This window comes from Mus musculus, chromosome 15 (assembly GCF_000001635.26).
Source record: "Mus musculus strain C57BL/6J chromosome 15, GRCm38.p6 C57BL/6J".
Lineage (NCBI taxonomy): Eukaryota > Metazoa > Chordata > Mammalia > Rodentia > Muridae > Mus > Mus musculus.
Window position 1 is genome coordinate 37096127 of NC_000081.6, and position 144179 is coordinate 37240305.

The 144179-nt window shown below is 45.9% G+C and overlaps 1 protein-coding gene, 5 long non-coding RNA genes and 2 pseudogenes across 15 annotated transcripts in view; 2 read left to right on the forward strand and 6 right to left on the reverse strand.

Moving 5' to 3' along the window:
• Window positions 1–27900: 27900 nt before the first annotated feature.
• Gm41302 lies at window positions 27901–72181 on the reverse strand. Its single transcript, XR_875170.3, has 3 exons — window positions 72016–72181; window positions 51026–51183; window positions 27901–28468 (listed from the first exon to the last, which is right to left on the reverse strand). It is a non-coding gene; the product is annotated as a predicted gene, 41302 (long non-coding RNA).
• On the reverse strand, window positions 37097–39615 carry Gm41301. The gene is made up of 3 exons (XR_875169.2): window positions 39335–39615; window positions 38851–38937; window positions 37097–38089 (listed from the first exon to the last, which is right to left on the reverse strand). It is a non-coding gene; the product is annotated as a predicted gene, 41301 (long non-coding RNA).
• Gm34820 lies at window positions 39821–73300 on the forward strand. Of its 2 annotated transcripts, none has more exons than XR_383949.3 (3): window positions 39821–39901; window positions 61473–61571; window positions 70078–73300. It is a non-coding gene; the product is annotated as a predicted gene, 34820 (long non-coding RNA). The 2 variants fall into 2 exon arrangements; XR_875168.1 differs by lacking the exon at window positions 70078–73300 and adding an exon at window positions 63972–64278.
• Window positions 75229–76278, reverse strand: Gm9509 (predicted gene 9509; annotated as a pseudogene).
• Window positions 84088–86579, reverse strand: Gm8664 (predicted gene 8664; annotated as a pseudogene).
• Gm41303 lies at window positions 99244–102530 on the reverse strand. Of its 3 annotated transcripts, none has more exons than XR_001781593.1 (3): window positions 102112–102530; window positions 100041–100164; window positions 99244–99271 (listed from the first exon to the last, which is right to left on the reverse strand). It is a non-coding gene; the product is annotated as a predicted gene, 41303 (long non-coding RNA). The 3 variants fall into 3 exon arrangements; XR_001781592.1 differs by lacking the exon at window positions 99244–99271 and adding an exon at window positions 99284–99334; XR_875171.2 differs by lacking the exon at window positions 99244–99271 and adding an exon at window positions 99751–99777.
• Window positions 102531–135794: 33264 nt separating this feature from the next.
• On the reverse strand, window positions 135795–137033 carry Gm16136 (predicted gene 16136). Of its 2 annotated transcripts, none has more exons than NR_155442.1 (2): window positions 136850–137033; window positions 135795–136701 (listed from the first exon to the last, which is right to left on the reverse strand). It is a non-coding gene; the product is annotated as a predicted gene 16136 (long non-coding RNA). The 2 variants fall into 2 exon arrangements; NR_155441.1 differs by having other exon boundaries at window positions 136820–137033.
• The window catches only part of Grhl2 (grainyhead like transcription factor 2), a 130749-nt gene continuing 123264 nt past the window's right edge, over window positions 136695–144179 (forward strand). For 3 of the 6 annotated variants that reach the window (XM_006520063.4, XM_017316621.2, XM_017316623.2), the window contains exon 1: window positions 136982–137079. Coding sequence is in view for 3 of the 6 variants with exons in the window: in XM_017316622.1 (XP_017172111.1) it covers window positions 136838–137079 (242 nt within the window). In the remaining 3 variants the exon portion in view is untranslated. Of the gene's footprint in view, window positions 137281–144179 lie in introns of all 6 variants that reach the window. The other 3 variants (NM_026496.4, XM_006520065.4, XM_017316622.1) reach the window with 2 other exon arrangements.

Consider the following 144179-nt stretch of genomic DNA (forward strand, 5'->3'; position numbering starts at 1 on the left):
TGCCTCTCTGCGCATTGCTGACGCACTACGGGCTGACGCACTACGCAGGGCGGGGACTCCGCATAGGGCGGGAGTGCACCTGGTAGCCGATTGCCCTGAGGCCAATTAGCAAACTGGCCTTCGCCAGCCGCTTTTGGCTTTTTCCTTAAATGACTAGTTAGCACTTTACTTGGCGGCTGGTATCCTTTTCTTTCATAATGAGCCGCTTTTTTCTCCCAGTCTGTTTCTTCAGAGCACAGGCTCCTTCTCCTAGAGACCTCCGCTAATTGATCTTTCTTCTTTTCCCTTTTTCCTCTTTTTCTTCTAATCTCTCTCCAGGTATTCTTACCTAACCTTAACTTTTCCTCGGGTTCAAGACCCTTGGAAAGGCCTGTATACTTATTTTGTGTACCATATTTTCTCTTTGTTCCTACTCTCTCTCCCCGCTTTACTTCTGATAGATTGTCCTGAATTTCCTCTAGAATTTTTAGCCCTGCCTTAAGCACTATATAACATGTGAAAAGGAACAAAAGGGCTCCTAACACCAGAAAAAATTCAAGGCCAAACATATTCCACTTTACTTCTGATAGACTGTCTTGAATTTCGTTAGAAAGTTCAAGATCAGACTTATCTTGTAAAGCTATACTTACGGGTTACCGCCGTTCCCCAGCTGAAAAGTTCTGAATTCATACAGTTGAATCCTTCTTAACAGTCTGCTTTACGGGAACCTTTATCACCGTCGTTCCCCAGCTGATGAGTTCTGAATTCGGCAGTTGAATCCTTCTCAACAGTCTGTGTTACGGGAACCTTTATAAACGTGATCCGCAGTTCTGGTTCCGGAATGAGGGATCCTCCTTGCGCCAGTCCCGAGTTTTTTTCTCGTCCCGGAATTCGGCACCAATTGTTATTAGACGCGTTCTCACGACCGGCCAGGAAGAACACCACAGACCAGAATCTTCTGCGGCAAAGCTTTATTCTTACATCTTCAGGAACAGAGTGCAAGAAGCAAGAGAGAGCAAGAAGCAAGAGAGCGAAAAAGCAAGAGAGAGAGAAAAGCAAGAGAGAGAAAAAGCAAGAAAGAGAGAAAAGCAAGAGAGAGAAAACGAAACCCCGTCCCTCTTAAGGAGCATTCTCCTTCGCCTCGGACGTGTCACTCCCTGATTGGCTGCAGCCCATCGGCCGAATTGACGTCACGGGGAAGGCAGAGCACAAGTAGTCATAAGATACCCTTGGCACATGCGCAGATTATTTGTTTACCACTTAGAACACAGCTGTCAGCGCCATCTTGTAACGGCGAATGTGGGGGCGGCTCCCAACAGGTACGGAGATGAGGGAAGATTTAAGAGGATTCGAGAGAGGTTGTGATAAAAATATATTGTATGTGCATCTTAAAGAATTAATAAAAATATAACTTAAGCAAAGTCAAACAAAGAAACACTGGAGTAAGTGAGGCAGAATTGTTCCTCCCTGACACTCAAGGCACAGTCAGAGACTCTCGTGTATGATTGCAGCGCCCCCACGAGAAGACTGACTGCAAAGACACCGCACAGCTGAACCAAAGTATATTTCCTTCAGGGTTCTCTTCCCAGGCTTCTTAACTCTGTCTTGTAGCTCTGTGCTGTACCCACTAATAACGAATGGGTCCAGAGAATTCAGCAAATCCAAAAAGGTCACCATTTCAACCTTGTCTGGCTTTCAAGTGAAATTTTTGGTTCAAAGCAAAAAAAGTCGAGTTTATTTAGGAGACTGGTGGCTTAGAATAACAGCTGCAATAGGGGGTGTGGGTAGAAATAGAGACCCATCACTTTGTCCTTTCTAAACATTCACTTAAAGCTCACGTTTTAGCCGGGCATGGTGGCACACGCCTTTAATCCCAGCACTCGGGAGGCAGAGGCAGGCGGATTTCTGAGTTCGAGGCCAGCCTGGTCTACAAAGTGAGTTCCAGGACAGCCAGGGCTATACAGAGAAACCCCGTCTTGGAAAAAAAAAAGCCCATGCTTTATAACTACTTATTGGTCTTAATGGGGAAAATTTCACTAGATGGTGCTTGAAGACTTGGAAAACAACATACAACCTGAATTTAGAACTTCAGGTCTTGCGTTCTGATTTGTTCAGAGCTGACGGTGTGCTTGGTGGTCTCAAGAAGGTGTCTGCTACTGTAGGCCTCTCTGTGTGCACAGCAGAGGTTAATGATGCTACAGGATTCAGGCCTCTCCATCCACCTGGTCACCACTGAATTCTCAGCATTAGTACAAAGCATCCCTCCTGGAGTCCGAGTAGGACACCTTCCCCTGGGCTGGCTGTGGGACCTGCAGCAGGCACTCAATGTGTCTTCCTCAGATGACTTCAGGCACACAGAAGCTGTACCTCCATTCTCCAGGCAGGAAAGACCAACTTAGCATAGTCAGACGGTCTGCCAAAGTGGAGAGTTACCCACCTCCACCCGTTTGTGGCTGTGGCGTCCTGCTTTCCTAGGCTTCTGTCTGTACCTATGTGAGTGCCCTCCCTTCCCTTCTGCTTTGACCTATTATGGGCTGGCTAGTAAGTAACACTCATGCGCTACTCTAGGAACTCTCTATGACTTCCTGGGAGAATATCAACACAGAAATCTTACTAGACAAGAAAGGAGTGCATGTGTACGTGTGAGTGTGCGCACGTGCGTGCGTGCTTGCGTGCGTGCATGTGTGTGTGTGTGTGTGCGTGCATGTGTGTGTGTGTGTTCCTGTGTGAATATCAACACTGGAATCTTAATACACAAGAAAAGAATGTGTTCATGTGTGAGTGCCTGCATGCATGTTTATATCTTTCTGAAAACGACTTTAAAATAAGCAGTCTCAGACTCACATACAGTCTGAAAACATGTTTTTACCACACTGTAGGAAAGGCATTACTGCATGTGAAGCAGAGAAGACAAACAAGAGAGAAGGGTCATTTTAGGACAGGAGAGGAATAAACTTGTCCGTAAATTATATAACACATGGATTGCATAATACATTAGCAAGTAATATGTTACTTCTCAAACTCTCAGGAGGGTAAAGACTATTCCCCTGGCCTTTTCTTCTGTTCAATATTAAAAATGAGTTAGAATGTAACATCAGATTATGTCAAACCTTTAATAACACCCACACTTAGAGACAATATTAAAAGAAGCAGAGAACTGCTATTCTCCACTTACACCCTTGTAACTAGAGCTGAAACAGGCTTTCTGACACAACAGAGTTGTTTGTCTTCCATTTGCCACCCTAAGCAGTTCTGTTGACCCGCCCTCCCTGACCATGGTCCCTGCTTTGGCTGTAAGCTGACTCATCAGCCTTTCATGTGTGGGGAGAAGAAGCCCAGCATTGTCTATGAGGTGGACTTGGACTTGATGCTGGACACCCTTCAGTTTCTACTCCCAGGATCTACAGAATGCAGCTAGCACACAGTGTACTATGTAACAGTCTCCAATGAGATCACTGTTGCTGTGTAACAAGCAACCCCAAGATAGAGGGCTTCATATTGCATCTCCTTTCCTATCACTCATTGCTCTGTGGATCAGGAGTTCTGGGAGAACGTGCCTTGGCGGTTTCCTCGTCCTTGATACGGTATTGTCCATCTGACCATTGGTCTGGTGTAGAGCAATGGCCTTGCTCGTATATCTAGTAGGGACAATTACGACGCTGTGGTGATTTGACTAAGAAATGTCCATCATAGGCTCACATATTTAAATAGTTGGCCCCCAGTTGGTGGCATTGTTTGAGGGGAATTATGGAGCCTAGGAAAAAGCTTGTTATAGCTTAGCCATTTCCAGTACTACAGTTCATTCTTTGCTTTGTGTTTACAGTAGAAGATGTCACCTGTCAGCTCCCTGCTAAGGCTGCCTGCTGCCAGGACTCTCTCACCATTATGGATTCTCCCCTCTGGAACCGTAAGTCAACAGAAACTCTTCCTTCCTGAGTTACTTTTAGTCACAGAGTTTTATCACAACAGAAGGCAACTGATAAGCATGTGACTTGGGTCCTTTGCATTTCTTAGTAACCAAGGTAACCCTGTGTGGAAGCAGGGGAAGCTCTGAGTGAGTGTGTGTTGTTGACATGATAGGCTATGTCAAAAACCCCACAGCCTCAGATGCACGGGGAGCAGCACCCCGCCCCGCCCCGCCCCCGCCCCGCCCCCGCCCCGGTGAAATGGAGGAATGGTAAAGTCTTTTTCTCTCAGTGAGATGTGTGCAGTATGTGCAGAAATGAGCAACTGCAGCTTCATCATGCTGGATAACTGCAGCCTGAGACTGCTCCTCTCCAGAGAGATCTACGTAGACTAGTGAGCCACTCCCACTATGCTGCACTTAAAAAAAAAAAAAAAAAGCCTAGGTTCTGGGTTGCTGTGCAGTAATGGTGCTGCTCCAGCAGAGGGAGCACGACCTACCTGATTGTCTGTCCCTTCTTTCCTTTACTACCCAGTCAGGGCAATCCCTTGTAAGACAAGACATTTCCCTTCCAGCACGGCAGCTGGACTTCTTACATGAAGAGCCAAGTACCCAGCAGCAGTGATCTTCAACTGTCAAAGTGAGTCAATGCTCGGATCTGGTCCAAGTAGACACAGAGCCGATATAATAGAAGCAGAATAGATAGCATCAGCCCGCGACCAGTCTCCTGTGATGACGATAACCATTCAGCTAGTTATGAATGGACACTGACAGTTTTAAGAAATTTCCATATGCACAAGAGAAAAGAGCTACATATTTTCTGCTACAAAACCAAAAGGTTCCCAGATGCCTCCCCTCAAATGAGTGGCCATCGATAGGTTTCCCGGAGCACAGTGGCTGTTATCAGTTATTCATCCACAGAGACCTTCAGAGAGGACACAGCTGTGAGGTGGTTGTGAGTCTGGATATCTGATAGCTTTCCCCTCTCCTGTGCTAAGCTCAAAATTGGCCACAAAGTTGTCTTACCTCCTAATCCCAACTGTGGAGTTGAGTCAAATTGACTTTACAGATAGGGTAGTTACGGATGCTGAAATACAGAGCTTATCTCAAGTTGCCTGGCCATATGCAATGTGACCATAAGGACCGTTATAACTGGGACGCAGGAGACCAGGGTGGTTAGTGGGAGAAGGAATGGTCAGAAGCAGTGGGCAGCCTCTGGAAGTTAGCACAGACAGGGAACAGATTGTCCAGTAGAGCGGCTCTTTGACATTGGCCTCTGAGCCATGGAGAGCAGCCCCAGAAGGCTGGCCATCTGTTAGTGACCTTGGAAGCTGGGTGGTACTACACACTGACTTTCTCTTGAGTGCTCTTTCTCTGTCTTGTATGTTTTAAAGTTTCTGTGACTGAGTAGAGTGAAAGAGAGCTGTGGCTTTGGGGACCAGGACAAATGAGGGGAGGTGGCACTATAAAGTGTTCCCCTAGGGGCTAGAGAGATGACTCAGTGGTTAGAACACTACTGCTCCCACAGAGGACCCATGTCTGGACCCCAAACCAGCACCAGTCAGCTCCCAACCACCTGCAGCTCCAGGGCCAGCAGATCCACTGCCCTCTCCTGGTCTCCAGGGGATCCTGCATCACCTTACAGACACATGCATACATGCAATAAGAATAAATCTTAAACAGAAAGGGGTATGTATGCATTGGGGTTACCTAGCTGGAGACTTTCAGGCCTCTGTGCTACACGTCACTTCTCCCCAAATACTTGCCCACCTGCCCCTTAAAAGCCTGCTTGTTAGCTGGGTGGTGGTAGCACACGCCTTTAATCCCAGCACTCTGTAGGCAGAGGCAAACAAATGTCTGAGTTCAAGGCCAGCCTGGTCTACAGAGTAAGTTTCAGGATAGTCAGGGCTATACAGAGAAACTCTGTTTCTAAAAACAAAACAAACAAATAAACAAACAAAAAGCCTGCTTATTTTCAATTGAGTATCTGAGGACAGCAAGCAGTCCAGACTGCTTTCTGTTGTTTGGCTAAGCCATTGGAAAATTCTTGTACATGTGTAGACTTAACTGTCTGCTTTACCCCCCACCCCCACCCCCACCCCAGGCCTTAGAATCAGGCCTGGGCCAGAGCAAGTCCTGAGCTGTTGCTGACAAATGGCTACATAGCTACACAGTTTGTACATTTTACATTCACAGGCTTGTGGTGAATGAATAATGTTTGTAAGATTTCAGAGAAAAGGAGGATGTAGCAATGCAGACTCCAGACTGAGAGAAAAGCCTGCTGTTAGGGGTAGAGAGAGTGCCAGTTTCTACCTTCAGGTTGCCTTCCCTCAGGCCACAGCACCATCTTCTGGACAATGGTAAACTAGGGTTAGTCTAAAATTCCCTCAAAGGCTAAATCCGTGGATTAGCTGGAAAGAAAGGCTGGCCAAGGGCATGCAGGACACACCCAGCTGCTTGAAGTACACCATTGTGTATGTGCAGTTTGTGTGTGTGTTTGCGAAGCTAACACAATACAGTGGTTAAGATTTCACATGGTTCACAAACATAAAACCAGAATAGAGAAATGCCACAGACCCTCTGGGCCCCTTTGTCTGCGTGGAACGGGTCTCTAGTTGCGGGTGGACAAAGCGTAGGATGAGTGACAAACAGACGCACACAGGAGAGTTCGTGTGGAATCTGAATGTAATGTCAAATCGAGCATCAGACTTTTTATGCAAAAGACAATAAGGAAGTTGAGTGACATATTCGCAAGGTACAAATGAGGTAACCAGATGCTTAATGACTCTTACACAGAACAGAGGAATGAAAATGCAAAGACTGGCAGGAACTGGGCAATAAAACAACTGAGACAAAGTCAGCTCTATCTAAGGTCAGCTATAGTCTTAGAAGCCAGGTGTGAGGTCTTTACACTCCTAGGGCAAGGGCTTTCACACCCAAGTCATGGTTCTAACTAGGGAGTTCCGATCTAGCTAACCATCTCATGAATAATGCAATACTCTAAAACCACATCCCGATCTACTTTCTAAACCATTGTAAATTCCTGTATATGGGAGCGACTTGGCTTTTATTGATAGTGTAATACCAGAGGCTACTCTGAATGTCACTGTCTAGCTCAAGGGCGTTCTAGGACTGTTGGAACACTGAGGCTTTAGCTATGTCAGAATTTAATCTTAAAAGGCACTTATAATAAAGAGAGCACGTGGATCCATCCACTAGACTAATGCAGGAATGGAGAATTAAGAGAACTCCAGACTCCAGGAGGAGAGCTTCCTTGAAACTCTTTTTGCCTCATGAGCAGCTTTTAGGCATCCCTGCCTGACAGGCTGACTCGACTGGAGTGCCCTGGCAGAGAAAATTCTTTAGGTCTGAGTCAGGGTAATCGACTTAGAGAATCTTCAAATAACTTAAACAAGCAAAAAAAAAAAAAAAAAAAAAAAAAGCCAATGATGAGTTCAGTGGGAGCCCCTGCTGTCTTTCAACATCTGTTGCTATGGGGCAAGAATGAAGGGGCCACATCAAGGACTGACTTTCGGTCTTTAATCAGTTTCCAGGATTGAGAATGGCGGGGACCCAGCTGTTGGAAGGGTTACCCTAGGCTCGCTTAATCAAGTCTCCAAAGCCTCGTTTCTGCTCACTCAGCTTGGATGAGCTTGGTCTTTGATTCACCCTCAGCCTGAGGAGGAATCCGCACTGTGTATCTTCTCTGTCTCGTTTGCATGTGTGTATGTGAATGCCTGCGTGAATTCACACAATCTAACATATTTAGGATCCCCACTTGGCCCCCACATGTTGCTATAATGGAAATGGACATAATCTCAGGAGAGTTGAGGGCACTTCACCTCAGCATAGGCTCCTTGTGTGGTGGGGGTTTGTACTCTGTGGTGTCACGTGCAGGGGACACATGTCAGCCTGTAACAAGTGTGCCTCCCCGTGAGGTGTTAAATCCCAGCTGAACCAGGGTCTGACCTAGAGTGTTATGCCAGGCGCTCTCCACAGTTGGAAGGAACAAATAGAAAATCAGCTTCTAGTGTGGGCTAGAGTGGGCATGGAAGCATGTCACAGTAGGGAGTTTTTATGTTCTAGACTACGTCACAGTAGGGAGATATTATGTTCACAGGGAAGCCTTGTCAGTGCCCTCCCCCACCCCCTTGATCAGTCTTTTATGGTATGGCAGACTTGAGATTTGGGAGGTCCAAGATTCTTGGGAGTTGGAGGTCATGAATATAAGTAAACTATGCAGTCCAGTGACTGTCAATTTATTTATTATTATATGTAAGTCCACTGTAGCTGTCTTCAGACACCCCAGAAGAGATCCCATTACAGATGGTTGTGAGCCACCATGTGGTTGCTGGGATTTGAACTCAGGACCTTCGGAAGGGCAGTCAGTGCTCTTAACCACTGAGCCATCTCTCCAGCCCTCAGGTTCTCTAAGATGGAGTCCGAACTCAAAAGATTTTGTCTCTCACTGGTGTTCATTATTTACCTTTTCTCTCCATCTCTAATTTATCTCTTAAAGTTATGTGCCTGATCATCAGTTCAGGATTACTATGAAACTAAACAAAATTGCATGTCATAGTGCCTTGTATGTGTGTGTGTGTGTGTGTGTGTGTGCATTGGCAGTCAACAGACATCAATAGATTTTTCCCTGATTCAATCTTTCTTCTGTCTGTTTCATAAATATTTGCTTTCTAGGTGCTGTTAAAAACAAACACCTTAAAGGAATGCCTCGCACAGACAGAGCCCCAAGTGTGGAGAGACACCATCAGCGAGGCTCCATGACACCGCTGCATTTGAAATCTGCAGCTCTGCAGTAAAGTGCATCACCCTAACTATGCACTTATGTCTTAGGTTGTTAAGGCTGTGTGCAGAATCTTACCTGTCATTGACTGACATCCTGCTAAATTAATGGCATTCTCTGGGGATCCATTTTAAGTTTCAAGCCATGTATTTTTGGTTGCCAACATGTTGATGTTGTTAAAGGCAAGTTTTATGAAAATGAGCAGGAATAAAAGTATTCCCAGTACAAGAAATGCCAACATGATAAAACTATATAAACCGGGCTGGTGAGATGGCTCAGTGGGTAAGAGTACCCGACTGCTCTTCCAAAGGTCTAGTGTTCAAGTCCCAGCAACCACATGGTGGCTCACAACCATCCGTAACAAGATCTGACGCTCTCTTCTGGTGTGTCTGAAGACAGCTACAGTGTACTTACATATAATTAAATAAATAAATCTTAAAAAAAAAAACCTATATAAGCCAATCTTGAAGCTTGACCAAGATGAAAATACTGACCTTAAGCCATGAATAATTTTTCCATCCCCGCCATGAATAATTTTATCAACAATATCCACAGCATCAAAACTCAGTGGAGTACTATTCTTTAAATTCAAAGCTAAAATATCCAGAGAGGTGTTAGAATTATGCCAAATACCCTGCAAGTGTCTTTGAATTTTCTCCCAATTATAGTTGTTGGCATCAGGACTTCCCAAACCTATGATGTCACATAGGTGACAGCACAACCTGCAGACCTGTTGCCAAGACAACAGGCACCATATTCCCAGAATCCAGAATCCACTTGGCTCACCTCCCACCTTTACCTTAGTTATGTCATTTTTCATATAAGGAGAACGACTCTCTCTGACACTCTCTCTCTCTCTCTCTCTCTCTCCCCTCTCTCCCTTCTCTTTCTTTTTTCTTTTTTTAAAAAGCTTGCTTTAATTTTTTTTAAAGATTTATTTATTTATTTATTATATGTAAGTACACTGTAGCTGTCCTCAGACACTCCAGAAGAGGGAATCAGATGTCGTTACAGATGGTTGTGAGACACCATGTGGTTGCTGGGATTTGAACTCCTGACCTTCAGAAGAGCAGTCGTGTGCTCTTACCCACTGAGCCATCTCTCCAGCCCCTCCCTTCTCTTTCTGCTGTCATCTTCCCCTCTCTCTCTCCCAATAAACCTCTCACACCTGGAACTGTTTGGGCCCAGTGTGCTGTGTTCAGATGTGAGCCACTATTTTAACACATCATTTTGGAGCCGAAACCCGGAACTCAGCGGTACCGTCAATAGTCACTGTGGAGTCCTACTGAGAAGCTCTGCAGAGCTGTCCGGCACAAACACAAGCGATTCTACCACGTTAGCTGTGCCACCCTATTCCATCTTGCCGGGTCTGACTTCTGCTGGGCTCACACCTAATCTACTCAGTTCTGTGTTTCTATTTACCAGTTCGCTAGAATTCTCACACAGACACCGGCATATTAATTGGTAGCGTCGGTCAGCTAGAGGGCCTCTAATTTCCTGGATAGGGCCTGACCAGCCTTTTCTGGGGGCTAAGGGGTTGGCATTTTACAGTCATTCCTCCCAGCTGAACATATAAATTAGGACATCGACTCTTGGGTGACCATTCCCTCGAAAGCAGCTCTCGCTTCCCTCCCCTTCTGGGCTCTTGCAGCAGTTTAAAATCTCTGGATCCAGGGTAGAGCCCTTTCTACGGTAAGTCCAGGACTTACAGTGTAGCCTCTAGGGGGGCCTCGTGACGACTTGAGCCTCTAGCCTGGCTGATTTCTTTTTGGCTACTGAATTGTTCTCTGGATGCCGGTAGGAATAGTCCAGTAACCCCCCAATGGGTGCTGCGATGTCTTCTAATGTATCTCCAGGCACCCCACTGGGATGTCTCCTGGAAAATCTCAAATCTTTGAAGCTAACGCCTGACTTGAAAGAATCAAACTTAATATACCTCTGCAATAAAGTCTCGATTCAGTACCAGCTAGACAATAGTTCCAAATGGCCACTTAATGGCACCCTAGATCCAACTATTTTAAAGGATTTTTTTTCCCAGACAAAGTTTCTCTGTGTAGCCCTGGCTGTCCTAGAATTCACTCTGTAGACCAGGCTGGCCTCAACTCAGAAATCTGCCTGCCTCTGCCTCCCAACTGCTGGGAGTGTGTGTGCCACCATTGCCCTTCTATTTTAAGGGGTCCTAATACATGCTGCCAGAGAACTGGTAAATGGAAAGCGGTTCCTTATATCCAAGCATTCATCTACCTTTGCTCCAATCCCTCCATGTGCTCTTCTTGTTTCCCAACACTTCTCTTAGCCATGAAACCTACACAACCTCTGCCAGATGACACCACAATGCTAGACCCAGCTAACGAACTACCTCCTTTCTGCCGCAGACCTGTTTCCACGCTGCTAAAAACCTAAACTGCTGCTTCAGTTTCTCCTTCTCTCCAGGATACCCCAGAGCCTGCTAACTCTACCTCTCCAGACCCCTCCCCTTCTTCTATGCTAGCCACAGGTCGCTCCAAATGTTCTACATTGGCACCTATCTTCACCCTGCCTATCACTTGCTCTAAGGCCACAGCCAAACTCCCAAGTCCTCCTCCCCCAGGGACACCTGGGGTAGACAGACGGCCTTATCAGAGTACATGATCTTTTCTCACTGAGTGAACTTTCTCAGATAGAAAAGAGGCTGGGTTCTTATACCTGTAACTCCTCCACCTTTATTAAAGAGTTTCAGTCTATTACTCAATCTTACAGCTTGGCTGTCCATAATATACATATGATACTTAACTAAGAACTTACTTCCTGAGGAACGCCGATGAGTTTGGGAGCAAGCGAGAGTGCATGCAGGTGAAATTCATCAAACAGAACATATCCAATCGGATCGGAGACAGTGCCTGACCAGGATCCTCGATGGTATTAGAATTCTGCAGGTGGTATTTTAGCCAGGAACAGGTTTATTACATGCCTTTTGGCAGGCCTAAGAAAGGAAGCCTTAAAATTTTGAAAAACTCCAAATGGTAGTAGTCTTCTTCTTCTTCTTCTTCTTCTTCTTCTTCTTCTTCTTCTTCTTCTTCTTCTTCTTCTTCTTCTTCTTCTTCTTCTTCTTCTCCTCCTCCTTCTCCTTCTCCTTTCTTCTTCTTCTTCTTCTTCTTCTTCTTCTTCTTCTTCTTCTTCTTCTTCTTCTCCTTCTCCTTTCTTCTTCTTTTTCTTCTTCTTCTTCTTCTTCTTCTTCTTCTTCTTCTTCTTCTTCTTCTTCTTCTCCTTTCTTCTTCTTCTTCTTCTTCTTCTTCTTCTTCTTCTTCTTCTTCTTCTTCTCCTTCTCCTTTCTTCTTCTTCTTCTTCTTCTTCTTCTTCTTCTTCTTCTTCTTCTTCTCCTTCTCCTTTCTTCTTCTTTTTCTTCTTCTTCTTCTTCTTCTTCTTCTTCTTCTTCTTCTTCTTCTCCTTCTCCTTTCTTCTTCTTTTTCTTCTTCTTCTTCTTCTTCTTCTTCTTCTTCTTCTTCTTCTTCTTCTTCTCCTTCTCCTTCTCCTTCTCCTTCTCCTTCTCCTTCTCCTTCTCCTTCTCCTTCTCCTTCTCCTTCTTCTTCTTCTTCTTCTTCTTCTTCTCCTTCTCCTTTCTTCTTCTTCTTCTTCTTCTTCTTCTTCTTCTTCTTCTTCTCCTTCTCCTTCTTCTCCTTCTTCTCCTTCTCCTCCTTCTCCTCCTTCTCCTCCTTCTCCTCCTTCTCCTCCTTCTCCTTCTTCTCCTTCTTCTCCTTCTCGTTCTCCTTCTTCTTCCTCCACCTCCTCCTCCTCTTCCTCTTGCTCCTCCCCCTCCCCCTTCTCCTCCTCCTCTGTGTGTTGAGGGGAAGCCACAAGGACAGGGCTGGACCAGGGAGCACTGGAAGTGAACGTGATCAGAGTGCTTGATGTGAAATTGCCAAATAATCAATAAAAATATTATGGAAAAAAACTGCCTCAAATTTTCTTTTAGCCAAGGTTCACTCACTAGTTTGTTCTCCTTTCAGGACCTCGCTGTCTGTGATAGCAATAGAAGCAGCCTCCATGTGACTCAGTGAAGGAGAGGCGGAATGAGAAGAAAGTAGACACTGCTCTAAGGAGGTGAAGAGGGAGCAAGCGTGTGCTTCAGAAATCTACAGAGGAAATGACAGGGAGCCTGTGCAGGATGAAGGAGAAATGGACGATGCTCTGGTCATTGTGGGCGAGGTGGACTAGCGGAGTGGCTCTGGCAAGCCTGTCCTTCTTCCCCTTGCTAAGAAACACACCTTTCCCTTGGGGCATCTGCAGGTCGGGTGGAGGCTGAGCAGCTCCCGGCCTGAATGGGAGTGAGGACAGAAGTGTACTGGAGGGGCTGCAAGAGAGAAGGCCTTCCTTGGGAGTTTTAGGCTCTGCTTTTTGAGACGAAGGTCTTCCCCATGTGATCCTTGATGTAGAGACGGTCCTTGCTTGTTCATACTGGTTTACTTGATGGTGGGTACGAATGCGGACACTTTATTCAGGGTAAATCAGGGATTAAATGCCTTTCCTGTGAAGGAATACCCAGGGAAGCTCACTGGCCGAAGGCTCTGTGCTATCCAGATACCAAGTGAGTGAGACTGGGGCTATGGTTTATTTGGCTTTGATAATTACTGGAGGTTAATTCCTAAATCTGCTTTCTTAGTGCTGGCCTGGCTGCTTCCCCAGGCGTGGACCCTCTTCTCCTGTCCATCTCCTCTCAGAGTGACTTCCCCCTCTTTCATGTCCTCTCTCCTCCCTTTGCAACCCCCCAACTAGCTAACTCAAAACCTGCCTACCTCTCTTCCCTCCAGTAATTAGCTGTACCATTTTTATTTAGCCAGTAGTTTAAAATTAAGGAACAAGGTTTGCACAACAAAAGCAAGTAAACTTGAGAATTCACTTGTAGGTAACTAGACCTTCTAGTACAGAGTTTAGCATTGCAATACATAATAATAGAACAAACCTCAACAGTGTAACAAACTAGGGAAACAGCAGAATTTACAAGAACCAGTTAACATTCTCAATAGTGTTAGGTGAAAGTGGTCTGGACTCACCAACCAAGGTACATCCATTGGTCAGATGGCTAAAATGTAGGTTCAGCTGTCTCTTGTTCTCTCAACGTACACTTCATTCATAGACTGAGAATCAAAACATTGTGACAAGAATCAGTGAATGAAAGCTCAAACAAGCCAACAGAGGAATTGAGATATCAGACACGTTAGATATCAAACTAAACTTGTCAGAAGACAAGCTATAAAGATCATTAAAATTCATTAAGAAGCTGCAGCTGTACACACACACATGCAACAGACACTGAGACTGCAGCTGTACACCCGCATGCAACAGACACTGAGACACTTGAAAAGTAATAGAACCTCATGTAATTACAGTGGATGGGTGTGATACCCCACTCTCTCCTTTAGATAGATGTAAAGAGCATATGGCCTCAGAGGGCATTTTTCCCAATGATGTAAAAATGGCCACCAGCTTCAGTCCTGAAGCCACCCCACACCTGCACTTCCCTGGCTACAGATAGTAATGAAAACTAAGCCTTAGAGAATGGACATGAGTGATAAAAAAAACAACTCACGCCCAACACTCTAGTCCAAGGTGGGCAACGCCATGGACCCATCGTGGCACTAGATAACTATGAAAACCGGACCATAGAGTGTGTGTGTGTGTGTGTGTGTGTGTGTGTGTGTGTGCATGCCAGTGATAAAAGAAGCGCATGAAATAATGTGTGGAACGCCCTAGTTGTAATTGGCTGAATTTAGCTTAAAAATTCCGGTCAGGCATGGCAAAATTGCTCAACTCTCCAGAGCCCTGCGGAGAAACTTCGGGTCAAGAAATAAATCTGCGTGGGCCCCACATCCGCTGCTTAGACATGAAGGCCTGCACCACCCCCACAGTGGCTCAGCTCCAGAGGATTCGAAACAAGGAACATCACATCCAGTCGCATTTTACCTGCGTGCTGCCGGGAGCTACGCCTGCCAGACTGGAAAGGTTAGTGAGAGAGAGAGTGTGTGTGTGTGTGTGTGTGTGTGTGTGTGAACGAACTAGTGCTGGCCCGTTTTACCGTTTACTTGATTTTTGCTGTTTATGAATAAATAAAAGAACTAGAACCTTTTCCACTGAGTTTTGAGGAATTTGTTTCCCGCCACACCTTATGGCCTAAATCATGACAGCAGATCATCTAAAGTTAACAGATCATCTTAGAGTTAACACAACAGAACAAACAGACTTACTAATTACATACATAATATTCTGTTTAGCAGAAACAGAATTTACATCTCTGCAGCCCACAAAACCACCTTCAGTTAAGTCACACTAAATGCAAAGGAATAGAAACATTTCATTGTATCTTATCAGGTCATAATCAAAACTAAGAATCAACAACAAAAGGAACCAACCAGGATCGTGGTACACGCCTTTAACCCCAAGGCATAGTGATGAGGCATAGGAGGCAGATATCAGTAAGTTCGAGGCTATCCTAGTGTACAGAGAGAATGCCAGAACAGCCAGGGCTACACAGAGAAACCCTGTCTGAAAAAACTAAAGAAGAGGAGGAGGAGGAAGAGAAGGAGGAGGAGAAACTACACAAACAAGCTGAATATACTCCTAAATGGGTCACTGAGGAAAGATCTAATCCACAGAATAAAGTGAAAATGAGGCACAACCGAACAGAGCCTCTGAGATGCAGCTACACCTGTTCCAAGAGAAACATTCATAGCCACAAAAGCTGATGAAAAAAAATCACATTCCAGGTAGATAATTGCAATACCGTGAGTCTAATTAATTAGGTCATCTGAAAGAATGTGGAGTAACAGAAATGACAGTATGATGTTCAGGAGACAATGGTTTCAATCAGTTCTCTGTACCTTTTAACTAGAGGAGGCACATACGAGCACACACATACACACACACACACACACACACACACACACACACAAGTTTTTAAAAATATATTTAATGAACTTAAATTCAATAACTACTACCCTGTGAATCAAATCATCATCATCACCATCATCATCATCACCATCATCACCATCATCATCACCATCATCACCATCATCACCATCATCACCATCATCACCATCATCACCATCATCATAGTATACAGTATGCTCATACATCAGAGTTTAAATACTGTGGATTAATGTATGGTAATAGCTGTTTTTAAAAATAATTTATTTTTATTTTATGTACAACAATATTTTGACTGCAAGCATGTCTGTGCGGGGCTTCAGGATTCCCTGGAACATGAGTTACAGACAGTTGCAGGCTGCCATGTGGGTTTTAGGAATTGAATCCGGGTCCTCTGGAAGAGCAGACAGTGCTTTTTTTTTTTACCATGGAGCCATCCTCCGGTGTCTGCCCCACCTCCCTCCAAAAATTTGAGATTCCATGACTAACCAAAGAAGCGAGGTGGGGTTAGAGAATCTGTGGAGCTCCTGTGTTAGAGGTGGAAGAAGGAGACACTGCCATTGCCAGCCTCATCCTCAGGTCTGTTTCTTTTTTCCCCCTTTCCTCCCTCCCTCACTTCTTTTTTCAGAAGCAGTTTTTTCACCTCCATTTTGAGGATAGAAGATAACTGTACCTTGATAAATATGTGAATGACATTTTCTGTCCACACCACTCATGAGACACAGACAAATGTCACACTTTTCAGGGTGAACTGAGACTAGGAGAATGAGTATATTACAATTATACCAGAAAAATCAGGCCTGAGAACTTTAGACGCACACAAGGGTGAGTAGAGGGCACAATAAAAATGTAAAATAGTGAATTGCATCATTTCTGCTTTGAAAGCACATTTCTACAGAAAGGTGGTACAACTAGGGGTTGGTGACTGCGTTGATGAAGTGTAGAAGTGTTGTGGCCTGCTGTGGTTGGGACACAACTTGTGTTTAAAAATTGATCACTAATTCACATTCTTAGCAAAGCATTTTTTATTAGAATTTTCTTTATTTACATTTCAAATGTTGCCTTCTTTCCTGGTTTCCCCTCTGAAAACACCCTCCCCCTGCTCACCAACCCACCGAATCCCACTTCCTGGTCCTGGCATTCCCCTACACTGGGGAATAGAGCCTTCACAGGACCAAGGGCCTCTCCTCCCATTGATGACTGACTAGGCCATCCTCTGCTGCATATGCAGCTGGAGCCATGAGTCCCTCTGTGTGTAATCTTTGGTTGGTGATTTAGTCCCAGGGAGTTCTGCGGGGGTACTGGTTGGTTCATATTGTTGCTCCTCCTATGGGGCTGCAAACCCCTTCAGCTCCTTGGGTACTTTCTCTAGCTTGTTCATTGGGGACCCTGTGCTCCATCCAATGGATGGCTGTGAACATCCACTTCTGTATTTGCCAGGCACTGGCAGAGCCTCTCAGGAGACAACTATATCAGGGTCCTGTCAGCAAGTACTTGTTGGCATCCACAACAGTGTCTGGGTTTCTTTCTTTCTTTCTTTCTTTCTTTCTTTCTTTCTTTCTTTCTTTCTTTCTTCCTTCCTTCCTTCCTTCCTTCCTTCCTTCCTTCCTTCCTTCCTTCCTTTCTTTCTTCCTTCCTTCCTTTCTTTCTTTCTTTCTTTCTTTCTTTCTTTCTCTCTTTCTTTTTTGGTTTTTTCGAGACAGGGTTTCTCTGTGTAGCCCTGGCTGTCCTGGAACTCACTCTGTAGACCAGGCTGGCCTCGAACTCAGAAATTCTCCTGTCTCTTCCTCCCAAGTGCTAGGATTAAAGGAGTGAGCCACCACGCCCAGCCTTTCCTTTCCTTTCCTTTTCTTTTCTTTTCTTTTCTTTTCTTTTCTTTTCTTTCCTTTCCTTTCCTTTCCTTTTCTTTTCTTTTCTTTTCTTTTCTTTTCTTTTCTTTTCCTCTTTCTTTCTTTCTTTCTTTCTTTCTTTCTTTCTTTCTTTCTTTCTTCTTTCTTTCTTTCTTGTGTCTGGGTTTCGTAACTGTATATGGGATGGATCCCCAGGTGGGGCAGTCTCTGAATGTTCTTTCCTTCAGTCTCTGTTCCACACTTTGTCTCTGTAACTCCTTCCATGGGTATTTTGTTCTCCTATCTAAGAAGAACAGAAATATCCACACTTTGGTCTTCCTTCTTCTTGAGCTTCATGTGGTCTGTGAATTATATCTTGGGTATTCTGAGCTTCTAGTCTAATATCTACTTATCAGTGAGTGCATACCATGTGTGTTCTGTGACTGGGTTACCTAACTTAGTACGATAGCCTCAAGATCCATCCATTTGTCTAAGAATTTTATGAATTCATTGTTTTTAATAGCTGAGTAGTACTCCATGTGTAAAGGTACCACATTTTCTGTATCCATTCCTCTGTTGAGCGACATCTGGGTTCTTTCCAGCTTCTGGCTATTATAAATAAGGCTGCTATGAACATAGTGGAGCACGGGTCCTTATTTGATGTGCACAAATTCACTGTGGCATTTTGGCCAGCAGGTGGCGATATTGTGCCACAGGGGATGAGGCAACCGGTGAGATTTTTTTTTTTTTTTTTTTTTTTGTTACCGCCTAACCAATTTCAGGAGCAGGGCCGATGTGTCAGGCCGCCTGCTTGTCACCTTTAGATGTTGGGCAGCTCTCCCTAGGATCTCAGCAAGGAGTGGGTCAGTTCTGGAATCTGCCTTAGGGTTGGATGGGCCCACCTGGGCACAGAAGAGCAGGCACTGTCAGAGTTCCCCTTTGCAAAGACGGGTAACTGAAAGGTATTAATTAATACTGTTCGCTTCGAGCCCCTGAGCTGCCATTTTGACTATTGAAAGTGCATTCAAAACTGTGACACAGACAGACGCTAAAAGTGTCGTGACTGAGAGGTGGCATTTCTGGCATATGTCAGGCCTTGGGAATCAATCCCCAGTGTTGCATGAAACTGGTGTGGAGGTAGGAGCTGGAGATATGGCTGCGGGGTTAAGAGCGCTTGCTGCTCTTCCGTAAGATCTGGATCTGGTTTCCAGCACCTACATCAGGAGGCTCAAAACTGCCTGTAACTCCAGTTCCAGGGTATTGTCTGTCTTCTTCTGGCCTCCGGGAGGGTCAAGCACACACATGTTGCACATATGCACACATGCAGGCAAGCATTCATACACGTAAGATACAAATTAAAGAAAAAATAAATAAATAGGTGTGGAGTATATGCCTGTAAATCTAGTGCTTAGAGAGGGCAAGGGGGGGTGGGAGGATACAGAATTATCTCAACTCAGGTCTCTAGTTATATCTGGAAAACAAACGAAAACAACAACAAGCCAGGCAATACACACCTTTAGTCCCAGCACTTAGGAGACAGAGGCAGGCAGATCTTTGAGTTCAAGGCCAGCCTGGTTTACAGAGTAAGTTACAGGACATCCAGGTCTACACAGAGAAACACTGTCTCAAAACACTAAAAATAAATAAACATATTTAATTAAACAAATAAAGTTACAAGAACATATTCCAGGAAGTATCTTTTGGGTTCTGGTGGTGCCAAATGGCATAGGTTTCTGTTGCTTATGCTCTTGTGCTTAATGGCCTCTCGCCATCTGGTTATCTCTGGTATTAACTGGCTTTGCTATCTCAGCCTGGAGCTTGTCCCTCCTGTGAGCCTGGTTATAATGGCAGGGGACAGACCTCCAGGCTCATCTGTGAGGTTTTTAAGACTAGGTGGACTGAAGTGGGAAGATCTATCTGAGATGTGGGCAGCTTGGCCATGGCGTGGCCTCTGGTTGAATAAAGGAGCAAAGCACCAGCGTTCATCTCTCTCTGCATCATCCCTGGCTGCAGGTGCTCCCTCGGGACCCTGCTGCCAGGACCCTGTGTGATGAACTGAACCCTCAAAATGAGGTCTAATCTCAAGTCTCAGTATGGGTGTCCAACAACAGATGAATGAAGACGATGAATAAGATATTTAATTAATGGAGCATTTTCAACTGAAAGTGTTAATTCAATCCTTTCATTTTCAGCAAGGTAAGAACTGGGACTATTAAGTGACATCAAATAAGCCAGACATGGAAACTTGATTACCACAGGTTCTGTCTATACTGAAGATTCAAAGGCAGGCAGCTGCTTGTTGGACAGTGATTGCTGACGCTTGGTAAGGGTGTGTGTGTGTGTGGGGGGGGGGTTAGAGAAAGGACGGTTGCAATTGATCAGCACATGCTACACGCGTGTACAGAACATCACACCATTAGCATGCACGTTAACAAACCTTTTGTTATTATTGATGGTTTTGTTTTTTTTCAGGACAAATCTCTTTTTGCAACCCTGGCTGTCCTGGAACTCCCTTGGTAGACCAGGCTGGCCTTGAACTCAGAGATCCGTCTGCCTCTGCCTCCAGAGTGCAGGGGATTAAATGCATGTGCCAACAAATGCTAATGAAGTATGAAAAGAAAAGGTTCTATAGGAAAGGGGACTGTTTTCATCCAAGTGGCGGCTCCTCGTGACAGGAGCCCTTTTAGTCCTTGATGGATCACCCTGGGGAGACCACACCCTGGGAAAACCTCCTTGCTTAGACAGAGGTGTAGAGGGAATGACTCTGTCCAAAGCCCATAGAGGCACAAGTCCTGAGGAGGCTGGAGCCTGTGTGTACTTCTCTCATACTTTGCTAAATTCCACTTCTAAGAACGCTGATCTTCAATAAAAAAATAAATAATAGAAAGCCAACATTCACGTGGAAACTGAACAACACTCTTCTCAATGATACCTTGGTCAAGGAAGGAATAAAGAAAGAAATTAAGGACTTTTTGGAGTTTAATGAAAATGAAGCCACAACATATCCAAACTTATGGGACACAATGAAAGCATTCCTAAGAGGAAAACTCATAGCTCTGAGTGCCTCCAAAAAGAAACTAGAGAGAGCACTCATTAGCAGCTTGACAACACACCTAAAACGTCTAGAAGAAAAGGAAGCAAATTCACCCAAGAGGAGTAGAAGGCAGGAAATAATCAAACTCAGGGGTGAAATCAACCAAGTGGAAACAAGAAGAACTGTTCAAAGAATCAACCAATCAAGGAGCTGGTTCTTTGAGAAAATCAACAAGATAGATAAACCCTTAGCCAGACTCACTAGAGGGCACAGGGAAAGCATCCTAATTAACAAAATCAGAGATGAAAAGGGAGACATAACAACAGATCCTGAAGAAATCCAAAACACCATCAGATCCTTCTACAAAAGGCTGTACTCAACAAAACTGGAAAACCTGGACGAAATGGACAAATTTCTGGACAGATACCAGGTACCAAAGTTGAGTCAGGATCAAGTTGACCATCTAAACAGTCCCATATCCCCTAAGGAAACAGAAGCGGTTATTGATAGTCTCCCAGTCAAAAAAAGCCCAGGACCAGATGGGTTTAGTGCAGAGTTCTATCAGACCTTCAAAGAAGATCTAATTCCAGTTCTTCACAAACTATTCCACAAGATAGAAGTAGAAGGTACTCTACCCAACTCATTTTATGAAGCCACCATTACTCTGATACCTAAACCACAAAAAGACCCAACAAAGATAGAGAACTTCAGACCAATTTCCCTTATGAATATCGATGCAAAAATCCTCAATAAAGTTCTTGCTAACCGAATCCAAGAACACATCAAAACAATCATCCATCCTGACCAAGTAGGTTTCATCCCAGGGATGCAGGGATGGTTCAATATACGGAAATCCATCAATGTAATCCAGTATATAAACAAACTCAAAGACAAAAACCACATGATCGTCTCGTTAGATGCTGAGAAAGCATTTGACAAAATCCAACATCCATTCATGATAAAAGTCTTGGAAAGATCAGGAATTCAAGGCCCATACCTAAACATGATAAAAGCAATCTACAGCAAACCAATAGCCAACATCGAAGTAAATGGCGAGAAGCTGGAAGCAATCCCACTAAAATCAGGGACTAGACAAGGCTGTCCACTCCCTCCCTACCTATTCAACACTGTACTTGAAGTCCTAGCCAGAGCAATTAGACAACAAAAGGAGATCAAGGGGATACAAATTGGAAAGGAAGAAGTCAAAATATCACATTTGCAGATGATATGATAGTATATATAAGTGACCCTAAAAATTCCACCAGAGAACTCCTAAGCCTGATAAACAGCTTCGGTGAAGTAGCTGGATATAAAATAAACTCAAACAAGTCAATGGCCTTTCTCTATACAAAGAATAAACAGGCTGAGAAAGAAATTAGGGAAACAACACCCTTCTCAATAGTCACAAATAATATAAAATACCTTGGCGTGACTCTAACTAAGGAAGTGAAAGATCTGTATGATAAGAACTTCAAGTCTCTAAAGAAAGAAATTAAAGAAGATCTCAGAAGATGGAAAGATCTCCCATGCTCATGGATTGGCAGGATCAACATTGTAAAAATGGCCATCTTGCCAAAAGCAATCTACAGATTCAATGCAATCCCCATCAAAATTCCAACTCAATTCTTCAACGAATTAGAAAGGGCAATTGGCATATTCATCTGGAATAACAAAAAACCGAGGATAGCAAAAACTCTTCTCAAGGATAAAAGAACCTCTGGTGGAATCACCATGCTGGACCTAAAACTGTACTACAGAGCAATTGTGATCAAAACTGCATGGTACTGGTATAGTGGCAGACAAGTAGACCAATGGAACAGAATTGAAGACCTAGAGATGAATCCACACACCTATAGTCACTTGATCTTTGACAAGGGAGCTAAAACCATCCAGTGGAAAAAAGACAGCATTTTCAACAAATGGTGCTGGCACAACTGGTGGTTATCATGTAGAAGAATGCGAATTGATCCATTTCTATCTCCTTGTACTAAGGTCAAATCTAAGTGGATTAAGGAACTCCACATAAAACCAGAGACACTGAAACTTATAGAGGAGAAAGTAGGGAAAAGCCTTGAAGATATGGGTACAGGGGAAAAATTCCTGAATAGAACAGCAATGGCTTGTGCTGTAAGATCAAGAATCGATAAATGGGACCTCATAAAATTGCAAAGCTTCTACAAAGCAAACGACACCGTCAATAAGACAAAAGGCCACCAACAGATTGGGAAAGGATCTTTACCTATCCCAAATCGGATAGGGGACTAATATCCAATATATATAAAGAACTCAAGAAGGTGGACTCCAGAAAATCAAATAACCCCATTAAAAAATGGGGCTCAGAGCTGAACAAAGAATTCTCACCTGAGGAATACCGAATGGCAGAGAAGCACCTGAAAAAATGTTCAACATCCTTAATCATCAGGGAAATGCAAATCAAAATAACACTGAGATTCCACTTCACTCCAGTCAGAATGGCTAAGATCAAAAACTCAGGTGACAGCAGATGCTGGCGAGGATGTGGAGAAAGGGGAACACTCCTCCATTGTTGGTGGGATTGCAAGCTTGTACAACCACTCTGGAAATCAGTCTGGCGGTTCCTCAGAAAATTGGACATAGTACTACCGGAGGATCCTGCAATACCTCTCCTGGGCATATATCCAGAAGATGTCCCAACCGGTAAGAAGAACACATGCTCCACTATGTTCATAGCAGCCTTATTTATAATAGCCAGAAGCTGGAAAGAACCCAGATGTCCCTCAACAGAGGAATGGATACAGAAAATGTGGTACATTTACACAATGGAATACTACTCAGCTATTAAAAAATGAATTTATGAAATTCCTAGGCAAATGGATGGACCTGGAGGGTATCATCCTGAGTGAAGTAACCCAATCACAAAGGAACTCGCACAATATGTACTCACTGATAAGTGGATATTAGCCCAGAAACTTAGGATACCCAAGATATAAGATACAACTTGCCAAACGCATGAAATTCAAGAAGAACGAAGACCAAAGTGTGGACATTCTACCCTTTCTTAGAAATGGGAACAAAACATCCATAGAAGGAGTTACAGAGACAAAATTTGGAGCTGTGACGAAAGGATGGACCATCTAGTGATTGCCATATGCAGGGATCCATCCCATAATCAGCTTTCAAATGCTGACACCATTGCATACACTAGCAAGATTTTGCTGAAAGGACCCAGATATAGCTCTCACTTGTGAGACTATGCCGGGGCCTAGCAAACACAGAAGTGGATGATCATAGTCAGCTATTGGATGGGTCACAGGGCCCCTTATGGAGGAGCTAGAGAAATTACCCAAGGAGCTAAAGGGAACTGCAACCCTATAGGTGGAACAACAATATGAACTAACCAGTACCCGGGAGCTCTTGTCTTTAGCTGCATATGTATCAAAAGATGGCCTAGTCGGTCATCACTGCAAAGAGAGGCCCATTGGACTTGCAAACTTTATATGCCCCAGTACAGGGGAACACCAGGGCCAAAAAGGGGCAGTGGGTGGGTAGGAGATTGGGTGTGGGTGGGTATGGGGGACCTTTGGGATAGCATTGAAAATGTAAACGAGGAAAATACCTAATTAAAAAAAAAGAACGCTTCTTTGTAGCAATGACTTCAGAGCGTGGCTTTTGCTGTAAATTTTGATGCCTTTGAGTTGGCTGCACTGATGGGTTCTGAAGAGTTTTAACCCTATGATGTCCATCAAGATCTACTAGTTATGTCTTAGACTTGGAAATTTGCCTATACACAAATGGGCGTGTCTGTGAGGCCAGACGCTAAGCATCTGAGCTACATGGAGGAGCAGAATCCACCAACCCTGCCGAGGGGAAGCTGCTGGACCTTGTCTCTTCCTAACTGCGCAGGCCAAGGTTCCAGGCGGTGTCTTCCAGTGAGGGCCTTTGCTCATTGGCCTTTCCTATGTGGAACCAGCTACATGCTTGCATCACTCACTATCCACATTCCTAGTTTGACTGCATTCTTGAAGAGTTTTGGAATTTTCCGCTTTGATGCAACCAGAGACTCCAAAACCTGCCACTAGGGGACGCCCTTTAGCTGGCCTTGCTCAGTCATCAGCCAATACCCAGAAGTGGCAGGTCCATCAAGGGAGAAGTCAGAGTCTTCCCTGGTGCGTCAATATTGACTTGTGGGTTTTGTGACTTGGCACTCAAGGTCTTTGCTGCCCTGACCGGGTCACACTCGGCACTTCGATTCCCTTCTATTGCCCTTCTGCCTGCCCATCACAATCTGTCCACACACTGTCCTCCGCGCCGGAGTCGGCTGGGAAATAGCATTTCAGTCTGGTGAGCTTAGCTCTTTCTGTGTTCCCTTCCCCCTTCTACCCATGTTCTGACAGCTCATTTCTTTCTCGTGGTGAGTAATATTTTACTGTGGGGATGGACCCTCGTTCATTAACTATTCATCTTTTAAAGGACCTCTCAGTTGCTTCCCTGTTTAGATAACTTTAAGTACAAACTGCTTTTACAAACATTTGGGTACAGACTTTGTAATGGATATGTTTTTAACATCTTTGAGAAAACACCCCAGAACACAGTTGTTGGATTATATAACAGGAGTGCATTGTGTTTTATAAGAAAGTTTGCAAGGCGGCTCACCCTGTGTGCTATCTCTGCCCCAGCGGACGGCTGCTCAGCGTGTCCTCGGGAGAGCATGGTGTGGGCAGGCAGCATCCCAGAGTTCCGACACTCAGTCGGTCGGTTAAGCACGTATCAGCGCTTGCCTCACAGTCTTGGGTCTTGCGTTTTGCTACATCATTCTGTATTATATCTTATGTTTGTACTTTTTGTTTTTGTTTTGTTTTTTTGTTTTTCGAGACAGGGTTTCTCTGTATAGCCCTGGCTGTCCTGGACCTCACTTTGTAGACCAGGCTGGCCTCGAACTCAGAAATCTGCCTGCCTCTGCCTCCCGAGTGCTGGGATTAAAGGCGTGTGCCACCACGTCCGGCTTTTTTTTAGTTTTTTCGAGACAGGGTTTCTCTGTGTAGCCCAGGCAGTCCTGGAACTCACTTTGTATACCAGGCTGGCCTCAAACTCAGAAATCCGCCTACCTCTGCCTCCCGAGTGCTACTTCTACAGTCCAACAAACAATTGAACACCAGTCTTATTTTAGTGTTTACTTTTGTATGAGGAACGAAGGGAGAACTGGGTTCTGTGAAGTGTTCTCATTTCTAAACAGACAGTTAGCTTTCCCACATTTTTTCCCCCTCACTAATCTGACTTGTCCAACAGGTTTGGAATATCATGTTTATCAGGCACTAAAGACTCTATTGTCGAAGACTTCTCCCGGGGCTCTCTTCTTAACTCACTGAACTATTTCTTGTCCATTGGAAATGAGACTTACTCCCTCACAGGTCTTGGTCATGGCCGTTGTCAGGACCTACCTCCCATGGAGGAGCCTTCTTACTCCTTCCTGTGCATTCTGATTGTCTGTAAACCCTATGTCCTAACATACACATATTCTCTGATATAGTGTGACCTGTAGAGACTAATTCCTGTCATCAGATGTGTGTCTGACCCCTCTAGAACACACGCTGAAACTCAGTTCCCAGTGCAACAGTGCTGGCATCACACAAGGAGTATCTGAGGACACGGGTACCTGCCCCTGTGAATAGATGGGCTCTTTCTCAGCAGACGGGGCTGAGTCCCTCCTTACAGACTACGTTGAAGGAAGTGTTCCTTAAAAAGTTCCGTTTTCTCAGCTACCCCTTGCCTCCTCTCTTTCCATGTGAACTCCCCCCTCACACACACACAGGCATTTCTACCGTGGTACCATCCACTATGAGGCTTTTATTGAAACCAATGTCAGTGTAAAGCTCTGAGGCTTCCAGTCTGTGCTAAAGAACTGGGCAGGTGGTTCCAGGTGGTATACGACAGGAAGCCATGGGAGCAAGCCAGTAAGCAGCATCCTCCGTGGCTTCTGCACAGTTCCTGCCTTGAGTTCCATCTCCACGATGCTCTGTAAACTTTGCTGAAACAGTCCTTTCTTCCTCAAGCAGCTTTGGTCCTTTTCTGGAATGTGGGATTGCAGTTTGCCGCTTTCAAAACACACCTACTGCTTCTGCTCTGCTCAGGCAAAACTCTTAATGAAGAAGTGTATTTGTTCTGACACAAAGCAAGATAACAGCCGTCTTCCAGGACATGGGCGAGGCTGTAGGGAGATGGTGCCACAGTGAATCATGGCTGCAGAGCCCCCACAGGGAAGGTCCCCCAGGGGCTGCAGTCTGTGCAGATAGGAGCAGTGACTGTTGAAGGCTGACTTATGTCCTGTGTTAACATTAGCAAAGTTAAATATTGTGTCTAGGTTTTCATGTTTGTATATCTCTTTTAAATTATGTTCATATACTATGCCATTATGCTATAGAATACATACTTTTTTTTTTTAAAGGTCAAGCATGGTGGCCCATGCCTTTAATCCTAGCATCCAGGAGGCAGAGGTTGGTGGATCTCTGTGAGTTTGAGGCCAGCCTGGTGAGTTTTAGGACAGCCAGAACTACATAGAGAGATCATCAAAAAAAAAAAAAAAAAAATTCACTATTTTAAAACCCATTTCACTGTTAAGTAATTAAAAGTCTAATTCCAAAATCTGTTGATTTCTACTGTTTTTGTTTTGCTTTGGTAGACTAGATCTCTTCTTCCTCTTCTTCTTCCTCCTCTCCTCCTTTTTTGTTTTTTTGTTTTTTGTTTGTTTGTTTGTTTGTTTTGGTTTGGTTTGGTTTTGGTTTTTTGGGTTTTTTTGAGAGAGGTTTTTTCTGTGTGGTCCTGGCTGTCTTGAAACTCACTCTGTAGACCAGGCTGACCTCGAACTCAGAAATCCACCTGCCTCTGCCTCCCAAGTGCTGGGATTAAAGGCGTGCGCCACCACCACCTGGCTTCACTTACCTTTCAAAGTTCAATTTATTTCAATTCTAGGTTTTAAGACTGCTTAAATCTGAAGTGTCACAGATGAGAAAGTGAAAAATGCCGTTTCCCAAGGACTCTGACTTCCTAACCTTCTGACCCCCAAGACATTTATTTTCTCTACATCCTGGGGGATCAAGTTCTCAGCTCTGGTCATCTTGCTTTACAGACATAGCCATTTCCTTGTGTTTGTGTCTCTGAATCAAAAAGTAATTAACTCTAGGATCTTTATTAATAAAATAATAATTATTATTATTTTACCTTTTCTTGTATGTGCATTAGTGTTTTACCTACATGTATGACTATGTGAGAGTGTAAGATCTTGGAATTACAGACTGCAGTGAGCTACCATGTGGATGCTGGGATTTGTACCCCGATCCTCTGGAAGAGCTGCCAGTGTCCTTAACTGCTGAGCCATCTCTCTGGACCCACTCTAAGACCACCTCTGTGCCTACATTCTGTGGCTGTGGGTGGAGGGGAGAGTGAAAAATGGAGAAAGCAATCTGCTTCCAACCCCCCAACTTGGAGGCTCCTCAGCGGAGCACCAGCAGGATTCTGAGAGACTCCTCTCTGCCCACTCCACAGTTGTGGGCCACTCCTTCACTCCTCAAGTTGGAATTGGTCCTCGGCATGGCAGTTTCAAAGTATGATCACCAAGCCTTCGACTCTTTTTGTTTACCTTCTCAGTCATAAACGTTCATTCCGTTCCTTGTGTGCAACTTGTATTAAACCACACACTGATTTATTGAGCTCTCCATGGCAGAAGCTGAAGTGAAGATATAAATCGCCATGCAGTCAAGGAAACTCTCTGTAACAGAATCAGCCAGTCTGCTCCTGAGAAGCCTGGGAAATGGCCACCAACACATCCCTGTGTGCTCTTCCGCCCGCCTCCTCATACTTTCTCCTTGTTCTGATGACACACCAATTCCAGGAGCACATGCTGTCACACCCATGCATTTTCCACTGGCCTCATGAGAGGGAGCCTTAGATGAGACTTATGTGTCTCTGCAGAGAGTGGAGAACACGTGCTCCAAGTCTCGCAGGGCAGCGGGCAGAGTTCCAGTCCTGTTTCAGTTCCGTAGCACTGCCTGGGAACACAGCAGGGAAATAAGTTGTTTTGAATAATATGTTGGCTTCTAGTGCACATGCTCGTGCACACCCACACACACCCACACACCCACACACACCCACACATCCACATGCACACACACACACCACACACACACTCTCTCTCTCTCTCTCTCTCTCTCTCTCTCTCTCTCTCGAGTACACACACACACACACATGCACACACACATCACACTCTCTCGAGAGCGTGCACACCCACCCACACCCACATATGCACACCCACATATGCACACCCACACTCACCCACACATCCACATGCACATACACACACACACACACACACACATCCACATGCACACACACACCACACTCTCTCGTGCACACACACACACACACACACACACACACACACCTTTCGGGAGGAAACTCCTCCCTGATTTCAATCATACAGTGTAGTTATAGGGGCCAGTCAAGCATCCCATTTTAATGTAGCCATGACACTTTCTAAGATTGTGGGTCTCTGGGAGGTGGCAGTGGAAGTTTGCACACTCCTGTCCCAGATGGCTGGATTGGGAAAGCTGGCAGAAAGTATTCAGCAGCCATGGTGCCTACATGGAATGAGTCAGCCTTTGGAGGCAAAAGAGGAGCTTCCATATACAGAGAAGCAAGCAAGAAAGGAAGAAGGGAAGGAGGGAAGGAAGGAAGGAAGGAAGGAAGGAAGGAAGGAAGGAAGGAAAGAAGGAAGGATGGACGGAGAGAGGGAGGGAGGGAAGGAAGGAAGGAAGGAGAGAGGGAGGGAGGAAGGGAGGGAGGGAGGGAAGGAAGAAAGGAGAGAGGGGGGGGGAAGGAAGGAGAGAAGGAAGGAAATAGGGAAGGGGGAAAGAGGGAGAGAAGGTAGGAGGCAAGGTAGGAACAAAGGAAGGAGAGAAGGAAGGAAGGAAGGGAGGGAGGGAAAGAAGAGAGGGAAGGAGGGAGGGAGAGAGGGAAGGAAGGAAGAAGGGAGGGAGGAAAGGAAGGAAGGGAGGAGGGAAGGTAGCAACAAAGGAAGGAGGGAGGGAAGGTAGGAGGAAAGGAAGAAAGGAGGGAGTGAGGGAGAGAAGGAAGGAAGGGAGGGAGGAAGGAAGGAAGAAGAAACAAAGTCTGTTGTAGCCACACCCTAGCCTATCCTGTCAGTGAACTAAATACCAGTGTATAGCTGAGCTAGTTTAAACTGAGTCCCCAGTCACTCAATATTAACCTGACTAAGACCACTCTGCACACTCTGGTGCTCACACAGCTCTCTCTCTTTCAAGCAATCTGTTCAGGGAACAGTGCTACCCACAGTGGGTGGCTGTTTCCATCTCAACTAACTCAATTAAAGCAATCCCTGACCCGAGAGATGGTGCAATGCTTCAGAGTGCTCCATGCTCTTCCGGACGACCTCAGTATGGGCAGCAGCTGATGTCGTAACTCTAGCTCCAAGGGATTTGATCCCCTCTTCTGGCCATGATAGGGACTACACTCACATGCACATTCCCAAACACAGACACACAGGGGTACTCACAACTAAAAAGGAAGGAAGGAAGGAAAGAGGGAAGGAAGGAAAGAGGGAAGGAAGGAAGGAAGGAAGGAAGGAAGGAAGGAAGGAAGGAAGGAAAGAAGGAAGGAAAGGAGACTTACAAGCATGCCCAGATGTCTGTCCAAGTGATTCTGGATGTCAAGTAGCTAGCAATGGAAATTAACTGTTGCAAACAGGTGTCTTAGACTTTGCTTTATCAGCTTACAATGTTTATTTTATTTTTTATAAAGAAGGGGGTGGACAGGCAGGCAGTGGTGGCTTACACCTTTAATTCTAGCACTTGGGAGGCAGTGAAAGGCAGATCTCTTGAGTTCAAGGCCACTCTGGTCTACAGAGCAAGTTCCAGGACAGCCAAGGCTACATAAAGAAACCCTATCTCAAAAAACTAAAGGAAGGAGGAGGAGGAGGAGGAGGAGGAGGAGGAGGAGGAGGAGGAGGAGAAAACCATTTTGTAGTGACACACACCTCTGATCCCGGTACTCAGGAGGCAGAGGCAGGCAGATCTCTGTGAATTCAAGGCTAGTCCAAGCTACATAGTAATACTTGATCTCAAACAAACAAAAGTATTTTCCTTCTGTAACTAATGAGTGAACCAGGAAGTTAAACTTTTAAGTTGAGTTACTGTATTGTCTCTGGTAATAGTTCCCACAATGGTTGTACCATCCTTTCCTGATTCTCATTTCATATTGTGAATTACTTCAGATTGTGGCTGTAACTCTGTGTCTAGTCTCAGAGAGCCTCCCAATTTCTTCTTGACTTCCCTCCCCTGTGGGTGAGCAGTCTTTGATCTACCACTTGCTGCTGCTAAATGCAGGGTCTGTTGTCATTTTTTGTCTCTGTGACTCAAGAGTTCTCCTTGTATAGAATCTGTTATCTTGTCTGGTAGAGAGTAGGTCTCCCTCTGTTGAGCTTTCATACTTTCAAAAGAATTTAATTTAGATACATAGTAAATAATACACACATACACACACTCTCACAGGACACCACATCACACCACACACATGCACACAAACTACACACAGCACACACATACCACATACACACATCACACATATCACACACACACACATACCACATACACACATCACATATATCACACACACACAAACCACATCACATATATCATATACATACACCATACACATCACACACACATACACACACATCACACACACACATGCATACACACAACACACCTCACACACACACACTGCACACATGCACATACAGACTTGCATTTATAGCATATTCTTTTTCTTTCCAACTTTATTTTAACATGGTTTTTTTTTTTTTTTTTTTTTTTTTTTTTTTTTTTTTTTTTTTTGGTTTTTCGAGACAGGGTTTCTCTGTATAGTTCTGGCTGCGAGTGCTGGGATTAAAGGCGTGTGCCACTATGCCCGGCTCTATTTTAACATGTTTTTTGTTGTTGTTTTATTTTGTTTTGTTTGAGAAAGGTCTCATCACAGCTCACACTGTACTTGAACCCTTGACCCTTTACCCAGCCTCTGGAGTGCTGAGGTCACAGCATGTCTACCATATTCTTCAGCCTGCTTGAGTCTACATGCTGTACTGGAGCTGAATGTCCACCAAGCGCTTGCAAGTCCATGTGAAGTTGGGACAACCCTGGGGCAGCCCCTGGTCACCCCTTGATCCCTGGCTGTTTCCGTTTTTATTGGATAGCCTGAAGCTTGGAGGAGTTCTCAGAAGCCTCAGCACCACAGGAGCCCTCCGAGTTCAAGGCTGACTTCATGGGGATGCATTTCAAACAGTTATGTGCTGCAACATCTGGCTTCACTCTTCTACTGTGCCAAGATGGCGAGCGCCTCCACCACATACATAAAATTACTAAGACAGATGCTTACCCCCTGTTTATAAAACAGGTCCGCTAGCCCTAGATCCAGGCTGGTGGCTCTCACGTGCAATCCCAGCACTTGGAGGCTGATCCAGGAACACTGCTGTGAGTTTGAGGCCAGCCTGAACTCCATAGTGAGCCCCGGGTCATCTTCAGGTATGGGTGAGACCCTGTCTCAAAACAATCAACTAAAAAGATTCTAAAAAGAAAATCTAAAATAACATGCAAGACCTGGTATAAGATATAAACATCACCAGTGCCTTAAAAACTTCAGATGTTTTTGGTTGGCCCAGCGATCTTTGACAGCTCCTATCCTCAATTAGATTATTTAGAAATTACAAGCATCTCCAAACTCATTTCTCCAGTCTGTTGTTGGACAAACAAAAATGTGTATTTATATTTGTCCATAACTTTTCTTTCCTCCTTCCTTCTGTTTTCCCTCCTTTTATTTATCTTCATAGTAATCTAAGATGACCTTAAACTTCTGATCCTCCTGCCTCCACCTCCCAAGTTCTGGAATTACAGGCATCACCATACTGCTTATCTAGCTGTGGTTTATGTGGGAAACATGAAGATCTGATACATTGACGTCTTCTACTGTAAATTTAAGGTGAGGTCTCCTTTTCCTTCTCTGTGTGTGACACTGGGTAGGACTCTACATTTATTTTCTCCCCCATGACTAGTGACTTTAGCCCTATGTCTTGATTCTGACACCATCCCTCCGTCTGCACACCATGCTCTGCACACGTCATGGCTGTGACTGTTGGACATCACTAACAGCACCCAGAGGCTGCAGTTTCCCTGAAACTGTGTTCGGTTCCCCTAGAGGAGAAGAAGAACGAAGTCACTGAGACGATAAAACAGGAGCCATGGCCCTGAGCTGTTCTGTCTCTCCCAAGTGTTTGTTTGTTTGTTTGGTTGTTTGGTTGTTTGTTTGATTTGCTCATCCAAGTCTTCAGTAGTTATACCTGTGACCCCCTGCTCACTAGGCCGTAGCTGCCAGGAGCTGGGTCTAGCACTAACACAGGGTTCTGAGCCAGCCCCTGTCAGAACTCATATTGTACATTTCTTCCCACCTCCAGGTTTTGTAACTTGGTAATGGTGTTGGTGATGCTGTTGGCACCAAGAGAATCTGCAGGTGCAGTGAGTTGCTTTTGGTTATTTATTTACTTATTTATTTTTATACTCATTGGTGTCTGGTCTGTTTGTAAGTGTGTGTGAGGGTGTCAAATCTCCTGGAACTGGAGTTACAGACAGTTGTGAGCTGCCATGTGGGTGCTGAGAATTGAACCTGGGTCCTTTGGAAGAACAGCCAGTGCTCTTAACCGAGACATTTCTCTAGCTCCAGGCAATGCCTATTGTTAAATATTTATCAAAGCACCACAGACTGAAGCCCCGGGTGCTGAGACCACAGTAGGAAATGCCCAGGGACGGGGGTCCTGGAGAGGCATGACAACTCTGCAATCTTGACTGACCTGGTCGTGCTGTGAGAAAACAACCCAACAGACAAGCCAGACTAGGGGACGTGTGTGCTAAGGGAGACTACAGACACACGGTGTGGGGGAGCTTGTGTGCTAAGGGAGGCTCTACAACACTCATTAGGTTCTCCCTGGGCCACGAGAGAGGCAGAAGCACCTGCTCATTTGTCTGTCTGCCTGCTCCATCCCGAGAACTAGAAAGCTATCTGTGGCATCTTACAGTGACACTGATCCCTAAAACCATCGGAGCTCAGGGTGTTGAGACACAGCATCTGTAATCCTTGAGAGGTTGAAATAGAAGAATTGTGAGTGCTAGGCCAACCTGGACTACACTGAGAGGTATGCCTCCCCCACCCCCACCCCCAAAATACACAGACTAGAGAGACAGTCCAGTGAGTAAGGCATGTGCCTCATGCACCTGGGGAATGGAGTTCAGGTCTCCAAAACCGATGTAAAATGCTGGGCTCTATAGCACCTCGATGCATTCCCAGCAATGATGAAATGGGAGTCAGAGTCAGGGATACCCCTGGAAGCCCACACCAGCTTCCTTTACAAAGTTTTGGGGCTAAGAGAGACCTCGTCTCAAACAGAAGGTGTAAAATGTCTGAAGAATGACATCCAAGGTTGTTCTCTGATGTTCACTTGGACATCAGGCACATTCATGCACACACATGTACACACGAATAATTTTTGATCATATGACTGCTTTTGGTCTGTGATCATTTCCAGTTCTTTTGCATCTAAACATCAAAGGGAAAGAGAGAAATTAGGTTAAAAAAACAAAACAAAACAAAAATTTACTATTAAAAGGGTCCTAACCAGGATTGATGAGGAAGGAAGGCGTGGAATCCCATGTGCAACACGTCTGTAGTCTTCCACTCGGCATGGGATCCCATGTGCAACACGTCTGTAGTCTTCCACTTGGCATGGAATCCCATGTACAACATGTCTGTAGTCTTCTACTGGGCATGGAAGCCCATGTGCAACATGTCTATAGTCTTCCACTTGGCATGGAAGCCCATGTGCAACACGTCTGTAGTCTTCCACTGGGCTTTGCGTCTGTCTGGACGTCCTGGCAGGCTGCGTACATGGTGCACGTTGAGGATGAAGTGAGTGAGTTCTTTCCTTCTTGCTGGGTTTGAACGGAGGTAAACATGGAATAAATGTGGACTAAGTGTTGGAGCCGGTCCATCTGCACAATCCTCGCTGCTGTTCTGAAGTCTGAAACTTCCCTCGGGCACACACTGTCTAACCTGAGCAGGGGCTGCATAGAGTCCACCTAACACAGCCACAGAGACAAAGTAACACCCAGAAACGTGTCCTTCGGAATAATTTTCCCAGAAGAAATATAGCGGCTTTCCTCCTCCTAAAACTTCTCCCCACTCTCCTGATTCATGACACTGCCACCTTTACATCCAGAATGAATGTTGCTGATCACATCAGTTTTATTCAGATTTAATGTGTGAATATTTTAAAAGTCACATAAGATTTTCACTTCAGAAACGTATGGGGACCTTTTATTTTATGTGGCTATATATAGAGCGCAGCCTGGCGTCATAGCTGTGGGAAATATAATAATATTATTTAATTCAATATGTTCTGGTGCCTAGAGAAATATTCAAGGATTATTCAACATTCAAGCCACAGCCATCTTTGCAGACTACAAATAGCATTCATCTCTAGGGAGGGAAATTCCTAACCCCAGACTTAATAAATGATAAATATCTTACCATAAAAAGGTTGAGGCTGAAAATGTCAACTCTGAGATGTCAGAGAATTTTGATGTTCTCAAAGCAATGTTAATTTGCTTCCTCTCAGCCATTTTCGTGTTTGCCAAGAGGAAACAACATGGCTCCCTCTGAGAGACACTGAGTAAGTGCATCTTAAGTACACTACAAGGTTCCTCCCTCTCCTGGCTGGACACAGACAAGACTTTGTTGATTCTTTGGGACAAGAACAGAAAGGCTCTTTGTGGTCCTGATGGGAGGAATCCATGCCTGGGAAGTGCCACGAGGAGCGAGATTGTCCTGTAAAAATCCATGGCAGCCACCTCTGCTCATCATGACAAGGGTGTTTGTGGCTTGGATGCAGATTGAATGTGCTCCTCCAAGAGGTGGGACTTGAGTCACTGGAGGTCCATTTCCAGAACAGGTACTGTAGTTTTCAAGAAACCCTAAAGTAAAATGGCTTCCCCCTCAGCCCTTTACTGTCCCCTAATTTACCAGGTAATCTCTCTTTCTTGTTTATTAATGTCATCTATCTTGTAATGTGGCTACAAAACCTTCACTGAAGCTGAACAGATGTAGTGCTAGGCTCTTAGAGCTTAAAACTGAGGTGGGGAAAATCTTTTTTGTTTGTTTGTTTGTTTTGTTTTGTTCTATTTGTTTGTTCTAAGACAGGGTTTCTCTGTGTAGCCCTAGTTGTCCTGAAATGCATTATGTAGACCAGGCTGCCCACAAACTCAGGGAACTCCTGCCTCTGCCTCCTGAGAGTTGGGATTAAAGGCATGAGCCACCAGGCCTGGCTACCTTTTTTATTTTTAAAGTATTCAGCTTCAGGTATTTTGTTATAGCAACAAAAAATCAAAGGTAATGACAACTTAATTATATGCCAGCTACATTCACCGTGATACTGGTGTCTTAGGGACACTGTGAGGCTTGGTATTCTGGAACATCTTTCAAATGTTACATGAGATCCTGTCTCTAACAGACAAAAAATACACAATAAAGCATCTCTAATTCTGTTGGAACTATGAATGATTGTTATATAAAATTGTTATATTGTAGATCAGGTTGAACTTGGACTCAGAGATCTGGCTGCCTCTGCCTCTCAGGTGCTGGGACTAAAGCTGTGCACTGCCAAACCTGGTGAGTCTGTGCCCACCCCCCCTTTTTTTTAGTGATTTATTTATTTTTCTTTATGTGCACTGATGTTTTACCTGCATGCCTGTCTGTGTCAAATCCCTTGGAACTGGAGTTACAGACAGTTGTGAGCTGCCATGTGGGTGCTGGGAACTGAATCCAGGTCCTCTGAAAGAAGAGCCAGTGCTCTTAACTGCGGAGCCATCTGTCCAGCCATGTGTCTGCCTTTTTATTTTTATTTATTTTTATCTTTATATTTTTAACATTTTTATTAGGTATTTTCCTCATTTACATTTCCAATGTTATCCCAAAAGTCCCCCATACCCTCCCCCCCTACCCACCCACTCCTACTTTTTGATCCTGGCGTTCCCCTGTACTGGGGCATATAAAGTTTGCAAGTCCAATGGGCCTCTCTTTCCAGTGATGGCCGACTAGGCCATCTTTTGATAGATATGCAGCTAGAGTCAAGAGCTCCGGGGTACTGGTTAGTTCATAATGTTGTTCCACCTATAGGGTCGCAGATCCCTTTAGCTCCTTGGGTACTTTCTCTAGCTCTTCCATTGGGGGCCCTGTGATCCATCCAATAGCTGACTATGAGCATCTACTTCTTTGTTTGCTAGACCCCATGTCTGCCTTTTTAAAAAGCTTTATTCTTACTTTACATGTATGAGTGGGGGGGGGGGTTATGCTTGTTTGTGTACCATGTGCATGCCTGTTTTCTACAGAGGCCAGAATAGGGCGTCAGATACCTTGAAATTGGAGATCCAGATGGTTCTAAGCTGCCCAGAGGATGCTGGGAAACAAGCCATGTCTTTTGCAAGCACAACTAGAAATCTTAACTGCTGAGCCAGCTCTCCAGCCCCATATATGCTTTTAAATAATGCACCATCCTGAGTGGGTGTGGTGGTGCATGCCTTTAATCCCATCATTTAGGAGTAGAGGCAGGTGGATTTCTGTGATTTTGAAGCCAACCTGGTATACACAGTTGTATCTACTAGGTAGGCCAGTCAGGGCTACATAGTAAGAGTCTGTCTTAAGCAAGCAAGCGACCAAACAAACAAACAAACAAATTAACACACCATTCTAAGTGTTGGGGTTTAGGAATAGAGAATGAGCTTAAGCTATTATGCAAAGCCGACACTTTATGAATTAATCAGCCCCACCTATCCCCAGCTCTTGCTCTTTCCGTCTCTGAATCGGACTAGGTTTCTCTTAGAAATGGAAGCTTGCTCTAACTGTCTCCTTACCACTGCTTACTTTCCTTAACATGATGCTTTGCCTGTTTTAGTACGCATTGCAATTCGCTTTGTGAAGTTGAGTGCTGATCTTTGTGTCTACACCACATTCCGTTCATTTGTATCTACACTGATGGATGCATGGTGTTTTCAGCTACTGTGACTGTTGTGAGCATGGGTGTACAGATATTTTCAAGACTCTGCTTTCAGATCTGTTGAGGCTACACTCAGATGTGGGCTTGTTAGAGACATGTGCACATTGTGTGTGTTTGTCACCCTTCGGGAAAATTAACTTACACACTGATGGGTGGTGTCAGCAGGAAAGGTGCTTCTTACAAGTCTAGGGTCCCAACCTAGGCACTGCAAACTGTTAGGCCTCCTGGGGCGTTGTAATTGCCAGAAGGATTAAGAAACTGTGACCTAACACAGGCACTTGTCCATTCTTAAAGAATTTTTCCCATCGTTTGGTGATGTGGGTTAAAATGGCTCATCCATCAGGATTTGTGCTTCCAGTAACTGCAGATAGGTGGAGACTTCACACCAGGGTCTTCACTTCAGCCTTCGAAAGGAATACTTGGTAGGTCTACCTACATCGATGGAGTAGGTGGGTGTCATAGCAACCGAAGAGGAAAAACTGGGGGGCTCCCCAACACAGCTCTGTGTGTGTGTGTGTGTGTGTGTATGAGAGAGAGAGAGAGAGAGAGAGAGAGAGAGAGAGAGAGAGAGAGAGAGAGAGAGATTTAGAGCTCTCAAACAAATACAAGCCTCTTTCAAATCAACTTGCCCTAGAAGGTTTCTATGCAGACTGTCAGCCATTCAGACCATACTGTGACTTAGTAAATAGATGCTTTTCAATGGTGTTATGACATGAAAGCACAGGTCAGCCTCAGCACTGTTGACATTTGGGGCTGGAGACTTCTTTGATGTGGGGAGCTGTGCACTGTCAGATATTCAGCCGCTACTCTGATCACCTACATTAGCTCTCCAGCCTTGCTTGCAACTGCTAAGCAAGCCTCCAGGGATTGACAAAGGTCACACGAGGACAGCCCCAGCTCGCTGATTAAAATCGCTGCTAAGAAGGAATAGAGTTCTTGAGGAAAGAAGAGGAGATTTTGTTTGTTTACTTGTTTTTCAAGACAGGGTTTCTCTCTGCTGTCCTGAAACTTGCTCTGTAGACCAGATTGGCCTCAAAATCAGTTATCATGAGTGCTGGGATTAAAAGTGTGGGCCATCTCCCCCCAGTTTAAGAGGAGAAATTTTAAAGCAGGCAATGTAGAGGCTCTTAGGCCGGGTTAATACTGACACCACAGTAATTCTGAGTCCATTTGCATCGCTGACCCAGAAGCGCCACTGTCCTTTTAACTTTATTATTTATTTGTTTTGTTTTAAGGTAGTCTCACTTTGTAACCCAGACAGACCTTGAATTCATGGCCATACTCCTGCCTCCGCCTCCCGAGTGCTAGAATTTCAGGCATGAGCCAACATGCTGGACCCAGCAAAACTTCCTGTTGCAGAGATGAGAGACACACGCATGCGCCAGCAGAATAGCTGGTGCGCATGGAACATTGCCTGGCTCTACGTAGCACCTTACTACTGTCTGCTTTCTTCTCAGCTCTCACTACTTCCAAAATATGAAATACAGTGCAGGTTATCCTGAGAGTCACCCTCTCCACCCCTCAGAAATATTTCCACAGTAACCTAGTCATTAGCACAGCTCGTTCATTAACGCATCTTACCACCCACCACACTAAGACAGACATAGACATCCCCAAAGTGCTTTCATTCAAATCTGTCCCGCTTCTCAATAACGATTGCTGCTTGAGCAGCGAGCCCTGCTTGGAAGATGACGGAGATCTCTGGCTAGGACGGCCAGTCCCCTCTTAGTCTGAGGCCAATGCCCACCTTAGAAGCTGCCTTCCCGCACGAAGTGACTGCGGCTAACGAGCCCCACCCCAACGTCCTTATGCTCTCCACGCAGCCCTGTTTCATCAAGATAACAGACCTCCAGTCCCGCTGTGTGAGAGGGGAGCCGCCCCGGGATGCAGCCCCCTGCCCACGGCCCGCTCGCCCGAGGCTGCCCCGCACCCCGCGGGCCGCCATCTTGCCGTGAGACGAGCCGTGTAAACAAAGCTGGGCTCGGATTTAAGGGAGGATGTGTGCCGGCTTCCAGATCCTCGGCCCACAAGCCTCAACCACTGTACAAACTGAGCACGACTGTTTGCTTAGTGGCTTTATTGACTCAGGTCCCGCCTCCCGGGCAGGTGGCCTGGCGGCCACTGCGTCCTTGTTCCGCCTGGCTCTGCCCCAGCGCCACCGCGGCCTCCCTGCTGAGGCGGCCTTTCTTTCTTTCACTTCAGACCCTTGAAGATCAGGCTGGCAGCTGACACAGGTGTACGGTTTCACTTATAAACAGGCATTATTCGCTCTGGTCGGTATTTTCAGCGAGCCGCGGCGTTTGTTGCGTAACAGGTACTTTTTCCTGGTCCCTCTTGAAGAACACTGAACTCTGCTGTGCTGTCCTGGCTCTAGTGCGTTAACTCTTTGTGACCCCAGGGCTTTATTTGTCATCCGCTTCCAAAGAGGCCTAATGGGTCATTAAGATGGCCCACAGACCACCTACAAACCTCCCACGAAGCCTGGCTTCACTGTGGGTTAGGCACAAGCAGCGGCTTTGAAAAGAAAACATTGAAAAGATTTTCCTTGTTCATCAGGACAGAACTGGGGTTGTTTGTTTGTTTTGTTTTCTTGGTTTTGGTTTTTCGAGACAGGGTTTCTCTGTGTAGCCCTGGCTGTCCTGGAACTCACTCTGTAGACCAGGCTGGCCTCGAACTCAAAAATCAGCCTGCCTCTGCCTCCCGAGTGCTGGGATTAAAGGCGTGCGCCACCACTGCCCAGCAGAATTGTTATTTATTATGTCATTTATTATTGATGTAGTTTGCTAGACAGGGGAAGGGAGGGCCAGAGAGGTGATGCGGCTTCTCACAGTCCTGTAGACTGCAGACAGATCATAAGTTACTGCCCTATGGTTCCAAACCCAGTGTTTCTAGCCACACCTCAGCTTTCTGTGTGACAGAACATGTTACTCTTTGCCTCTCATCTGAGAAAAGAGAACCTCACCAGACCCCAGGTCAGGCACTAGCCCATTTAAGGGAAGATGCCCTGAGCGGCTGCCCACAGTCACCTGGCAGCTTCTAAGCAGTGTGGAACGGTGGTCTCTCTTCTCTGCCAGAACTGCCCATGGACAACTCCCTTAAGCTTTCCTGTCAGAGGGTTAATTCATATGTTACACACATAGCAACACTCCCACACATAGTAACTCTCCCACACATAGCAACACTCCCACACATAGTAACTCTCCCACACACTCCCACACATAGTAACACTCACATACCCCCATGTATTCAGTATACAAATAGGTACAAATGTACATGCACAGACCTGTACTTAGACCATATGTATCCATGCCTTTATACATACTCGTGTGTGTGTGTGTGTGTGTGTGTGTGTGCGTGTGTACACACACACACACACACACAATCTTATTCATACTCATGTAGTCACACAATTTTATATCCCTACACTCCACACACTTCCACAGCAAATTCATGCCCACACTCATGCACACATAACATCTCCACACATGTACAGTTGCACTCACATAATTACAAATGTCCCACTCACACAGCCCACTTGTTCACACTTACGCAGTCCTTTACACACTCCTATGCATAGACACAAATACTTATCTTCACGCTTTTTGCACTTTTTTTGAAGCTGAGTACACGCTCTGGTGAAAGGTCAGGAGGTCAACACCCAATATGTTAACGGACAGTAAACTGAGGTATGCTATGACTTTCTGGAGTCACCCAAACTAATCTTGTTCTTTCAGTGAGGACCTTCGACCTATTACAAAGAAACCTGGTCTCTCTTCTGACTTTAATTGCCCTCGACCCCAACCCCTTATTCATGGCAGGCGTTTGGCACCGGGCCCTTCTCTCAGGGGACCCTGTGGCATCTTACACACTAGCTCTTAATAATATAACTGCTGCTCTTTGCTTCCCCTTCTTCATCTATAACATGTGACTAGTGATGGTACCAATATGAGCCTCAGAGAGTTATGGGTACCAAACAGGCTGGTGTATGTGAATCTAATGGACCAGGTAGACCAAATGTACTCAAAACTATGAGCTACCAATGCTTAGTTTGGTCTCTGTTGTTAACCAGGGACAGAGGATGCTCACCGCAGCAACAGGCACTTGCCTGCCTCTGAGAGCTTTCTGTTGAGGTGGCTGAAGTCTGACACTCTGACACTTGAAAGAGTTTGATGTCAGGGAGCCGCTCCTGTATCCTACTTGGTGCCAGAGCATCCGAGACTCCTTGGATGGTCAGTGGTAAAGCCAGTTGCCCTAGTTGGCAGGGCCACAATTCATTAACCTTCCCCATAATTATTATATTGACTTAAGGTTTGGGGAAAACTGTGGGAAACCAATTGGAGAGAGAGCCATGCAACAAACAGAATTTTATGTTTATTTTTAGCTTCTAATGACAGAACCCTGGAATGGACATATAGCCTATGACAAAGGCTTCTCCTTCTTGCAGTTACTGGGGAAACGGAGGCTCTGTTAGACCCAGGCACAGTGCTTCCGTCTGCTTCTCCCTCTGGTGAAGTCAGAGGCCAGGGTCCAAATCATCCAGCCCTCATTGTCCTTTCCTGTTTGTCCATCTGCTCAGCCCACTGGGGGCTTACTGCTTGGCGATGTGATGGCCTCTGTGAACTCCTCTCTCAAAAGCTCCCCAGGGCAACCAAATTGCCCTTCCTTCCATCTGCCTCCTCCCCACCCCCCTCAGGTAACTTCAGCATCAGAAGGGCCTCTGCCCTAGAATCTCAACTATGTCCTTATCAGAACACTCATCTCATCAAAGGCAGGACCAGAAAGAGGCCATTTACACCCCCCCCCCAGTTCCCTTTTAAGAGATTGGGGTGGGGGTAGCAATTGATTGCTTTTTTAAATTTGCTTTTTGTTTCCACTGACACCTAAGTTTACAAAACAGTTCCTATCCATGCCTCAGGGATTACTGGAAGGGTAGTCAATGAATGGCAACATGGGAAAGTGGTGGCAGGGGTGACCTTTACTTTTACATTGATTTCTTCTTCATACTTCTCTAAATTGGTTGACTTAAAAACACATACCTCTCCCTACTGGTGTTAGGGGGCTGGAATTCAGAGTCTTGTGCATGCTAAGGCAAGTATCTTACCACTGAGTTATATCCCAGTCCAAAACTAAAGTCATTTTAAGAAGAATGTTTTCATTCAGAGATGATGCACCTAACCTTCAAGACTAGAGGCCCCAGGGAGTTTAGAGGTCAGGTGGGGTGAAGGGGTGGGACATCCATGTGGAGACAGTGGGGCAGGGAGGAGGTATGGGATATGGAGCAGTCAGAGGGTGAATGGGGAATGGGGAATAAAATATGGAGTGTAAAATAAGCAAACAAATAAATAATATTTTTAAAAAGGAAAAAAAAAGAATTGTTTTTAAAAGCACACTTGAAAAGGTGATATTGGAGAAATGGCTCTGCAGTTAAGAACACTAGCACCCATGTACTGGGCCCATATACTGTTCCAGCACCCACACTGGGTGGCTCAATACCAACTACAACTGTCCATGTCTGTGGGCAACGCACACACACACACACACACACACACACACACACACACACTGAAACCAAATCATAAGAAGCAAGCACAGTGTCACTGCTGTGCTTTATCCAGATGCTGTACGGTGTATCGTTTTCTTGCCACCACTTCCGTGAACATCCATCAGCAGGGCAGTAGTGCTCGCTGCAAGGGCAGCATTTCCTCTGAGCTGCTAAAAGGCTTGTTGCTGAAGACAAAGATCGTCTGCACAGGGACGCAGCATTCTCCATCCTGGAAGGCTTGCTGAAATGGATTTTCCACTCATGGAGCTTTTGTACAATATACCTACTGGTCCTCGCTTTTTAGGGAAGGTTGAGGTTTCAGGAAGGAAAAGACTGCCCAGCAGTTGCAGAGTGGGAACCCTTTCCAGCATCATTGAAGGGAAAAAGGAACTGCTAGATCAGGTGCACATTAGATTAAAAACTCTCAGGGTTGATTTCAACATTTATTTTTAGTTAGGGTCTTACAGTATAGTCCTGTCTGGGCTGGAACTCACACAATAGACCAGGCTAGCCTTGAACTCATAGAGATCCATCTGCTTCTGCATTCCAAACACTGGAATTAAAAACATATACCACCACGACTAGCAAGATGCATATCATAAGTATCTAATTCAACCTTGCAATCAAAACACTCTTGTGCAAACATCACCCTGAACATTAACCTCTACCCCCCTCCCCCCATTCTCTAGTCCCCAACCCCGATCCCAGTATAACCACAATCTTGTGAGTTACATATTTTAGACAAATACAATACTTCTTTTGCATGTAGCTTCTTTCATTCACACTCATGTTTGAGAAAGTCATAGATTGTCTGGCAGTCTCATGCAAACCCATTGTGATTTACTGGTCTAGTCTATAGGGGATGGAGCTTTGGTTAGTTTACGGTTTTGAGCTTTTATGTGAGTTACAGGAGATAAACATTTTCATAGGTGTCTTGTGCTGAGCATATCTGTGCATTTTCTTGAGTAGGTGCACAGGAGTGAAAAGGATGTGCAAGCATTTACCTTTACTTACTAGATACCACTAACAGTTTTTCAAAGAGGCCATAACCCATTTACATTCTCCTCAATCCTGTATGAGAATCTCAATGAGATTGAAATGGAGACTTTTTGCAAGATTTGTGTTGGACCATAACCTGGAAGCTCTTTTCTCAAGCCTGAGGAGGATGGAATGGGTTGTTTTCCTGAAGAGTCTGAAGCATCAGGCAATTCCACCCCCCCCCCCCCCCCACACACAGTTTTTTAAAGATCAAAGTATCTCACGAAGTAGATGAAGGTGCAGCATAGCCTTTATGCTTTACAGGACCCACCAGGCTCCTCCAGCCCACAGTAGCCGCAGGGCTTGGAATTCAGGTCCCATGCAGATCTGAGAATCCTTGGGTTCCTCAGAAAGGTCAAGTTCATATGCCTGCATCTCTATCACATTTCTGGTTTCCAACAACAGAACGTGTAGAATCTCCTATCTTTCAGACATTAATGCCTTTCTTCTGTCTGTTCTCCTTTTACTTGTGGATAATTTGCTGATGCACAGATTAGAATGATCAAGTTTTCAGAGAGAAAAATAGTTAAGCTGAAACATTCCCTACAGTGGGATGACAGAACCTGGACCCTGACTAAGCCAGCCTAGGTTTTAGGAGACTTAATTTGGGCAGCATCCATGATTGGCAGCAGTTTGGTGACTTGGCATTGAATGCTATATCTTCTGATATGACCAAACTATTATTTTTGCATCTTTGTTTATTTGTATTTCAAACAATGAAAATCAAAACAAACAAAAAACAAAACAAAAATACCAAAGCAAGCCGGGCAGTGGTGGCACGCCTTTGATCCCAGCACTTGGGAGGCAGAGGCAGGTGGATTTCTGAGTTCGAGGCCAGCTTGGTCTACAGAGTGAGTTCCAGGACATCCAGGGCTACACAGTGAAACCCTGTCTCGAAAAACCAAAAACCAAACCAAAACAAAACAAAACAAAAGCAAAAAGCAAATAAAACCAAGTTCCCACAAAAACCAAAAACCAAAAAACATGGAGTCTGTTTTGTTTTGGCCATTCTCAGGCATGGGTCCTGCCTTGGAGTGTCCTTGATGTACCCACTGACATTCACTGGAGAAAACCAATTTTTCCATTTTTTGGAAGGTATCAATAACAGATAGCTTCTCAGTGTGCATGCATGCAGTAGTGTATTTATGGAGGTGAGAGGCTAGCCTGTGCAGTCAGTTATCTGTCTCTGTCATGTGGGTTCCAGAGATTGACCTTGGGTTGACAGGTGTAGCTCAAGGAACTTGCTGTGTCCATCTCGCTGACTGTGGATTGAGTTCTCGGCCTCGAGCTCACTATGTAGACAGACGTGACAAACTTCAACTGCCTCCACCTCCTAGGTGCTGGCATTACAACTATGGACCACCTTGCCAAGATTTACTTGGTGCTGTGAATTAACCCCAGGGCTGTGTGGATGGCAGGCAAGCCAGTTGAGTCACATCCTTGTCTTTGACCAGAGCACTTTGAGGAACTAAGCCAGTGATAACCTTGAAGAAATAGCTTTAGGTGGTTATGTTTATCTAGAACCAAGACCATACCTGTCTGACCAAATTAAAGAAAAGAAAAGGAAAAAAGACCTCCCCACATTAGGAACTGTTGGATGATGTAGTCTGATGATTCCCTGGGACCCTGGGAGACCAACACACTTGCTTGGGCACCATTCAGTACACCCTTGGGTACCATTCAGTACACCCTTGGGTACCATTCAGTACACCCTTGGGTACCATTCAGTACACACTTGGGTACCATTCAGTACACCCTTGGGTACCATTCAGTACACCCTTGGGTACCATTCAGTACACACTTGGGTACCATCCAGTACACCCTTAGATACCATTCAGTACACACTTGGGTACCATCCAGTACACCCTTGGATACCATTCAGTACACCCTTGGGTACCATTCAGTACACCCTTGGGTACCATCCAGTAGACAATGCTTACTCCTTTGCCAGCATCTCCTCTCTCTCCCTGGGATGCGAGAGATGACAGAGCCTTTTCCTGACACACACACTAAGGATATACACTCCCTGGGATCTCAGGACAGCAGGGTTAAGGGGACAGAACCAGTCACCTCTAATTTGGGGGCAGAATGAGTCTGCTGCAAGTTTGGGCTGTCACCATCGGTCATCATTGGTTCCTTGTTGCTGGGTTTAGGAAAAGATATTAAAAGTAGCAATTAGGAGAATGTATAAAAATTCCAGCTTTACTGTGAGAGCCAGATCTATTGCAGTGAACTTTGTTTTTTTTCCCTAGGTTGTCAGCCAGTTTGTCGAGATGTCCGTAAGCTCTTGTCTGAACTTGAAGATGTCCAGACAAAATATAAAAAAGAAGCTTGTTCAGGCTTCCTGACTGACTTGAGTTATATATAATTTTTATTTGGGAGCTAGCGATAGAACTCCTAAGGCAGCCTCTGACTTTTTTTTTGTTTACACTGAGCAACTCCTTTAATATTTCTCAAGCTAGCAGGCCTTCACTCTTGCCCTTACAGATACGTACGTGACCTGTGAAAGTCTAAGTAACTTGCCCTGGCTGGTATTTGAGCTAGAGACTCTCTCCTATCTCAGAGCTTCTCATCCAACAGAAGCATTAAGACAAGCAACAAATCACAATAAAGGGACATAGAAATTCAAACTTCAGAAAACACAATGCAATGGGACTTCAGAGTTAGAAATGCCATCAGGTTGAGTCAGAAGAACCTAGTAAGAAGGGTATCATTTTGCTGGCTGGATAGGACTTTCCACCCCTTCTACGTTGTGCCAATGGAAAACTAGGGGATATTTCTTTAAGAATCTTCAAAAAACATTTTTTCATACAATATATTTTCATCAAGTTTTCTCTCCTCCCTCAGTTCCTTCCAGGCTCAACTTCCCTCCAGGCTCCACCCCTTCAGGTCCCACCTCCTTCAGGCCCCATCTTTCCAAGCTCCACCTCCCCAGGTTCCACCTCCCTCCAGGCTCCACCCCTTTCAGGTTTCACCTCCTTACCTATTCAACTTCTTTGTTTTAATTTTTTTTTTGTTTATTAGGTATTTTCTTTATTTACATTTCAAATGCTATCCCAAAAATCCCCCATACACTCCCCTCCCCACCCACTCCCACTTCTTGGTCCTGGCGTTCCCCTGTACTAAGGCATATAAAGTTTGCAAGACCAAGGGGCCTCTCTCTTTCTTGTTGTTATTCTCTCTCTTTCTCTCTCCCTCTCTCCCCACTCTTTCTTCCCTCCTCTAAAAACAAATACAAAAAAGTGAAAATCAAATAAAACAAACAAAAAACAGGACTAAAATATCAAAGGATCCCTTTCCCTTCCGCAGTGCTGGGATTTTGTCTTGGATTCCTCAGGAAGGTCAAGTTCATATGCCGGCATCTCTATCACATCTCTGGTTCCAACAACAGAACGTGTGGAATCTCCTATCTTTCAGACATTAATGCCTTTCTTCTGTTCTCCTTTTACTGTGGATAATTTGCTGATGCACAGATTAGAATGATCAAGTTTTCAGAGAGAAAAATATTTAAGCTGAAACATTCCCTACAGTGGGATGACAGAACCTGGACCCTGACTAAGCCTGTCTGGTTTGAGCCTGTGCAGGGCTTGTGGGTTCTGCCCTCAAAATATCAGTCCTGTTGGGTCTACAAGACTCTGTTTCCTTGGTCGCCCATTGCTGGCTCTTAGAAATCTTTCTGCCTCCTCTTCCACATTGACCCCGACCCCTGAGAAGAGGGCTTTGATGAAGACATCCCTTTTAGGACTGAGTGCTCCAAAGTTTCTCCCTCTCTGCACACTGTTCAACTATGGGTCTCTGTGTTATATCTCTTGTTTCGTGTAGTGTTTCTAATACCCCATTTTAAGCTCTGGGCAGCCCTGGTTCCCTTGGATCTGTGAATGAAAGACACCCCCCCCCACACACACACACACTAGCTTATTTTTAATATACTTTTAAGCTCAATGGCCAGACACTTCTAAGCCTCCTGTGAATAGCCTGCCCTTATCTTCACTCCCACCTGTAAATCTTCCCTCAGTTTAGTTTCCCAGTTACCTTCTACTTGCTCAGCACCCTAAATCAGCCCATAGTTTAGTCGCCTTTCTAATCTCCCACCTGCTCCTCCACTCCATCAAAGAACTCACATGGCTGGTGGCTCTCTCTCCCTCCAAAGCATGGCGAATTCACTTCCTTTCCTGCATCTCCTAGCCTCCAGTGGGAACCTGGAAGTCCTGCCTCTTCTACCCACTATTAGCCATTAGCCATCTATTAGCCACTAGCATCTTTATTGATCAATCAAGAACCAATTGGTGAACAGGACCTTCAGGGTTCACATGCAGATTCCTGTCCAAAGCATCAGAACCAACCCCCACATGTCCATCTATTGTGAGAAGGTTCTCTGGAGAGTGTTGGTCAATGCACTAATCTGAGCCTAATGTGGTTGCTGGGAGGTCCCTGGTTGAGAGGGGCTTTGCAAGTCAGTAGATACCACAAAGAAATGTCGATGGGCTCCTTCAAGAGAAGTTTGTACCATTGCTCAGACTCCAGCTCATTTCTGCTGTCCTGCCTTTGTGGGGAGTTGAGGTGGCATGGCTTTGCCTCTCAGGAGAAAACTGATAAGACTGCTTTTAAAAATAAATAAATAAAAAGGCCAGCACACTGGTAGAGTACGTAGCTAATCCTGATGAGGCCCCGTATCAAACCCTTGTGCTGGTGGTTTTAAATGTCCCTCTCCACAGCCTAGAGTCACCTGGGAAGGGAGTCTCAACAGAGGAAGCACCTTCTCAAATTAACATAGAAGTAGGGCTCCATCTGGAGTCTTTGATGACAAGCTAATAAGTATGAAAAGAAAACAGTTATAGAAAGAGGCAGGGGATCCCGGGAATCACAGGGAAGCTGAGGAGGCTGTGTTAACAGACAGCTTAGGGGGTTCGGACCGTTTGGCCCATAAGAAAGAGACACTCAACCTGCCATTCAGCTCAAGTCAATCTCCATAGCAGGGAGGGGGTTCTGATTGGAGTAGCCTGGTCACATGCTGTTCCCTGCCGTGGAACAAGATGGAGAGCTGACAATTCTACAGGAAATTAGGGGATGGTGAAGAAGAACCTTTGGATAAAGGACAGTCAGTGAAACAAAGCAAAAACATGCTACCACTAAAGGGGAAGAAAAGTCCTAAGTACCAGAGCCATCCGTCAGTTGAGTCCAGGGAGCAGCAGGCTGGGGAAAGCCTGTGGTGTCAAGCATGGTGGCTGCTATCCTGGGGGCATTTTTAAACTCCTGTCAGGAGCTGGGCATGCTACTACATGCCCTTAATCCCAGCATTTAGGAGGCAGAAGCAGGCAGATCTTTGTGAATTCTAGGCCAGCTTGGTTGATATAGCAAGTTCCAGTCAGTCTAGCTAGAGGTGCATAGCGAGACTCTGTCTAATAAATAAATAAACAAATAAACAAACAAATAAATAAATAAACAAACAAACAAACAAATAAAAGTTCAGTAGGGGTAGCAGACATCACCGATGTCCCTCTTACACCAGGTTCTTCCCCTCTCTGTGTTTGCCAGTGGTTTTCCCATGGTAAGTATCTCAGACTCTGGCATTAGCTATTGCCTGGCACATGAGCAGGCTTGTGGGAAGTCTAGGCATACTAGGGAGTTTGTACCTTGGGAGTGATTGCAACCAGTGACAGAAGGAATAGCTCAGCTAACTTGTCCTTTTGTGCAGTCACACAGAAGTCTCCACTGTGACAAAGACACAGTCACACACAGCAGTAAGCTACTCTTCACGGCATGTTATAAACTCCCCAACCCCCTTGCCAGTTTTATCTCCCACCCTGTTCGTTTCTCTGCTGAGGCTCCCTGGCATTTGATTTCCATTCGAATCTTTGTAGGAAGTGTGCTATCTGAGCAATGGGCAAGATGCAAAGAAGGAAGTCACTAGTCTCATGAAGGAGAACTGAGCTGTGATGCAGCCCTCAGGTATCTGCCTGCAAGTAGACTCTCATTCTTGTGTTCGTCTCACCTGTACTGCCTCGGTCTCCTTACCTCTGGACCTTCCAACATCATAATGGCTGGTCCCAACGAATGTGTATGTCCAGCATGGTGATTCTTTCTTCAGAAGTCTAAAGAGACTTAGTGCAGTGTGCAAACATTGCCTGTCCTCTTCACAGCCTGTGATCATGAGAGCTCTTGGCTGCTTGGATGGCCTCTCTCTTGTGACTCTGCTTCCTACCTGGGATTGTAAGGTGTCTATAGCTAGTCTCTTAGAAGGTGATGTAGCTCATCCCTAAAGTACATAGACTGGGGCAATAATGTCAAGGATGAGGGCCTTGCCGCAACAAGAGCTCACTTAAGCACAGATGAGCTACTTTTCTTCCTCCCTGTTGGTCGGCAAGACCTCTTTGTTCCAACCCACACAGGCACCACCATTGCTGTCTGGGGTCCCCAACATGTGCAGCTCTGGAGCCCCAAGTCACCAGAGCTCCATAAATTCTTTTACGTTTTAAATGAGTGATGAACAGTTTGTAAAAAGATCTTTCCTTTGTATTGGGATTAGATCTTTCTAGAAGGGATAGGCTAGAGAAATTGTCTCTCCTGAAATCTGATTTAATATAAGGCTTTCTGAGGGGTGGCCTGAAGTTAAGCACACAGCAGGCAGTATTAGGAAATCTGGAACAGCCAGGAATGGTGGCACATGTTTTTAACCCCAGCAGTCAGAAGGCAGAGGCAGAGGCAGGTACATCTCCAAGTTTGAGGCCAGCCTGGTCTACAGTGCAAGTTCCAGGACAGGCAGGACTACACAGAGAAACCTTATCAAGAAAAAAAAAAGCAAAACAAAAATAATAACAAAAACAATAAAGAAATCTAGAACTATTTCCTGGTTCGTACCTGAAGGATGTGATCTCTCCTTTAGATGTTTCTGTAAGAAGAAATATAAAGGCCTCAGGCACTTGCTGTGGATCAGTCTTGAGACCTCCATGGTAGGAAGAACTAACTCCCACAAATTTCTCTCTGTCTTCCAGACATGCACACATGTACATGCACATCTATACACAAAATAAAAAAAAATTGTATATTTTTAATAAAAGCATGCGATAATTGTCTTTCAAATGAAATATCTGAGTAGAACATATGTGCACATGTTGCCCATTTTCTTTTTTTTAAACTTATTTGTTTTTATGAATACACTGTAGCTGTCTTCAGACACACATCAGAAGAGTGCATCAGATCCCATTACAAATGGTTGTAAGTCAACATGTGGTTGCTGGGAATTGAACTCAGGACCATTGAAAGAGCAGTCAGTGTTCTTAACCACTGAGCCATCGCTCCAGCCCCACATGTGTCCATTTTCAAAAGGAACGTCACCACATTCATTTTTACCTGATGATACTGCCAAGTCAAGAACCTTGGGCAACTACAGTTTCCATACACTTCATCTCTCTAAGAGACTGGTGTAGACTTGTGAATTGTGAAGATAGTATTGACGCCGTAGAGAGATTGTGTTCTCTGTGCACAGGTAGCTATGGGCTAAGCAGCTCCAACCATCTCCCTCAGGAGAGGTCTAAGCAGCTAACTCCTCGAACTGCTCTTACATGGGATTTACATAAGCATTGCAGAGCAGTGAGCCACACCATTCTTAGCTCCTGGTTTCTCAGCATGTAGTGTGCTGTGCATCATGACCCGGAGCCCCATGCTTCTGGATACCATTTAATCTTCATGGAGACACCGGAGAGAAGAAAGACATTTGTGCCTTTTAGACTCATCCTGGAATCTTGGGAACCACATGACTAACAGCAACTGTAAAAACCAACGTGGTCACAGGGCTCTCTAGACAAAGCAGAGAAAGACACTGCCTGTGGGGAAAGAGTAGTTGCAATTTAGACAGTGTCAGGAAATGACTAAGAAAACAATCAGGGGTATAATGCCAATCAGGACTTCTGAAGGATCTGAGGAAACTAAAGAGCTACTCTGGGAAAGTCTTCTAGACAGCTATGTAGAGCTTTCAGAAGGCCCCATGACACAAAGCTTGGTGGGTTCTGTCAGAGTGCCTAGGCTAGAGAACTGGGGTAAGAGGGTTACAGAATGCCATGGAACCCTGTAAATCACACTAAGATTGACCCCTTTACACACTGGTCAGACTGTCCTCATTGTCACCTCTGCACAAACATGCCATTCATCTTAGTGTGAAAGTAGAATTGGCCTGAGCTACATTCAAACCACACCTCCAAGTTGGAACTCTGGCAAATGTTCCTGAGCAGGCTATAGAGCATAGGATCTGAGAATTAGGAGGTGGGAGAAAGGACTTTGGGAAGCTACTCAGGTGCCATGGGGTCTTCATCCCTCTAAAATAAGGAAGTATCCTAAGAGCAATCTTAAAGGCGTATTTTAAGAAAAGTTCCCAGCATCCACAAGCATTTTCTTCCCAACCCTCCCTTAATAAAAACCTGGCCAATTTTTCTCTTGGCTTAGCTTCTAATTACTATTATAATCATCTTCCCTCAGTCCAGGCTGCATCTACTTGACCAGCCAAAGAAACCTTGGTTCATCTCCATAGTGTGATTCTCTTGGCCCACTTTGACACCAATGGTGGCCTATGTCTTGGGTGGTGTCTTAGTCAGGGTTTCTATTCCTGCACAAACATCATGACCAAGAAGCAAGTTGGGGAGGAAAGGGTTTATTCAGCTTACAATTCCATTCTGCTGTTTATCACCAAGGAAGTCAGGACTGGAACTCAAGCAGGTCAGAAAGCAGAAGCCGATGCAGAGGCCATGGAGGGATGTTCTTTATTGGCTTGCCTCTCCTGGCTTGCTCAGCCTGCTCTCTTTTAAAACCCAAGACTACCAGCCCAGAGATGGTCCCACCCACAAGGGGCCTTTCCCCCTTGATCACTAATTGAGAAAATGCCTTAGAGTTGGATCTCATGGAGGCATTTCCTCAACTGAAGCTCCTTTCTCTGTGATAACCCCAGCTGTGTCAAGTTGACACAAAACTAACCAGAACAATTGACCCCTTGTCAACTTGACACACAAAAACATCACTAGTAAGCCTCAACCCTTACAATCTTATTCATTCCCATTCTAAATAACTTTAAAAGTCCCACAGTCTTTACATATTCTTAAATTTTCAATCTCTTTAAAATATCCATCTCTTTTAAAATCTAAAGTCTTTTTTACAATTAAAAGTCTCTTAACTGTGGGCTCCACTAAAACAGTTTCTTCCTTCAAGAGGGAAAATATCAGGGCACAGTCACAATCAAAAGCAAAAGTCAATCTCCAACCATCCAATGTCTGGGATCCAACTCACGATCTTCTGGGTTCCTCCAAGGGCTTGGGTCACTTCTCCAGCCATGCCCTTTGTAGCACACGCATCATCCTCTAGGCTCCAGATGCCTGTACTCCACTACTGCTGCTGCTCTTGGTGGTCATCTCATGGTACTGGCATCTCCAAAACACTACATGACCCCTTCAGTCCTGGGCCATCAATTGCAACTGAGGCTGCACTTTCACCAATGGCCTTCCATGGCCTCTCACAGTGCCAAGCCTCAGCTGCTCTGCTCAACTCCTTCATGCCTTCAAAACCAGTACCACCTGGGTGACCCTTACACATTACCAAGTCCAGCCACAGCACAATGTACAACTTTGGCTATATCTGGAACACAGCCACTGTGCTCTCAGAAAACACTTCCCAGAAGATGTCACCTCAATGATGCTGGTCTCTTCTTAATCACCGCTAATTTCTTAGCTCCAGCTAACCAGCATCAATAGTCCCAGTAATGCAAAGTTTTTGCTTTAGTAGTTCTGGTATCTTGTTAATCACAGCTGATTCTTCAGCCCCAGCTAACCAGAACTACAGAATCTTCACAATCAAAACAGGAATGGCCCTGAAAAGAGTCTTTAATTTTCCCTCTGAAATTTCACAAACCAGACCTCCATCTTCTGCAGTGTTCTCAACATTATCTTCCAAGCTCCTACACAACATCCGACAGAGCTCTTAACAATGGATGGATCTTCAAGCCCAAAGTTCCAAAGTCCTTCCACAGTCCTCTCCAAAACATGGTCAGGTTGTCACAGGAATACCCCACTCTGCTGGTACCAATTTGTCTTAGTCAGGGTTTCTATTCCTGCACAAACATCATGACCAAGAAGCAAGTTGGGGAGGAAAGGGTTTATTCAGCTTACAATTCCATTCTGCTGTTTATCACCAAGGAAGTCAGGACTGGAACTCAAGCAGGTCAGAAAGCAGAAGCCGATGCAGAGGCCATGGAGGGATGTTCTTTATTGGCTTGCCTCTCCTGGCTTGCTCAGCCTGCTCTCTTTTAAAACCCAAGACTACCAGCCCAGAGATGGTCCCACCCACAAGGGGCCTTTCCCCCTTGATCACTAATTGAGAAAATGCCTTAGAGTTGGATCTCATGGAGGCATTTCCTCAACTGAAGCTCCTTTCTCTGTGATAACCCCAGCTGTGTCAAGTTGACACAAAACTAACCAGTACAGGTGGTAACCACACTCCACACATGGCCTCTAGCATATCACTTTGCTACATTTCTAGTTTACCTGGTCATCCACCCTGACCTTCTGGTCTTGGTTCCTCCAGTAGACTATAAAATGAGTGCCTGCTACCAGACCACCTCTCCAAGTAGACCTGTGTGATGTCTCCTACTGGGATAGACCATGTGACTTTCTCTGTCCATAGGGAATTAAGACTAAATAATAGACACCCTTGTGTGGAAACTTTGAGGCTTATATTCTATATAGAAGCTATCTGCTGTATGGTAAGCTTGTTCAGGAGACTCCTGGGTAGAAATAGGGCTTCTGAGAGGAGAGGGAGAAGAAGCAGAGCTAGAGTTACCTAGGCTAGAGAGGAGCCATGTTGACCTACCAGTTCCAACTCCTGGTGAAGTCATACACTTCCAGCTGCAGCAAGGGAGAAGGAACTTGTACCCTTCTCCACCTGCAGCTGAGCCTATTCAATCCCCAGACTTATGATAAACCAACAAGCGTTTTATTTGTCTTAAATTGCTATGTTTTGTTGTGTTTAGTCATTGAGCAATATACAATTAAAACAATCTTTGTCACTTCTTGACCAAAACCTAGGCCAGGCATCTGGGCTCATGACAGCCTCAGGTTCTGTGTGCCATGTGCCTATCCACTGTCACCAACATTTGTTGACTTAGCTACAATTGAACCCAAGCTCCTCAGCACTGGGCTCTGGGCAGTGTGGCAGTTCAACTTTCTGAGTAGATAATAAAATGAAGGAAAACTGGGTGTAGAAATGGGGTGCCCCTTACTACTCAAGGGCCGATGGTGTGACTCCCACAGTTATTCCTGGGCCGAACTGGAGCTGGCACTGCACTGGTCATTATGCTTCGATGATTTGTTTCATTTTCAATTACGCTTATGCGTGTGTTTTTGCACATGGGCATGTGCATGTGATCGGAGTGGCTGTCAGTTATAAGTTGCTCAAAGTGGGTTCTGGAAACTAAATTTGGAGTGCAGCAGTAGTTTAGCTAAACACTTGATGCTCCCAAGGGATTATACGAGTGCACCCGCCTGGGAGCTATCTGGATTCGCACACACGCAGGCACACATGCATGCACACACGTACTTGCATGCCAGATACACACTTGTAATCCTAGCTTTCAGGACGCAGAGGCAGGGCGGTTGCTGAAAACTTAAGGTTCTCAACTATATGGTAAGTTCTATGATAGCCAGTACTATATAGCAACACCCTGCCCCAATGCCTCACCCTTAAAGTAAATAAAAATGTTAAGAAACCACAATAATAGTAAAAGAAAATACAAAAGAATATGTCTAAAATGTCTGAGATCATGATTAACTAGCTAGGATTACAAGTTTATACCTCCAGTTAGTTTTTAAATTTTTAAATTTTATTTATTTATTTATTTTGCACATTCAGGTTTTGCCTGCATGTAGGTCTGTGTGGAGGTGTCAGGTCCCCTGGAACTATAGTTACAGGTAGTTATGAGCTGTCGTGTGGGCAGCTGAGAATTAAACTTGGGCCGCGGGCTGGAGAGATGGCTCAGTGGTTAAGATCACTGACTGTTCTTCCAATGATCCTGAGTTCAAATCCCACGACCATCCACAATGAGATCTGACACCCTCTTCTGGGGTGTCTGAAAACAGCTGTAGTGAACTTACATATAATAAATGAATAAATAAATCTTAAAACAAAAACAAAAAAACTTGGGCTGCTTGGAAGAGCAGCCAGTACTCTTAATGGCTAAGTCATCTCTCGAGCATCCCAGTGTTTTGTTTTGTTTTGTTTTCTTTTCTACACAAAGAAACCCTTTCTCAGGCTTGGTGTGGGGATATGTCTACTTGCTGAACAAATCTTACCAACAAGTCATGAGAGTTGACAGTTTAAATAGTGCCTCTACCAAAAGCCTGAAGTTCATGTCTGACCCATTCTTAGCTATACTTTTAGGTTGTCTTTTAGTCCTTGTGGGACAGTGAAAGGCAGTCTGTTTTCTGGTCGAGGTAGGTTTAAACCCTGGAGACCCAGCAGATAACTCTGCAAGGAACGGAGGGAAGTTTGCTGTGCTCCCAGACATCAGGATCCTGACATGAGGCCTCAGTTCCATAACTCTGTGGCCATCAGTCAGGTATGGCAATGCCCAAGCTCCTGGTACTCTGTCTGGACTCCACCCCTACAGTTACCTGGCAACAGCCAGGTAGGCTTGGCCCTCTATAAAAGGATCTGCTTGCCCCCTCCTCCCTCTCTTACTCTCTTACTCTTGTCTCTCTCTAGCCCTCTTGCTCCCCATCTCTCCATCTTCCCTTCTCTCATTTTTCCACGTGGTCATGGCCAGTCCCTACTTCTCTACTCTATCCCTCTCTCTGAATATCCTGCTTCTACTTCATGATAATAAATGCCTTAAAACCATGGACTGTCTCTTCTCATTAGGATCCACCATGCTGGAGCAATGGAGCTTCCTCTAAAGAGCCATGCACATCTAATTTTCCGGCATGAGGTCTCCCTGCCTCCCTGTGCTCTTAGCCACGGTCAGCACCAAGCCAAGCTACAGGCAAACTAAAGACTCTCCTTCCTTCAGGAACCAGCCGGAGTGCTCTCCTCCTGCCCTTTACCCTTTGGCCGCTGGCTAGAGCCTGTTCTCTGCTCTGTTCTCTGTTCTTCTGCAGCATCCAGCAGAGTCAGTGGTGCCCAAGAGCTAGAACCTGTTGTCCCTGACCCCAGAGCTGGCTCTTCCGTGGCACCCAGCAGCATCTGTGGTGCCTGACAGCAGGAGCCATACTCCAGCAGTTCCACGGGGACCTCAGACTGTGCTTCCCCAACCCTGGAGCAGGATCTTGCTGCTTCTCACAACCCAACACCTGCCCAGTGGCAGTGTAGGGTGCATGCAGTCAAACTCCCCACGTCTACCTCCATGAATTGTCCTAGCCCTGTGGCAGGCCGGATGTGGCCCACCATTTTAACCCACAAGTCCCTTGAGCATGGTATCAAAATTTGCCCTATAGGTCCCATAACATTATCTACTTTGGCAGATCTTGTCTGGTTTCTGACTCTCCTATAATTTCAGAGTTCCTGTCCTAAAACACACTTCATACCTGCAGGTAATGTCAGTGGTTCTTGGGGACATAACTCTAGCAGGAATCCTAACAGGTTGTTAGGAACAACCTGCCACTGCCCTCTTCAGAATGGTGTTGTGGAACTCTGGCTGCTAGGGAGACAGGCAGTAGGCAAGTTCCTGTGGTTTCTAACACAGCTTGTCTTCAACGTTCCCTTTTCCCTCCTTTTTCCCTCCCTCCCTCCCTCCCTCCCTCCCTCCCTCCCTCCCTCCCTCCCTCCCTCCCTTCCTTCCTCCCTCCCTTCCTTCCTTCCTTCCTTCCTCCTTCCCTCCCTCCCTCCCTCTCTCCCTTCCTTCTTTCTTTGCTCCCATCCTTCTTTTATTTTATTGTTTTGTTTTGTTTTTGTTTGTCTTTTGAGTCAGGCATCAACTTTCTTACTGAGACCTTGATTCTAAGCCTTACACGGTCTGAGAAAATGCAGTGACTTCAATCTACCAGTTCTAGCAACGGCTGGAAGTCCAGTTTGTATCTGCCCTAGGCAGGGATTTAACTATCTTCCACGCGTGGGGTTGGGGACCTTAGGCCTGAAGAGAGCAACATGCACAGAAGGACAAAGCCTAGCTGCAACCCAAGAGGAAGAGGACAAATGGGACAGACAAGTGAGTGTAGCTGACTCCGCTCCTCCCACGGGTGTGGAAGCCAATGGCGCCTATAAAGAACAATGGCCAGAGTATTTGCATGTGGCTCCTCTCCCAGAGGTTTTTGGCTGGCAGCTTGGCACCTGGTATAGAAGGGGAGATGATGAAACCTTTCTGAGAGGGGCCAAGGGGAGGTGGCTGGCGGGAAATCTGCTCTCCTGGTAAGTTCTCACCAGAGCCAGTTGTTATGAGTGGATCCAAATAGTAAACAGCGCCCTATTCGGTGGTGGGTTCTCGTCCTAACCCTGTACCACAGCCATGAAGTCTTCAGCAGATTCCAGTGCCTCCAGAGCTGTGAGCTGCCTAAGCTTCCTTCCTTATAAAGTTAGTCTGCCTCCAGCATTTTGTTATAGTTACAGGAAACAGGCCAATGACCTGTGATGCTGTCTAGGCATGGCTAGTGTCCAGGCAGGAGACCCTGAGCAATCTCTGCACTGCTTTATCTATGAAGAGGAGGTGGGAGGAAGTGCATTCTGCAGTAACAAACAGGGAACTTGAAGGAAAGCCAAATCTTTTCTCCTTGTTTATTTTGGAAAGGGGACCCTTAGTTTTTAAGAAACCTGCCGGAATCAATGCCCTGGACTTAGTCTCAGTTGTGCTGAGACACCTGATATCTATGGCACGTGATGTGGTAATTCCTTGATCTTAGCATACTAGGTCTTTGTGTGGAAGCAGGCAGAAAGGGAAGGGTATGCGGGTCAAGCAACAAGGAGAGAGGTTTTGCCAAGTGTCTTTATTATGGGAGCCTAATCGTTTAATCTAAGAAGTATCAGATAATCAAATAAATCTGTTAATGATGGGAAACAGAGCTGGCTCCACAAACTAAGAGCAGAGATTGGGCCGGACATTGAGTCACCCTTTCCCTCTGAGGCCATTGTTTCTTCACTGAAGAAGAAGACAAGGCATGAGTTTATATGTTACCCAGAACTCCCTCGGCCGCGAGGGAGCCCGAGTCCAAATACCGGAAAGCCTGACCAGAAACACTACTCTGGAACCTTGGCAGAAGGCAGCGAGGAAACAAGAAGCCAGAATCCACTGAGTCAGAAGGAAATCAGGGTGCCATCCTTGAGGGAAAGGGGCCACCTGAGTCCGGCTATTTCAGTGCCATTTTCCATGCCGCCAAGGATGGAGGTGCTATTACTATTGAGGGCTACACTTTCAGAACAAGGTTGGCTGTTCCTCATGTCCCAGATTAAGAAGAAGTCAGTTTTCCCATACAGATAAATGTGGGCTACTCCATGGGATCCACTTTTCCCCCTAATTTTTGTATAATATGTTGTCCTTTGACATTCATGGAAGATATTTCCTTGGTGTCATCATCTTTGTTCAGCATTAGTTGTTTGGTTTTCTTTTTTCTCTGCATGCTTTCTTTAATATATATATATGTATATATATATACACACACACACACATATATATATATGTATATATATACACACACACATATATATATATATACATACATACATACATACACATACATACACACACACACACACACACACACACACACACACATATATATATATATATATATATATATATATATATATATATACTAATCATTTGAGAATGTGATACAATCATTTTTGATCTTACTCATCCCTTACTCTCCCCTAACTCCTCCTGGATCCATCCCTCATCCCTCATCCCACCTCCAAGCTTCACATTCTCCTTTTATTTTTAATAACCCACCAAGTCCAGTTTGTGCTGCCTGTGTATCATGGTTATGGAACCATCCTGGAGCACGATCAGCCTACCAAGGGCCACACATGAAAAGAAAATGGCTTCTCCCTACCCTAGGAGATATCACCTGCCAATTGGTCCTGACGTAGGCTTGGAGGATCATGAGCCTCTTCTCCCTCCATGCTGGGATGTTGATGTGATTGATCTTGTGCAGGCCTCGTGCAGGCCTTGTGCAGGCCTCGTGCTGGTTTTACACAGGTCTTGTGCAGGCCTTGTGCAGGCAGCCACAGCTGCTGGGAGATCATGAGTGTGTCAGTCATTCTTACCAGGAGACACTCTTTCCCCTTGGTCCTACCCAGCCTCTGGCTTTTAGAGTCTTTCCACCCTTTATGGATCTGAGACTTGAGCTGAACGAGTGTGATGCAGACATCTCCTTGTGAGAACATCTCATAGACTCATTGTCTGTACTTTGACCAGTTGTGAGTTAACCACTATCCACTGCATGCATGTTCACACACACACACACACACACACACACACACACACACACACACACACTTGTCTAATGCGTTCTGAGAGCTGCACTATCTATGGATAAGGAGAGCAGTTTGATACTCTGTCTATTTAGAAAGATAATACTTTTAGTGTCACCCCTGGGGCCTGGAGCTCTCCGACTATGGATTCTCAGTCAGATTTACAGGACTAAGTAAGCACTTTCCCCTGTGGAGAGGGACTTACATCCAAGCAGAAATCTACTGGCTACCTCGCTAACATCTGTACCACTATTGTATTTGTAGGCACATCTTGCATGGTGGTTACTATTGTAGTCCACCGTGTTCACAGCTGGGAATGAGTGTCTATCCTGCCCTACCCCTGCAGCAACTTGCTTTGTGCCTTTTAGTTCTATAAAAACAACCCAGCAGGGAGGAAGCCTTTCCTGTTCAGAACCAACTTGATTTTTCAATGTTCTGGGCCCATTTTGGGGTGCTTATAAGTAGATGTTTGCATCTTTCACTCCGTAACTCTGCTTTGTCTTTATAGGCCAGGATCTTGGCCAAATCAGTTCATTTTGAACATTTGTTTCCTGTGTATGGAAGAACTGGATCTGTTCAGTGGTCAGTGGGCTGGGTAGAGTTTTAGTTTGTGAGCTGTCTGCTGTTCTTGCAGTCACCGAACACAGCTGCTATAGTGCAGAGAAGTGCAGCAGACACAGCGAAAGCCACTACAGCCGCAGCAACAGACACAGAGGCTTACATTTCATGTACTTTCCAACACTCAAGGAACACTCCTTTCAACTCTTCAGAAACAGAAAAGCCATTCCTAGTTAGTGGGATCTGATTTGTAATCAGACGTCCTGCCAGACTTGGGCCTTGAGTGAATGATTCACAGGTTTTCTTCTTTCAGAGTCTCACGACATTTCAGAATTGCAGCTGGAAGGATGGCTCATGTTGGAACCTGGCAGGTGCTGCCCTGTGTGCCACAGCAACCAACTGGTCTGGAAAGGTGAGGTGACTTCTTCCCACTGGATAAGCATGTTCTGCCCCTCAGTAAAATGAGGGAATGTTAAGAATTGTAAAAAGTAACTCTGGAAACAGTATTTTAAAATGCTCATACTTTAAGAGCACAATCATGAGTGCTTCACTTGAATGAACATATCAGCTGCTCGCTTCTGTAAAACATTCACACGGCTGCTTAAATTAATTCAGTGTAGGGCAGAGATGCCTGGCATTGGTAATGTTTAGAATAAAAGAAAAAAACATATGGAGTAATTTCATCTTGACATTTTTCTTGGCTGAATTGTGCTAATGGTTTACAAGATGAATAATCACTTGGACAAAAGAAACAGCAAGGTGTTGGGGACCAAGTTTCCAATAAGCAGTGCCCTGTATCTGCATGCAAATGAGCGAAACTAGATTCTTGTCTCCAACTGTATACACAAACCAACTCAAATAGATTAAGGACTTAAATGTAAGACTCAAGACTACAGAAATGCTAGAAAAAATGTTGGCCATCTCTGTGACCCTGGGATGAGAAAAAATTTCTTTTAAAGTAAGCATCCCGAAATCCAGGCAACAAAAACAAAACTTAACAAATGGAATTTCATCAAACTAAAATCTTCAACACATCAAAAGAAAAAATAAACACAGAAGGGAAAAAGACAGTTTACAGAATCGGAGAGAATATTTGGTTTCTCATTATACACCAGAGGAGCACACTGTCACTGTGTTCTATAAATATGTATGGTCAGTATTCTTACTTTAAAACAAAGTTTAAAGGAACACAATAATCACATATAAAGGAATCTTTCTACTTATCTTTCCAGAAAACTAGTAAAAATTGAGCCAGGTATGGTGGCACATGCCTTTAATACCAGCACTCAAGAGGTAGAAGCAGGTAGATCTCTTAGTTCAAGGTCAGCCTGGTCTACAGAGTGAATTCCAGGGCAGCCAGAGAAATCCTGTCTCAAAATTAACAAAACAAAACAAAACAAACCAACAAAAACAAACAATCAAAAAACTGGCAAAATTAAAACTATTAATGATAATAGTAATAATAATAATAAATTGAGAACTACTCTAGACAAGCTGGGCAGAACTACTAGATATTAGCAGTAAGAAAACCATTGACTGCAGAGTGGATACACCAAGCAGCATGAACTATATAGGCTCTCTTTTAAAGCTCTGTAGTTACCGTCCAAATGGGTTAATCAGACAGTAAAACAGATCACTGAGACAGACAGACAAAACCCTGCTTCTCCTTCACGTATATTAAAAATTAGCTGATGTGGTGGCGGACAACTGGCACAGGGCTTTAATTTCAGCCCTTGGCAGGAAGATGTAGGAGGATCTACCTATAAGTGAGTCATTGTCTCAAATTTAGAAAAGGAAAACAAAAATAAGAAGGCTAGTGTTTGGAGGGAGCATAGTGTTTGGAGGGTGCATGTGTGGGAACAGACAGGCTGCTGCTTTACTCGTTCAATGCTCTGCCCTCCGGTTTGCAGATCAGGAACATAGAAGACAGAAGTGGGGGACAAGAAGGAGTTTCATAAAAAAAATGGCCATTCAAACAAATTCTGGGATAATTGTGGAAAAGGGACAAGGTGGCTCTGAGAAGATTGTCCAGCAGTTCCCATCTGGAACAAGGACACTTCCAGAATTCCTCACTCAGCCTTTGCAGTCTGCCTTAGCAGTCAGCTCTGTTGAATACTGTCTAGAGAGAGGGGACTCATGCAGAGAGAGGAGCTTCCCACAGCCTGCAGTGACCTGCCCTCTCACAGTCGCTCCCCCCTCCCCCTGCACTTGGCTCTCTCACAGCCGCTCCTCCCTCCCCTCCCCCTGCACTTGGCCCTGGGAAGCAGAGGGACTATAAGCTTAAGTAGACAGGTGTGCAGCAAGGTTTCTGCCTGCGTGGTGATGACATCATAACCTGGCAGGTTCTGGTGACTCAGGAATTCAGCAAGATGCTGTGAAGCTCTAAGCCGAGAGGCCAAGATCTGCTCAACATGTGGAAACCTGATCTTACAAGTTTCTAGTCACTTCTTGCTTGGGTCTTCACAAGAGCTTATGGCTCTTCGTTTTACAAAAGGAGCCCAGCTTACAAGTGACAGAGGAAGAAGTGACTTAGGTCTCAGAGGTTCCATAGACTTGATTAATCATCTCCAATGGGGTGACCTGTCCTCCCTGTTTGTTTTCTTAGCTACACTCAATGTACAGTCACCCCTAAAAAGGGCACCCCATATCCATTAGCACAGAACTCCTGGCTTTTCCCCTTTCTTTTCAAGGCACCATCCTTCTAACCCCTCGATCCTGTCTTTTTTCCCCCTAATCAATATAGACCACAGTATCTTTGGTTGTATGTAATGAATCTCTTATTACTTTTATTCTTGCCACCTGTATATGCAAGCACCATTCCTGGAACACATGGGATGGAGGACAAGAGAGAAGAGATTTCAGTGTTCCTGTATTTCCAGTCTAGCAGGAAAGAAGACAGCTAGGTGCAGTGGCCTGTATACTAAGTGATGTGCGGCACTATGAAGATGCACTGTGGGTTCCCGGGAGGGAGGAATAACCTGCCAGTTACACACTGGGCTGGGGGTAAACATCTATCCCAAGATGTATACAGAACTACAAACAGTAAACGCTTCAACCCCAAATCAGTCAATCAATTAATGGGCAAATGAGCCAAATTTGTATTTCTTTTCATAAGCACTTGAAGAAAGTGTTTGGCATTCTCAGCTACCAATTTCTAACTAAAATTACATTGAGATCTCATCTTACCCACATGATCTAGCTATACTCTTGAATGTCCTACCACTGAGATGCTTAAACAGCCATATTTATAACGATACTCTTCTAGGTAGACAAGAAACAGAAGTTTCTATCAACAAAGGAGCGAATGCAGGAAATGCTGCCAGGTGGGGAGATAGCTGGGGTAAAGGTACCAAGCCAACGAGCTGCGCTGCACTCCCTGGGCCCCCAGGGGGTGGAGGTGGGGGTGTGAGAACAGACTCCTGGAAGTTGTTTTCTGCCTTCCACACATGCACTGTGGTACACACACACACACACACACACACACACACACACACACACCACGTAAATGTAATTAAATAAATATGCATACACATAGCAGAACTTTATGCAGCTATGAAGAAAAATTAAAGAATGGCATTTGCAGGAAGAAAAACAGATGCGACTGGAAACCATGTTAAGCAAAGTAAGCCAGCTCAGACAAACATTGCATTTTCTCTAATATGCAGAAACTAGATTTAAAATTGTGTGTGTAAATGCAGTATACGCATTTATGTGTGTGTGTTTGTAGTTCACAAAACTAGAGAAGGGACCAGGCAAGGGAAGGAATCGATCCTAAGGGAAGCAGGAAACAGAAGAATGTGGAACCAGCTGTGGACAGCAGCTGACACCAACAGTTCATAGCCATGCACATAAAGTCAAAATAAAGAAATACATATGCAGGAGGGAAGAACTAACGAAGGGAAGAAGGAACCAAACAGAGTGGCAGGGAGGGGGGGGGAGCGGAGACAGCAGCACAGGAGGGGAACGGCGGGGGAGGGGAGCAGAATAGCACAAACTAAGGTGTGTGAGTGGAAAGATACCATAATGAAACCCACTGTTTTGTACACTGACCTATAAAATTAATTTGAAAAGGAAAGAACATTTGCTCATTCAGTCTTTCTAGAGAACCTGCTAGAGCCTGGCTGAGGCCTTGATGCAGAACATCTTAGTCTCAGGAAAGCAGACAAATGCTATGCAGGTGTATAGCAGATTGCCTAATAGAGTCTGGAGAATTACAATGGCTTCTGGAGGAAATTGTTTTGACGCATGTGTCTAAAAGGGAAGAGGCAGTGAGGCCCAGTCAATGTCTTTGATTTCTCTGCTGTATATCCTGGGGTGCATGTGACCTTAACACCCTTCATGGTGCCTTTTTGTGACCTTCCAAGGATTCCCATGGACAACTCTAGATCCTCCCCTGGCCATTAAGAGCCTAGTTTGACTAAGCAGCACCTTTGTCCCTAGTAATTAATATCTTACAGTAGGACATTAACTGCCTTGAGCTTGCTCACAGCTTAGCAGAGGTTGCACATATCATAGCTGTGGCTATTTGCATATGTGATTATATAGACCACAAAACTAGACAGGCACTTGGGAGGCAGAGGCAGGCAGATATCTGAGTTCAAGGCTACCCTTTTCTATAGTAAGTTCCAGGACAGTCAAGGCTACAGAGAAAATCCTTGTCTGTGAAAAAGCAAGCAAGCAAGCAAACAAAAAAAATCCCACAAACTAGAATGGGGACTGTCTTAGTCAGGGTTTCTATTCCTGCACAAACATTATGACTAAGAAGCAAGTTGGGGAGGAAAGGGTTTATTTGGCTTACACATCCATACTGCTGTTCATCATCAAGGAAGTCAAGACTGGAACTCGAGCAGGTCAGAAAGCAAGGAGCTGATGCAGAGGCCATGGAGGGATGTTACTTACTGGCTTGCTTCTTCTGGCTTGCTCAGCTTGCTCTCTTATTAAACCCAAGACTACCTGCCCAGGGATGGTCCCACCCACAAGGGGACCTCCCCACCTTGATCACTAATTGAGAAAATGCCTTACAGCTGGATATCATGGAGGCATTTCCCCAACTGAAGTTCCTTTCTCTGTGATAACTCCAGCCTGTGTCAAGTTGACACACAAAACCAGCCAGTACAATTGACCCCTTGTCAACTTGACACACAAACACATCACTATTAAGCCTCAACCCTTACATTCTTATTCCTCCCCAAGATCTAAATAATTTTAAAAGTACCACAGTCTTGTATATTAAAGTTCAATCCCTTTAAAATGTCCAATATCTTTTAAAATTCAAAGTCTCTTAACTGTGGGCTCCACTAAAATACTTTCTTCCTTCAAGAGGGAAAAATATCAGGGCACAGTCACAATCAAAAGCAAAAATCAAACTCCAATTGTCCAGTGTCTGGGATCCACTCATGATCTTCTGGGCTCCTCCAAGGGCTTGGGTCACTTCTCCAGCCATGCCCTTTGTAGCACACATCTTGTCTTCTATGCTCCAGCTGCCTATACTCCACTGCTGCTGCTGTTCTTGGTGGTCCTCTCATGGCACTGGCATCTCCAAACACTGCTATCTTCCGCTGTAACTAGGCTTCACCAACAGCCTCTCATAGGCTCTCTTCATGGTGCCAAACCTCAACTCCTTTGCATGATCCCTTCTGTCCTGGGCCATCAATTGCAACTGAGGTTGCACCTTCACCAATGGCCTTCCATGGCCTCTCAGAGTGCCGAGCCTCAGCTGCTCTGCATGACCCCTTCATGCCTTCAAAACCAGTACCACCTGGGTGATAACTCTTACACATTACCAAGGTACAACCTTGGCTATCTCTGGAACGCCTCTATGCTCTCAGAAAACACTTCCTAGAAGATGTCACCTCAATGATGCTGGTCGCTTCTTAATCACCGCTAATTTCTTAGCTCCAGCTAACCAGCATCAATAGTCCCAGTAATGTAAAGTTTTTGCTTTAGTAGTTCTGGTATCTTTTTAATCACAGCTGATTCTTCAGCCCCAGCTAACCAGAACCACAGAATCTTCACAAAATAGCAATGGCCCTGAAAAGAGTCTTTAATCTTCCCTCTGAAAATTCACAAGCCAGGCCTCCATCTTCTGCACTGTTCTCAACATTATCTTCCAAGCTCCTACACAACATCCCACAGAACTCTTAATACTGAATGGATCGTCTAGCTCAAAGTTCTAAAGTCCTTCCACAGTCCTCCCCAAAACATGGTCAGGTTGTTACAGGAATACCCCACTCCTGGTACCAATTTGTCTTAGTCAGGGTTTCTATTCCTGCACAAACATCATGACCAAGAAGCAAGTTGGGGAGGAAAGGGTTTATTCAGCTTACACTTCCATAGTGCTGTTCATCATCAAGGAAGTTGACACACAAAGCCAGCCAGAACAGGGACCATGAGAGGGAGAGAAAGAGTATAGCAAGAGGTTTAGTACAAGGAGCTCATTATGTGTTTTCTTTAAATCTGTTTGTGAGTGTGTTTTCACACAGGAAAGGTTAACAGTGGTTATCTTCCTCAATTTTTCTCCACTTTATTTAGTTTAATTTTCTTTAACTCAATTGTTACATATGTGTGTGCATGTCATAGCATGCATGGAAGTCAGAGAAAATGTTCAGTGGCTGGTCTCTCCTTCCACCACACAGGTCCCAGAGATCCAACTCAGGTTGCCAGGCCAGACAGCACTAATCACCTAACAACGCAACAGCTCCTTTCCACCTTAGCTTTTGAGACAGGTCTATCTGCTGATTTGGTAGCCTGGCTGGCTAGTGAGCTCCAGGGATCCTTTTGTCCCTGCTCCAGCCCACATCTCAGCTCCATGCCTAGATGTTTACAGGGAACTGGGGAATCAAACCAGAGTCCTTGTGCTTGCCCAGTGCAGAAACTTTCTTTTCAGCCCTCAAGATTTTGATAATTAACTTTGTTCCTCTGTGGGTGGGGAATCCCTCCCATCGTCCCCCCTCTCCAATTCCTAAAGGGGCTACTTACTGCTATCAAGCTAATTACCCACCAACAAAAGGCCAATGTTTAACTTAACTAGAATGCAGCCTTCACAGCCACAAGTCCTTCCATGGTCTCTCTAGCCAGATTGGAAGACTGACCTGGAGGAATGTTTATAACAATAGAACACTCAGGCAGCCAGCAGGTGCAGGGGAGTGTGACGGCTCGCCACTGTGGGGAGGGGTGTCACACTTACAGTTGGGGGGGGCACACTTGCGCCTGGGGTGGGGTGGGTGAGGCTGGAGCAGGGGCACGACCGGACAGCACGACCTGGTGACAAATCCTCCACCTCTGTCACCTGTATTCTTTTCAACCCTCCACTTGCCAGACAGGTCAGCACCACAAGAACACAAAGTTCTTGTTGACGTCCTCCCAGGAGGTCTCTGAGCAAAGCCACTTCCCTGCTGGGCCTCTGCGAGGGGGCAGGGGTGGGGGTTGGGGGGGGGATGAAGAGCCACAAGACAGCTCCCCTGCCAGAACTCCCTGGCACCTGGAAGGGAATCCTCATTAAGATAATTTTGGGAACGTTTACAAAGATGAAGTTCAGGGTCATTGCTCCCTGTAGTTCCTAGTAAAACCTTTGGTACTTGCAGGAGGGAAGCCAGGGACGCAGAGGACATGCACTGGAGAGGCCAAGAATAGCAGGCCTGGGCCAAGGGCTAGTCCCACGGGCTCCTTGGAGAACCCGGGCAGCTGCGTTACACTTGACTACTGTTCCTGGCCAGTACACCTCCAGTGGGGACAGACTGCCAACCTGGCTGTGCCCAAGCGTGCAGCAGTTCTTGACTTGGGCTTTATGGGAAGCCTAATTCATTTTCTCAGCTAGGTGATCACTCTCTGTCTGTGTCTCTCTGTCTCACTATCTTTCTGACAGGTCTCACTCCATAGTATAGGCTGCATGGTGATTAAAGAAGTCATTTATGGTCAAAGAAGGAAGTATTGGATCTCTTGAAACAAAGATGTGAGATGTCACAGGAATCTAGACAAAAAGAGGGCACAGTAGTGGAATGCCCTTGAAGCTTTAGAGACATAGGCAAGCACAGGCCCTGGGCTTGGTCTTCCCTGCAGGCACCTTCTCCCTCAGCTCAGACCTGCTCCTGGGGAGTTCCTGCCCTTCCTACCTCTATCTGCCACTCAGAACTGAGCTCAGCTCCTCCCCTACGCATCAGCTGCCAGCGGTCCCCTTCTTTCCTCCTCCTCTTCCTCCTCCTCTTCCTGGTTATTTTCAAAACAGGGTTTTTCTGTGTAGCTTTGCTTGGAATTCACTATGTGCACAGGCTGCCTGCCTCTGCCTCCCAAGTACTGGGATTAAAGACCACTCAACTTCAGGCTCCCTTTTTAAATCATATAGCTACTACATCTTTTTCAAGTCTAAATATATGGCTATACTAGGCATGGTGGCAGATGCTTTTAATGCCAGACCTTGTCTCAAAACAACCTGTCTCAAACCTGTAACCCTGTCTCAAAAACAAGCAAACAAACAAACAAAACAAATCTAAAAGAGAGAGAGAAATACATTGATGTGATTGTTTTGACAGCTTGAACCATTTTGTAAGAAGACAATATCCAAGCAGCACCAGGAAGCTGCAACTGTCCTCTTCTTTGGATCGGCCATCATCTGGCCATCTCCTGTTTTAGGAAGAGGGATAGATTCCCTATTCTTTTTACCTTATCCCTGCCCAAATTAGACCCACACCTCTGGGCAGGTGGCGGTTTCTTCAGTCCTATGAGCCCCTTTCCTTTGCCTTTTCCCATCAGGCTAACCCTTTAGGATGTGACCCTCTATCGCTCTCCAAGGAGAGTTGCTGAGTCATTTGGTTTCCCACAAGGATCCTCTGGCAGTACCCACCCTCCCGTAATTGGAGGGAGGCATAGTATCCAGTCTGGAGGGAGAAAGTGAACGCTTCATAAAGCCTTCTGTTTTCTAGGAAGCTGAAGAACGATGGACGGGGATGAGACTCACACTTCATCTACAGGATTGTCAGCGCATACAGTGAAAACAGGAAGAGAAGGAGGAAAGAAGGGGACCTCTGGCAGCTGACGCATAGGGGAGGAGCTGAGCTCAGTTCTGAGTGGCAGATAGAGGTGGGAAGGGCGGGAACTCCGGGAGCAGGAGGTCTGAGTCCAGGGAGAAGGTGCCTGCAGGGAAGAGCCAAGACCAGGAAAAGACTGGGCCCGGGAAGGCTGTTAAGCCTCACGCTCTGGGAGTGGGAATGAAACTGCAGGGGCAACGGTGAGCTCAGATGTTATCTAAAGAGGGCAAAGAGATGGCTCTTGTCTTCACGTTCCTCTTCCCCTCATCCCTCGTGTGGCAAGTCTGGAGCTCTTCCTTCGCTCCATGCTAGCCCAGCAAGATCATTCTCACTATGGGGACAGGGAACCCGTAACACTTGGAAGTGCTTGAGACGGAGAGATAAATGACTATGGGGACTGGAAAGGACCCACGTGTTTATTGTTCTTGAATTAAATATGGAGCGGGGAGCTGGTGCCCAGGCTGCCCCAGACTTGGTTGCAGATTCCGTCATCTTCTATGTGTCAAGCTGACCCAGTGGAAGGGCACTAATTGGGCTATCAGGTTTCTCAAGCTCACCTATGTTCTGCTTCGTTTCCCAATCATTGGCTCTTTGGATGTCTGGAGCAAGGCAAGGTTCCCTATGCTGGAGATAAAAATCCCAGCCAAGATTTCCCTTTGCCCTTAAGGAGCTAGTAGCTAGGAAGTTGCAGACACAGCAGCATTCCATATGCAGCAAGAAGGGCTGGCTCAATACAGAACAACTGTAGCAGCAGGGAGAATGACAGTCCATTCAAGCCTTTTCTCCAAGCCAACCTGAGCCTCTTGCACCCTATCTCCCCAGGGTTCAGAACAGTCACCCTTCATTCCCACGAGCCACCTCCCTTCCCCTAAATGACTCTTTAGATCTCCTGGACCCTAAGACTTAGCTGAGACTCTGCTGAAGGCTAACTGACTTTCTCCTGGAAGGAGGTTGCAGCGCCTCCACCCCAAGAATGTTGTATACAAAGTCTCCTTTGCACTGTAGCCTTCTCACACAGTCAGGCTGTCAGTATTAAGCAACTGCTTGGTCTATGATGCCTGAAATTTAGAAGCCGGGTAACCCTATTGTGCCCTGTTTCCTCTCAACCTCACTCTTTGCTCAGAGTGCAGGATTCTGTAGCTCCAGAGGGTGCTCCGTGCTTTCTTCCTGACTCCGCCTGTCTCTTCCATCTTCCTTTTAAGTAAGTTCATTTTCCTGTGCTCTCGATGTTCTCATGAGCACAACACAAAGTCTCTCATATTCTCACTTTGTGGAAAACTTCTCTCTATAAAACCTGGCTGTGCCCACAGACCAACTTGCATGAAGTCCTATTAAGGGGGAAAAAAATTAAACCGGGTCTGTAGAGATGGTTCAGCGGTTCAGAGCACTGTTTGCTTTTCAGATGCTCAGGGTTCAATTCTCAGCAGTCACATGGCGCTTATGAATCACTGCAATTCCAATTCCATGGGATCCAACACCCTCACATGGACATACAAGCAGGCAAAACACCAGTGCACATAAAATATAAATAAATAAATGAATAATTGTAGCTTCTGTCTTCCCTCAGCTCCTGCTCATCACACAGCTGATATAGATTCAGACCCTCTGGTGAGAATGCTCCCCGCTAGGACTCACCACTGATCACTCCCATCAGCCGCTGAAGCGCTGTCTTCTAACTCACATTTCTCTCCCTCAATCTTGCCAGCATCATGAAGACCACACAGTCTCATGCATGGCTGCTTTCAGCCTCAGGGTTTTGGATACCCTCCGTTTCATCCATGCCTTTATTCAGCTCCAGGTCATCTCAACTGATATGAGAACTCAAAAACTCACCTTTGTACTGATGCCTCTCAAATCTCTGCCTCCCCAAGCTCCAGTCTCTTGTGGCTGTGGCGGCCTGCCTGACACATCGCCTCATTTAACTCCCTCCAAAGGAGCTCCTCTCTCCTGACACCTTTCCTCACACCGCCGCCTTGCCTACAGCCTGTCCCCCCTTCAGGCAATCTTCATCCTTGTTCAGGAGGAAACCCTGGGGCCTGCGGTGACTCCGGTGACTCCTTTCTTCTCTCATGGTGTTTGGCAAATCATGGATCTGGCCACTTCTCACATGCTTATCCCCAGCCTCCACCTCTTCAATCCAGGGTCACTCCCATGACCGATCTGGCTCGGAGCTGGCTCTTCGACAGTCTTCTTGTCATAGGCTTCAACCTGAGTCAGACCCTGTCATTTCCTTCCTACATATGCCCTGATGCCCTCAGAGTAAGAGGTCAAATGCCACGGTGATCTTGGGGTCAGACCTAGCCAAACCCAACCTTCCTGACTTATTTCCTAGTACTCCCCGTAGCCTCCCTTAAGGAGCAACTCCCAGCTGTTCCTTAGACACCAAACACAGTCCCATCTCCCTCTCCCCAGAGGCAGCGCAAGCTTCCCTCACTTCCTGCACAGCTCTATCCAGGCTCACCTCAGCAGTGAGGCCTCCTGTCTTCACCCAGGAAGAGTAGACAGCAGCCTGGCTATTGTCTGCTACCCTACTGTTTTCTTGTCTGTGTCTTCTTTCCATGAACAGACTTTTATTGCTTAGGCATTGATGGTCATGCCAGTGGAACGCTGGTGTGTCTGACTGGCTGCTCCTACAGGGTCATCACCTCGATGGTGGATGTGTTGGATGTGTGTGCGTGTGTACGCACAGCTTTTCCTATGGGTGGGATTCTTTCTTGCTCGAAACAACAGTTGAGAGTTCAGGGGGAGAGTTATGGCTGTCTGGAGACTCATTCTTTCCCAAGAACGCCTCCAACACACCTTGTCTGAATCTGTGAGATCACAAGTCTGAGACCAGCGATCCAGAAGATAATGTCAGCCTTGTGACTGCTGTGGATTAAAGGTTGTTCTGTCCTGTGGCAATGGCTTAGGACACATATGCCAGTTATATTGAAACGTTCTCTGTCTTAAAATAGGCTCATGTGGGAGATGCAGTAGCAGGTGACTCTGGTCCTGGCCCTGCCCATTGCCCAGAGAATAAATCAAGCTAAAACTGCCCTATCTCACACTGAGTAAGCTCTGTAATTTATCATTCAGAGGGATTGTCCAGAGGAGCTGAAGGGTTTGTGCTTTGTTTTTTGTTTTTGTTTTTTGTTTTTGTTGTTGTTTTTGTTTTTTTTTCTGAGACAGGGTTTCTCCATGTAGCCCTAGCTGTCCTGGAACTCACTTCATAGACCAGACTGGCCTCAAACTCAGTAAGCCACCTGCCTCTGCTTCCCCAATGCTGGGATGAGAGGGGTGCACCACTGCCTGGTGGGGCAGAAGCTCTTAATCATATCCTTACCCCCACTTTAAGAAGAATCAAAGGCAGGAAGGAAAAGGGGACAAAGGAAGGGGACAAATATGTCCTAGACACCTCTTGCAGAGCATTCAAAATCTAGTTAATGAAAATACACTACTCTTCAAAACTCCCGGCAACCAAATACCCACCGTGCCAATGAAGCCGAAGAGTACTGCTTTCATTTTTTTTCTTTATGTGAAAAAAAAAACTAGGAAATGGTGCTAATATTGTATTTTTTTCTTTTCTTTGAATCTGAAAACAAATCTAGAATCTTTATTACTTTTCTTTAAACAATTGCCAGGACCGATCAGAATCAAAGATAAATAGAAGGCACAGTTTTGCTTGGTTTTGTTATCAGATTTGGGGGTTTGTTTTCTTGTGGGAATTTTTTGTCCTGTTTTTTCTTTTCTTTTCTTTCCTTTTCTTTTATTTTCTTCCTTTCTTTCTTTCTTTCTTTCTTTCTTTCTTTCTTTCTTTCTTTCTTTCTTTCTTTCTTTCTTTCTTTCTTTTTTACAAATACAAATAAAACATGAAAAACTCTACCTCAAAAAAAAATTCTAACAGGTCAACGAAAGTCTTTAACTGTGTTCTAGACATTGACAGGCTACATCACAATTTAAAAATCCAGTGGTAAAAATGGAGACTTAGAATTATTTGGTAATCACATGTCAAAAGAACAAAGCTCTGCAACCAACTTTTATTATTCAGTTAGCCACACCAGCAGGGACCCAGCACCAGTTGCCAAAAGGCAATTTTTCCACACCAGAAAGGAGTTGTGACTTGATTTTTCCTGCTTCCAAAATGTTTATCAAATCCTTTGTCTCCCAAAAGCATCCGCAGTCAGTGAAACTGAGACATGCTCCTCTGGGGAATGGCCGTGAAAGTCCAGTCTGTATACCCGTGTGAGCAGGAAGGTCAGTTTTTCTTTCCTCCTCCTCCTCCTCCTCCTCCTCCTCCTCCTCCTCCTCCTCCTCCTCCTCCTCCTCCTCTTCTTCTTTTTTGTTTTTTGTTTTTTGTTTTTTGTTTTGTTTTTCAAGACAGGGTTTCTCTGTATAGCCCTGGCTGTCCTGGAACTCACTTTGTAGATCAGGCTGGCCTCGAACTCAGAAATCCGCCTGCCTCTGCCTCCCGAGTGCTGGGAGTGCGCCACCACGCCCGGTATTCCTCTTCTTCTTTACAACCTATTCCTCCTAAAGTATCATTCCGGAAAACTGGGAATGGAGGACTAAGGGATCAAGGGAGGAAAGGGGTTTGGGGAGCACACACCATGAACACAAGCGAAATGAAAATTGTACAAACTCAAGCAGTTTATAATAGACTATTCCGAGACAGCAAACGCTGGTTGAAGGAATTCACCATTCTGCAGGAGCCGGGGCTGTGTGCTGTGTGGAGATCTGAGCCAAGCAATTCACTGCCTTGGAGTTGTAATCCCCCTGCCCACACCAAAGCCTGGTTTCTGCACCATGCCTCCACGGGGAGAGCCTCTTATCCCACCACTCGATCCATCACCGGGGCCTCCAGGTCCCCAAAGGCGGTTATCCCTGCGGTCGCCTTCTCTGGCAGTTCGAGTCTTCTCTTCCACATTCAGGCGGACTGCGCCTTGGAACATGAAGGTCCTATTAAGGACCTTCTGAACAGGTTCAGAATCATCAAACACAACAAAACCGAAATTGGGTAACTTTCCACCACTGTTGATGCGCAGTTCCACCACATTGCCAACATTTTGGAAAAAAATTCTTCAGTTCCGACTTGTCAACCGTCTCATGTGGCAGGTTCCCAATGAAGAGCTGGTGACTGTCAGGGTGCCTCACCATCCTTCGAGGTTCCACATCTCCTGGTTTACCAGCCTCACGGATTGGTCGGGATCCTCTCTGAGGAGGAATATTGATTTCGCTGCTCTCAAACTCGCTGATCTCTCTGAGGCCTTTGTGGTGGAATCTGAGAGTCAGGTTTAGATTCTGGACAGGGCTGTGACGCTGGCACTTTGACCACATGAGGTGGTGTCTCCGTCACTGGAACAGCCCCCCTGGGAGGAAGGTTCTTACTAGTCACAGATGCCCAAGAAAATGTCCTCAAGTCCTCCTGTGCCGGGGCCACATCTGCCGGGGTCGGAGTTTACTCTTCTGTACATTCTCGGGAGCAGATTCTTCCAATGCAGGCTCAGGCTTGAATGTGGACACAGATCCCGGCTCCGGCTCCGGCTCCGGCTCCGGCTCCGGCTCCGGCTCCGGTTCCAGGTCATTGCCTGCAGTCTGATCATAGAAAGTTCCAGAATCATCAGGCACCACTTCTGGTGTCTGCTGTCTTTCTTCAGGTTCTTCTACTTCTTCCTCGGATTCCTCTTGAGGCTCTGTGGCAAAGCCACTGAAGACCTCACCTTGGTATCTGAAGATGTCATTGTGAACATAGAATTTGTTGGCAACAGAGCCCTCAGGAGCAAGGACAAAGATCTGCATGAACCGCAGAACCTGGTTGATGTTGGACAGTAGCACCATCACTTGGACCACCACCCGGTCATTCAGAGTTGCATGAGCATCCACATGGTGGATCTTAGTGTGGTAGTTGGTGAAGTTTTGTGACATCACTTTCCTGTGGATTTCCTTCTGCCCGTAGACTGCATCTGCTGGCTTCCCGTTGGAATCCAAGCCCCTGTGGGCATAAGAAGAGTTCTTTCCATAAAATCTGTGCAGTATGTCTGGGGCCTGGTTCAGCAGGGTGCAGTACTGTCGCACAAAGTACCGCCCGACCAGCAGGGGGCTAGGCTTCTCCATAACCATCTCTTTGGTGGATTCAACCTGTGTCCCTTGCATGATCCATCATAATAATAATAATAATAATAATAATAATAATAATAATAATAAAATAATAATAATAAAAGCCTTTTCTGAGTTCGAGGCCAGCCTGGAATTCCAGGACAGCCAAGTCTAAAGAAAAAAACTTTGTCTTGAAAAATAAATAAATATTAGATAAAATTAAAAATAATTTAAAGGGCTGGTGAGATGGCTCAGTGGGTAAGAGCACCCGACTGCTCTTCCGAAGGTCCAGAGTTCAAATCCCAGCAACCACATGGTGGCTCACAACCATCTGTAACAAGATCTGACGCCCTCTTCTGGAGTGTCTGAAGACAGCTATAGTGTACTTACATATAATAAATAAAAATAAATCTTTAAAAAAAAATAATTTAAAATTGCCTTCTGTCTTTAATAGTGGAAACTTCAGGTGGCTTTTGTAAGTAATGTCTTTTTTTTTTTTTTTTTTTTTTTTAAAGATTTATTTATTTATTATATGTAAGTACACTGTAGCTGTCTTCAGACACTCCAGAAGAGGGCGTCAGATCTCGTTACGGATGGTTGTAAGCCACCATGTGGTTGCTGGGATTTGAACTTCGGACCTTCGGAAGAGCAGTCGGGTGCTCTTACCCACTGAGCCATCTCACCAGCCCCGTAAGTAATGTCTTATTTTCACATGTATTTCATCTCATTATATCTATTTTTTTGAATTTGCAAATGATACTTTCATCATCTGTGATCTTCATATAAGCAGAAACAAATGTATTTGCAAAAATCACCCACATGAAGGTCTTCCCTCAGGACAGCTCAGTGGCCATGCATGTACTTCACAGAGGAGGCCCTGCATCCACCCCCAGGATCACCACCACCTAGACTGTACATCTGTGAAAATTATAACTTAATTTGGATCAATTTATACAATTGTTGCTTTTTGGATACCCCCTCTCCCATAACTGTTTTGGCATTCCTAGAAAGCTACTAACAGTCATATAGATATTCAAAGAATGCATCCAATCATATTGGAACGCTGACGGGTTCAATAACATAGAAGCTTCCTACTACAGATTTCAAGGTCAGCAATAATGAGCTCGGACAAAAGGGAGAATTTCCAGACATATTCCGTGTGATGGTTTGCATATGCTCAGCCCAGGGAGTGGCACTATTAGAAGGTGTGGCCCTGTTGAAGTAGGTTTGTCACTGTGGGCTTTAAGACCCTCATCTCAGCTGCCTGGAAGTCAGTGTTCTGCTAGCACCCTTCAGATGAAGATGTAGAACTCTCGGCTCTGCCTGCACCATGCCTGCCTGGACGCTGCCATGTTCCTGCCTCAATGATACTGGATTGAACCTGTAAGCCAGTCCCAATTAAATGTTGTCCTTGTAAGACTTGCCTTGGTCATGGTGTCTATTCACAGCAAAACCTAAGACATTCTGTCACCCTGGGTTTGGAGAGAAAATCAAGGGTTAGTTAGAGCCACTGCCTTCCTAGATGTGTTCCACCAGTCTAGGCAGACATGGGACCTTCGGTTTATAGTGCTCAGGCCTGTATCCATATTCCTTCTGAATGCTAATGTTCAAATTCAAGACCTGACTAGTCTACCAAGAGTCCAGTGCCTGATCAGACTGCAAAGAATTTAAGGCCCAAATAGCAACATATTTTAAAAGAGCGAGAAAGAGAGAGAGAGAGACTAAATCTTCAAACAAACAAACAAAGTGTCAAGCAGTGGTGGCATGCACCTTTAATCCCAAAACTCAGGAGCCAGAGGCAGATGAATCTCTGAGTTCAAAGCCAGCCTGGTCGACAGAGTGAATTACAAGACAGCCAGGTCTACACAAAACAACCATGTCTCAAAGACAAAACAAACCAAACAAAAATAAGGAAAAGTGGGGCTGGGGATGTAGGACAGCAGCAGAATGCTTGTCTTGCATACACGAGAGCCTGGGTTCAGTCTCCATGTGGGTGCCTCAGGGGCCGACCTGTCCTGCCTTCCCTTCCACCATCACACACCTATGCAGTAACTTTGAGGGGCGCGTGCTGGATGACACAGTAACTGTGAGGGGCACGTGCTGCATGCTGTTTGCTGTGTTTACCTCATGCACTGGTCCTGGCACACTGTACCTATTTTGCAGACCCAGACCTTGAGGTTTAGTTGCTGGATTTGTAACAGGACTCAGCAGGGATAAATTAGGATTCCAGCTGAGGGGTTCAGCCAGGTGCTGGACTCATGAACACTGAACAGAAACCCATTGCATACAACTTTGTCAAAAGTGAGACGACAGATCACACCATTAGAAATAGAAACTCTTCCAGAGGAGGTTTGAAGACAGCTTACCCCCAGGACAGCAGAGTCAGCCTCTCTCTCTCTCAATCTCTCTCTCTCTAATTTTTAAATTAACTATTTATTTTATGTATCTGAGTACACTGTTGCTGTCTTCTGACACACCAGAAAAGACCACCAGAGCTCATTACAGATGGCTGTGAGCCACCATGTGGTTGCTGGGAATTGAACTCAGGATCTCTGGAAGAGCAGTCAGTGCTCTTAACCACTGAGCCATCTCTCCAGCACCATAGCAGAATATCTCTATGCTGTAAAAAGGAGCAGACTCAGCCAGCATGTCAGCACATATATGTGATCCTGCATTCAGGAAGTAAAAGCAGGAGACTTGGGAGTTCAATGCCAGCCTAGGCTACTTAGACTTTCAGGCCAGTCTGGGCTGCGTGATTAAAACCCATCCCGAAAGAAGGAGCAAACTAGAGCCTCCACAAAGAGTCTAAACCTTGAAATAGCAAGGCTGATGAGGCGTCAGTGGTGGTAATTACTGACATCTGACACTCCCTGAGCGCTGTGCTGGGCGTTCAGGCGGTCACTCCCGGAGCACTGTGCTGGGCGTTCAGGCGGTCATGCTGAGCACTGTGCTGGGCGTTCAGGCGGTCATGCTGAGCACTGTGCTGGGCGTTCAGGCGGTCATGCTGAGCACTGTGCTGGGCGTTCAGGCTGTCACTCCCTGAGCACTGTGCTGGGCGTTCAGGCGGTCATGCTGAGCACTGTGCTGGGCATTCAGGCGGTCATGCTGAGCGCTGTGCTGGGCGTTCAGGCGCTCATGCTGAGCACTGTGCTGGGCGTTCAGGCTGTCACTCCCTGAGCACTGTGCTGGGCGTTCAGGCGGTCATGCTGAGCACTGTGCTGGGCATTCAGGCGGTCATGCTGAGCGCTGTGCTGGGCGTTCAGGCGCTCATGCTGAGCACTGTGCTGGGCGTTCAGGCTGTCACTCCCTGAGCACTGTGCTGGGCGTTCAGGCGGTCATGCTGAGCGCTGTGCTGGGCGTTCAGGTGCTCATGCTGAGCACTGTGCTGGGCGTTCAGGCTGTCACTCCCTGAGCACTGTGCTGGGCGTTCAGGCGGTCATGCTGAGCACTGTGCTGGGCGTTCAGGCGTTCATGCTGAGCACTGTGCTGGGCGTTCAGGCTGTCACTCCCTGAGCACTGTGCTGGGCGTTCAGGCGGTCACTCCCGGAGCACTGTGCTGGGCGTTCAGGCGGTCATGCTGAGCACTGTGCTGGGCGTTCAGGCGGTCATGCTGAGCACTGTGCTGGGCGTTCAGGCGGTCATGCTGAGCACTGTGCTGGGCGTTCAGGCTGTCACTCCCTGAGCACTGTGCTGGGCGTTCAGGCGGTCATGCTGAGCACTGTGCTGGGCATTCAGGCGGTCATGCTGAGCGCTGTGCTGGGCGTTCAGGCGCTCATGCTGAGCACTGTGCTGGGCGTTCAGGCTGTCACTCCCTGAGCACTGTGCTGGGCGTTCAGGCGGTCATGCTGAGCACTGTGCTGGGCGTTCAGGCGGTCATGCTGAGCGCTGTGCTGGGCGTTCAGGCGGTCATGCTGAGCACTGTGCTGGGCGTTCAGGCGCTCATGCTGAGCACTGTGCTGGGCGTTCAGGCTGTCACTCCCTGAGCACTGTGCTGGGCGTTCAGGCGGTCATGCTGAGCGCTGTGCTGGGCGTTCAGGTGCTCATGCTGAGCACTGTGCTGGGCGTTCAGGCTGTCACTCCCTGAGCACTGTGCTGGGCGTTCAGGCGGTCATGCTGAGCACTGTGCTGGGCGTTCAGGCGCTCATGCTGAGCACTGTGCTGGGCGTTCAGGCGCTCATGCTGAGCGCACTGACCCTTCAAGTTGTTTCTGCTGGGATTCTGAATGCCAGGAAGAAGGAACCCAGAGTTAAGCTCTAAGTGAGAGATATTTGAACCTTCATGGATTTGGTGATGGTACTTAACCACTAAACTCCAAGGTCAAGCAAATTAGGTTTCACAAATTTCACCACTGAGGGCGGGAAGATAAGTACATCCCTATCCCTAGGTGGCCCAGTCCAGCCAAAAAGTTGTGTTGACAAATCTGGAAGAAAATGATCATTAGTCGAAACAACCAAGTCACCCCAGTCACCCCAAGTGAACCCCCCCCCTCACAGAGCCTGTGGGTAAAGATCAGTAGCTTTTGAAGGTCAGCTGTCAGTGATGTGCAGATCCTAAAGCTATTGCTCCTCATTAGTGCCTTGTGACTATTTAAAGGTAGATCCAGCTCTTAGAGGAAATGCTGTGGTCAAGGGCTTAGCAGGGATCCGGGTGGCTGTTGGAAAGAAGATGGGCATGTGTTGATGGCTCCATGGTGAAGCGAACCCCACAGCAGGGCGGAAGTCCACAGGGCTCTCTGAAGAAATATGGCAGAAGGCAGGAGTGTCTGGAATACGTTTAGGGCACTGCTGTTTAGCACATATTTGATTTGTTGTCTGTATCATTCTTGGCTACAGTTCACTCTCTTTGCCTTCTGAATCTTGAGTAAAAGTTTGGCATGCTGGTGTCTCCCTGGAAACAGGAGGAGGAGATGCTGTGAAGATCATAGACACAGTGGTTAAACTCAGTACAGGGTGTCTGATGCTCAGGCCCCCAAATCCTCTCAGAACCCTTATCATGACGTGAGAGACACGAGAATGAGGAGGAGCTCCACAGAGACACCTGCCAATGCAGAAATAGTTCTGAGCCGAAGTGAACGGGGCAATTCTAAAAACCTTGAAATTGGGGCAGAGGAGGTGACGTGAACTATTAATATGGAATTTGTAAAACACCAGTAGGTGCCTAGCTCCCAGAGTCACAGGCAGATGGGAGGGAAGAACACAGAAGGAGGTTACTTCAGTACAACACAGTAAAAGAGAAGAACACAGTATTTGGAGGGCAAGAGGGAGGCTTCTATCCTGGACAGACTCCCTAGATGACACTAGGCCCTGGTGAAGGCCAGGAGGATGAGGAAGGACAGTCAAGCAGAGAAAGTCAAGCAGTCAAGTGTGAACATGGGAGAACACGGTGGATAGGCTCAGAGGAACATCAGCTTTGAGGTCTGTGGGGACCTGGGGCTCCATGAGAGACATCCAAGCAGGGCTGCGGGAGGAGAATGGAAGGATGGCCCACGTGTAGCTAGGTAGTTCCCTGCCCAGAGGCTCTGGCTTCCCAAACAGTCTTTCATGATGATTTCACAAGCCAGAGGAAACCAGAAATTATAGGTACATGTCTAATTTGGATTTGTTTCCTGGGCAATTATTATCTTGATTTTTATTCTATATTTGAAATAAACTGTTTTGTTTTGTTTTACAAAAATAGAGAAGATGGTGAACACCCACTGTTGGTTATTTTTTAAGATTTTACTTTAATTATGTGTATGTGTGGGTTTCTCTGTGTAGCATGCACACATGAATGCAGGTACACACAGGAGCCTGAAGAGGGCACTGTATCCCCTGGAGCTGGAATCTGGCAATTGCCAGCCTCCCTGTTTGGGTGCTGGGACCTGAACTCTTGCACTCAACTGCTGGACCACCGCTCCAGACCCCACTGTTGGTTTTGAATGCTTTGTGAAAGAGCAAGTTATTGTCTCATACAGTGCACCAAAATTTTATATTTTGTCATTTCTTTTGCTTTTATTTTCAATTGCATAGCTCTCTTCCAAGCAGCCCTATCCAGCCCAGGTTTTTGAGAACTGGTTTGAAGATGACAGAGAGGCATCAAGGTAGCAATGGGTTCGAGAGGCCAAATTTTAGGGTGAAAACTGGAGTAAGAGTCTGGCACCCATGTGAGATCATCCTGGAAGAGGCAGCGAGGGCAAGAGTGAGAAATATTTGGAGGTAAAAAGCTCCAGAAGCTAAAGGGCACCCTGCTCACCCATGATTCTTGCCTGTGAGGCAGCAGCTGGCCCAGTGGACGGCCTGTACACATTTACTGGTGAGTGGAAGCCATGGAATTGACCTGGTGGCAGAAGGGAGGTATGGAAGGACAGCCTTATTGATTCCTGCCCTGTGTCCCCTGAGTGGAGGGTGAAACTCACAGGTAATATGGAGAAGACAGAAGCAGGATTAAGAGAGTTGATAAATTCTACTTTGGAGGTATTGGACTCATGGGCTTATAGGACCTGCTTTAACATTACCAGGTCTTCTGTATGATGGCATGGCCCACTCACCCACGGTGTGGGAGGCGTACATTACCATGGAGGCTTAACGTACTCTGGTGGGGCTGGAAACATGGCTCAGTGGCTTGTTGCTCTTGCAGAGGACCCAGGTTCAATTCCTAACAGCCACAGTGACACCCACTTGTAGGAGGTGGTTCAGATGCTCAGGAATGAATGCTGAAGGTCCTCTTCCCCAATTGGTTCTTGATCGATCAATAAAGATGCTGGCGACTATTGGTTGGGCCAAAGAGGTGGGACTTCCAATATCCTGCAGGTAGGCTAGCAGACACAGGAAGAGGAAAGAGATTCGCCATGCTTTGGAGAGAGAGAGAGAGAGAGAGCCACCAGCCATGTGAGATCTCAGGTGGAGTAACCATTGGCTGCTTCCTCGACTGGGCCTGGGGTAGCAGGTGGGAGATTAGAAACACAACTAAGGTGAGGGCAGATTTAGAGGTGTTGAGCTGGGAGTAAAGGTAACTGAGCAACTAGGTTGAGGGCAGGTTTAGGGTGCTGAGCTGGGAGTGAAGAGAAGGGCATGCTAGCCAAGAAAGGCTTAGACGAGTCTGGCCATTGAGCTGAAAGCATATTAAAAATAAGTTAATGTGTGTTTGTGTGTGTTTCATCAGTGGATCCCGGGTGGCTCCTGTATGGTGGCTAGTGACTCAGTCTGCCTGGAGCTTAAAGCGAGGTAGTAGAAGCTACACACTACATTCACAACTGTCAATAACTGTACTTCAAGGAGATCCAACTTCTTTTGAACTCTGAGGATATGTGGAATATGACTGTATTAGTTAGAGTTCTGTAGAGTAATGGAACTTATAGAATAAATCTCTATTTCTCTCTCTCTCTCTCCCTCCCTCCCTCCCTCCCTCCCTCCCTCCCTCTCTCTACTCCCCCCACTGGATTTATTAGATTATAGAATGGTTTATAGGCTGTGGTCCAGCTATGGCTGCTTATAAACAAAAGGCTCAATAATCCAGTAGTTGTTCAGTCCTTGAGGCCAGATATCTCAGATGCTCTCTAGTATATGCCAGAATCTAGAAGGAGTAGGTGTTAACACCAGTGAAGGAATGGACTTGCTAGCTAGCGAGATCAACTGCAAGTAAGCAAAGAAAGAGAGGTTTCCATATTTAATATCCTTTAGAGCATCCAGCAAAGGTGTGTCCCACATTATAGGTAGGTCTTTCCACTTCAAAGGATTTAATTAAGCAAAAGTCCCTCACAGGTTTGTCCAGACAGTTTGTTAATTCCAGATGTAGTCAAGTTGACATAGCAATCACCATAAACAAACATTTACATAAAAACAATCACATTTTCCCTCACTGTTCAAGGTTTATTTGGAGTTTTCATTGCCATAACACTTGGGTGGTTGGTTGCACTATCATATGCAGATCATACATTTTACCTAAACTTGCAATGTACACTATGGGCACATGTAATACACAAAATATCCCTTAGAACAGTTATGTGTAATGGACTGTGATGGCTACTCCTGGTTGTCAACTAGTCTGCATCTGGAATGAACTATAATCCTGAAATGGAGGGCACACCTGTGTGTGATCCAGAACTTGAAGTTGGAAGACCCAGGTTTTTGATCTAGATCTTGACAAGGGATGACACAGGCTTTTGATCCAGAGTTTGGCATGGGACGACACAGGTTTTTGATCCAGATCTTGAGGCATAGTAGCCATGAAAATCTTGGGTCCAGGCAAGGTGAGACAGCCAAGAGACAGAGGCAAGCAGATCTCTGAGTTCAAGGCCATCCTTAGACAGAACAAGTTCCAAGTAAAAAAGAGCTAAGGTCCAGGCGTGGGGGTACACACCTTTAATCTGGGCTGTACCTTCTGCTGGAGGCCTACGTAAGGACAATGGAAGAAGGAAGACTCGCTCTTCCTTGCTTGCTTGCCAGCACATCTTTTGAAGCCTCCTTCTTTAAGATTCCAGCGTATAGAGAAGAGTAGCTGAAACACTCAGCCTCATGGGACTGAGCAACTACTAGATTTGTGGACTTTCCATTCACAGCTTCCCATTGTTGGGTTAGTTGGACTGCAGCCTGTAAGTCATTCCAATAATTTTCCTTAATGTATAAAGATATTCCATAAGATCTGTGACTCTAGGGAAACTTGACCAACACATGGAGTTACACAATACAGACAGATTGTGACTAACTGGGAACTTGTTGGGCTAGGCATGTTTGGTGAGGGCAAAATTGAAGCCTGCACACAGTTGGCAGTATGTCTTGGAGACAGTGGGACTGTCACACTAACCAGGTTACCACTATACAAGCACCACTTAGCAGCAGAGTAGAGCTGTGGGAATTGAGGTTTTCCCCAGACTGCCTCAACACAACTGCACTAAACACAGCTCTGATGAGAAAGAGAATATTTCTATTCCATAGAAACCCTGGTATAACCTAGACAGTGGCATGCTAGAACACCGGGAAGACTTTAGAACAGCACCTCCTTCTGGATTCCCCAGAGCCTCTCTGTAATCTTCTTCAGGTAGGCTTCCTCTTCAGGAATCAGAATCAGCTTCACAAATTCCATTTTGTCCCAGGACACAAGGGACACTGAGGGAGACATCATCATTGATTCCACAGTGAGAGGATTGAGCTATGCTGTCTCCATGACAGGCTGCAAAATGCCAGTTCAGAAGACTAGTTTAAGTTTCTGTTTCTAGGAGCTGAGCAAACCAGTTCCAGCAAAAACCACAGCCCTTGGGTAGTCAATCAGATGATGCTCTACCATCTGACCTGAGCCAAGAATAGTTAGTTAACAATAATTCTGGAAAGGTCCTAAAGTCCTAGCCCATCCCACAGACACTGGTGCTCCTTGAAATAGAGCCAACCAATCAGAATAAAGATCACCTATCCCTGGAATTTCCCTGATTGGCTTTAAATTGAGCCTGTGCACTTACCTATGGGTCACCAATTTGATGGACGGTAGACCTCTGCATGCTGGATTTCTGCGGAACAAGTGCTCTTTGCTTTGGGTCTGGGGTACGATAGAGACCCTCAATCATGGTGGAAATGGGATGCACCTACCTAAATTTCTTCATTATGCTCTCACCCAAGTCTGCCAGAGAGGCCAATAGCCCAGGACATACAACCTTTCAGTTTGATCACCACATAGGCAGCGTCAGCTGCCTGCTTGTGGACCTCCTTTCACTGCTTCTTGTCTGCAGTTCTGGGTTCAGATTCATCAGGGAGACACCGGCAACATTCTCAACACTCCACACAGGCACGTTGGATTTGCCACACTCGCCTAAAACACATCCATGACAGCTTAGCAGGTGAACACCCAGCCTTTCTCCCATCAGGTAACAGAACCCAGCTGAATCCAGATTGCAACCATTCCTGATAACTCTGTTTGGGAAAAGCCACTTATTTTCCAAGGCACATAGGTCAAGATATCTGCTGGGTTTGAGACAATAAGCAGCTTGCAGTTTGGACTGTACTTTACAATGTTAGGAAAAATGAACTTGAAGATGTTCACATTTTTCTGTACCAACTGAGTCATCTCTCTCTCTCTCTCTCTCTCTCTCTCTCTCTCTCTCTCTCTCTCTCTCTCTCTAGCTGTTGGGCCCCCTTGTGATAATGCTGTAGAGTTTGTAGTCACACTATAGTCTTTGCTGGAGACAATTTTTGGTGCTCTAAGGAAAAGGCTGCCATGCTGAAGATCCATCTTCTCCCCCTTTAGCTTGCCTTCCATGACATCAACAGGGGCAAGCTCAGCTGCCAGGTCCTTCATTTAGATACTGATGGCATGAGCCATACCACCAGCACCAGCCCCAACTACTGCAATCTTGTTCTAGAGGGTCTGAGAGTTGCCATCTTGGACTTTGAGCAGACTTTTTAAGACCACTAGTGCATGATACAGGGTGTCAGGCGGGCATAGACAGTGACTCCAGCATTCTACAATTACATTTTTAAGGGCTACCTTGCCTGACCACAGTCTGGTAAACAGTATTTCAGTAAGAGGAACATCTGCTGTGCTCATACTGAAAGGTCGATACCGTCTTTTCTTCCCTAGTTCAGATTCTGTACATTAACCCAATTTCTTCCAGGTTGACAGAATGTTATTCTCATTTGTCTTCCTTGTGAAAGTTAGAGGCAGAAAAGCCATGACTGAAAAGCATCTGGGGCCAGGCGTGCTGGCACACACCTTTAAATCTCACCACTCTGGAGAGGTAAGTGCACCAGTGAGTTTAAAGGCAGCCTGGGCTATACGGTGAGTTCCAGACCAGATCAGCTGGGGTTACATATGAAACACTTGATGTCTGAAAAACATTCTCAACTGTCCCGGGTGTGTCCATGACTCCTCAGCTGCTGGATCCTTGACCTATGCCTCAGACTCAAACTCAACCCCCTGTAAGGAGTTCTGGCCAGCAGGATCTAGGCTCACTGCAGTCTCAGCAGGTCTAGACAGATTCATGAGCGTGGGAACAAATGCTTGCTATTATAAGTTGTAAGTTTTAGGGTGGTTCATCAAAGAGCATATCTTGTAGCAATAACTCGTTGATACAACCAGTAAGAGTGCCAAGAGGCTGTTGGAAAACATAGCTCCCTTTTACGAAGGCCACTCCAGAACAACATAATGAGAAACAACGAGCATACGACTCACATGCAGCAAACGGCCCACACGCAGCATATGACTGTCCTTAGCAAGGACCATCCTACAGTTCCAACTCTCGCACCCATGGAACTCTGCAGGGGTCGTGGTGCTCACAGATCTGCCTCTGAAATCGAGTATTGCCGCATGGGCAGCATGGCCGTCTCCTAGGGCACACATAGTTCAATTCATCTTAGTCCTTGGCCTATTGATGGTCAGCCCTGACCTACAGGCTCCAAGGCAGAGACCTGCTTTAATCCGTGTTCACCTGTTGGAATCCCTATAAGTCCAGGCAAGTCAAGGACTTCTCAGATCTCACCTGGAGTCTATCCACCAGACTTGCTCTGTAGGAAGAGCAAGGCAGAGCACACATCTGTGGACACACAAAAGCCCCAGGACTGCACTGGAGGGAGAGGAACAGGATTCTGGCAAGGGCCTTCCATCTGAAATGACTATTGCTTCTCCCACAGGGCCCTGCTGCTAACTTTCTCCTCGAATGCTGCTCTTGGTAAGGTTTTCAGAGCAGAGCCAGAACAAGCCATCTCTCTGCCAACCCTGCCCCGTGCTTCCTCATAAGGTATCCATCCCATTTTTCTTTCCTTGTTCATCTGTCCCTACTCAGTCTGTTTACTCAGTTCTCTCTAGCCATCCCCTTGCGCCCCCCCCCCCATTTCCTGGGACTGTTTGCACTTCCACCAATGGGATCATCAGGGCTCAGGACTCTGGAATCCATGGAATCAGCATGATGGTGAGGAGATCACTTGTGAGTACATTGTGGTCATTTCAGGGAGTTGGTCTGTTCTGGGCAGCTACCCCTATTGTCCTCTGTACCAGAACATTGCACACAGTTGCTGAGTGCACACAAGGTACCTTGAACCTGTGGGTTGACTGACTAATTGGTTCAAGTAGAACTTTTACTCCAGAACAGAAATTTTACCATAACAGTAATAAAATCAATTTCAAGGGACCAAGATTTTTCTTGGTATTTTCAAGGAACATACTGAACAAAACAGCCAATCAGTGGGTGACCAGTATCACTTCCACAGCTCGGGTGCCCTCCTTACCCCCTCCTCCAGACACTGTCTGGTTTTTACCTCTTTACTTCCTTTAATGACAAATCCAAATCTGTGGTTTTCGTTGCCATTCTGCTGTGACCCTTCCTGGCTGGCCTGAGTGTGGTGGTAACTGGGAAAACAAATCCAAAGCAAGATGTGGGCAGGACTCAGAGGCCCTTATCATTGTTGGTCCTAGCCCAATCTAGCTGTATGACCTTGGGCAAATGATTTGATAGCTTGGGGTTATTTCCTTAACCATAATACAAGGCTATGTGCTGTGCTTGGTGGCTGTGGCCTGTGGTCTCAGTGCCAGGGAGGCAGCAGCAGGAAGAGTATCCTGAATTTGAGGTCAGAATGGGTGTCTGGGAAGGCTGATGGAGAGCTGAGCCACCTTTAATCAACCTGGCACTTGGGTCTTGATAACAGCACTTGTAAGAGCAAGGGGTTTGGGCAGAATGGCTCCTGGCCTCTGACTCTTTTGTGTATTAGTTGAAGATTTTGTGTGGCAGCAGGGAAGGCATTTACAGTGCCTTGAAAGGCATGACCGGCTGTACTCTCACACGGGATGGGGAGGGCCTTGGAAAGGGTGGCCCACTGTTCTCTCACGGGATGGGGAGGGCCTGCTTTCCTCTGGGTGCTCCATTCTACACTGGCTTTCATCCTCACAGTTGCTAATATTTACTGGTTGTCTGTCCGTTTGGTTTTGTTTTTAAGTAAGGAAGAGAATTAGCTCTATGCCAAGGTTTTATGTCTGTGATGGCCCCAGCATTGGTTGACCTACAATCACTATCGCCAACGTCAAAGCATGAGCCAAGGAAGACTCGAGGGTCTCCACATTGGGAGTCCAGTTGCAGTACTATTAACCATGGCACGCTGGTTCCAGAGACTGTGACTTGACGTGTTGAGAAAAACAAGATGTAAAAAGGCTTGTGCAGTGAAATAAGGAGCAATCAGAGTCTTGCTGAGCCAGAGTCCAGATGACACAAGCTCAGAGTCAAAAGTAAGGAAAGAATCTTTAGAGCTCAGCATCAGAGTGTGGAGCAAAAGTACAGAGACCATTACAGACACTGAAACTAGATGCCAGGCTAGAGACACAGTCTGGCCATGGTATTCCCCTAGTGTGCTAGAAACTTGGGTTTGATCACAACCAGTACCACCAAAGACAGACAGGCAGGCAGACAGACAGACAGACAGACAGGGGGAGAGGGAGAAGGAAAGAAAAAAGAAGGAAGGAAGGCAGACAGAAAGAAAGGAAGAGAGAGAGAGGAAGAGAGAGAGAGAAGAGCAAGCTAAGAGAATAGAGATGGAGTAAAGACCGTGTGCCTAACATGTGTTGTTGTAACACACGCAACATGTCACTGTACTGTGATTGAATGCCATGCTAAATCATGCTGGCAAGGATGGCTGACATGGGCTTGGGAAGGTCATTTTAGGCAGAGGAAAATGTCTGAACAGTAGCCCAAATGTGAGGTTGCTTCTGGCAGCAGGTAGCTGGAAAGGACACCACGGGGCTGTGTGTGGCTTTGTGCACTCTCAGCATCCCCCGGGAAGAAGGAGCCATTTTTAGCTTGGTGCTGTTTCAGGGCACAGACTTAGAGTGAAACAGGACCCACTTTCCTCATCAATGCTGGCTTTTAACTGAGAGCAGGCTAAGCTGTGGGCCAGGCAGCCCAAATTCCCACCGCACAAAGCAGGCGCCCAGGCCACCTGTGGGGAGATTGCTCAGAAACCGTGTCCCCACACTCTGAGCTCAGAAAGTCTCCATTGTGCTGAGCTGCAGGCATCCAAGCAGGACTCAGATGGTCCTCTGAGCAGAGGACATTGATGCTGGCATCTCCTCCCAGCTGAGGCACCTGCTTTGTTCCAAAGGACAGCTCCAGTTCTGTGGTTTTGTCAGCTGTCCTGAGGTCTCCTAGTCTACCAAGCCGAGGAGGGAGCAGGAGGTTTTCAGAGCTTGGTTTGAAGGGCTGAAAATGGAGCTGGAGAGACAGCTTAGTAGTTAAGAGGGTTGCTGATCTTGCAGAGGACCTGAGTTAGTTCCTATCATCCACATAGCGGCTAACTACAGTTTGTAAATACAGTTCCGAGGGATCTACCTCCTCCTATGGCTTCAGTAGACACTGTATACATACAGACAATATGCTCATACACATATGATAAAAATAAATAAGGAAATAAGTAAAAGGTTGAAAACTCAAGCATATTAGTAACTTATATTTGACTGGTGTAATTGTTTTCTCTGAGACTTACTGATAAATATGTTCACCCTTCCGAGCTCTTTCTGAACTCTGGCTGGCTGGTTCAACTCAGCTGTTCTAGCTCAAACTCCTCTCCAAGTTGACTGATTCAATCTGGCTTCTCCTGGAATTGCTCTGCTTGGCCTCAAACTAACTCTAGCAATTTATTTTAAACTTCTAATTCTTTCCTATTCTCTGGCTCGTTCTATCTTTACCTGTGTCAATCTTGTTCTCTGCAACCTATCTCTGTAAAACAACAACAACAACAAACAAACAAGCAAACAAAAGCCCTGCCTCCTCTCTCTGCCTGCTCTTAAGTAATCTCGCTTTCCTGACCCTGTGAAAGTTGGGCAGATTTTATTTCTGACTCATTCTGCCAAATCTTTCTCTGATTTGTCGCTTTGCCCCTTTCAAACATGGCTGCTTCCTTACACCAACTAATTTTACCTTCATTGTTTGGGATTAAAGGTGTATACTAAAGGCATGTCTGCATTCCAGCCAGTTTGTACTGTAATTCAGGGCGTGTCTGCATCCCAGCCTCTTGCTAAAGCATTCATGTTGCTGGATTAAAATTCCTCTGCACTCGTTTGATCCCCAGCATCCATATTAAAGCACTAGTCTATAGGATCACCATTGGCAAGCTCCAGACACGTGAGAAACGCTGTCTCAAGGGAGATGGATAATGCCCAAGACTGCACTGTCTCTCACACACACACATATACACACACTGTCTTACACAAATTTTGTCTTACACACACACAGTCACACACACATATACACATACTGTCTTATACACACTCTGTCCTACACATGCACACACACTGTCTCGTATACATACTGTCTTATGTGTGCGCACACACACACACAATCAATCAATCAATCAATCAATCAATAAATGTAAAATAAGTAAAGACTGGGTGGGCATGGTTGCACACGCCTGTAATCTCAGTTCTCTGGAATAGAGAAGGACCATATGTTGAAGGCCAGTGCATGCTGCAGAGCATGTTCTGGGCCAGGTAGACCCAGGCTGGAGGAGGGTGGGATACAGCAGGCAGGAATGGCAGTCCGTCTCTGGCCTCCTCAAGCAGCTGCTCTTTAATTTCTTGGAAGTTTTAATTTTGTTGTCGTTGTTTGTTTGTTTTTGCTTTTCTGAGACAAGTATTTTTTGTGTAACCTGGCTGACCAGGAACTCCTTCTATAGTCCAAGCTGACCTTGAACTCACAGAGATCCATCCACCTGACTCTGCCTCCGGAGTGCTGGTTGTTGGCGTTCAGGAGTCCCTCACAAATCACACAAACATCGATCTTAGTCAGACAGGAATAGTTTATTGAACACACAGTTTATTAAAGACTGATTGATCAGGGACACAGCTCAGACTTGAGCTGGAAGCTATGACCACAAACACAGTCCAGGGTCAGTTTATATAGGGAAAAAATATAATGAGCTTATAAGCAGATAATGGGGTAAGGAGGTAGATGTGGGGGAGGGGGCAGCAGGGCGACTCAGGGGGCGGAACTGCAAGGTGGTTGGCTTTTTCCCAAGTTTTAGTTTAGATATTATTTTATTTATTTTATTTATTTATTTTTGGTTTTTCCAGACAGGGTTTTTCTGTAAAGTCCTGGCTGTCCTGGAACTCACTTTGTAGACCAGGCTGGCCTCAAACTCAGAAATCTGCCTGCCTCTGTCTCCCGAGTGCTGGGATTAAAGGCGTGCGCCACCACACCTGGCTTTTAGATATCGTTTTATAGTTATTTAGTTATAGCTCATGCTAACTTCTATCTTGCTTAGTTCTCAGTGAAGGCAACGTTGGGGAATATTCTAGAAGAGGATTTTTGGATGAGTCAGTGGTCAAAAGCAGTGGCTGCTCTGCTGTAGGAACCCAGGTTTATTGTCAGTCACCACGTGGCTGCTCACATCTGTTGTATTCCCCTTTTGGCCTCTGAGTGTATGGGGCACACACGTGGACACAGACAGCATAGATGCTAGCAAAACACCTATACTTCATGAAATATATTTTAAAATAAATTTTGATGATGGTCATACGACTAAAAATTGGCCAAAAGTTATTGGATTATATATTACTAGAAAATGTTATTATATATAAATTTTTAAAAAGATTTTAAAAATAATTTATTTATTTATTACATGTAAGTACACTGTAGCTGTCTTCAGACACACCAGAGGAGGGCGCCAGATCTCATTACGGATGGTTGTGAGCCACCATGTGGTTGCTGGGATTTGAACTCAGGACCTTCAGAAGAGCAGTCAGTGCTCTTAACCTCTGAGCCATCTCTCCAGCCCCCAAGATTTTTTTTTTTTATGTATATGAGTACACCATTGCTCTCTTCAGACACACCAGAAGATGGCATCAGATTCCATAAGAGATGGTTGTGAGCCATCATGTGGTTGCTGGGAATTGAACTCAGGACCTCTGGAAGAGCAGGGCTAGGTGCTCCTGCAGAGGAAAAGTGTTTAAGTTTTAGCACCCATGTTTGGTAGCTCACCACCATGTATAACCCCAGCTGCAGGGGATATGGTGCCCTCTTCTGACTTCTGCAGGCAGTGCATACATGTGAGCAGATACACACAGTGACACACAGATACATATTTTTTTTTTCAAAAGGCCTGACAATAGTGTGGTACACGCCTTTAATTCCAGCTTCCGGAGGCAGAGGTAGGTGGATCTCTGAGTTCAATACTGCCTGATCTACAGAGTAAGTGTCACAGCAACCAGGCTACATAGTTAGACTCTGTCTTGAAAAACAGCAGCAGCAGCAGCAGCAGTAGCAGCAACAACAACAACAAATGTGCCATGTCAGTAAAATGAAGAAGTTTCTCATCTTTTTTCAAAATATAGTTTAATCATTTTTTTTGTTTTTGCTTTTTGATATTTAGACAGACAAAAGCCTGAAGCAGACTTGCTGTTGCCTTCAGCTTTGCGGGGGCTAGGGAGAGGAAGGTGGCACTCCTAAGCTCTTCAGGTCGGCTCCGCTAGAGCGCTCACTAACCCTTGGCAATCCTTGAAGCAAATGGAGAAAAATCATGCCGCCCCATCTTCTTATGCTGGTTCAGTGGAGATGTGTAAGTTTAAATTAATGATGAAGATTTGAGGAGCAGTCAGTTACAATCGCTTCTCCTTATAGTTTAAGTAGTCACATATATACACAAGGAGGGTGCTTAACTTGTAGCCACCCCCTTTCACTCATGTTGTTCCGTTGTTAGTCACTTCTAAAGCTAGAGGAGTCAGGTTACCAGGGCCTCCAACCAATAAAGCTACTGCCTCTGTGGGCTGGAATGTAGATTCTCTATCTGTGTTTTCCTTAAGTTGTCTGGACAGCACGAATGAACACTTGGGTACCATTTATCCACCCTCTGAATAGCATTTCACCTGACTTTGGGCAGAGCTTAGTTTTTTCTCCATCACTATTAGTAGTGAGGTTCTGTGTCACTGAACAAAGGATTCAAGGTTAACAAAGGGTGTTCTTGTCACACAAGAATCCCACTGTCCCCTGTCTAAAGTACTCCATCCTTCCTTAGCTGTCAAGTGAATTTTCTTGACCTCTTTAGACCTGAACCAGCACCTACTTTCCTTCTCTTCCCTCTGGGTATGTAATCCCCCTACTTCTGTTTACTCTCTTCCCACTGTATCATGAAAGCTAATGTCACTATTATCTTTGGCCACAGCATACGTTGTGAGTTTACCAAAGCTATATAGCAAATGAACCAAAATACAGTGAAATGAAAACAGGGTAGCTCAGTCAACAAGTGTTTATTCTTGCAGTTCTGAAGCTGGAAGTTGGTGATTGAGTTGTTACAGGATTAATTTTATTCTAGACCCATCGACATATAAAATGAGAGAGTGGGCAAGGCACAGTTCAGCCCACAGTAGTGATGATAAAGCTCTCGCTTGCTGAACACTGTCTACATTGGAAGTGCTTGCCGTTCAGCAGCTGACCCTTAGCCTCCAGAAGCCCACAACTAAGGCCTGTCCTTTTCAGATTTGGCTGATAGTTAAAGGAACCAAAGCTTAAGGAGACTGTTATATCCTAGGTTGTATGATTACTGTAGACTGCATTGTGCTTCCACTTGGGAATACCAAGCCTGTGCAGAGACAGACTGAGCAACAAAGCCACCCTGGGCCACAAGCTCATGCCACATCTTCATGCCATTCTGCCTCAGACAGAGTTGGTGAAATTTAAAAAGATCTGTACCCATAGAGTGTGAGAGAGTACTGTCCTGGAAAGTTACCTCTATAGTCCTCCAAGCAGACAGAAGCAGAAGGGATTTAGTTAAGCTGTAAGCTCGAGTCTTTTGAAAGACAGAAGCTGAGAGCCAGGGAGGTGTAGGGCAACAGAGTTAAACCCCTTTCTTCAAAGACTGAGCTTTCTACCCATCGCACTTTCATGAAAGGGGACTTTTCTTCCATGCACTGTCTGAGAGGCATGCTCTCTGACCATTGCAAGGGGAGAACGGACGGAGGGGAAGCGTTGTAACATCCCCAAGGGAACAAGCACAGGAAACGACTTGCACTTAGATGCCCGCCGCTCTTGGCACATCCAGCCAAGGCACCAGGCCCTGTGAACAAACCTTGGGAACTCTGAGTGTGCTTAGTCCAACTTCTAGAGACACTGCAGTAATGACGGGCTCACGATCGATTAGCCAATTACTGACAGGACTGGCATCAACAGACCTGCTATACAGATCAATCAGGCACTCTTGGCTAGGTTTCACTGACTCCCAGAAATCTCCCTAGAGTCGGGTGGCATTCACTAAGACACAGCCTGCCCTCACTCATGACTACACAAAATCTACTTAGCTCTCTCTTATTTTTTTTTAAGGTCAACTTTCTTCTTAATAGTTATGTATTTCAATTAATTTAAGAAAAGTGGGCTCCTCAAAGCTATAAATTCATGGATAAAATTCACTCAGGAGACTTGGGAGAAACTAATAATTTTATTCAAAGATAGTCGATTCGGAGAAAAGAAGTGAGTTAATTAAAAGGAAAAAAATCAGGAGGCTGGAGAGTTGGCTGAGCAGTTGAGGAGAGGAGTTGGCTGAGCAGTTGAGGAGAGTTGGCTGAGCAGTTGAGAAGACTTACTGCTCTTGCAGAGGACCCAGGTTTGGCTCTCAGACCTCACAATCAATTGTAACTTCAGTTTTGAGACAAGGTCTCTCTATGTAGCCCTGGCTGTCCTCATTATGTAGGTCAGGCTGGCCTTGAACTCAGAGATCTACCTGCCTCTGCTTCCTGGGTGCTGGGATTAAAGATGTGAGTGACCACACCCAGCCTTAATATGGTCACTCTGTCCCTCGGCCCTGGGACCGCTCACTTCTGTGGTACAAGCCAGGAATCAATGACTTTAGCATTGCTGTCAAATGGAGCCTCCCCAACTCTGGATCAACCACGTGTCAGGGGAACAGCACTTGTCTTGAAAATTTGATAGACTCTCATGTGTGGTGCTGAAATGATGGATGAGAAAAGCCCCCCACTGTGAATGGCATGGTAGTGTGTCACCTATCGGAGCCCAGGCTTTATCTGAGAGTTGGCAGATTGGACAGGGACCAGTCAACACTTGCTCTCCACCGCCGCTGTTCTGACATGTTTACCGTGAACAAATACATTCTGTTTTTATAGGGCAAATAATATCCTTGAAAGGGCACTTTAGGTTTCTCATTGTCCAATTTAAACTAGTCCCAATCCCTCAGTTTAGGATGTTCTTGTTTTTATTTAAAATGACCCATTGAATCTTCAAACTCCAGAATAGGATAATGATTTAAGGTAGGGTTTTCTGTTGAGTTATTCCTCGGCTGTTTTTCTTCTTCATACCACCCCCACCTTGAAGATTTTTATCTGGGACCTTTGCAGCCAACTAGCACAGGCTTTGCCCCACCTCTGCAGGGAATCAAGCACTAATCCTCAGATTAGAAGTGGGCACCAGACCCAAGCTGGGCCTGAACTCCTAAGCCCACTCTGTAGCCGACTGTGGATAATCTGTCTACCTCTCACTAGTCCCAAATTGAGAGATGTGTGAAAAAACTTTATCTGAGACACTGTCAAAGGAATATTCCATAACAAATTGGAGCAGCTTAACTGGGCCTGGGAGGAATGCCACGTGACTCTACAAGTTACAGGCAGTCCTCTAGGCGGGCTTTCAAACTTCCCGGGGAACACTGTGTCCTTGTAAGATGACTCACCTTCCCCTGCAGTAGGTGTGGCTGCAGCTTCCCACAGTTACCTCAGAAAGACAGTTTTGTCAGAGGCCATGACAATGTAGCAGGTAAGAATTTGTTAAGTATTCAAACTGGGGTTGTGGCCGGCAGTAAAGGAACCCAAGGCTTCACACTCTGGAGAAAGATCTAGGCGTTCCCCTATCTAGCCCAGCACTGGCTTCTGCTGTCTCCACACTCCTGATCCACGTTCACACTAGAGACTGACTCCCGGGTGGAGGGCCAGCTCTTGGCTGTCCTGTGATCCTGGCTGGCTCTCCCTCCAATGGCTTTCTGTCCCCACCCCCTTCACTTGTCTGCTCTCTCCATCCCCATGGCCTGAGCATCTTCCTCCCACTTTGCACTCACCTGGGAAGCATGTCTGCTTTAGTGCTAGCTCAGGAATTTCATAGAACCACAAGGAGACAGTGGCTTCAAGTGTCAATCCTATCTACCTCTCTGAAGGGCAGTGTCCTTGGGTAAATAGGGGGCCTTCCTCAAGGAAAAGCACTTTGTGAGGAAGTAGAGGTGCTGATGTAGCTATTGGACATTCTCTTTTTATTTGTTTGTTTTTGTTTTTTTTTTTTTTAGGTTTTTAAAGACAGGGTTTCTCTGTGCAGGCCTGGCTGTCCCAGAACTTGCTCTGTAGACCATCCTGATCTTGAACTCAGGGATTCACCTGCCTCTGCTCTCTGAGCACTGGGATTAAAGCTGTGCCACATCCACCCAGCTGAGTCTTTCTCTCTTTCTTTCTTTCTTTCTTTCTTTCTTTCTTTCTTTCTTTCTTTCTTTCTTCCTTCCTTCCTTCCTTCCTTTCTTTCTTTCTCTCTCTCCCTCTCTCTCTCTCTCTCTCTTTCTTTCTTTCTTTCTCTCTCTCTCTCTCTTTCTTTCTTTCTTTCTTTTTAAAGATTTATTTATTATATGTAAGTACACTGTAGCTGTCTTCAGACACACCAGAGGAGGGCATCTGACCTCATTATGGGTGGTTGTGAGCCACCATGTGGTTGCTGGGATTTGAACTCAGGACCTCCAGAAGAGGAGTCAGTGCTCTTAACAGCTGAGCCACCTCTCCAGCCCTCTTTTGAAAATGGAATGAAACAATGTGTGATGGTTCACTTCTGTAGCTCAAAACTTGTGAGGTAGAACTAGGAAGATTGTGAGTTTAAGGGCAGCCTGGACCATGTAGCAAGAGCCTATCATAAAACAAGACATAATAAAAACAGAATAAAACAGTAGAATAAAATGGTGGAAAATGTATTTCAAAGGCAGTACTCAGTATTTAAGAATGTATCCTTCCCTGGGCAGTGGTGTCCCGTCCTTCAATTCCAGCACATGGGAGGCAGAGGCAGGCAAGAACAGAACTCTGTATGCATAATGAGTTCCTGGACAGCCAGACAAACAAACAAACTGAAGGAGTTAGAAGTCTGTGACTCTTGACCAGTTGACACCTGCTAGCTAGGCAGCAAACCAGGTGCCAGCATCTGCCTGGACTGGATCAGGGTCCCCAGCACAGTCCATTCACAGCCAAAAGCCTTGGTGTGGTGCAGCTTAGCCCCTGAGCCAGAAGTGCATCTGTTAGAAGAGCCAAGGCACCTTGAAAGAGTTACCTCTGGGACTGGACCTGAGTGATTGTGCAGACTTGCTTACTGATAGCCATTTGCAGACAAATAGAGCTATGGAGTGGGGACAGAAAAGGAGGAGACTGAGCTATGAAGTGAAGTCTTTAATACAGAAGAACATATTGGGGAGCTGTCTGGGCTCCTGCCCTCGAGGCTGACTCGAGGTATCCCATGAATGTGGGTACTCTGAGTAAACCTCACTGTTCAGGAATAACTTAAGTGAGTTTAGAATCACCATGGCATCTAGAAGAAAGATAGTCTGTATAGAAACTTACATGGGGCCACCAGAGCTCTTCCACAGGCAGGATAGGTAGTAGTCCCTCTTCAATACCATCTTGGAGAACATATGGCCTGTTCCTTAAACTCTTCATCATATGGCTTGGTTTGAGCGTCTTCATTCTTGAGTGCTGTCATTCTCTGAAAAGGCAACTTTGCAGGCCTGGAGAAGTAGCTCAGTGGTTAAGAGCTGCTGCTGCTCTTCCATAGGATGTCAGTTTTTCCCAGTCACCACGCTGGGTGGCTCACAACCGTCTGTAACTCCAGCTCAAGGACATCCAATAACCTCTTCTGAGCTCTATGGGGACCAAAACTCATGCCACACACTCTCACACATACACATAAATAAAAAAGCTTTATTAAAAGATGTGTTTATTTGTTGTATGTGTATATGAAATCACTGGAGCTGTCTTCAGACACACCAGAAGGGAGCACTGGTTTCCCATTACAGATGGTTGTGAGCCACCACGTGGTTGCTGGGAATCAAACTCAGAACCTCTGGAAGAGAAGTCAGTGCTTTCTTAACTGCTCAACCAACTCTCCAGCTCAGCTTCTTTTAATCTTAAACAAACAAACAAACAAACAAATAAAAACCAAAACAAAAAACTTTCAGAAGTTTTTTTTTTCTCAATAAGCAAAATGCTTTTATTTTTAAATTGACAGTAGCCATCTTTTAAAAAAGGAAAGGACAACCTGTTTCATAATTATTTTTTTTTCAGGATTCCTAAGAAGTCCCTGTCTTAGTCACTGTTCTGTAGCTGTGAAGAGACACCATGACCAAGGCAACTCTTATAAAAGAAAGCATTTAACTACAGGTCAGAGGTTTAGTTCACAGAGGACGTGCTGGCATCTAGGTTTGGTGCTGGAGAAGTAGCTGTGAGCTACATCCCAATCAAGAAACAGACTGGGGAGCTGGAGAGATGGCTCAGTGGTTAAGAGCACTGACTGCTTTTCTGGAGGTCCTGAGTTCAAATTCCAGCAACCACATGGTGGCTCACAACCATCTGTAATGAGATCGGATGCCCTCTTCTGGTGTGTCTGAAGACAGTGACAGTGCACTCATATAAAGTATACATGTAAAGTAAATAAAGAAACAGACTGGGCCTGGCATGAGTTTCTGAAACCTTAAAACCCACCCCCAGTATCACTTCCTCTAACAGGACCACACCCACTCCAACAAGGCCACAACATCCTATTAGTGCCACTCCCTGGTGACCACACCTTCAAATGGATGAGCTTTTCGGAGGCATTCTTATTCGACACACACCTCATATATCAAGACCCAGGCAGGGCAGCTTGCATCTGTGTAGTGGTCAGAGCAGACATGCATATGTTTCTGATTGATGAGGCATGCTGGTCGTCATAGCAACACATCACATCCATGATGAGTCCTGCTTCAGAAACGTAAAAAAAAATTTTTTTTATTTTTATTTATTTTGTTTGTTTCTCGAGACAGGGTTTCTCTGTCCTGGAACTCACACTGTAGACCAGGTTGGCCTCAAACTCAGAAATTCGCCTCCCTCTGCCTCTCAAGGGCTGGGATTAAAGGTGTGTGACACCATAGCCCCCATGAGCTACCATGGCAGGGTTCACTGTTCTCACTTTTTATTGTTATTATTCATGACATTTTGTTTGTTGAAGAACTGTCTTCATTAAATTACTATGTCAGCTGCCATCTTGCCACATGCAGGAGTCCATACTCAGACAGCTAATTTTCTGTGGGCTTGTCTGTTTCCTGTCTGTTTGATTGCAAGATCTTCTAATTGGGTGGAATTGACGCCTACTGGCCTGAGGGCTGCAGAGCTCTGAGCTCTCTTAGCAATCTGGAAGTGTCTGCCCCCAGGCATGGGCAGAATGCCCGCTATGAGGAGGAAGAAGCGAGGAGGAACGGGACCAGTTGTGGAGAACTAACTTGTAAACAGGAGCAAAGAGTAGGTGACATGGGAATTTTCAGGGTCGAGTTTGCCAGGCTCCTCACTACTTTATAATTTCTACAGCCGACTCTGGCTTCTCCTCAGCAGTTATGCATATAGCACAGGGAATCTACAACGGTGTTCTAAACACACACACACACACACACACACACACACACACACACACACACACACACCTTTCTGCTTTTGTGTCTTTTAAGGCAGGGTCTCCTGTAATTCAGGCTGACCTTATGTCAAACCTGCTCTCCCCTCCCAAGAACTGGAAGACTGGGCATGTGCGTAAGGCACTGGGATGGAGCCCAAGGTTTCATGCATGCTGGGCAAGCGCTCTACAGCCCCTAAATGCCTTTGAATGTAGAAAGTAATTTTTATTATGTGCATGAGACTCTGTATAGATTCTGCAGTGTACTGTATTATTTATATTTACACACAATCTGTAATTGGACACAGACTCTCTTTTCTCCTTCCTTATAGATGTTGAGACTAATGGTGAACTGTGTGTGGTTTCTAGAATAGCTAACCAGGGCTAATATGTATGTGTATGGGGGTGTGTACACAAATATTATCCCAATTTTAAATACTCCAAAAGAGAAACTTTATTTACAACTACTTTTCTTTAAGCATGTTTTACCAGAAACAGTCCCTCGCTTCTCTTTCCTGTGCTGAGTGGAATCCAAGGCCTTGCTCATTTAGGCCAGTATTCTCCAGAAGGATTCAAACTCAAGCCCCGACGTAGCTTTCAAAACATACACGTTAGCTACAATTTATTGAGGGAAAGAGCTTTCTCTTCTGCAGCAACTCTGAGAAAAATAATAAACATTTCTAGACTGTATCAGGCAAGATAACATCCTTCTCAGAGACTGTCCCAAGAACACAATATTCTCTATTCTTTAAAATGGAAGGAAAAGGAGGAGGAGGGGAGGGGGAAAGGAAGGAGGGGGAGGGGGAGAGGAGGAGGAGGAAGGGGGGAGGGAAGGAAGGAGGAGGGGAGAGAGGGAGGGGGAGGAGGGGGAGGAGGAGATTTCCATTCTATTATCTTTGGCATTTTGTACCAGTCTGGGGTTTCTCAAGTTTTGAGACAAAAAAGCACACATTTATTTTAGACATTAAAAAAAAAAAGTTCTGAATGCCTTTGCGGTCTCTTCCTTGAGCTGTCTTCAGGGACCTATTTATTTTGCTTCTTTACCTAGCAGACTGGTAACGGCTCCCAGCCAGGGCTCAACCCAACCCTCTCGTGCCCTGCAGTCATCGCGGCTTTAAAAGAAAACCGATTCTCTGGAATGCTGTGCGTGCACATGCCTGTCCTAGCAGCAGGCCCCACCTGCCGAGCAGGTAAACCAGATCCCTACCGCGGCCTCTCTAGCCACATTCCAGCCCTGCAAACTCTTCCTCTCTAATTGTTACCTGTCAAACAGGTCGACCCCGCACTTGGGGCCGGTCCAAACGTGCGCATGTTCCCACGAAACGTTAAACCTGCAAACCTTTGACCTTTCCATAGTTCCCCAAACCCCTCGATTATTTTCTCCAGGGCTGATGGAAATTCAAAGGATGACTTAACTGGCACACGGACTCTCTTCTCTCCTTCCGCATAGATGTTGAAACGAATGGTGAACTGTGTGGGGTTTCTAGACCAGCTCACCAGGGGTAATCCAAGATGACAGGAAGTCCCCTGGGGGAGCCAGGGCTCCCGATGTGAAGCCCGCTAAATCCGTCATGGCAATCACAGGCTGTCCACCATAACCAAGTGGCGAACAGATGGGAACGTGGAGAGTTAGGGGTGAACATAATTTCTTCTGCTTCCTGACTCTGGGTTGGCAGCCAAGACTGGCCCATATCTCAGCCCCCAAATTTCTCTATTGATGGCCTCTGGAAGGTCTCCAGTACTGTCTGAAACCCCATTTCTTTATTGTAATAAGGAAAAGAGATCTCTCAGCCAGAGTTCTATGGGGCTTTGTTACTGTTGTGGGTGTTTTGTTTTGTTTCTGTGCTGGATGAGCGAGCACAAGACTCACACGGGCTGGGTAAGAGCTCTGCCAGTAGACCAGGTCTCCAGCCCCAAATCTGCAGTCTTTTATCTCTTTGATGACGACCAAACCAAGCAGTCCTGGCACTTGTGTGGGAGTGTGGGGTCTCCTGCACTGTCGTGCTTTGGGCAGAGCACTGGGGCACCTTGGATCAGCTGAGGATTTACGCAAAGTTGCCAGGCTTGGGACTTCCCTCAAATCTGGAAAAACCCCAAGCTTCCCCTCTTGGGGACACATGGGTAGAACACAGACTGTCTTATTATACTCTCTATTTCCCCTCAGGATTCCATTCTTGTTGAATTGAAGAGACAGGGTATGTTTGTTTGTTTTTGTAGACTTTGATTCTGTTTTTATTCTGCCCATGACAGATTCAAGACTATGGCGTAAGCCTACTGTATCCTAGCACCTCATTGGCAGATACACACCTGGGGTGCAGAGAGGAGACCTGAGATGGCTGGTGACTCTCTTTGGGCCAGGCTCCTCACTTAGAGGGCTATAGGGGATAGAGAAATCGTAGATTGGAGACATCATTGTCACAGAAATAATGGCATGAAAAGGTGTCTCCAACGTTGCTCTAAAGGTAGAATTTCAAAATTTCAGCGTGAGAACACAAGCCTGAGTCTGAGGCTGTGCTGGTCCGTCAGGCTCGATTGCTGGGAACCCTCTTCCCTTGGGCAGGGCAGGTTATGCTACAACACTCAGGAGCAAGTCGTGCAGCGCGGGAAGTGGCACTTCCTGCTTGGTCTGTCCAGCTCAGACTTGTCCACCAGAGTCAAACCTGCTGGGCTGGCTCCCAGGACAGAAAGCTCCTGGCTCTGAGCTGATGGAGTCTGGCAGTCTGTGTGCCTGTGGAGCATCCTCCCCCATCTGCTCTCTCTGGGGAGCAGGTGCCCACCTGGCTCTGCAGGCTGGTCATCCAGGAGGCTGTTGGTCCTGGTGTTAAAGGGCTGTGGGTACTAAGGGGACCGTCAGGACTCAGGCTGGGTAATAAGCTCTTTACCTGCTTGTGACAATGGCCCAGGACACATAGTTAAGATAACTTTTCAAAAGTATTTACTTAATAGACCTAATTTGTATTATTTCCCTCTTACTAAGTATCAGACTTTCCACAAGCAATACATTGTACATCCATTTACTTTGGTCAAGACCCAATTTTATAGCTTTCCTCCAGGTTTACTCACCCACATACCAGCTGTGGAACACTGAATAAGCTACCTGGACCCTCTGAGCCTACACTTGGTTATCCACAAAGGGAGAACAATTGTCGTGCTTCCTGGAAAGCGTCAGTGTGGGGAGTGCATGAAGCCAGGGGTCCGAGCCTTACTTGGACCTTGCACACAGTTGTTGCTATAAAACTTGCCAAAATAGTGACCCAGCTTCAGAGTGCTGTGCCATCCTGAAAACAATGAAAAGGGACCTGAGTTAAGCTGTCAAGGTTGGAGATGCAGCTCAGTTGGTGAAATGCTTGCCTGGTCCTGTAAAGCTGCGACAGGTACCTGGGAGGCAGAGGCAGATCTTTGTGGCATAGTGAGTTAGAGGCCACTATGAGCTACAGGAACCCCCCCCCACACACACACACACACAAGGGAGAGGGGGTGGTCACATTGGTCCATGTACCCCCTCATTTCCTGACTGTTCTTCCTATTCCCCCTCACCCTACATCTGCCATTGGTGGTATGGGATGAGGAATGTGAAGCAGATTTTAGCATCAAAGGATACAAAGCATGAAAAGAAAAAACGGCTTTGAAAGAGAGGATGACTATGGTTTGAAGAATTTGTGGTGACTTCCCCCGCCCCCACCCCAGGTCAGTTAATCTGTCTGATTTCAGGGCTGTAGCCATCTCAGCCGAGCAGTAGTTTCTTTCCACTCTTCCCTGATGCCACTACACTGGCCCCAAAGCAGTGATCAGTGAAGGAAGACAGATCCAAACACAGAGAATCCACTAACTGGATAAACAGCTCCCCAGCCGCTGAGTGATGACAAGTTCTGACCTTTCTAAAACAGGCAGGATTCGTGACTCCCTAAAGTCTACAACCTGCCCAGTGGGGAACGACTGCCGATGGGCAGGTCAAGTGTGGTTTGCTGGACGTTTGACCCCGGGATGAGGGAGGAAGCAGACTCATCAAGGCCCGTGAAGAATACAGTGCCTGTTTTGTGAAGATTCGCTGGAGCAATACTAACTGTAACCAGTACATCCAAGGCATCCCAGACCAGCTGGCTCTGCTTCCCAGGTCTCTTTGGTGTGTATGATCTGCCTCTGACCTCATCGCTTCAATGCTATGTAGAGCACTAAATTCAGCTCCTGACTAACACAGAATGGCCTCTTACCTGGTCTCTTAGCAGTAGTTCTGTGACCTTTGGTGCTCTTGCTCAGTATAGCTCTGCAGACTCCCTGGTTTATTGCTCTCTACTCCAAGGACACTCATCCTTCATGCCCCACCTAACCTTACGTGTCCTCATGTCTCTGCTTAGGTACTTCATCCTATAAGAATGTCTCGACTCGGTTGCTCTTGGTCTGGGACTCCCTCCCAGCCTGTAAGCGGTATGTGGCAGACCTGGAATCCATCCTGGTCATGACCAAAGATTGTATCTGGGGCTATGCTTGATCACTGCAGTTATTTTTGGTGGTTTTTTTGTTTTGTTTTGTTTTGTTTTGTTTTTTTTATTCAATCTCCATAGTTGTCTGAGGTTATGAGAATAACCAAGCCTGATTGACAGATGAGGAGGGTACAGTTTAGAGCCTTACTGAGGGTCATTTGGTACAAGGGTGAGATCACCTTCTAATCTGAGCAACTCAAGCCTGTGCCTTAACCTCACCAAGACACCGTTCCACGTGTGCTCAGTGTACGCTAAACTTAAACAGGTCAGGAACCAGACAGTCTGTGAGTGAGAGACTTAGTCACTGGTGATGGAGGTCCTAAGGTTCTAGCTCCCAAAGCTCACCTCCAAGCAGACCTTGTGCCTGCCTCTCGGGGACTCTGTGCTCTTTGGAATCAACTACCATCTGTGCTGCAGGGGGTGCATTATTTTTCAATGCACAATGGTGCGAAGGGGCCTTAATGTCATGGTTGGGTTTTTGTGTGTGTGTGTGTTTTGAGATGGAGTTTCTCTGTGTAGTGCTGGCTGTCCTGAAACTTGCTTTGTAGACCAGAGTTTCAAGCTCTGTAGGCCTTGGACTCACAGAAATCTGCTTGCCTGTGCCTCCTGAGTGCTGGGATTGAAGGCATGAGTCACCACCACCCAGTGATTTTTTTTCTTAAATATTTATCACAAGAGAGCTTGCTCAATATTTATAGGCCTTGTTACTTGTCTTTATTGCCTTAGAATATGCAAAGCATATTACATCACTTAACTCTTACATCACTCACAAAAGCCTCTCTGACTGTGGGAAGGAAGGCTACTGACCAGTGGCATCAGTAAGCAATACATCCAAGCCTGAATGTCAGAACATTCCATGAAATCAGTTAGTAGCCGAGGGAAACAATTGAGAGATTTCCAACTGCTTGCCTATGAAAAGTGAAGTTTTGTAAGAATGTATGACAGTAACCTTCAAAGGTGCGTGAACACTGGGAAGCTAAGGAAAAATGTTTAAAACCAACTCTGGGGCCAGGGAATAGAGCAGCAGGCAAAGCTGTTTGCCAGCGAACTTGGCAACCCAAGCTAGATTCCTACATTCCAGGGACCCACCAAGTGGAAGGAGAGAAATGACTGCCACAAGCTGTCTCCTGACTGCCACATACAGACATACACAAACACACAGAATTAAAAATAAAAATAACAAGGGCTGGAGAGACAGTTCAGTGGTTAGAACACTTGTTGCTCTTGCAAAGGACCTAGGTTTGGTTCCCAGCACCCACACAGCAGCTCACAACCATCTGTAACTCCTCAGGGGATCTGATGTCATTTTCTAGCTTCTCAGGCACCAGGCACACAATGGTGCACATATACACAGGCAAAATACTAACTCTTACATAAATACATGATCAAAAAAAAATCTTAAAAATAAGAAAGAAAGTATATTTATTGCGGAGTCTGGTGAGCCACACCTGCAATCCCAGCATGTAAGTGGGTGCTGAGAGGCTCAAAGTCATCCTCAGCTATAAGGAGCGTTACAGCTCCAGACTGGGATGCCCAAGTCACTTTCTCAAACAAAACAAACACCCATTGCGTACACCAGCAAAATTTCAAACGTACTTCATCAATGGGAACTTCTCAAAGGCTTTCTGAGATACAAAGGAATTAGCAGACCAGGTCATTTCCCTCCAATTTTAATCTAGGTTAGTAAATACAATGGATGTACAGTAAAACACTGACAGACCTGTGGGCAAGTGCAGGAGCGCCAGGACACGGGAGTCAGAGGCCGTGTGGTCTATGTAGGGTGCACCTCAGGGAGTCAGAGGCCGTGTGTTCTATGTGGGGTGCACCTCAGGGAGTCAGAGGCCGTGTGTTCTATGTGGGGTGCACCTCAGGGAGTCAGAGGCTGTGTGTTCTATGTGGGGTGCACCTCAGGGAGTCAAAGGCCGTGTGTCCTATGTAGGGTGCACCTCAGGGAGTCAGAGGCCATGTATTCTATGTGGGGTGCACCTCAGGGAGTCAGAGGCCGTGTGTTCTATGTAGTGTACACCAGAAATGAGTCTAGCCAGGCAGTGGTGGCGCACACCCTTAATCCCAGCACTTGAGAGGCAGAGGCAGGCGGATTTCTGAGTTCCAGGCCAGCCTGGTCTACAAAGTGAGTTCCAGGACAGCCTGGGCTATACAGAGAAACTCTGTCTGGAAAAACAAAACAAAACAAAACAAAACAAAACAAAACAAAACAAAAAAGGAGTCTAAAGATATGAGTAGGAACTGAAATGAGCTGGCTCTGACCATCACAATGATGCTTATTGAGTATTTCCAGGGCCAAGAATGTTCTAGGACATCCAACATGAACAATGCCTTTGATACAGTGCTTTAGGTGTGTTACAACATACAAATCTCACACTGACAACAAAAGACAGGCCCTGTGGGGGCTGATATTGGGTTGTAAGGTGAGTAAATAAATAAATTTAATTTGAAAAGAAAATAAAAGCAAAAAAAAAAAAAAAACCCAACCTAACTAAAAGATAGGCACTAATTCTGCCTTTGTTTCTCAGCTGGGGAAACTGAGGCACAGAAGGATTTTTTTTTCCAAGATAGGGTTTATCTGTGTAGCCTTGGCTGTGCTGGAACTCACTATGTGTCTAGATTGGCCTTGAACTCAGAGATCTACCTGCCTCTGCCTCCTGAGTGCTGGGATTAAAGATGTGTACCACAATGGCCTGGCTGCAAACCTATTTCTAAATAGATATATACACCCTGCTCAGTCGTTATGATGCTCCTTGTATGTGCATTTCCACAGCTGACCATTGCCCGGTCCTTTAAACTGACTTTTGGTTTTGGTCTTACTTGGCTGGAAGAATGTCTGCCAAGATCCCCCAGTGTGAGAAGTAGTGTGACCACGAACGCTTTAGAAAGCCGAGGAATGGCCACAGAAAAACGGACTCGCATTCGAGATTGTTCAATGGTCCCAGTGGGAAACTGGTCCTTCCACTGAAATCCATCTGCAAAGATCCCAGGCTTAAGTAAAACCAACACACCAAGATTGTCCCACTTTCCTGGCATGAGGAGTATGCTTAATTTCTTTTTCCTTTTCTCTGTTTTCTTGTGAGCATACAGCTCCTAGTGCCCAGGCTGGCCTTGAACTTAGGATGACTCTGGCTCCTCATCCTCCCACCACCAGCTCACAGCTGCAGGGATTATAGAAGACAGAGTCTTGCTGTATAGCCCAGGCTAGCCTCAAACTCACTCTGCAGTGTAGGCTAGCTAGGCCTGAATTTCCAGCAGTCCTCCTGCCCTAGGCTTCCATGTGCTGAGGTTGCTGGTGTGTGACCCCCATGTCAGGCTTTTGAATTGCTTCCGCCAGCCATTCACATATATTGGGTTGCACTCCATTATTATTGCAAGAATCACTTGTTTTTAACCCTTTGGATGTGGTGAAAATATCCATTTATAATATATAATAATAAATAAGAAGAACTATACTCAGACTGAGAGATGGCTCAGTGGTTAAGAGCACCGATTGCTCTTCCGGAGGTCCTGAGTTCAATTCCCAGCACCCATATGGAGGCTCACAACCATCTGTAATAGGATCTGATTCCCTCATCTGTTTGGTATGTGTGAAGACAGAATACTTATATAAAGTAAGTACATTTATTTTAAAGGACTATAGTATATATTTCATAGACCAGGAAGATATTTATTTATCCCGGGTAAACTGCCACACAGGTCATCAGGGGATGTGAGAACTGCTGTCTATTGTGTTGGGGACCTATGGGCAGGGCGGATGGCATGGGAAAAGGAGGTGGAGACACACCAGAACCGTTGCACCCACGAAGCCTGTGCTAGTTATGTTTTGTGAACACAAGCTAGAGTCACCTGGAACGAGGGACCCTCGGTGGAGGAATGGCATCTGTCTGACTAGCCTGAGCACATCTGTGGGATGGTTTTTCTGGTTAATGATTGAGGTAGAAGGACCCCGCCCACAGTGGGCGGGGCCATCACAGAAGGTGGTTCTGGGTTTTTCTTGTGGATGCGCAGCTCCTGTCGCCCAGGCTGAGTGAGCCACTGTAAAGACCCCAATACACAGTGTTCTTTCATGTTCTTGGCTTCAGGTCCTGCCTCCAGGTTCTGGTCCTGACCTCCCTCCATGATAGTCTCTAACAGGTAAGCTAAAGAAACCTTTTGTTCCCCAAGTAGGTTTGGTTAGCGTTTCAACACAAAACAGGGACCTAAGTAGGACAAGGTGTAGCAGGCTACACGTCACCACACAGTAACACAGGTGCAGTGAAAAAATTAACCGTTGCAACGAGTCCTGAATACAACACAATGAATAAAATAAAGGCTCGGGCATTAAGACAATAGCACAATACATTTAAGAGGGTTCGCATAGGACTGTGCTGTGCTTCAGTGATGCACACAAATCCAATATTCATGAGTCCCAGGGTTACCCAACAACAGTAAAAAGAACCCAAAGCATGAAAACACAAGTTTACACTGGTCTACATTAAACAGGGCATGAGTGCCTGCTGGGGAGGAATGCATGCAAACAAGAATGGACATACAGAGCTAGAGAGGAGCTGTGGGCTAGTGCTACACAGTACGTCCGTCACTGCCACTCAGCTTAGAGGCAGAAAGTCAGAGGGGAGAGCATGGCAGCCAGAGGGCTTCTGTCCTGGTGCTCAGCCTGGCTCTCCTGAGCCAGGTGTGGAAGAGTGAGGTTAATGATTGCCAGGTGGGTTTCTTGAGCTATTTGGATACACTTGGACGATCTTTAGTCAGGAGGTTCTCAGCCTTGGCTGCTCATTAGAGACATTGGAGGAGATGTTAAAAAGCACACACACAACACCACCAGGTTCCACCCCAAAACAACAGCTTAAAGCCACCTCTGGGTCCAAGAATAGTGAGTTCTCAGACACTGTCCCCCCCGCCCCGCCCCCCGTAACTCTGACATGAATCTAAAATGCACAATCATTGCTTTCAGCTTTTGCTTGCTCTTGCGCTCTCTGTCTTTCTCGTTGCAAATATTTCATTCTTTGGCCTTTCCAAAGCCATTACTAAATCAGATTTTTTCCTTTTGCCAAACATCCGTTTCATTATTAACAGAGAACATCAAAGATAACAAAATTGGTTTCGTTACACATATAAATCATTTGCTGGGCTGCTATGTGTGTTTCGGTTGGGCACTGTATAATTCTGGGGAATGCACCCTCTAAGTAGCTTATGCAGATTGCTCCCCCCACAGTTGATCAGTGTTACATCTGTTATGTCTAACACCCTATGTCTTCACTCTATGTAATGCTTGGGACTCAAGCGTTGGCAAGCAAGATGACCGTTGGTCCCATATGCAACTTCCAATAAGTGGCAGCTCTGACCTGGGAGCTCATGTCAGCACCCCTCACACAGTCGGGGGGGGGGAGGGGGCGGGGGAATGAAGGTTTGCTGTAGGAACTGAAATTTAAACCTGAACCTAAAGAATGAGAATTGGCAGTAGAGAGGGAGGAAAGTGCAGAACCAGGAAACTGATTCTGCAAAGATCATGCTCTCACCACCACGAAGGAGCTTGGGTGAGACATGAGGAGAGCAGGAATGGTCTTGGGGGTTTTGTTAACATTGTTGTGTAACCCGGGGACTCTATCATGGGTAAGTGTGCATCGCTGAATTACAATCCAGCCCTACACAAATCCCTGTAAAATATATTTTGGTAATTTTTAAATGCCTGTGTCTTTATTTATTGTGTTGTATTCAAGACTCATTGTATCTGTTAAACTTTGACTACATCCTTGTCACTGTGGTGACGTGCACTCTGTTACACCCTGTCCCAGTTGCTGTGTTAAAACACTGCTCACAGAGGCTCTGTGAAGCGAACTGAGTAATGTTGACTTTATCACGTGGGGGATGGGCATCCATTATCATAAACGAGACTTGGAAGCTCAGTTGTGGGGCTGAGGTGTAGACTTGTGGGAGGGCTTGGTGGTAGCTCAGATGGGGTCAGCAGCCTGTATGAAAGGAGAGAGACAGACATGTAAGAGAGGTAGCTGAGAATAATGGAGGGAAGAAAGTTACCTGGTCCAGCTGAGGGAGATGGTTGGCTACCTGCGGAGACAGCATGGAGAGGGTGGGGTGGGACACCATGATTTGTTTTGAACACGAGGGCTCTGGTGGGCTGGTGCTGTCTTGGTGGTATTCATCCTAAGCTACTGCTTGGCTGGAGTCTCAGAGGCACAGAGGAGACAAATTCCTAAAAGCACCCTAGAGATGATCTGAAGATTGTTGGGGGTTGGCCCTCTGCTCAGAGCAATAGAAAGGAACTAAGCAGGAACAATGCAAAAGGAATGAGCTTCTAGATGCATCTGGCTCCCGTCACCCAAGCCATCCTGCCACATAAATAGCCACCCCTCACTCCAGACTTTGGACTATAGACTCACGAGGCAAGGAACCATTATTCTAAGGAATTATATTTTGAGGTTATTATCCAAAGGCATGAGGGTAAACTAGTGTGACCTTAGAAGGACAGGAAATGACGCACTAGGTGACAGCTAGACCCAAGTTGAATACCAAGTAAGTGCCCTTCTTCAGATACGTGACCAAGCAATCATCTAGTTGTGCCTGCCATGACAATCGTGTGGCTGAGAAGGTATTTCAAATAAAGGTATTTGATGCTGGGGAAGTACCATCTCTGAGGACCAGTGTGCAGCGTGGAGAGGCCCATGCCTACTGCTGTGCTGTGTACAGGCCTCTGTAGCTTGTTCTCCATTCAGTCAGCATGAGGAAGTGCCACTCCACACCACACACTATTCACCTGCTCACTGCCCAGGAGACCTATGCCCTCCTGAGGTTTGCCATCTGGTAAAAGAGAGATGGGGATGAGGTTTAAATGCTAATTGTGCCACGCCCTCTGGTCAGCTGGTAAGAAGGAAAAGCCTGTGAGAGACAAGAAGTGCAAGGGAGCCATGAGATGCTCAAGAAATAGAATTTAACAGCCATTCTTACCGTGGAGGGGATGTTTAGTAGGACCATTGGGCAAAGTGGGAAAAAGGAGATATTTTATCTCCAGCATTTGTAGAGTCCCTTTTTCTTGTTTTATGATCCTGGGACTAAGGAAGTGTGGTACTTGACTTTTTTTTTTTTTTTCTTTCATTATTAAAGGGATGATTAAGAGGTCTGGGGAGCTGGCTCGGCAGTTAGGAGCACTGACTGCTCCTGCAGAGGACCTGGGCTTGGTTTCCTGCACCTACACTGCAGCTCCAGTTTCAGGGAACTGAACTATGCTTCCAGCCTCTGTGGGCACCTGGATATAGATGATGCATACAAACTCACTCAGCCACACATACATTTAAAGAAAAAGTAGTTATAGCTAGAAGTATAGCTTAATGGTAAGGCCTAACATGCCATGAAACCTTAACGTTCATTCCCAGCATTGCCACAGCAAACAACACCAACTTGGTCTTGTCAGCACATTAAACATTTGAAGGAAGAAGCAGGCAGATTACAAAGCTCTTACTTCCAGGCCTTCAGTGGAGAGTGCTTGTCCAACTGTCTAAGACCCTGGGATTGATCCCAGACTGGGGTCGGGGCCATGACATATAGACTCATTCTTGAACTTCCTCTGTTGAAAAGCAAAGGATTGCCAGGCAGTGGTGGCGCATGCCTTCAATCCCAGCACTTGGGAGGTAGAGGAAGATGGATTTCTGAGTTTGAGGCCAGCTTGGTCTACATAGTGAGTTCCAGGACAGCCAGGGCTACATAGAGAAACTTTGTCTCGAGGAAAATAAAATAAATAAATAAATAAATGAATAAATTAATTAATTAATTAAAAAAAACAAAAAAAGGCGTTTCCTCTGGATGTGTTCATTAGAGATACCATTGAAGGAGCTTTGCCTGTGGTGGTGATAGGTGGGCTAGATTGGCGCCTTTAAAACAAATTGTAGCACTAGTGACACAAAGCTGACACATTTGGCAGGGGAGCTTGCCAGTGTGAGCTGGGAGTGAGCAGGAGAGACTTTCCACAGCATATCAGCCAGATCGATGATAATAACCCCTATGGGGATAGCTCGTCCCTGGCAGCCTGGGATTTGACACCCTCCCCAACGCCGGGATGTATTAATTCAGTTTGCAGGAAAGAGAATCAGACTCAGACGCTTAAGTGCACAAGGTCTCAGAACAATTTCTCAAAGCTCTTCTCACCAAGCTAGGCTAAGGTGCAGGGGACAGGGAGGCAAAGGGGAGCTGAGGTATGTGTTGGCTCCAGCTCAAGAGCTGTGGCCTTCCCCTCAAGAGATGTTATTCAACACAGCCATGTGTTGCAGCATCCTCTGGTCACACACCATGTAAAGTGTGACCGGGCTCAGCTCAGTGCAGGGAAGAGGACAGCATAGCAAGCAAGGTGGGACTGGACCTGAACACACACTCAACCTGAAAGGGGCAGACGGGCAGGTCAGTACAGCTGTGGCTGAGCTGCCAGAGTGAGCCTGTGCAGGGTGTGAAGTGCATGTGTGTGCACGAGAGAGAACGTGAATGGCAGTGTGTGTGTGTGTGTGTGTGAGAGAGAGAGAGAGAGAGAGAGAGAGAGAGAGAGAAAGACAGAGACAGAGACAGAGACACAGAGAGAGAGCATGACTTGCATGTGGGTGTGGGATTGCCAGTGTTCTTATGAGGTTTTGCATGTAAATATGCCAGAGAACAAGTGTGGGAAGACTGTGTGCATTGTGGTCATGGATAAAGGTCTGAGAGTGTGTGTGTATGTCTACATGCTGTACCAAGAGGCTCACGCCAAAGGTGCTTTCACTGTCCTGCTCCCTTGAACAGCCTGGAGCACTGGGGTCTTCTCTCTTCTCTTCTCTTCTCTTCTCTTCTCTTCTCTTCTCTTCCTCTTCCTCTCTCTCTCTCTCTCTCTCTCTCTCTCTCTCTCTCTCTCTCTCTCTGTCTCTTTCTCATGTTTTCTTTAGGGGGTGAGCACAGAAGAAGCCCAGTCCCAGGATGACTCTGAGTCACTAATCCCCTGGAGAGAAATTCCTTTGCCCCAGCAGGTATCATTTAGAGCCTTTCTCAATTAGCAATCATAACACCCGAAGCTTCGAACACTTGTTGTATGTTTATCTTTCTCTTCAAGTTCACTCTGTAAGTTCCCATAACCAGCCAAGTTTAAACAGCCTCCTGTCTGGCAGACATGACGACAACTCCCCTCCAGCCTCAACTCCAGGCATATAGAACCAGACAGAGGTGGGAGTCAACCCCCACCGTCTCCGTGTGTGTTCTGCTGTTTTTAAAACTGTGCTTTTGAGGCAGCTTATGGCGTGAAAAGTCCACTCTGACCAGAACTCTTGCAGAGCCATGAAATGCTCACATGAAAACTCGTTCCATGGGGTGTGGAGGCGGCTGAGCAGGTAGAGGTGCTTGACAACCTGAGATCAATCCCTGGAACCCACGTGGTAGAAGGAGAAGCCTCATTCTTGTAAGTTGCATGCACACACAGACACAGACACACACACTGAGGCTCACTTGAGTTCTGTTGGTCTCTGAAGCACAAGAGATCTTGAACTAAACATGTCTCAGAGAACACCAGAAGTCTGCCTGTCAGACACAGCCTGAGCACGGACACCTCCACAGAATACCTAAATGCATAGTCACCCCAGCTTCATGCCTATGTCTCCACAGATACGTGAGAGGTGACTTGTCACACTCAGCTCTTCATATATTGTCTAGTGCTCAGCAGAGCTCCACCAAGTCCCAGGACTCATTCTAGAACCCTGTGTCTATCTCCTGGCTTCCCTCTGGTATTGCTTCAGTATGCTCTGCAGGGACAAGCATCATGAGTTACCCCTGCAGCTATGAGTCCCGTCCTGTCTACGTGTCTCTCCTTCCATCACCTTAACCCTGAACCTTCATTCCCACCTAGTGCCCAGGTCTCCCTGGTGCCTGGCAGCTAGTGGGTACCCCAGTGTTAGTTATAACACAGAAAGAGAAAAGCCTGCAGGATGTTAGGGTGATTGCATGTGATACAGGCAAGGACGTAGAGGCTGTATTAGCTTCAACACGTAAGGAATTGAGTCACTAAGAGTCCCACTCTCACTGGGACCCTGTGCTGCCTTGTGTCCCCTCTTGTCTGCTCTTCCTCTCGTTCTTCTCAGAGTGATTACAGAAAACACAAGGAGTGAAGAAAGCTGACCAGGTCTTTGGCAGCTCCATCTCCCAACATACCAGGATGTGGCTTAGCCTGGTCTCTTTACCAAACCAGGCCAATAAATGTTGAACTACACATGCAGTTCAAACCAGGTGAGACTGCAGGAAGGCAGGGGCAGAATAGGGGCCTCGAGGCTGCTTTCTAGTCCACTTGAGGCCTGTTGATCTCTGTGGACCACGGTCTTCATGGCAACCCATCTCAGTGAACAGTTGGAGTCTGTTTTCAGACACAGCAAATAATTTACCTGCTGAATGGCCACACTGACCATGGCTCATGTGTCCCCACTGAGTGTTCTTGCTGACCATTCCTCCCACTCCATCTTCATCAGGCAGTAGGCATGCTTACGTGTCTTCAGTGTGAAGGTTGTGTATGTGTGTGTCCTGACTCTAGAGAGAATCTCTTTCTCTTCTAGATAAGAGTTGGGGAGCGGGTGTGTAAATAGTGCACCTGATCCCACACAGCTCATTAATAAAAATGCCAAGAATTCAACCTGCTTGTGGCTCTGGGTGATCAATGTAAGGATGCAACTTCCCAGTGTCACCTTCTGTTACAGTCGCTCAGACACACAGGACCATAAACAGCCCAAACAGGCCATTGAGTGCGATGGAAAGGCAGTACTGAGAGTGATCAAAAGACATGATGATTACGCTCTCTCAGTCACATGTTTACCATAAGCCTGGCCACGTCACTTGGTTGATCCAGCCTGCTACCTGCTCGTTTCAAGAAAGTGAAATATTAAATATTGCTCTTAACCGGTTAGGAGCTGAGATCTTTCCAAGATGCTCTCAGCTGGAAAGAGCAACAAGGAAACAGCCTAGCCTACAAAGTCTTAACAGGTGCACCTGGTAACCTGAGTTCAGTTACCTGCACTCACACAGGGAGGCTCCCAACCACCTGTAACCCAGCTCCAGAGGATCTGACACTCTCTTCTGGCCTCTCTGGGTACCAGCACACATGCGCACACATGTGCACACACACAGACACATACAGATACACACACAGACATACACACACAGACAAATACAGACACACACAGAGACACATACAGATATACACACAGACAAATACAGACACACACAGAGACACATACAGATACACACACAGACATACTCACACACACACACAGACACATACAGATATACACACAGACACATACATACACAAACAGATACACATAGAGACACACACAGACACATACAGAGACACACACACCTATGTTTTAAAAAATATGTCCTATTCTTTTTTCTTTAGATGTATTTTATTTATTTTTATGTATATGAGTACACTGTAGCTGTACAGATGGTTGTGAGCCTTTATTGTGGTTGTGGGGAATTGTATTTAGGACCTCTGCTCCCTCCGGTCAACCCCACTCCCTCAGTCTCTGTTTGCTCTGGCCCAAAGATTTAATTATTATTCATAAGTACACTGTAGCTGTCTTCAGACACACCAGAAGAGGGCGTCAGATCTCATTACAGGTGGCTGTGAGCCACCATGTGGTTGCTGGGATCTGAACTCAGGACCTTCGGAAGAGAAGTCGGTGCTCTTAACCGCTGAGCCATCTCTCCAGCCCACTATGTCCTATTCTTGAACAAGTAAAATAATTGACTTCCATTTTATCGTCCATATCAGTGAGAAACTGTATAGGCTTGTTGTATCAGCACTCTAGAAGCTGAAGCAGGGGGATGGTGAGTTTGAGAGACTTTCTCTGTCTATCTCCTTCTGTCTGTCTCTCCGTCTGTCTCTGTCTCTCTCTTTGATTCTCTTTCTGCGTGTGTTTGAGACAGGGTTTCTCTGTGCAGTCCTGACTGTTCTGGAACTTTCTCTGTAGACCAGGTTGACCTGGAACTCCTAGGGCTCTACCTTCCCCTGCCTTCCAAGTGTGGGAGTAAAGGTTTGTCCCATCCATGTGCCCAGCCTAGAGAGTCTCTCTTAAGAACAGCAATGGTGTCTTGTTTTAAGATACCTGGAGGTTGAGATTACCACTCCAAGAGGATTGTATCTGCTTTTTCTTGTTACTTAAGAACAGCTTGGGGCTATAAGCAGATGTGGCAAGAATGAATTTACAGGATGTGTCTGTAACTAGTGATTGTTTTTGTGAGTAACAGTGACTTCTTTAGTAGTTAGCACTCTGAACAGGAAAAAGCAGAACCACAGAAGAGCAAGGCGGACATTGTGTTAAGAGAATCCTAGAACATCCTGCACGTCTCTCAGGATTGCGAACTCACTGGTTGTTTTGCAGCAGGAAGCTAGGAGGTGTGGCTCCACTCTGAGGAGTACCACAGTGTATGAGCTTCATCACACAAGAACAAAACCAAAATCCAAACCGGGGCTTTCGAGGGGGCTCCTTGCTTGGTGGTGGTGGTACATCAACTGAATCCCAACACTCAGGAGGCAGAGTTAGTGGATCATTGTGAGTTTGAGGCCAGCCTGGTCTACAGGGTGAGTTCCAGGACAGCTAGGGCTACACAGGAAAACCCTGTCTCAAAAAAAAAAAAAAAATCCCCAAAAGAACAAAAGATAAGAGCTCCTTGGATGAGGGAGTGGCTCCATGTCTAGATTTTTACCTGAGTAGTAGTTTTCCCCAACTTCCAGCATGAGGGAGGTCACACCTGCTCTTCTGTCCATATGTGTTTTGTTTAGCCAATGAAAGGTGAGCCCGAATACAAGCTTCCCACCATCGAGCTACACGGACAGCCCAACAGATACTCTTTATTGAGTACTTCCTAGATCAGGTGGTGTCTGAAGCACTTATGTGACATCGTCATTCTCCTTCTTGCCCCTTTCCTTCAAATTCCTATTAACTTCTTCCAGTGCTACATAGAAACTCTAATTAATATATAATATTATATTATTTTATATATTTCATGTTATTTCTATATATTAATAACCTATATATTATATTTTATATATTTACATATTATATATTTTATAAAATCAAATTAATTCGAGACCACCAAACAATAGATCTTCTAAAACAGATTATAGATCTCCAGAGTGCCTACATTCTAAATGTCTGAAGTCTATAACCTCTTCCAAAGGGCTTTTTGCTAAATGCTTTTACCTATACCCATCGAATGCTGATCTCTGGGGCAGAGCCTGGATGCCTTCTTTTTCTTCCCCTCCCCCTCCCTCACCCCCTCCCCCTCTTCCTCTCCCCCATCCCCCTCCTCCTTCTTCTCTAAATTTACCACCTGACAAAAACAGTGCAGTGAAGGCTGAAATCCACTAGCTTGGTTCATATGCTGGTACAACATGGTCAAGCCAGCACCTGACAGGAGCCAACCCTACACTAGTGACTGTGGACTGGAAGAGTTTCTCATCTCACTGGCAGTTAGAATAGCAGATGGTGGTGTGCCCTCCCTGTGGATAAGAAGCAGCTAGCTCTGAGCATTCAGTTTAAGAAGATACTGGAAGTCAAGGAAGCCAGAGCCTTGAGAGGAGCTTGAGTTGTATCTGTCCAATTAGGACAGTCATTTCAGACCTTGCGATGCCCTGGATGATTTCTGCTGTCTTCCCTCTCATCTAAGTCAGGATGGTTGGCTGTAAAACCATCAAGTGTGCACACTCCATCAAGAGAGGGGACCAGCCCCCTGCCCTCTGGCAAGCATGGTGGCATCCCAGAGAAGGAATGGATGTGGGGGAGAGAGACTTGTCTCCCACTCTGGTCCTGGAACCCCTCACACATTAAGTAAACAAACAGCCATTCGAGTCTCTTTGGAGCTCTGGAGGAAAGATGAGAGTCAGCGTTGTGGTGGCTTTAGAACAGAGAATCACAGAGAACTGCATTTTGTCTGTTGCCTTTACTTAAAACTGCATTTGAATAAGTCAGTTTGAGCGATCAAAAACAATGTGGATCGTGGGGAAGGGAGATGTTTGTTTGCTGTACAAACATGGGGTTAGAGCATCTTCGTGGTCTGAGGCACAGGACTAAAAGACAGAAAGATATGTGAGCTAAGGAATCCCACAGCCTGTGAGTCACGGAATCTGCCCCAAGAAGCCGCAATGAGCAGTGACTGAAAGCTTCAACGTCAGACCGTGAGGACAATCAGAAACACAGCTGGGACGGTTCCTGTATTTGTAAATAAAGAACAACTGAGTTGACTGTCCCTGGGAGCTCTATGGAACCCTGGGCGGTGGTGCCCTTGGCGGCGTGCGTGACCTTGCCTTTACGTATGCTTTATGTACTGACACGAAGGGAGATCTCCTTTGCATGCAGCAAGACCTAGGTGCAGAGCCCCCCACCCTCGTTCTATTAACCTTTTGGTCCTTGGAGAAGGAGACGTCTGCTAATGACAAAGGGAGTAAGCAGCAAGGGGCGGTGGTCTTTCCACCCCAAGACCCCTTTGTGCCCAGCATGGGCTGGAGTCAGGGAGGAGGCAGGCTCGCTTCAGGCCGACGGCCCCTGCAGGGGGCAGTTCAGAGAGGTAGAGAACTGAGAGCGATCTAAGCAGAGACAGTGGCCCAGGCTTCTTAACCTTACTCTGGGTTTGCTTAGCGCCTGACAAAGACGTGCATTGTGAAGAATGGGGCTGAATCTTTCTTCTATGCTTTTAAGCAAAGCGGCGCTGCTTTCTCTAGTCTTAGAGGGAGAGGAGAGAACTAAAAAATCTTCTTTTCCATGCACAAGGCTCTTTACAAACACCTTCACTTAAAACCCAGCCATTTTGTGATCTAACCTGGCCATTATTGGTCCCCTTTTATAGCAGTGATCTGAAAGGTGAAGTGACTTTTCTATACATCAAGGCCACAGCGGGGCCACATTTCAAGCCTAAGTGTGCCTGGTTCTAGAACCTTCTCTCTGGGTCTCAGTATATACAACACAGTCTCCCCTGCTCTTTTCTTCTTTTGCCCATTTGAAAGAAGAAAAATATTGTGATGGGGTGGATAGGTCAGCGTTTAAGAGCACGTGCTGATCTTTCAGAGGACGGAGGTTTGGTTTCCAGCACCTCACTTGGGCTGGCTCCAGTCCCAGGACAATCTGATGTCCTTTTCTGACCTCCACGGGTACCAGGTATGCTTATGACACATAAACATACATGAAGCAAGACACCCAACTACATAAAATGAGTAAAGTTGAAGCTGGTAAATAAGTAATTTTAAAATTAAAAAAAAAATGTGTCCGTGTGCACATACAGAGGTCAGGGGACAACTGAGGGAAGTTGGTTCTCTCCTCCCACCTGTAGGGCTGGGCTTCTCTGCTGGTTTCTGTGTAACCTAAGCTGTGATAGCACCTGCCTTTAAACCCAGCACTGGGCAGGCAGATCTCTGTGTTCGAAGCCAGCCTGGGCTACACAGAGAAACCCTGTCTCAAAAAAATAAAGGCATTTTTTAAAGGTGATATATTATTCCTTAGAAAGTTAAAAATCAGACTGGGTTTCACTCCTGAGTTCATATCAGAGGCAACTGACAACAGAGTATGAACGAGGCATCTGTATTTGTGCTCATAGCAACATTATTCACAATCGATTGCATGCAGATAAACAACCCAACTGCCCACCACGGAAACATGAAGGGAGCTTTCATAGGCTGGTGAGAGGGTGACGGTGCTTGCTGCTGAGCCTGACACCCCCAGGGCCCACATGGTTGAAGGAGTGAACTGATTCTACATATTATCTGCTGACCTCCTCCCTGTGTGCTCGGCAGTACCCTCCTCCCAGCAAATAAATGCATGCTTAAAAAAAAAAAAAAAAAAAAAAAAAAAAAGGTTGTCTTAGGGGGAAAAAAACTAAATAAAAGGAAAGAAAGATTCAATCCTCAGGACAAACAAAAGGAGCAAAATGCAGTGTGAACATAATGGGATTATATTATATTATTATCCAACCTTGGAAAGTCTTGCCAAGTGCTACAACATGGGTGGATGCTGCAGGCACCACGCCGAAGAAATAAGCCAATCACAGAAAGAGAAATACTGTGTGATTCCTGTCAGATGAAAAGCCAACCGGTTGCCGGTTGCCAGGGCTGAAGAGGAGGGAGCCACCATTTCATCTTACGAACATCCATTTTGGAAATTTGAGAAGGGTTCTGAGCTGGGTGGTAGAAATAATTGGCCACATGAATATACACCATACAACCAGACTACGTGCCCTTAAACCGCACTGAGATAACAAATGTTGTGCTACATTCTTTTTTTTTCTTTTGCCACAGTAAAAATATGTCAATAGTAAGTGCATGTTCCCTAAGGATGTGAGCAGGAGGCCCTCTCTGCAAGTGGAGCTGGGAACTTGCCAGGTGAAGTTTGTCATCCTTTTTCTCTGGACTTCTTTGGGCAGTGATTCCGCCTCTAGCTTTGTTGGTTCTGGCAAACCTGGCTTGGGAAGCACAGTGTGGTCAGCTGTCTCAGGTAGAACACCAGAGCGACCGGGCTGAGCCCGCACTAGCCACAGGGAGAAGGGAAGCTGGAACAGCCAAGAGAAGCTGGCCCACCAAGCGAACCTCCAGCCGCAGCCTTCTGGGACCTTAGGTCTCTCTGAAGTCAAGCCAAGGAGGCAGAGATACCCACAGTGAGTGGCTACATACCCGAGGGTTCTATTCCTGCCAGCTCAGCCGGGCAAGGATCAAAATATTCAAGAGGAAAAATCCTGCCTTGGACTGAGCATGTGCAGTTTTCCTGCCACTTCCTAAGCAACATGGCATTACACAGCCTTGCACTGTAGAATATTACGTCCCTAGGAACTTTTTAGAGATCGTATGCATGTGCAGCAGGATGTGAGTTGGCTACATACAAATACTAGGATATTTTATGTAAGGGACTGAAGCATCTGAGGCTTTGGAACTGGCAGGGTGTTAATTGAGGGGTTCAGAAACCATCACCAGGAGTGACGCCAGGTGAAGCATCGCTGACTTCTAACAGGACTTATTCTGCCAGAATGTAGCTTCCACAGAATGGGGCAGCTCCTGAAACCAAGCTCTCTTAGCCTGTGATCCCACCCCCACCCCAGCCAGTTAATTGGCAAACATCACAAAGAGCTGTTTCTGAGGACAATTATCTGTCATTATCCATATATTACCTTACCCTTTTAATTAGATGATAATGCCCAGGGTAAACAAAGCTTGCTCCCTGGCTCCAAGTGGGCACAAAGTTGAGCCTTTCCCCTTTGCAAACTTCTTCATCCCAGCAGGGTTCTTTGCACCAAATTTACTCCTGTTCTCAGAGCGTGGAAAAAGTAAACACCGGTTTGTTTAGTGTCTGCCCTACAGTTTCTTTGGACCAAAATGCAACACAGTGCCAGAAGTGAGCCCCAACATCCTTGTCTCAGGCTACAAGTGAGGGAACATGAACACTAAGGGAAGTAGGGGAAGCAGACAGGAACCAAGAGAAAGACCCCACAGGCTTATAACCAGACACTCGAGAAGGGGAATATTTGGCCTATTTTACATTGATTTCTATGTCCTTGGGAAGATAGGGATTTTAAAATTCATGTTAAATTTTAGCTAAGTTGGTTACAGAGTCCAGGTTGGATTTTCACAGTTACATTGAATTCTGATATAGAGACTTTATATTTCATTTCTGAAGTCAAGATGTGAAGACACACACACATCAGGGACTTAGAAATACTTATACATTAAAAACAAAACAATAACAAGAAATCACATACATATGTGTGTGCATGTTCATGCATGTATGTTGTATCTCTGTGTGTGTGTTGTCCCTTAATGAATCTTATGAAGCAGTCTAGTGAGAGACTATGTATCTTGCGGGAATGTGTCAATCACTTCTCAGGGTGCAGGCCCTCACCGGACACTACCTGCTTGTCTCTAAGCTACCTCCTAGCATACAGGGATCAGGGTGTAGGCATATCTACCATCTGGGTTTGGGATGGCAGGGGTGTCTCCACACCCACTTATTGGAACAAACACTTCCTCCTATTGAATCCAAATGTTGCTTTGAGGTTAAAATTAGGCAAGATTTATCAAGTAGCTTAAAGAGGTAGGACAGAAAGGAGTTTGAAACAGAAGTGTTAAGTGCTTCTGTTAGGAGTAGCTACTGTCTATTTCAACAGTGAAGAAATAGGAAAGAGGAAAATACTCACAGCACAAGTAGCTTCAAAACATCTTAACGCATACGTCCTCTGACTTCATGTACCTGCTGCGGAAAACCACCACCCACAACAAATAACGGTAATGCACACAGGCTTGAGTTGACTGGTGAATATTGCACGTAGAAATCTTTCAATGTACATGGTTTTTATTTAATCCACAGGAAATTCAGATTAGAGTAGACTCCTGATCTACAGGACCTGGGTCTTTTATCTTATGATGTGGCAAAAATAGTTGACCTCAAGTCTTTAAAAGAGGGAGAGATTCTGGGTGGTGGTGGCACACACTTTTAATCCCAGCACTCAGGAAGCAAAGGCCGGTGGATGTCTGTGAGTACGAGGCCAGCCTGATCTACAGAGTGAGTTCCAGGACAGCCAGGGCTACACAGAGAAACCCTCTCATGGACAAACAAAAGAAGAAGGTGGGGGAGGGGGATGTTTCAGCTTGTACTTTCAGATGCACAGTGTCTTGACAGGAGCACACACACACACACACACACACACACACACACACAGTGGGGGGGTGGTGCAGGGGAGGGGAAACCTGTGCTAGATGACCTTTGTTGTATTACTAGGGTTCTCTCCTGGAAAAACACCAACAGAATGAGCATCTACCACGAAGTAGATTATTGGGTTGCCTTGTACGGACTGAGTAGCCCAGAAATGCCTGTGTGTATCCCCTAACCCCACCCCATACTGGAGAGTCTGGAAACCAATAGACACGGTTCCAGAGGCTGAGATGTGGCAATCCCAATCTGGCGCTGAAGACCCAGAGGATTCCTGGAGAGCGGCTGCCCTGGGAGGTGACCCTAAGAAATAACCTCCTAGACCCTTCCAGGGGTGGATCTCTGAGCTGATCCAGTCAGATGAGCATCGAGATGAAACATCAAGTCTCCAGGTCCCTGCCCCTATTCTTTCCAATCCCATGCCTCAGTTGTGGGGACCACTGGGGAAGCTGGGTTAAGCTTGGAACAGTGGAGTTCTCTAAACAACGTATAATGTCTTTATTTCTGTAGAGAAATGAGATTTCTTTCTTTCTTTCTTTTTCTTTTTCTTTTTTCTTTTTTTTTTTTTTTTTTTTTTTTTTGGTTTTTCGAGACAGGGTTTCTCTGTGTAGCCCTGGCTGTCCTGGAACTCACTTTGTAGACCAAGCTGGCCTTGAACTCAGAAATCCGCCTGTCTCTGCCTCCCAAATGCTGGGATAGAAATGGGATTTCTTATAGTGTGTCCAGTTTCCCCTTCGTTAATGATGAAGGTGCGGTGTAAAAAAAAGATATTAGAAAAGCGTATCAAGAGCTGGAGAGAGGCTCAGTGGTTCAGGGCACTGACTGTGCCCCTAAAGGTCCTGAGTTCAATTCCCAGCAACCACATGGTGGCTCACAACCATCTGTAATGGGATCTGATGCCCTGGTCTCTGAAGAGAGTGACAGTGTACTCACATACATACATACATACAGACATACATCTTTAAAAAAAAAGAAAAGCATATCAATGATAAATGGCAGCTGTAGAGTCCGAGGAGACACCGTGAGGGAGGGGTAGCAGGGACAACCTACCTTTGCCTAAGTCCTTATTGCCATGCCATCCCCGTGTCCACGATGATGGGATTTTTTTTAAGTAAATGAAATTTAACTTGGAGTATGTGTCTTCATTTTTTTGTTTTTTGTTTTATTTATTTTATTTGCATAAGTACACTGTAGCTGTCTTCAGACACACCAGAAGAGGGCATCAGATCCCATTACAGATGGTTGTGAGCCACCATGTGGTTGCTGGGAATTGAACTCAGGATCTCTGGATGAGCAGTCAGTGCTCTTAACCTCTGAGCCATCTCTCCAGCCCATTTGCCTTCATTTTAAAAATTCATTATGTATGTCCACAACACACACTCCTGACCACTTTTCATTGCCACCTTCCAGGTGACAAGGAAGCCTATTCTGCTATTGGAGAGACAAGGAGTCCCTAGGGTTGCTTGGCAGGGCTGGCCGCCCCTCTCACTCCCTACCCAGACTGACCTTCCAGTGGCTAAAGTGCCACCAGTTGTAGAGAACAGAAGTGGGGGTTATGCTGGCTGCAGACTGATTCTGCAAGTTGCCTGAGGCAATCCAGGTAGCCTGTGACTCACCAGTGCTTGCTCCTAGATTCCCAGAAGAGTTCTATTTCCTTAAATTGTCTTTGATTACTGACCTTCTAGAGCACAGACAAGTACAGATACGCACACACACACACACACACACACACACACACACACACACTTACACATGCACACAGGCACGCACTCTTGTGCTCATAGTCTGTGCTGGGGATAAAACTGCTCTGTCAGACAGGGAAGCGCCCTCCTGCTAGGATGCAATTCTCCAGTCAGGTTCCAAAGAAGCAAGGCTTTGGTGGGAGTCTGTAGGTGGGCGGATACTTGGGAAATTCCTAACAGTAAAGGACACGAATAGATAGCTGAGAGAAGAAACAAACAACAAACAAAAACGCCAAAAAGGTTAGTTCAGTTAGAATGGTGAAATTTCCCCAAGACTTTCATCTTCCTGACACTAGTCAGGAAGGGAAAAAAAATGATTTCATTTTTATGATTAAAAACTAAAATAAAGTTGTAATCAGAAGGGATGGCTCAGCAATCAAGAGCATTGAGGACTCTTCCAGAGGACCTGGGTTCAATTCTTAACACCCACAAGGCAGCTCACCACTGTCTTTAGCTCCAGGTCCAGGATCCAGCACTTTCACACAGACATTCATGTAGGCAAAACACCAGTGTACAAATGATCATTAAAAAGAAGAAGAGGCTGGGCGTGGTGGCGCACGCCTTTAATCCCAGCACTTTGGAGTTAGAGGCAGGCGGATTTCTGAGTTCGAGGACAACCGGGTCTACAAAGTGAGTTCCAGGACAGCCAGAGCTACAGAGAAACCCTGTCTCGAACCCCCCCCCCAAAAGAAGAAGAACAATAATTATTTTAAAAAATCCAAACAAAACCTTTTCATAAGAAAAAGAGGCCTGTTGGGGTCATGATTTTGATCCCAGCACTTTCGAGGCAGAGGCAAGGGAGCTCTGAGTTTGAGAACAGCCTGGTCTACAGAGTGATATTTTCCTCACGGTGCTGTGATCGTTCCTGGCTTCAGCAATTCCTTTTCTTCCCTGAGTGAAGGGAACAGGCTCCTCCGAGGGGATTCTGGGAAAACGCCGCGCCACTGATCTTTCCCAGAGTGCCTAGAGATGTCAGTCGGGTCTTTGATGGCTTTTGCCCCGTCTCTTCTCCGTCTGCCAGGCTTTCGAGATGACTGAAAGCATGGGGCAGTTTTCCTGAGGCTGCAGGAGGTGCGAGTACCAGCCTAACAGGTGGGCAGAGGCCCAGACAGCGGAAGGAGGCAGAGGATTTCCAGAATTTCTGAGGCCATGAACGGTCCCTGCATCATAGATTACCGATCACAAAAGGACAAGCGTGTGGAGAACAGAGGTGTTTTCTAAGTCCCAAGTCCTCCCTGATTCTTCAGACCAATGAGTATTACAAGCAAAGAGAGTCTTGAGGATCGCTGGGCTCCTTTCTGGCTCCTGCAGAAATGTATACTCAGCCAAGAGAGAAGCCACTGTAGGCCATACTTGGAGCTACAACAGTGGGAACTGTACCAGGGAGGAAGGATTACCGGGGCCTCTTGAAGGCTTACCAAATGTGGACACGTTTCAGAGTTCATTCAAAAACACAACAAAACTCTTTGAAAGAAATACTAAGACAAAACATGTGTAACAATGTGCAATACAAAGGTATGTGTGCACTCGGTCACATCAAATCCTTTCTTTTTGTTTTGTTGTTGTTGTTATTTTGTTTTTCTTCCAAGACAGAGTCTCACTATGTAACCCAGGCTAACCTGGAACTCTGAGATCCACTTACTTTTGCACCATGCCCAGTACCTTACCTCCCATTCTTTAACTCAAGATTTTTGGCTGACTGACTCACACTTGTGATTGAAAAGATCTTAAACTTTTCTCATCGATAGCCTTCAACCCTAACTCAGAACATACTGGACCTCATGCAAATGTCTCCATGCGTGGAGCAGCATGGGTGGATTTGGGCAGTCAGGGTTAGGAAAGCAGATCTTGGTTTGTAGAATTGGTTGCTCTACCTGTACTGAGAATTGCTGAAGGTTTCAAACAGGGAAGGGGTGTTAGCTGCTTGTTTTTCCACGTTGAGACATTTTCAAGAGCTTGAGACTTCAACAATATATTTACCTCATTAAAAAACAGAGGGAACACTTTGTCCTATAGAACCCTGCCATGGTCTCTCAGTTCTCCTTTGGCATTTCATCTTGGGTAAATGTCATCTTTCTTCTGTTTCTTTATAGTTGATTAAACCATCAAAGCAATGATAATAATAATGACTCCCCAGATCAAAAGAGCCACTCTGGTCAGCGGGACACACGAGGGACATTCACATGGAGGGTGGCAGTTGAGAGAATGAAGGTGATCTGAGGGCCGGAGCGAGCAAAACTGGAGTGAGCAGGGGCAGAAAAAAAAAAGGTGCTCTGACTCCCCAGTGCCTCTCAGACTGAGTTACTGCTAAGGCCTTATCCAAACTGTGGTTCCGCTGTAAAGCCATATATATTTTTTTTAAATTGATTTATTTACGTATTTTATGCTTAATGGGGGGGGGGGTGTTTTGTCTACACCAGAAGAGGGCATCAGAAACCATGAGGCCACAGCTATAGAAGGTTGTGAGGTGCCATGTGGGCTCTGCTAATGAATTTAGGACACTTCAAAGAGCAACCAGTGCTCTTAACCACCGAGCCACCATCCTAGCTCCATGAAACCTTTGTTTGTTTGTTTGTGTCTCTGTCTGTTTAGAGACAGGACCTCACTGTGTAGCTCTGGCCTTCCTGGCACTCTCTGTGGGCTGGCCTTGAACTCACAGAGATCTTCCTGCCTCTGCCTCCAAGTGCTGGAATCAGAGGTGTGCATCACCACACCCAGCTTTTAAAAGTATTTTATTTTAGAGATAAGATCTCTCACACTGACAGCATTTTTGGGCTTCTTGCTCCCTTTCCATTTGGCTTGCTGCTTCCTGGGTCTTGTTGTTATATATTTTCTCGATATTCTTCCTGGTTTCCCTGGAACAATTCAGCAAGCATTGTTGTTATTGAAAAGTTCAAGGACTGGAGAGATAGCAGAGCAGTTAGGAGTCAAAGGATCCAGGTTTGATTCCAGCATCCACATAGCGGGTCACAGTAGTATATAACTTGATGTGTATATATATGTGTGTGTGTTTGTGTATAACTTGTACTATATAGTTTGATGTCTTCTGGCTTCTGCAGGCTTCACAAACATGAGTGATGTATGGACAAATATGTAGGTGAAACATGTACACACATAAATAAAATATATCTTTTTTGTTTATTTTTTTTTAAGACATGGTTTTTCTTTTCTTTTCTCTTCTCTTCTTTTCTTTCTTTCTTTCTTTTTTTTCCCCCTTTCTTTTGGGTTTTCAAGACAGGGCTTCTCTATGTAGCTCTGGCTGTCCTGGAACTCACTCTGTAGACCAAGCCGGCCTCAAACTCTGGGATCCATCTGGTCTGCCCCAAAAGTTCCAGGAGTAAATGAATATTCCACCACTGCCTGGCTCCAGCTCCATTTTATATCTTAAATGTCTATTTATTTTTTTAAAAAGATTTATGCATGAATACACTGTTGCTGTCTTCAGACACACCAGAAGAGGGTATCAGATCCAATTAACAGGTGTAAACCACTTTGTGGTTGCTGGGACTTGAACTTAGGACCTGTGGAAGAGCAGTCAATGCTTTTAACCGCTGAGCCCATGTCTATTCATTTTTGTAAAGCTCTCTGGTATTTGACTTGTGTATAGGGTTTCATTATGTAGCTCTGGCTGTTCTTGAGCTCACCCTGTAGACCAGGCTGGCCTCAAACTCAGAGATCCGCCTGGTCTGCCTCAGACGTTCCAGGAGTAAATGAGTATTCCACAGTGCCTGGCTTGAGCTCAGTTTTATATCTTAACTGTCCATTAGGGTTTTTTGTTGTTTATTTGTTTTGTTTCCTTCCTTCCTTTCTTTCTTTCTTTCTTTCTTTCTTTCTTTCTTTCTTTCTTTCTTTCTTTCTTTCTTTCTTTTTTTTTCGAGACAGGGTTTCTCTGTATAGCCCTGGCTGTCCTGGAACTCACTTTGTAGACCAGGCTGGCCTCGAACTCAGAAATCTGCCTGCCTCTGCCTCCTAAGTGCTGGGATTAAAGGCGTGTGCCACCACGCCCAGCCCATTAGTTTTTATAAAACTCTCTGGTATTTGATTGCTGTACAGGGTCTCATTATGTAGCACTGGCTAGCTTGGATCTCACTATATAGACCAGGCTGGTCCTGAACTCGTAGAGATCTGCCTGTCTCTGCCTTCCTACTCCTGGAATTTAAGGCATGTGCCACCACACCTGGCCCCACCTCTGTGGTATCTGTTTTCCGTAAAGCCGCCTTCTTCTTCTTCTTCTTCTTCTTCTTCTTCTTCTTCTTCTTCTTCTTCTTCTTCTTCTCCTTCTCCTTCTCCTTCTCCTTCTCCTTCTCCTTCTCCTTCTCCTTCTCCTTCTCCTTCTCCTTCTCCTTCTCCTTCTCCTTCTCCTTCTCCTTCTCCTTCTCCTTCTCCTTCTCCTTCTCCTTCTCCTCCTCCTCCTCCTCCTCCTCCTCCTCCTCCTCCTCCTCCTTCTCCTTCTTCTTCTTCTTCTTCCTTTCCATGTGTCCCACTCGCTTCTGGCTGCCTGTGCTCACCATGTGGTAGAGGACCTTCAGCTTTGGACTCTCTAATCTGTGTCTCTGAAGCCTCCCATCTTTCTGAAGAGATATTTCTTGTGCTATAGTGTAAGCTGGTACTCTGGGGTAGGGTGAGGGAGGGAAAGAAAAGGTCCTGACTTTTCCCACTCTCTCTCTTCTTCTCTCTTGTCTCTTCCTTCTCTTCTCTTTCTCTCTGACTGGGAACACCTACACATTAATATTTTGTTCTAGAACTTTTAGTTCATGCAAGGGAAAAATCCTCTAATCTCTTGCCTTGGGGGGCAAGGCCTGGGCGGTTGTTGTATAGCCTTGGCTCCAGGCTCTAAAGCTGTGAGGAAGAAGCTGAGTGATCGGATCAGCCTGGGTAGCTCGTGGCCTTTCACTTACTCTCCTTCTATAGATCCAGTGCTTCAGTCCCTGATGTACCAGATCTGGAGGACTTCCTCCTTCAGTGCACTGAGAATGAAGCACTATCCTGCTGCTGCCTGTGAGTGAAGGTTATGGAATGTCATCCCCTCCCCCCAACTGTGACAGCATCAAGGGCTTAGGAAGGGCTGTGCAGATGGCTCCACAGATAGACACCTTAGATGCAAAACCTGGTAACCAGAGTCCCATGCATGGAATCCACTTGCTTGGTGGGAGGAGAGAGAGAGAGAGAGAGAGAGAGAGAGAGAGAGAGAGAGAGAGAACATGGAGGTAAAATGAAGTCAGTACCACAGGATAGATGTCTCTCTGAGGAGACACATGCTGTGTAAAGACCACATACAGACTTGCAGAGAGCTCCTCAAAGGCCAAGAACAGAAGTGTTAGAAGAAACTTATTCTGCTGGCCCTGTGATGGCCTCCTGCGCTGTGAGAAAGTACATTTCTGTAATCAGGCCCCTTTGTGGGTGCTTTGCTGTGGCACCCCTGAAAAACTCATCCCAACAGAAGCCCTTCTGTCTGGGTGGGGACCCACTCACTGATCTTACAACGTTTTTGTGGGTGTGTTACTTGTGGTGTTTTGGTGTCAGGGACTGAACCCAGGGTCTTGTACATGGTAAAGATGCATCTGATGAGCTACTTCTACTTCTAAACAAGCTTTAAGATCAATTCTCATGGTATCAGCCCTTCTAGTCACCTTGACTGACCTTAAGTGACGGCAACTTGATTTCTAAGCTCTTCTGAGGTTTTATAGAATAAACAGTCCTGATCTGCAATGTGCACAGATGTTCAAATTCACATTTCTGACACTACAAAATTGATGCTTCTTCCCTTAGTTACCCTCCAGTTTCCAAGTTCTGTCATCTTTACATCTTTACATCTTCCTCTGAGTCTCATATCAGCAGGTCAGAAGACGATGTTCAGAAATCAGTTTTCTTCTACTACTGTACCAGTCTCAGGAATCAAACTCAACACGTGAGACTTGCAAAACAGCAAAGATACCACTGTCTCTGGCTTCACAGAGACTTGGTGGTGTGCTGGCTGCATCATCCTGATAGCTAATGCATAGCAGGCAGACTTGCTTGACCCAATCATCAATCAGCCTTCAAAAGCTGGGCTTTCCTACTGAAACATCTGTGCCACCAACTTCCCTATAGGAGATTCACCATTACAAACAAGGCTGGACATGGGGCTACACATCTTTGTCCCAGCACTCTGAAGGCATATCTGTGAGTCTGAGACCAGTCTAGCTTACATACTGAGTACCAGGGCAGTCAGGACTGTGTAGATAGGGAGACCTTGTTAGAGGAAGAAGAAGAGGAGAAGAAGAAGAAGAAGAGGAGGAGGAGGAAGAGGAGGAGGGGGAGGAGGAGGAGAAAAAGAGGAGGAGGAGGAAGAAGAGAGAAAGGAAGAGGAAGAAGAGAAGGAGGAGGAGGAGAAGACAAGGGTAGCATAAATACTAAATGATACTATTGAAATGGTATTTGCAACTTTAATGGATGCTAAAAATTGTTATTTAAAATATAGTAGTAATCAATGTAATTTCTCCCTTTATGGGTGATTTAAAGAAAATGTTAATTCTTTTTTTTTTTTTTTTGGTTTTTCGAGACAGGGTTTTTCTGTATAGCCCTGGCTGTCCTGGAACTCACTTTGTAGATCAGGCTGGCCTCGAACTCAGAAATCCACCTGCCTCTGCCTCCCGAGTGCTGGGATTAAAGGCGTGCGCCACCACGCCCGGCTTGAAAATGTTAATTCTTAAAATAAATTTATTGGAGACTTGTTCTTCTTGACACTTCTAATATTTTATGGAACAGATAGGTTTGATCCTAAGTGTCTCCTGAGGGCCATTCTGAACACAATACTTCTTCCTGGCTTTTATTTGAACTTTTGTTTTATTGTGGATTTTTAAAGTGACCATCAAATTCTATGCTGTGCTGAAAGTCTAGTGTTATGATAGATACCGTGGTAGGTTACAGGTTCACTTTCTATTTATATATTCATTGATTTCTGATATGCTAACTGCTCTACTTAAGGACAGTGACCAACCATCGCATAAACAAGCATAGGGCAGGAATGGATTCATCTACACAGGTAAAGTTTACAGTAGCCCAACACTGGCATACAGTGGCTGTGTGTGTGTGGCTTCATTCTGAACGCTGCACTTTGATGCTCCCCAACCTCTAACAGAGCATAGCAGGAGAAGGAGGTTCCTGCTGCAGACATAGCAGGAGGAGGGGGTTCCTGCTGCTCACCCACCTAAGCTTCAGGCTCATGGGAAGCATTGATGAATAGAGACACATTCAGAAGGAGATTGTTTCATAATCTGTGAGGCAGAAACTTTCAGATTCCTTAACTCATCTGCCAAAAGAGTCACAACAATTGGGTAATAGAGGTAGTTCCATGGTTGATAATTTCTATTATGATCATCATTATGATCACCATTCTTATTATTTTCTGTGTATAGGTGTTTTGCTTGCACAAACACCTGTGCCTTCAGAGGGCATTGGATCCCCTGGAACTGGGTAGCTGACTGTGAGCCTCCGTATGGGTGCTGGAAATTGAACCTGGCTCTTGTGCAAGAGCAGCAAGTGCTCCTGAGTAGTAATCCATCTCTCCAGCCCCATGGGGGACGTTCGAAATGATCCGCTTGACAATTTCCTTCACTCGTGCACACAGTGGTTAGTCTGAGGAAGACTAAATTATCTAATCAATGTTGAGCTATTAGGTGTCAGAAGAATCTTGATCATTATAAAACAGCAGAAGGAATGATCAGTCATGATTTTTTTTCCAGTTATAGAGACAGTGTCTTGCAGTACAGGGATGGTACCCCAGAAAGAAGCTCACAGCAACCTTCTCGCCTCAGCCTCCTGAATGTCGGGATTACAGACATATATCACCACCCCAGGCTTCAAACTGGCCACATGCACATCACAGACTGATTTTGTTTGCACAAACAAATGTGGTGGAGTTTGGCGAAAAGCTTTTTGGTTAAGTTGGAAGTGGACATATTTAAAGCTGGCAAACTGATCCACATTGGTTTCCTCCTCCAAAAAGGACAGTAAGAGATCATAAATAGGTATGTTCACAAAAACAAGGAATATGAAGGGAAAGTAAGCCAACAAGAGATTTCCACACAGCTCTGGGGATGATGGGTGCTCCTCCCGGTGGCTTCTGCTTCACCTCCTGCCCAGACTTCCTTTGGGGATGGACCATGGTGTAGAAATGTAAAATGAAATAACCTCTCTCCTCCAAGTTCCATCTGGCTGTGGCGTTTATAACAGAAACAGAACCCCAACCAAGAGTGGTGGAGGGGACAGTGGCTGAAGAGAACAGTGGGCGTCACAGGTGAATTCTCACAAAGGTTCAACCATTCTAAAAACACAGGATGACCTGAGCCTTGGAGATGCCCGAAGCCACCAAAAGGGGACTTGTGTCAAGGAGACTCGGGATCCTGTCCGGATCCTGGAAGCACAAGGGAGAATCACGAAGCTAAAATGGGGATGGGGTGGAGAGACAGCGGCAGCTGGAGCTGTTGGGTCCCTTGCTGAGTTTTTCCTCACTTGTCTGCAGACCTTTCTCTCCGTGAACAGAGAGAGTTAGGCCATAAAAATCTCCTCAGAAACTTGTAGTGGTGCCAGGTATGTTTGCTGCCTGGTGGTGGCCTTGCTGAAAGGCACTTGGTGGAAGTTACCTCTTCATGGGACTGTATCCCAGAGTCAGACAGTACACAGCTTTTCTTTGGGCTTTTTAGTTCCTAATAGGAAAGAATTTCACATTCCCTGTTCTGCCCCTGGCAGTCAGAGGGAGAAGTTAGAAAAGCACGTACTCACCATCCACAGGAAGACAGGGGACAGAGCCCTCCAGGAAAGGAAAGAGTGAGAAAGGCTGCAGGGTGGCTCACCCACACCAGGCCAGACACCATGCGCCTGCCGAATGCTCCAGAGTGCAAGAGGTCCCAGATCTCCTGATAACTACAAGCTCCAAGGGAAAGACAGCAGGCCCACCAGTGAGCAAGCCCATTCCCCACCCCCACGAGGTTACTGAAGAAGTTCTCATGACCTCATTGTACCTGGGAATGCAAAGTGAAAGGCTGCAGACAGAGGAAGGAGGTTCTGCCACGGGGGAACCAGAGCAAACTCAGAGGAAAGGGAGGCAGAGGAAGCCAAGGAAAGGCAGGGAAACCCTGTAATAAAACGACACCCTCAAAACCAGGAAAGCTAGTGTAGCCATGGCAAAGTCACAGAACTGTATTTTAAAAATAACCAAAACTCAGAGTTCTTAAAGTAGCAGAGGTGTGGTGATGAATGCCTGGGAACTGGGCAGAGGACAAAACACTTGAAAACAGCCTGGCCCACATGGCAAGGGTCAGGCCAGTGAGGGCTGCACAAGGAGACCGCCCTCCAAAGTGAAATAAAACAAAAAGAAAATACCGTAAATCCTCAAAGAAGACTCAGGGCATAGGACAAGGTGTCCCAGGATGACAGCCAATCCATAAAACAGATCATCTCCATTGGATCTGGAGGGTAGGAGCTCTGCAGGCTTGTTTGCAGGGAGAAGATGGAATGGGATATTTGGTCTTTTGGAAACTAAATTTTACAGTCACTTGGTAGATTTGTTATAGAACCATATCAGGATAGGTTCGTAATAAACTAAACAAAAGGTAAAAAAGGAAACCACCACACTACATCAGTGCTCTCTGTTGCCACTGAAACTCGACCAGATACATACTTCTTAGTCTCTAACCTGAGGAGGGACCATGATGGGGGCTGGAACTGGAAGCAAAAGAGTAGAGGAGTTAGCAGCTCATAACGAGTAGCAAGTGTTCAAACCACAACGTTGATGCATCAGGAGATGCGCACAACAGGGGGCAAGCCACAGAGCCACCCGCCCACCCACCCGGCATCGGCGGAATGTGACTGTCTCTAGAGGAGGGAAAAAGAAAGTAAGGTGCACACGGATACCGTGTTCAAACTGTGTTAAAAATATATTGTTTCTAAAAAGTACCTGTATGGGTGCTTATGTTATTATCTAAAATAAAATAGAATCGTTAAAGTCAGTTGCTAAGAGTGGAAATAAAGAACAACCAAACCTAGTGCCGTAATTTAATTCCCCCAAATCATGTGACCTGCAAAGGTTTAATACAGAAGTTGTGTCAAATCTGACAGCTCCAGTGCTCCAGTGTTGACTTGACATAAATGTGGCAAAGCTTTCCATACCCTCCTGTATTTCCACCACGCTCATGTATGGGCTAGATCCCTGTCAGAACTCCCACAAATACTTAATTCTCGTAGCAGCGATTATAAATGACACCTGGCTACTTCGCACTGTTCCGGACCAGAAGAGAACCCACACAAACAAGTCACTTTCATCCTGCGTTGTTCCCCTGGCAACCATATTAAACTGCAAGGATAAAGAGCCTTTGTAGTAGCTGCTTCTATTGAATTACAATGTAAATGTTGATGCTTGCCTAGAAATGTCAACGGGCGACAGGCTTATGGAACAGATGCAGTAGTTGTTCCGCAGCGCAGGAATCCCAGGCTGCGGAGAGATGCAAGAGGTGCGCCCGGGCCACCTTAAGAGTCTATTCAACCGAATCTCCTTTCTCCATTAAAGCCACGCCGCACTTCATAGATCCAGTTCAGGAAAGGTCGCTCGACTAGTTGAAAACTGAAAACGACCTGCTATCTTCTATGCATCAGAGCAGGAGAAGAGTTTGTTGTGGATAAGAATGCTAACAATGCAATTACGCAAGAGACCCGGCAATCCGTTCCTTTCCCACTCAGCATAGCGTAACTCTAGTTCCCTGACTCTTCTGCCCGCCACACAGTTTTCGTCCCGCGAGTGTCAAGTGGCAGGTGGTGAACTGGCCATTTGGTTCCGGGTGGCTTGTTGATTTCTGGGTTCAGCATTCTGTCGTCCTTCGGTTTGACCCACGGTACCTAGTGTCTGTAGTGGCGCTCCCCGCTCCGTCTCTCCCATCACCTCTACCCTGCCCCTAGTCAGGGAAGAAAGCCAAAAGTGGGTAGAAGTCAGCTCGCAGAGTCTCCAGCGTGCCACCGCTCCACTCAGGTAAACTTCGCAGTGAGTGACCTGCACTTGGAGAAGGGCCTTACCTGAGCGCGCCTCTGCCAATGGCAGCTCACCTGAGGGAGCACCGCAGCCAATCACCGCGCAGCTCGGCCCTCGGGCTTGTACCCTTTAGTGAAAGAATTCAGCGCCTTGCGAGAAAGTTACCTGTGGCCGCCCAAGTCCGCCACTTTGCGCTCTGTGTCTGCCCATTGCAGCGATCCGGGAGGACTCCGCGCCGCCGGGCCGCCTCCGAGCGCGGGCCCCATGTGAGGGCTCCCTCCCCCCATCCCACCTTTCCGGCTAGGTGAGGGCGCGAGCGAGCGGGCGAGCGAGAGTGGTGAGGGGGGACGAAAGCAGAATTACCTGTAGCTCTTGTTCTGCCATCTCGGGCGCTCTCACACACCTTCACCTGCACAGACTTGAAAGTCCAGTTTCACCAGAGGCTGAGGCTCCAGGAAAAGGGGAGCGAGTTCATTGGATCAAACATGTCACAAGAGTCGGACAAGTAAGTGGGTCGCACGCGCCGGCGGCGGCTGCCGCTGCCCCTTTGGGCTGATGGCAACTGGTTTGTTGTGTTTTTGTTTTTTTTGTTTTTGTTTTTGTTTTTTAAGTCGCTATTGTTGGATTTTGATTTTGTATTTTTTTCCTCTCTTTTTACTTTTTTCTTTTTGGTGTATCCAGACCCTCTCGGATTATTTCTACCCCGATTCAGGGGAGAGACCCTACTCGAACGTGAATGTTTAAAACCCGTTTTGGGGCCTTGCAAGTAAACGTGGGTTTTCTTTGCTTCCTCCCCGACGAATGAGCTCAGCTCCCACTGCCCCGACCAACGGACCCTTGGGCACTGATTGAGGTTTTGGCAGATGGTGGCGGGAGGCCTGTAGTTAACCCCCTTGCCTGGAGGTGCTCCCCAGCCTCAGACTTCCTGGGCCGGTTGGAAGTTCAGTCGACTTCCTTCGATTAGGCCAAAGGGCCTGCTGGAAAAGCGGTCTGGGCCTCTTTTGTGTGCGCTCAACAAAGGCCTTTTATGCGATTGCAGACACGGCCATCTTCCCCACTGCGGCGACCCGGGGTGCATGTGCGCCCCAGCGCGGGTCTCCGACGGGACGGAGGAGCGGGCAGGCCGCGATGGCGGGTCCGTGGGTGTGCCCGCGCCTCGCTCCTTCCCGCAGCCCACGCAGTGGCCAGTCACCTCGCGCAGGTGCGGGACAGGACCTCTCGGGAATGGGGGACTGATTTTGAGGCCGAGTACGAAGGGGTGCCCACACTTGGGCCGGTCTCCCTGCGCCCCGACGTCTCTGGCTCATACGCGTCCGGTGACCGCGCGGCCCACTGTTCGGAGGCCGCCACCTCGGGCGTGGGGCTCGATCGGCCTTCGCCGAGGCTGTCGAGGGCAAGGGGGTGGGGGAGCATGGTGGAGCACCGGGACTCCGGGCTCTCTGCGTCCTCGACCGGAGCTCAGGCCTGCCGGGAGCCGCGTGAGCCGCGGGGCGCGGGGCCTGGTCCGTCGCGGTCCCCGCCTTGGGGACGGCTTTGTGCGAGCCGGGGGAGGTGGGGCCGAGGGCGGGAGCGGGCGGGAGCGGGAGGGAGCGGGAGGTGGGTCCCGCTGCCCTCCTTCCATTCGGTGGCGACACTTCCTTCCCCCTCCTCCCGGGGCGTCCTAGGCCGGGAACTGGCTGCGTCCTATTGGAAAGGCTCAGAGGCCGCACTTTTGCTGCCCCTAGTAACTTAACCCGGCTGGTGTGGCCATTCCAAGGAGACCTTCCTGAGAGTCTTGACCGAGAAAAGCACAGGACCAGTCCCCAGGTTGAGGACCTGGAAGGGAGGAGGGCGGAGAAGGAAAGCCTGCCTAACCCGATTTTGGATGGGCACTGTCACGATGCGGCCGATGTCCAGGACGCTTGTTTTCATACTTTAAAACTTACTACTCTGTCGCCCTTTAAGATTTATCTGCGCAAGTAGATACCGGAATCGAAGAACTAGTATTAGGAACTGGGCCAGGAGCTAGAAAGTTTAGGGTTGGGAAAGCGTAGGAGATACTCCCACGCACATCTTGACCTCCACTTCAGCTCTCTTGGTAGTGGAGTTATCACCTGAGGTTGAAAACTCATATAACCCAAATCCAAGACAACAACAACGTTTGTTTTTTCGTTTTTATTTTGGTTTGTTTTGAGTTTGATGTGTAAAAGGGTGCACAGTTACTTTAATTGCACAATTAACACTCAGTTTGCTTGCTTAGTTCTGTGGCACTGCATGAGTCAAAGGAACGAAGAACGAAAGTGGATGGGTATTTATTTTCTCCAAGTTATACTTAGCACCAATAGGGATAATTTATTCACTATTGAGTCTAAGTACTGAGTACTAACAATCTGGCTTAACGAGTATGTATTACCTAGTTTTTATGGTAATGTCTATCTAGAATTACATGAGCATTTAATGAAAGTAGCTTTTATCTAGTGGTTTTCAGGATTTCATTTTGCATCCTGAGAAAACCAACTAAGGAGTTTTCTCCTTAAAACTGTAAGGAAACCAGGATCAAATGTCCCCTGCTTTCTCTGCTCAATCAGTGGGTAAGAGCACTGACTGCTCTACCAAAGGTCCTGAGTTCAAATCCCAGCAACCACATGGTGGCTCACAACCACCGGTAATAAGATCTGACCACCTCTTCTGGTGTGTCTGAAGTAAGCTACAGTCTACTTATTGTATAATAATAAATAAATCTTTGGGCTGGAGCAAGCAGGGACTGAGTGAGCAGAGGTCCTAAAAATTCAATTCCCAACAACCCCATGAAGGCTCACAACCATCTGTACAGCTACAGTGTACACACATACATAAAAATAAATAAAATTTTAAAAGAAATTAGAATCTGAGATCCTTCCCCCCCCCCCTTTATTTTTCTCTCCCCCCCCCCCCCCCCCCCCGTCAGTCTTTCTGGCTTTCCTGGCTGTGCACTCTGTAGAAGAGCTGGTTTCAAAGTCAGAAATTTGCCTGCCTCTGCAGCTGGAGTGTTAGGATTAAGATAAACTCTATTATGACCGCCCAAGATTCCATTTCTTAATGTTAATTGTCTACTATGGCCCCTGAAGGGATGGGCCGGGGTTGATGAGGCATTTGATGGTTGGGACTCATAAGAAAGTGCTTGAATACCTAGCTGAAGCTCAGGCACCTGAGCATGGGAGAGTCCAGGAGCTGGGCTTACAGTGTTTCCCGGTAAATCAATCCTGGGAGGCCTGCCTGTGTTTTCTGGAAACACTCCCCCAGAGCAAACTTTTAGAGATTAAATTCCAAATCCCAGTGAGATATAGGTAATCGTTTTAGATTGCATAGGAAGGTTTTCTGGTTAGAAAGTTTGCCTTGAAGATGGATCTTTTTAGTATTTATATCACTGTGTATATATATATATATATGTATATATATATAGTGTGTGTGTGTGTGTGTGTGTTATTAAAGCTTGTACACAGAGGTCAAGCTGTACACAACTTGTAATCGTTAGTTCTTTTCTTCTACCCGTGATTGCTGTTGGTCATGGCAGGAGCACTTTTACCCCTGAGCCATCTTACAGCCCAGAGTCAGCCTTTTGATGGTGAACTTTTCAGATTGACATGATCTGCTTTGTATGTTCTACAGTGCTGATGTTATCATTCATTAAAGCAAAGAAGAAAAAAAAAAAGGACATTTTGTCTCTGTATGCGTTTTAAAAGGCTCTGATCTCCTACCTTAACCTTTTATGACAGTTGATGATCTTTGTCAACAAGTATATTTGTAAGCAAGACTCTGTTTGATTAAGAGACTCTTCTGGGAGGTCTGGGAGATGGTGGCACACAGTTTTAATCCCAGCACTGGGGAGGTCAAGACAGGTGGATCTTCAAGTTTGAGGCCAGCCTGATTTACAGAAAGAGTTCCAGGACCGCCAGGGCTACCCAGAGAAACCCTGTGTGGAAAACCAAAACAAAACAAAAACCAAAACTGTATAAATAATCGAGAGGACACACATACGTGTGCGTATGTAATGACTGAGTCCGCATAGAGACTTCATAAGCATAACACACGGCTTCTAGTTATGCACTGCTTGCCGTGTAGTGCGCAAGCGTTACAGGAGAAGATGAAGGTGAAGGAAACATGCCGTACTCATAAGGGGCTTACACTACACTGAAGGGGCAATCCAAAAATAGACATTAATTTAAGACAGCCCTGACAAATGCCTACAAGTTACAGTAATGTTTAAAGCAGTTTTAAAAACACAGTGCAATTCATTATTGTTGTTTTAGAATTTCAAGACTGGGCATGAGAAGTGCCACAGCTCAACTCACAGCATTAATGCATTTCCCCCGTCTGCTTACTGCCATGGTCACGCTGTGTGTTTTAGCTTAAGGAGTTGGCTAGATAGATTTAGTTTAAAAATTTCCTTACTTTTAAAGCATTCATTTCCATTAAGCTATATTAAATACCCCTTAAGGTAAAAAAAAGTGCAAATACCTCATATCTCCTCTACCAGTACAAATACCTACTTTTTTTTTTAACCTCAAGTATGTTTGGATATTGGACGTTTTGATTGAGATATTGAGATTCACAAGTGAACCTCAGGGTGCTTACAAGTTAAGCATATGTTAGGAGAACAAGGCCAACCAATTGTGAAACAATCAGTTGGGCAAGGACAGATACTGTGCTGAAAGCCATATGCGAAGAGGGGTGAGGATTGAGCAGGATGCATTTCCATAGAGCAGTCAACCTCCCTGAGGCGGCCTGTGAAGGAAGAACTGAAGGAAATGAGGGGCCAAGCCTGCAAGATAGAGGTTTCACAGGGAAAGTCTGGAGGTGCGCATTCAGAGGAAATGAATGGAACCAGTTCTCTGCTAATTCAGGCACCTGCTCAATAACAAAATTATGCTTGAATAGGGTGGTCAAGAAGTAACCAGTGTGCCGGGCAGTGGTATCGCAAGCCTTTAATACCAGCACTTGAGAGGCAGAGGCAGGTGGATTTGTGAGTTCGAGGCCAGCCTGGTCTACAAAGTGAGTTCCAGGACAGCAAGGACTATACAGAGAAACAAAACAAAAAAAGTAACCAGTGAGTACCCAGGGGGTAAAAGAAACCATCAGTTTGCCTCCTTTCCTAACATGAACAGGGTTAATGCCGAGAGGTCCAATGCTCTGTTCCTTTACAGGGGCTAAATTGTGCATTCTTGTTATAGCAGAGTGGATAAATGTATACACAGTAGAGAAGCCCTGGGTTAGAGCTGACTGGAAAGGACAGTCAGTGTACAGGGGGTATGTGTTAGACACCCCCTTATCTCCCGACTTGGAATTTAGCCTACCACAGTCTTGTACACCTCTGACCTGTCACATCAGCCTGTGCAAACAAGACTGCCTTCTCCTCTCCCCCTTGCTCTCATTCAGCTTCTGCAAGCTGCATCCATCAGAGGAGTTGGACTTGTCACACGCACCTGGAGGAAAACAATGCAGACTGCTTTAATTGGCATCCCGTCACCCACCAAGTGAACTGACACTCAGGCAAGACTGGTTTACCGAAATCAATCATAAAACATTGGACAACACTACCAAAGTAGAGCAAAAAAAAAAAAAAAAAAATCTGTGAATAAATTATGTCTGTGCTTAAGAATAGGATTCCACATAGCAATTCTTGATATCTCTGATTGCTCAAACAAACAGAGCACCCTAGGCCACTGATAAAAGCCCTCGGAGGTGGCCCTTTGTTTCTCTAGATACAGCCCATTCTTCTGTGCATAAGCTTTGACCCAGGTTTTATTTGATGATTGGGTTAATTATAATTCTTTCAATGACCACTTTACACAATAAATGCAAAATCTGGAACTTTTTAGATGCTAACCGATATCCAAGTGAAAGGAAACAGACTCCTGCTTTTCCTTAGGCTACCTCTGGAGGGGCTGCTGCTGGTAAGATTTCACCGGGATGCAAGAATTCCTAGGCTTCCGCCCAAGGTTGTTTGTGTTCATTGTTTTGCTAAACTGTGACAACTTAGGGAAGCACGCGTGTTGTGGTCATTTTGACAGCTCACCTGTTTACAGAGCTGCTAGAGGCCTGTTTGAAGTCTTCCAAGCTTTTCCCCACTGGGTCCAAGGCTGGACTGGGGTTAGAAACGCAACTGTCCTTCTTTGGTTTAACATTGTAGCTTCTCCTGAGGGCTGTGGCTTCTTTGAATTGGGATTCCATCTTGCAGCTCAGAGTTCCCGTGGGATGTTGGTCCTTGCTGAAACAACTGGGCCAAGAAAAGGATGCTGTAGGTTTCTTGTTTCTTTTTCTTCTTTCTTTCTTTCTTTCTTTCTTTCTTTCTTTCTTTCTTTCTTTCTTTCTTTCTTTCTTTCTTTCTTTCTTTCTTTCTCCAGGACTCTTGAAGTATGACCATAAGATAATGCTGGAAACAGACAACAAAGTCCAGGCTACCTAAATGGGCCCAAAGCCCCTTTAAGAAGGACTGAAAATGACACAGCCTTTATGTAGCTCAGGCTAGCCTTGAATTTGAGGTCTCTTGCTTCAGCCTCTAGTGTGGTTGGTGCTGAGTTGCCTGTGGGCATCTCGGCCAGGTGTAGCATTGAATATAGTAAGTAAAGGGCAAATTTGGGAAAGTAGCTAGTTAAGTCAAGCAGAAAGAAGCAACTGAACCAAAGCCAAACCAAGAACTCAGTCAGAGATGGGCGTTTGGAAGTCTGTTCAGAGAAGATTTATTCTGAGGCCTGCATTGTTACATCTACTTGTGAAGAATTCTTAGATAAGCCAGGTGGTTGCCTCAGCCCCTTTAGGACTCTGGTCCAGGCATATTTTTTCCTTTTTCTCTCCTCCCTTCTTCCTTTTCCTTACTTCTCCTTTTGCTTTTGTTTTTTTAAAACGAAAGTCTCACATAGCTCAGGCTAGCCTCAAACTCACGAGCTAGTGATCCCCTTAAACTCCCACTCCTGCTTCTGCCTTTGGAGTCTCCAGATATCTAGTGTACATTTCTGATTTATTTTTTTGTTTTTCAAGACAGGGTCTCTTTCTATAACCCCGGCTGTCCTGGAACTCTGTAGACCAGGCTGGCTTCAGAACTCAAGAGGTCTATCTGCCTCTGCCTGGGATGCTGGGATTAAAGGCGGGCATCAGTGTGCTGGCGACTGTGATGGTTTTGTAATGAGCTTTTGGCTGGATGTTCTTTTTCTTCCCACTTGCCTGAACATGGTGTTTTCTTTCCTCCTTTCTCATTTATCTATTTATTTATTTATTTATTTATTTATTATACATACGTACACTGTAGCTGACTTAAGATGCACCAGAAGAGGGAATCAGATCTCATTACGGGTGGTTGTGAGCCACCATGTGGTTGCTGGGATTTGAACTCAGGATCTTTGGTAGAACAGTCAGTGTTCTTACCCGCTGAGCCATCTCACGAGCCCC